This window comes from Rhinolophus sinicus, chromosome 12 (genome assembly GCF_057876585.1).
Source record: "Rhinolophus sinicus isolate RSI-liver-muscle chromosome 12, RSI-T2T, whole genome shotgun sequence".
Classification (NCBI taxonomy): domain Eukaryota; kingdom Metazoa; phylum Chordata; class Mammalia; order Chiroptera; family Rhinolophidae; genus Rhinolophus; species Rhinolophus sinicus.
This window is the reverse complement of record NC_142512.1, coordinates 25134449-25277812: the sequence shown is the minus strand read 5'-3', so window position 1 is coordinate 25277812 and position 143364 is coordinate 25134449. Positions and strand designations below refer to the sequence as shown.

Genomic DNA, 143364 nt, shown 5'->3' with positions numbered 1-143364 from the left:
CCCTTTCTCACGACAATCTCAGTCTCGGTTCAGGAAAGTGTCTGGTACACAGTGGGGGTTACATAGGTATCTGTAGTCCCTGTCCTGGGAAAGACTCCAGGGTATGTGGGGGAATAGACTTTTCCCTGACACCCCCCCCTCCCCCAGTCTGATGGTGGAGACAGAGCCCCAACCTGGAAAGGGATAAAGGTCTCCACTTGCAGAAGCTCCAATCTGAAGACAAGGACTCTTGGCCTCTGTCCTATGGGAGCTCAGAGTTATTTGATGGGCCACAGTTCCTCCCCATCTGGAGCTCCTAACCTGATGGGGGAGGATTTAGATCCAACTCCCTCCCCGCGGTGTATTGATGGCGAGGGGAAATTTTGGCTGAGAATCAGGGGGGAGAGCGTTGTTAGTTTATAGGGGATGCTGGGGTATCCTCCACTCCAACAGCCAAGAACTACTTGAGTCTGTATGTCCCAGCACAACGTTTTCCCCTCTGAGAGAGAACCCAGGGAAACGGGGCCAGGTCAGAAGAAGTAAATGTTCCACAAAAGAGATGCCTGATGCTTCTGTTCTGTCCTTTAGAGCCTGAGCCTTTCTTTTTCCTGCTCGTGAGTGCCTGTCCCGGATGCAGGGCTCTGGGGGACGTGGGCCCAGGGGCCAGGGGTGCTGGGCCTCCAGACACTGCCAGTGGCATCCCTGTTCTCCCGGATAGCAGGTGCTGGCGTGTCACCATTAGGAGCAGTGATGTGTAGCATGCATTAGGAGGACGGGAAATTGAGTTTTATTCTTAATCAAGTTAGGGAAAAATACCAGGGATGGCAGGTCTGTGTGTTTGTTACTCACTGGTTCATCCAGCCATTCACCTGGGCATTTCTGGTTCAGCTGCACCAACTCGAGTGAAGCGATAGGCACGAGGACTGAATTAGCAGCCTGTGGGGCTGATGGATGACTCTGGAAGGAGGGTGAGTGGCCCCTGGCAGGGGGGCATCTCTGGGATGAGCAAGAGGTAGCCTGAACTCCACCTTTCATTAGGTGACCCCAACACTGGACAGGAGGCTTCTAGATCCCGACCAACAGAATGGAACGTGGCAGAGTTTTTTTCGCCCTTGACGGGTGGGCTGGAGTCATGTGTTCTGATCATTCTTTCTCCTCTTCTGCTTCCTTTTTGCTCTCTTCCTTCTTTTTTTTCTCTTCTTCATTATCTAAGAGTTATAAAGATGTGAGGAGTTCCCAGCAAGGGCTGTAACGTAAGTAAAGTCAAGGAGAGGGAGAAGCCAAGGGAATGGAGCATCCTAGCTGGAGGGGGGCTGGGTGAGTATCTTTCAGACACACACGGGGCACGGGAGCTGCCCAGGCAGAAGGAGCATCCATTCATTTCATGATTATTTATTAGGACAGTTGCTTATAGTTAGAAGGCAGTTTTGCTATCAATTAGGTGTAGAAAGTTGCAAGAGATTCTCCCTCACCCCCCCACTCTCTTTTTATCCTAAAAACGAGGTGGATAAACCACATAAGCATATCTTTCAAAACCAGTTGAGGACTCTAGGGGATGAGATGGGACCAATTGTGAAGGACCTTGGATGTCAGATGTCAGACTGAGAAGTCCTTGAAGTCAGGAGCTGTGTCTGTTTCATTGTTGCCTCTCCAGTACCTAGTACAGTGCCCAGCACATAGTAGGTGTTCAAGAAATATTTGCTGAGTAAATGAGTGACATTTTCCTGCAGACAACATGGAACTTGAACTTCAACCAACCGAAGATGGTGAGATGGTGGAGGGTAGAGATCCAGGCATTTATAAAGTTCCATCATGCACACACACCATCCTCCTCTGCATCCCCAAGGATGCCCAGGCCCTTCCTAGTGTCTCCAAAGGGAAGCATTTTTAAGATTCAAGACATTTAGAATGATGGAAATGCCCAGAAAGAGCACCTAAGTGTGGGGATTCTTTTCCGATCCTCGACACATTGAGACTCGGTTTGTTAAATTTCTACTGTATGCTCTGCCTGAAAGAGGAGCTAGTAGGATGGTGTAAAGGAAAGAGCACTGGGCTGGGATTCAGAAAGCTCTGGTCCTCTTAGCACTTGCTGTGTGACCTCAGCCTTCTTATTTACCCTTTCTGAGCCTCAATTTGCTGAACTGAAAAAAATTGAAGGGTCCTTCGAGTTCTGGGATCTTATAAATATGATGAGTTGGTCTTCTCACTGCCCTCTTCCAACAAACATCTACTGTTCCCTGCCTTCGCTCTGGCTGCTCCCCTTACCAGGAATGCCCTCGCAGCCCTCCTCCACCAAATCCAAATCCAAATCCAAATCTAAATCAGAGCCCAATTTTCTTATCCCACAACTATATGTTTCTTACTTTGGAGCCTCTCAGCAAATCTGTGCTATTTCTTACATAAGTTGCTTTGGAATCCTTCATGCATGTGTGGATTAGCTCTCCAACTGGACAGTGAGCTTCTCCAGGGCAAGGACCCCAAGCTCCAGTTGCTTTTCCTTGTATAACCTGTGGCCTGTCTGCTGGGCTTTGACCTTGCTCCTAGAGGTAGATAATTCTGCACAGGACAGGATCACTTCCTCCCACTCTGGGATCTAGAGACTTGGGCTGGAGCTCTTTATTTGATCTGTTAATATGTTCTCCTTTTGCAGTCAAAGTGCTCCCCATAATGATGGCTTTGGGGAAAGTGTTGCTTTTCCCTCAGCTGACGCCCTGCTGACTCAGACTCCACAGAGCTGCATATCAAGTTTCTCAGGGCTGATGCCGCTTTGTTTCTAGGACCTCTGCTGTTTAAACAGAAAAAGAACAAAGCTATTCTTTCACTTCCAGGGAGTGAGTACAAGTTTCCAGTCCCTCCAGAGAGATAGTGCTGTGTTGAGGGCTAAGGAATAGACGATGGGGCACTGCTTGTGCTCCCCAATAGGTAAGAAAAATATCAGAGTCAGATCCTGCCACCAGCTGTGTCACCCTGTGTCACCCCCTTCTGCCTTCATTTCATTGCTGGGAATAGGAGAGAGTTGGATCAGATTTTCTCTAAAGTGCATTTTAGTTTTAGCCGTCTAGAATTCCATGTTTGTGACTCAGTTTCTCTCTGGGTCAGAGAGAGTTATTGAAAACTCCTTTAGTATAAAACACCCTGCCTCTTCCTTCCGCCAACCTCCATTCAATCATGACTCAAAACAGAGTTGCACAGCGATGCAGCTCATTACACATCTCATTCCATAAGCAACGAGAGGGAGGGTCACATCAGCATCTCGGGTAAGAGCATGGGCTCCTTAGGCAGGGGCTCTGGTTAGGGTCCTGGCTCCACCCCTGGTTAGCTGTGTGACCTTGAGCTAGTTCCATAATCTGCCTGGATGTCAGTTTCCTTGTCTGTAAAAATGGGGCCATTAATACTACTCATCTTACTGGGTGGAGAGTACCTGACGTTATCTAGGTAAAATGCTTAGCCTCAGTTTGGGCACATAGGACGTACTCAATAAATGTCAGCAATTATTGCAATGGTGAGGCCTGCCTTGCTATACATCTCAGCGCTGTCCTACCTGAAATTCTTCATCTCTACCCTCTTTGTTGCCCGTACCTCCAGTGCAGACCACTTAGGGGGTTCACAGTGTCCCCTCTGGCATGGGCTCGGACTGCATTTGAGTTCCCAATTCCTCCTTCCTCCAAAAAGCCATGAAAACGTTACATTCCAGTAATACTCAACTGCTAACGGTTCTCTGAAATCATGACACTGATTTACCCTCAAATGTCTTTGTGTAAGCGCATACCTTGGCCAGGAATGCCTGTCCTCACCTTATCTGCAAAACCTTACCTGGATGCCTTCTAATCCTTCAAGCGGGGACAACCACTTTCTCTGGGGGAAATGATGCGCCCAGAACACACTGTAATTGGATGGATTCCCCCGGAGCTGACAATATTTGTTTGCTAATCTACCTTCTTTGCCAGGAGCTAACTTAGAGTGGGGAAACCTCATTTTTATTTCTGTCCCCAGTGTTTAACACAGTGCCTGAGTTAAGTCTGCTCCCAACCCAGCCACCTTTCCATCGCACACCGAGCACAGACTTTGTGCTTAGTGGGATTTTCTGAGCTTCGTATGAAACACTGAAAGTGGATGTTGGGTATATTAAGAGCAAGTAACAAGTGGAATGGTGTTGGGATTCAGGAGTAATCTAAGGTTTACTGAGGAGGTGAGTCTGCAGCTGGTTTTGGAAGCTGGTTCAGTCTCCTTCATGGGAGCAGGTGCCTGGTATCGTATCTTGGTTCCCCTGTAGAAGCAAAGGAACAGAGTATCTGCTCCCCTAATCTCTGTTACCAGTCTGGGTCCCACCAGTACCCTCTTACTCATGCCTAGAACCTGAGTATCACCTAGATTGCCCCTTCCCTCTCAGCCCACATACACTCCCCACAACACCAAGCCATAGATTTAACCTCCCAAATATTCTTCCAGTCCATTCACTTCTCTATTTCCACTGCTATCACCCCAGTCCAGGCTGCCATTATCCTTTGCCTGACTTTCTTGCGATAACTTTCTAACCGATGTGTCTGCATTCACTCTGGAGCCCTGTATCAATTCAATTTAGGTGAGAGTGTGAGGAACAGAGACCCAAAATTCCCTGGAAAGGTCTGCAGGTGAAGAGTTCGGGGTGAGCATGGTGGATGTGACCCATGGCATTGTCAGGCACTGAAGCTTTCTTTTATTTTAGGGCTCTGCCATTTTTACCTCGCCACCTCATGGACCAAGATGTCTGCTCCAGCTCTAGGTATTACACCTGCAGTCCAGCCAGCAGAGAGGAAGACCCTCCCTTTAAAGATGCTTCTTGGACAGTGCCCTCCCCCCGCCACTTCTGCTTATATCCCATTGGCCAAAATTGAGTCATAGGGCCACCTCCAGATGCAAGAGAGACCTGGGTTGGAGTCATGTCCCCACTAACAAACCAGAAGCATTGAGGAAGAAGGTGACTGGTGGTGTTTGGGGAAAATGAGTGGCTTCTATTACAAAGCTCTACAACAAATTTATTGTCATTTCACTCCCTTGCTTAAAACCCTTCAGTGGATTTCAGATTCTCTTAGGGCAAAATTCAAAACCTTGGCGTGGTCTACAAGATCCTTGGTGACCAGATCCTACCTCTTCTGCCTCACGTCCTTCCCCAAACCCTCTGTGCTCTAACCATCTTCTCTCCCATCTTTGGGCTTTTGCACATGCGGTGCCTGCCTTTGTTGCAGATGCTTTTTTCTCTTTTCTTTCTGTCTCTCTTTTTGGTTTCATGCCATACCCTTTCAACCCAGCTGATTTCAGTGTCGCTATATGGACACTTCCAGGCATTCCATTATTGCCCCGTCTCAAACAGGGGCTGAATTGCCTTCCTGTTTTTCTGACGCTAGGCTTTCTCCAAAGCCGTGGAAATCACTGAGCCTGTGCATAGGCACAAGCTGGGATGTGGGGTAGTTTACACCCTTGGGGGCACCAGTGGGGGCCAGGAGTCAGTGAGCAAATGTCCCCACCCTGCATCCTAAAGAAGTAACTCTAAGCTGCATTCTACATGGTTCTATATAGGGTACCTGGAAGGACTAAGCCCCAGTTGCCTACACTGTAACCAGTTCAACCATGTATCTTTATTGGTTTTTCTCCTTCCTCGTCTCAATACTCCTACCTCCTTATTTCGGTTTCCTGGCATCATCTCCCAAGTAAACTATCTGTATCCAAGGCCTTGTCTCAGGTTCTGCTTTTGGGGCAACACCAAGTATGATAGTGGATAGTAGAAGTGGTCCAAGAAAGTACATCCTCCATGTGGGATTCTGGAACATCCCTTATCAGTCAGATGGCAATAGGGACTCCATTGCAGGTGGCTGTTGGGGTGTGATCGCCTCTGATATACGGAAACATCGCAACTATTGAGACTCTCACTTAGTGGATTGGATGAGGTACAGTTAAAGGACAGACAATGCTGAGACCCAGGCCCAGCCATTAATAGTAAGGAAGGCAGAACTGCAAAGGAGACTAAACGTGCAATCTTGACAGGTCTCCTAGGCTCAAGTCAGATCCCTGATAGAGAAGGAATGGGACCCCAAGAATGAGATTGGGACATTTGGTGATGCCCCTGAGAACATGGAATTCCCATGTTCCCCTGAACCCTCGTGGCTGGCAGCAGCCATTCCCCCACCTTTGTTAGAGAAGATCGACATCTCCTTGCCTGAAGATCGTTCAGAAACCTCCTGAGATGCCTGCCTTGCACGATGCCTGTCCAACCTGAAGACCCGCCCCCCATCTCCCTCCTACATCCGTAACTACAGTTAGGTCATAGCCTAGCTCAAGGGAAGAAATATAGTTTCTGTTACGGGAGGAAATAACTTATTCACTGCAAGAGTTTCAGGAAGACCTGAGTAATATATGACAGTAGGAACTGGGATCTCTCGACGGAGGTGGAATTTGAGGGGTTAGACTTGGCATGGGGTGGGATATTGGCTGGAAACAGATTTATTCACATGAGGACACTCTCCCATGACTCAGGATTTAATGTTCAGGCAAGGGCTCCTGGAGCCAGTCCTAATATGCTGCTGGGATGGCTCCTTGAAGATGTCAGAACGGTCTTGGCAAAGCACTTGAGGAATGTGTCAGAAGGCTCAGAGAAGTGGGTGTAGTAGAATGGATTTACTACGCGAGACCAGGAAACCCACCACCTAAATCTGTGTACTCTGGGAAGGCAAATAGGACACTCACTGTTAAGCTAATAAGAAACACCCCAGTGAGGCAGACTCCAGGGCCACTGGGCAGCTCAGTGGTGGCAGTCCCTTGTAGGACAGGGCTGACAGTGCGAGATGTAGCCACAGCACTGTGTTCCCTCGTGTCCACGGGGATGAGAAAGTCCTGGACTAGCAGAGGTCTGGTGGTGGTATTCATTATCATAGAGTGGCCACTGGACACCTAGGGAGCTATGGTGGCAGATAACACACTACAGTCTTCCTAAGGGTTAGGTAGCTAGGTGGCCAGCGAGGACAGTACATGACTTGTATAACCAGGAAAAATAAATCCTGGTAATGTCATGGCTGATATCAGCTGCTGCAATAGACAATCCTGATGCCTCACCTACCTTCCAGATCTGAGCTAGTTCTCAGCTTAGAGCCCGTCCACTGATGGGAAGACTGGACCCTCTGGAGGAAGAACCTGCAACACCACCACAAGTATACACACTAACTATTCCCTTAATCCTTTTCCAAAGGCACCCATGGCCATTCGCCAAAGAAAGGGGGATACCCAGGTCTTTTGAGGGCCATTGGCTACAGGGTTTGAACTATCATTGATGCTAGGGGACCTGTAATGCCATCAAAGTTCCCCAGTTCGTGAAGGGTCTGTTCACTTTACAGGACATCTAATATGTCCATAGACTCTTCTTGCAATCATTTCTCTAACCTTTGTGTGTATTATTGAGATGGATATGCTTTAAAGATGGACAGAACCCTCATATTGGTGCTCTCACTTGTGCAGTCAGAGTTTTTATGGTAAAAAGAGCCAAAGGGAATCTCTTGAAACTTATTCCCTCTCCAGCCACGATATAATGTCAAAAGCCATATAGGTTGAATTGCGGACATTAGTGCTCAAAGGACTAAAAGATGCAGGGTGGTAGTCTCCATCAGAGCCCTGTTCAAGTCACCCATTTAGTCTTTATCCTCATTGGACTTGATTTGTTTTTCTTGTTTGCAGTGTCTTTGCTAGCCTTTCTATCTGGGGGATTAAAGCATGCCTGATTTATCAGCATGACATCCCACAGAAACATCACCTCAGACCAAGAGACTCATTCCATGAGGAGCTCCTGAAGGAGGTCAACATGGCCATGCATGTAATTCACTGGTCCTACTATACAACGTACGGTGTGGCAATAGCTGGTCTGAGTTAACACTGGAATAGCCTCTTAAAGGCTTAGAGACGGTGCCAGTTTAGGGTAAACACCTTATAGGGTTTTGGTACTGCCCTCCAGGATATGGTATGCGTGTATCTCTTGGATCAATGGCTAATAGATGGTGTGATGTCTCCAGTAGCTAGAACACATGTGTCTGGGAAACATGGGATGGAAGTAGGATTGGGTCCACTCACCATGACTCCTAGTACCCTTCATGGAGAATGTGTGTTTTCTGTTGCCACAGCTCTAGGCTCTGGAGCAGTAAGGGTTCTGGTTCCTGTGGGGAACATGTCTCCTCAGAGACACTGTAGGATTCCACCGTGAGTGACACTGTGAGTGCCTGGTCACTTTGGGTTCTTTGTGTCAGTGGAATCGCAGGACAAGGAAAGGGGGGGTAATTGACCATGGTTTTCATAAAGATCTGAGGTTGCTGCTACATAATGAGGGCAAGGAGGACTCTTTCTGGAGCGCGGGGATTCACTGGGACATCTTTTGATGTTTCCATGCCTGATGAGAGTAGTGCACGGGCAACTGCAGCAACCACAGCCTGCTAAGGGCAGGACAACTAAGGGGCTACAACCTTCAGGAGCAAGCAACACAGAGCAGCTGAAGTACTGCCTGGGGAGGGGGCAGGAAATACAGTGTAAGTGGTGAAGGACGTAGATTCTGAGTATCAACAGTCGCCTCAGGACCTGCTGTAGCTGTTGGTACTATACCTTGACCCACTAACCTTCCTGCCTGAAGGATTTTTATTTTTGAGCTTAAGGCGAGCTACATCTTACAAATTCATTGACAAAGTGCACTTCTTCTGGGCCCCCAGCCGATCTGAGCCCTACAAGGTGTGGGCTGTAGCGGACATTCATTCCCTCAGCTGACCTCATTTCAGTGCAACTCTGAGCGGACAGTTCTGGGCACACGGCCAGCATCTTATCTCAAGCATGCAACGTGGTGTCGCTCGGCTTCTCTGACTCAGGGCTTTCTCTGAAGCCAGAGAAGGCTGCTCAGCCTGCACACGTGTGGTGTGGAAGTGCAGGAAAGTGACTACCTCTAGGGGCCACCTTCAAACAGCGGGGACAGCAGTCCGAGGTGAATGCCCCAGCCTCTTTTCTTCAAAAGGATAATTCTGAGGTTCATTCTACATCGTTATTCAGAACGTCCTAAGTTTTCTATAGAAGTAACTAGCTCAGTAATCTGCCCTTTATTGGTTTACCCTCCTTCCACGTCTCACTCTCCCGATGTTCTTGCTCTGGTTTCCTGGGAGCATCTCTCAAGTAAGTTACCTGCCCTGAGGACCTTGTTTCAGACTCTGTTTCAAACTAAGACACTCATTTCCTCCTTTGAGCTTGTCTAATTCCTATTCAGATTTCCCCCTAAGTCACTTCCTTCCAAATTCTTCCCTGACTCCCAGGCCTGGGTGAGGGACCTCTCTTCTTATTAATAGAGTGCCTCATCTATGAAAGGCTCTCAGTAAATATTTGTTGAACAAATGGCTCCTCCAGTGGACTCTTCCCAGCAGGAGAAGAGTTACTGAAGACAACCGAGAGTCTTGCCACTGTCGGACACAGGGCTGCAATCTCCGAGTACCCAGTGCCAGCTCCCTGTGTGGGGCAGAAGTCCATTATCGGCTCATATCAGCCTCTGATACACCTCAGCAAGGGGGCTTGGTGGCCAGACGGCTGAGTGCTGCACCAAGCGCCAGCTGCCCCTCCTCCCAGCCGGCCACATTAAGTAAGTAATGAAAATGGCTAGAAATTGAATTTTATGAAAAACTAATCTGTGGCTTAGAGAACAAGCAGGGAGGAAAGGGGAGGGATTTGATGAGATGAGGGAGATGATTTTAAGGGCCATCAGAGGGAATGCAGGAACATGGGAGACGCAAACAGAGTCAGGTGAGAGTCATTCAATTAGGGAGGCTGAGATCGATGGCAGGAGTTTGTCCCCCTTCTCCTGTTCTTTTCTTTTTCTTCCATCCTTTTCATGTCATCTATGGATATTTTGTCTTCATGTTCACAGGGTGGAGGGGAAGAGGACTAAGATAGAGATGGCAGCAGGGAGGAGGAGAGGGAGGAGCAGATGACGCTCAGACGGAGGGATAAATGGCTCTACATGCAATTCACCTGGAAGGGAGGCGTGGGGCTGGAGGCAGTGCAGGAATGGATGAGGACACCAAGTGCTAGCAGGGCTGTGACCTGCGCGTCCCATTTTGGAGGAGAGCCTACATGCCATGTATCCTACGATGTGTGAGCCCCTCCCTGGGTGTGTATATGTGTGATCATATTATATCCCGACAGCAACTTTACAAGGTTCCCATTTTCAAGATGAGTAAAATGAGGCCCGTAGAGGTCCGGTAAATTCCAGGGCACTCACCGCTGGTGAGCTAATCAGTATACTCCCAGAAGACGGAGGGCTGTCTGTGCCAAAGCCCGTGCTGACCAGCACCTCTGCGTGTGATTAGAAGATGGTCAATGCGGGGACGTGGCTGTGCCCAGGCAGACCTGGTTCCTTGGTGCTTTGCTCACAGTCCGCCAGCCATCCTCACAGGCCTACACGTATCTCACCTGCCTCCCCCGACCTTGTGTCTTCTCAGACGCCCCCAGGCCCCCTGCCTGGGCTTCAAGCCTCTGACTCACTTACTAGTGTGCCCCCCCCATTCCCCACACCATTTGCAAACAGCTAAGTGGAGCTCAGCTGGAGCTTGATGCTTGGTGATGATGAGTTTCCCAGCAGGGGAAGAGTTTGCTTTGCAGAGACAAAGACCAAAGCAGCAACATTAAATCTTCCTGCTTGTCCACACTCAGAGCTGCAAGGAGGCCAGACAGCTGTCATTGGGAAAGCAAGAATGGGATAGAGCCAGAGCAAACAGAAACCCTGGGGGGTTAAATACAGCAATAGACGTGCCCAGGCAGGGCTGATGGGGTGATGGAGGTGGTTACGTGTGTGGCCATTAACAGGCAGATGAAATGACAGAACTACAGGAAAGAGGAGGTTAGACTGGGAAGCAGGGGGCTGGGTTTTAGCCCAGGCTCTGCCACCCAATCATGGAATGAATTTATGCTTTAGAATCTTAATTCAACTTTTTTTTTATGGGAGGGAGGATTGGATTGCTTTTAACTCCAGCTAAACTGGAGTTTAGCCAGCGAAGTCATGGCTACTGTAGGAAATGGACTGTATTTTTAGCATAGTTCCTGCAAACGGAAGGGACTCAGAGATTTATTCATTCAACAGCTGCATAAGCAGGCCTTATGCTCTGCTATGGGCTGGATATGCAGTGGTGAGTAACACTAGTCCGAACTCTGCCTCCTAGAGCTCCTATTCTAGTGGGTAAGGACACATTAACTAATAATCACACAAATATCCATTATCGTTACCACCACAGTTGGTGCTATGAAGGAAAGGAGTGTATGGAGATGTCATTTGGACTACATTTGGGTTCCCCCTCCCTGAGAAGGTGACGTTGAAGCGAAAACTTCCAGGGCATGGAACCAGAGGTGCCCTGAGATGGGGAAGAGCTTGTCTAGTCTGAGGAATGGACACAAGGCTCACGGGGCTGGAGCCCAAGGAATGAGGGGTCACTGCCGAGGAGGCAGCTGGGGAGGTAGGTGGCACCAGGAGTGGCCGGGCCTGGCTGGCAGCCCTGGTATCAGCAGGCAGCGGGTGGAACTGTCCGAGGTGCTGATCTGGAAAGCGCGCTACGGCCCTAGCCAGGCCTTGGGTGTGGTGAGAGGGGGGTTTGGGTAGCTGTGGCTTCAGAGTAGCTGGGCAGTGGGTCCCTCTCCCTCCACACACACCCACCCCATCACTCTTTCCCTGACTTTTGTGTAGTGTGCCACTTCAGTGTCTCCGGCATTTGTTGTTATTCTGAATATTTTATAAACTTACCTCCCTTCCCCATCATCTGAGGGAGCGAGGGGCAGGAGATTTTTCCCCTGCTATAGGAAGGCAGAAAAAATGAAGAACCTAGTGATTTTTCTCCTAAAGAAAGGAAGGGGCATGGAGCCCATTAACCAATCATTTCCTTCCATCTATTTACCCATTCATTTGCAGAATCCAGAATCAGGGGGGCTCTGGCCAGGTTAGGAGATGGAAACCTAAAGACCCACTGGAAGGTAACAGAAATGAGCAAAGTGGGTCATGTGTAAGAAAACGGAACAATACACTAGGGGGAGGTGAGTCTGGGGGAAACCGGAGAGCGCACACCCTGCCTAAAGGAACAGTAGTAACACAGCACCACGTGGTTTGTGCCACGAAGGGGCATGGGCGCAGGGCTGTCCCATCTTCTAGCTCTTAAAGACATACTAAAAGTTTGGATTTTTAGGTAAAATTTCCTGTTGTATAAAATCACCAACTAATTGAATAATAATAATAAAAAAACTCTGGTCTTGTGAGCCATCCAGTATACATCCATGGGGCCCGTGGGCCTCCAGTTTGCAACCTCTGTTGTGGTCTACTCCCCTCCTTTGGCAGATGGGTGAGTGGGTGTAGAGAGAGGATGCAACTTGCCCCAGGGGCCAGGGAGCGCACATCTTCATGGACTAGATGTACCCTCTCTAACTTGGAATGTTTACAATGTGCTAGGCTCAGTGGACACAAAAGGTGTGTTCAAAAGACATGGTCCTGGCCCTGGGCAAGCTCATGGTTTGGCAGGGAGCTGGCCATCCTCATTAGGACATAGTGTGATAGCGGTGAGAGGTTGGCACGAAGGCACCCCAGAACTTTCTGGCACAAAAATTCCAATGGGGTGGAGCTAGTGAAAGAGCTTTGCAGTTTCCTGCAGCTCCAACAGGCAGATGGCTTCCTGGTGCTCGGAGGCCCAGCCCCTGGGGGGTGGGGGGAGTCTCTGTGTGGGTAGGAGGTCCTGAGGTCCAGGACCACTACCACTCCCTGGGACACAGGAGGGGGCGCCTCAGCTGTGCCTGGCTGTGTCTGCAATTTATAGCCCATTCTCTGGGGCCTAATTGCACCATGAGTGCTTGGTGTCGCAGGGCTAGGGTGAGGATGGATGGGTTGCAGTTATGGGCCTAATGGCCGCAGTGAAGTATAGTGTTTACAGTGTGAAATAGCCCAGCCTACCCATGGTAGGGGGCCACCCTCCAGCTCCATGTTGGGGCCGGAAGCTCAGTGCATCTAGGCTGGGTTTTGAGGGTGGCTTGAGATGGGGCTCCCCATGAACCTGCTCTAGCCCCTGTATCTTTCCCCCAGCCTAGGCAGTGGAGCGCTGTCTTGGAAAAATGATCCAGACACTGCTCCTTTTCTCTTTTTCTCCCTAAGTCCCTGAGCCAACTGGCCGCTCCCGCAGGATAGGGGCTGTGCCCTTACCAACAAACTGGGGCTTCCAAGGCAAGGGCTATGTCTCCCCAAGACTGGGGAACTCCCACTGGGCAGAACTCATACCCCTCATCTTATTGAATAACCCCGGGATAAAGCTGTATCTCCCTCATTGGACTTGGGGCTCTATGTTCTATCTCCCCACTGGAGTCTGGGGCAGTGACTACTCCATTCTTTGGTTCTTTACCTCTTTAAGCCTCAGCTTCCTCATCTGTAAAATGGACTCTCAACACCCTTATGCAGGATTTTCTTTTTCAGGCGGGGATTCAGCCGTGCTCTTCAAAGCATGGTCTTTAGTCCAACAGCATCGGCTTGTTAGGAATGCAGAATCTCAGGCCCCAACTCAGACCTGCTGCATCAAGATCTGATTTTAGCAAAATCCCGGGTAACTGTTGTGCACACTGAAGTTGGCGAGGTGCCGATTTACAAAGCACCTAGGACAATATCTGCCAGACAGCGGGCCTCAATGCATTCTGTTTCTCCCCTGCCCTCATTTTTAGATTTCAATGTTAATATAGAGACATTGTAGCTGCCATGAGTAGGTGGAAATGGGGAACCGAACCAATCCCAGGGCCTAGTACACAGTAGGTGCTCAGTAAATGCTTGCTGAATGCAAGAATGGGTCATTGCATCTGAGCTCTGTTACATCAACCCTCTTCACTGGCCATTGGCCTCTGTCCTGGCTTTCTTTCTCTCTGGACTTTTACCCTTCCCGAAAGGAAAGATTAAATTTTATGAGCCAGCAAAACTTCCATGTCCTGCTGGATGGTACCTCTTCTGGCTGCATCACTTGGGAAACTGGCAGAGGAAGGGTAGTGGACAGGTATCATGCTGCCCCCAGAAAAGAGACTCCCAGGCCCCAGACACAGCCTTCATTCACTCTGGCAGAATCCCAGGCCAGGGACCCATCCCCTACCCTTTGTGGACGTGCTTTGCAGTCCAGACTAAGCGACTCTTCCTCTGTGGGGAAAGGGAGACTAGCTCCTCTAAAATATGTGGGCTCAGAGAGTGTGCCTCCTGACCTAACACTCAGCTCAAAATCCCCCTGTGCAGGGCCCCCGACAAGGGAATGCCAGCCTCTGCGTGAGCATTCCCGTATCCCAGGGCAGCCTCTCCATGTGTGGACAGCTCTCATGGGTACCAGGTACCCACATGACAGCCTCCCTGTATTGCAATTTATTTTGACTCAACACATGAAACCAGTGCACAGGGCTGGGCCCTGAGAAGACAAGACCTGGTTCCTGCTCTCAGGGAATATTCAGGGGCAATAGGGGAAAGGTAGACTCTTCTCACACAGGGCAGAATGTGATTATGAGTTTGGTAGAGACTTCGGTGGTCTGGGACACAGAAGAAGGAGGCTGTTCCTGTTGCATACATGGAGGAAATCCGGCAAGCTGCATGGAGGAGGGGGTATTTGAATTGGGCTTTGAAGACTCGGTAGGATTTCAGTGGATTCGTTGACTGTCCTTGGATGTCTCTCCAATCCACCCTTCCTCCCCACACTCACTGTCCCGCCCAGGTTCCCGCCTCGACCCCTCTTATGTGTCCTAGTCCTGTGCGCCCTTAACACTTGCTCATCACGCTGTCTCTCATCTCACCCCCTCTAGTGACCCTTCACTCAGTTAGCTGCCAGAGTGAGTGTTTGCTCAGGGCTGTCGGTGGCCTTGGTGCGTACTTCTTGGAACTAGGAGACCTTGAGGTTCCGTGTCTCAGCACTGCTCCTACTCTTCACAGTTCAGCAGTCACACGCTGCTCCGAGCTCCCCAAATGTCTCTGTTCTTTATGACTCTGAGCCACTGCCCATCCCGTTGCGTAAAACACCCTTCTCCCAGCCTTCTTCTCTACCTGCTAAACTTCTCTTTATCCTTCAGGACCCAGTGCTGGGCTGCAGGCACCCTTTGTAGCTCTCTTTACCACTGCGTCTACCGTGCTATGCTCATTGCTTTGGGGTGAGACGGTCTTCCCCTGTTGTATCTACCAGGCAGGCGCTTGTTCTTCTCATCTTGTTCAGTGTTTTATTAGCAGTGCCGAGGAGAGGGACTTAATGCATGTTGAAGGAATAGGTGAGTAAGTTACTAAGTGGCATTCCAGGCAGAGGACACAGCCTGCGCAAGGGCGTGGAGGAGGGAGTCGCTCACTGTGGAAGGAATGGGGGGTCAGGAAGGAGGAGGGGTGCAGGCAGAGGCTGCAGACCTCTGGGTCCTTGTCCTACCCTCTGGGGAGGGACTGTCCAGCCCTGGGCCCTAGCCTGGGATGGACGGCAGTGGTTGGGAGCCTGCCCAGGACCTGCCAGCCTCCTCTGGCTTTGCCTTTCTCATGGAATTTCCTCCCAGAGACAAGGGGGAGGGGAGATGACTCAAGGGCAGCCGCTCTCGGATGCATCCTTAGCCAGCATAGGGTACCCGCCGGCTGCCCGCTGGCTGCCCGTATATCAGGGGATGTGTGGTCTTGTTGCTGGCTGGAAAGGGAAGTACGGGAGATAATTATGTCTCCTTGGGAAGAAATATGGGCGCAGGCAGAAGCCTCTCTCTTTCAGCTGTGGGAGAAGAGCTGTCTACTCAGCATCCTTCCCCAGACTGGGGCGGGGTGGGGAAGAGTATTTAACCCTTTCCTCTTAAATGCCCTCTGCAAAATCAATCCCCAGGAAACAATGCCTAAGGATTTGGAATCACTCGAAGAGGCAGTTGGGGGAGAGTTCCTGGAGGACAGAGGAACCAAGGGGACCAAGGGGGCAGTAGCAGCTCAGGAACAACTATCAGTTTAGTGAGTGGCCACGGTGTCCATTTCGGTCTTCCACGCCTATCCCAGTGTCTTTGTAGAGTCTCCGGTTTCACCCAGAAGAGGACATCTGCAGGCATCTCCTTCCGGTTTTGCCCATAGGGAATCTGAGCCTTGGTTCAAGGTCAGAATCTGGCTCAGCAGGTACAGGAGGGGCTCTTGCTCCGGACCAGGCAGCCATCCCTCTCCGTCACTCGATTAACTTGATTTCCAAACGAGCTTAATCATGTCATCCTCCTCCATGGCCCCAATCTGCAATTTCCGCTAATTAATGATTGCAAATTACTAAGTAACAAACCACTTGGCCCTGCTATTATTAATGGCTGGGAGTGGGCCTAGACTGGAGCGTGAGGGAGAAGGGTCATTAGCTTTGCGTCGAGGGAATGTGTGCGGGGGTTAGGGCCAGCGGCCCATGGGGAGGGCGGCGAGAGGGCATGATCACGCCTGGGTCTTGTCTGCCCCTCACCAGCTTGGATACTAAGGAGGCTCGAGGCTAAATGACATCCTTGGCTGTGGCCTCGAGGATCCTGGGCACCCAGGTTGGGGACCGAGGGAGGTGGTGGTCAAAGCTATCCCTGGAAATGGCAAATTGGGAGATTGCACAGGGCCAGCCAGCTGGAGCAGTGACAGGATCCAGCAAGCTAGCTGGTGAGGGCTGGGGGAAGAGGGCAGGGCCACCAGCATGTGCTGAGAGCAGACCCCAGGTGCTCAGAGTTGGTCCAGCCATTCATGAACACCCACAAGTAACTGGGCTCCAAGGCAGCCTGCACTACATGCTCAATGGGGATGTGATGACAGGGCCGCTGGAGGCTAAGGGAATGGAATAGTTTCTTCTGCCTGGGAGACACTTGGAAGTCTCATGGAGAAAGTGCTATTTGTGTAGGGACTTCTGCATATGGGAAAGACCTAACTGATGGTGAGTGAGGAAAAGACATTTTAGGAGGAGCTTTAGCAGAGCAAATGCTACCATGTTCTGGCAGCAGCAAGTGGTCCAGCATGCCGGTGTGTGTGTGTGTGTGTGTGTGTGTGCGTGCGTGCGTGCGTGCGTGTGTGTGTGTGCTCGAATTCACATGTGGGGTAACTGGTGAGGAGTGAGGGCTGAGAAGGTAAGCTTGGGGAAATGGACAGCCACCAGCTTGGAGCTGCAGTCTTGGGTGGTGGTTATGGGTGTAGGCTCTGGAATCATACCCATATAGGTTTGAATCCCAGCTCTGCCACCTGGGGACTGTACTGTGCGGCATGCTGCTTAACTTCTGAGCCTCATTTTCCCCATCTGTAAAATGGGCACGTAACCACCTTACAATAAAAGTTGCTGTAAGGATGAAATGAATTAATTTCAATAAAGTGCTTAGAACACTGTCTGTGATAGAAAATGTCCTCTTCAGATGTTAGCCATTATTGTTATAACTGTTCTTTAAGAAATGTAGCACCACTGCAAGATTCCAAGGGGGAAAGACATGGTCGGAGGAACTGAGGACAGAGTGCCCAGAAGGGCTTCCAGAAATGGAAATGTATGGGGGTGTTTTGTGTTTTCACAATGACCGGAAGCAACTCTGGTATTTATTGAGGGGGGCCAGAGATGCTAAGTATCTTGTAATGTGCAGGATATCCCAATCAATGAAGAACCATTTTCCCCAATATGCCAGCAGTGCCCCTGTGGGAAACTCAGCTTGGATGGCCAGCTCTGCGTCTGGGTACAGTTGGCTTAAAGAGGATGGAGGTTGCCTTCAGCCCTTGGTCCACACGACCATGTGCTGGACTCGCTGTCTAGCAACACTAGCTTCCCATGTGACTCCTTTCCCCTTCCCTTCCTTTCCCTTCACTCCCCTTGCTCTCCCCTCCCCTCCCCTGCCCTCCTTTCCTTTCATTTGTGCCCAATACTGTTAAATTCTGGAGATAAAGTGGTGAATGGGTCAGCAATTCATGGAGTTTAGAGTCCAGAGGGAGAGAGAAACAAACAGGCTATAATGGGGAATTGTAGGTGCTGGAGGAAATTTTAGAAGCATCTAACCCTGACTTTTGAACTGCAACGAACAGATATATTCACTCAAGTTTCTTCAACAAGTGGAGCTTATTGTAAGGCTACAATAACAGAGTTGACAGGAATCATGGGAAGTACAGGATTCAGGCATCATAGTCATTAGATCTGGGGGGGCAGAAATTGGGGTCTAAGGCGACTATGAAATCTGGTTTTATTGTTCCCGCAGCATCATTGGGCTTTGCTGGGGTGTCCCTCTAGTGAGACCTCATGAGTACGGCTCCGCTGTGCCCCACATGGTGGCTCCTCTCCGGGTCTATCTGCTTCTCCTGCTATCATCAGTGTCCTCCTCCTTTTTTTAACATCTGAACGCCTTGTAGTTACAACTTCCTTGTGACGTTAACTCACTCCTGGCCCCCGGCAGCCTATGGTATTACCAACTCTGTGGATTTTCCAATTCACATTCTGCGAAGAGACTCTGACTAGGCCAGCCCAGCCCGTTTAGGGGAGGGCTTTCCCACGCTGGCCATCTCTGAGGAACCCACCCTTGGTCCAGTCGGCTGTGACCTCGGCAGGTGGCACCTGTCCGCCTCATGACAGTGGGCTTCACTGGCTTGTCAAGATATTGGGCCTTGAGTTTCAGATCCACACACCCTTTTTTCTAAGCAGTGAGTCCTGCAGCAGCCCACACTCCCATGCGAGAGGGACGCTGCGTGTGGTCCTCTCTTTCTAAGAACAGTGAGGACCCAAGTGGTCCCATAACCAGAGGTGAGTTCGGACAGCCCCTTCAACAGCTCCCCTCTGAAAGCTTCTTTTTTCCTCCAACTCGTCTAATTCCTGCTGTCCCTGGTGGTGACTCTGGGTTGTTAGGCTGGCTGTGTTTAGTTTTGATCCAGCTGGCACAAAGGCCTGAAGAAGTGGTACATATCACAGTTTTCCACGGACTCTGCTTGTCCCCGGGGGGCCTATTTCCTTTCCTGGAATGTGGGTGGAAAATACACTTTGAAATCAAGTAGTGGCTCTTATCCTTTCCCTGTGTGCCCTTGCACAAGTCAAATAGCCTTGTAGAGTCTCAGTGTCTCCTTCTGTAAAATGGAGCACACAGCCCTGCCCTCGTAGGTTACTCCTGAGTGACTGACTCCTAGTGCTGCTGTGGATTATGGTTCCCTCCCCTGCTTAAAGTCACACACGGGTCCTCGGTTGGACATGGAGGTTGCAGTGGGGGCGTGACCCAAAGCCCTTGTTTATGTGAACCCACCAGGCTCATAGCCGTTGAGTTTTGGGCTGATTAAGTTGGGAGGAAGGAGTTAAGGGGGCTGCAGGGGGAAGGGCCTGTTTCTTGTTAGAGCCCGCCCCGGTCCTTTCCCTCTGTTATTCTGTGTCCCTCCCTCAGCTCGCCCACTCCTCCAGTTCCGCTGCAGATGTGGTGCCTCTGCTCGGCTCTGTAGGCTGCCCATCTCTGCTCCCTCGGTACAGAAGGATTTTCGTGATTCCTCTTGGGCCTGGAGCCTACAGTGCTCCTGATTTTCCCCACATGCGCTCCCAGAAAGCTGACGATTCACCACGTTTCTCTGTCTCCCTTTCTCTTCATTGCTGTATGTGTTTTCCTCTACTCTCTTACCATTGGTACCACTTCCGTCAGGATTCCTGGCTGAGATGTGTACACACAGCATATTCTCACTTCTGCCAACATCTCAAGGATATGGGTAGACATGGGGAAGAATTTCATGGCATCACATGTCCCCAAAGCATCCTTATGAAAAGATGCTTCAAGGGAGGCAGATGCTGATGGGCACGCGTCTTCCGGGAGCTGCGTGGGGTTAGGACTCTGCATGGTGGACGTGAATGCAATATTGTTCTCTGATTATTAATTCTCCTCCATTACTGGTGGAGAACTTGAAAAGCTTAAAAACAGTTTTCCACTGAACAACTCTCAGGGGGAAAAAACCCCATCCCAATCGAACAATACTCTATTTTCATCTTTCCTCATTTCCTCCAGCCTTTGTTAAGACAACCACTTGTTTTTGCCTGGTTGTAACCAACGTGCGAAGACGTTTTCTGCTTTTCCCACTTAACAGTATTTTACATGAATGTTTCTATTGTATCCACTTAGTTCTACAGAGCTGTCATTTTTAATAACGGTGGCGCATTAATACGACTACAGTTTGCTTACTGCTATTGTTAGGCATTTGGGTGGCAGCCAAATTTTCAGTCTTGCAAACAGTGGCACCATGAACATTTTTGTCAAACTACTTTTTTCCCCCTTTCCTTTACATTATTTCCCAAGGGTTGATTCCCACAAGGAGAATTACCAGGTCAAAGGGCATGGACAGTTCTGGGGCTCATCTTCCACATTGCACACAGCTTTTCCCGAGGACAGACTCACGTTGTAGCCCTCCCAGCAGCGCTCAGGGAGGGAACCTTGCAGTGAGGATGAGGACTTCTGTTTCTTGGGACTGGGGTATGCCCCCTACTTGCTGTGTGACCTTAGGCAAGTCAGCTTCCCTCTCCGGACCTAAGTTTTCTTGTCTGTAAAATGAAGGAGTTGGGTGAGGTGATCTGTGATGGGGGACATCCCAGGCCCCTCGCCTGCAGGCTGGTGTGATTGGTGAACACTGGGGATCTCAGACTTGTTGGAATTTGATTTCCTTTCCTCAGCAGTGAGGACAAGGCCAGGATAATTTTCTGTTTGCATTTTGGATGGATTGTGTATGGGGTGGGGGTTGTGCTGGGTGCTGGGGAGATGCAGCATGGCCATCCCAGGCTGTGGTTGCCTGGTGCTCACCCGTTCCGCTGTTTATACTTGACATGCATGGTTGACATGTGTGCCATGCTGGTCGTTAAGTGTTTTGAATTTCATCCCTGGGAATATGGAAACTGTTTGGAAGTCAGACAGAACTGGGTTTGAATCCAACTTTGACACTTATTGGCTTTATGGGATTTGAGTTGATGACTTAATATCTTAGAACCTCAGTTTCCTCATCTGTAAAATGGGCATAAAATACTCACCTTATAAGGTTGTTCCAGAGAGTTGAATGAGGTAATGCATATAAAATACTGTGACAGTGGCCTGGCCCGCTGGAGCATCTCATATTGGTTGTATTTTCCAAGGACCTTGTGTTTCACCAGTCTGGTGTGATGCTTCTCAAGCAGAATGTCCACAACCCAAGTTATGGCTGCTTCCTCTCTGAGGAGGATAAGTCGGGCAGTGTCCTGCAAAGTGCCTGGGAAGGACCTTATCTTCCTTGGGGGTCTTTTCTGGGTTCTGTTCATCATGGGTCTCGAGATGGGCTGACCCTGCTCCCCCTCCTGCCAACCTCCCTTTCCTCTGTGTTCAGAGACCTCTCACAGAGCCACTGGGCTCCAGGGCATTGGAGGAGTCGGAGACCGATGGGCCCAGATAGCATAAAGGCAGGCCGTGCTGGATTCTCCCCCATCTCCAGCTTTAATTCTAGCCTTTGATCTGTGTTCTAACTATAGCCCCCTCCTTGCCCTGGAGCCTTTCCAGACACCGCCAGCTTTCAGAACTGGGATCCCTTGGCACTCCCTCTGGCCGCCGAGAGAGCCTTGAGCTCATCATCGGAGCCACGCCCCTGCTGCGTGTGACTTGCCTGTCCCTCCTGCCTTGGCTGTCGGCCTGCAGCCAGGCCCTGCTGGGGTCCTGCTGCTTGGCTTTCCTCTCCATTCATCATGTCCGTGCGTTTTCCCAGACTGCTAGCCCGGCCCGGGCCTCTCTCCCTCCTCCCCGGACCTGCCATGGAATTGTCCACCTGGGGAGAGAAACTGGTGGCAGAGCCTCCCAGGGGCAGCCCAGACACTGGGAGATGGAGCCAAGGCCCCAGTCCCAGAAGCTTCCAGGCTAGTGGGTTTGGCAAGGGTGGTAGCCTCACCTGGACAGTAAATCATGGAAGGTGCTGGGGGAGGTGAGTGGGGAGGAGCAGGGTGATTTCTGGATCTGGGGCCCACGGAGGACTGTGGGGCCAACAGCACAGGCAGGAGGAAGATTTGGGACCATGTACCAGGAACGATGCTAAGATTCACATCCTCACTCTCCTTCCCACATGTTCACTGGGCAGCCTCCTGCTTCTCTCACAGCACCAGCCTCTTGTAAGTGGCCACACGGGCCAGGGACCAGAGGACAGCAAGGAGGCGGGGCCCTGCTGCCGCCCTCAGGGAGCCTTCACCAGACCAGGGGATGGAAAGCTATGACCTGTGGACACATCTGGCCCACCACCTGTTTTTGTGCATAAAGTTTTATTGGAACTCAGCCATGCCCGTTTGCTTCTGCATTGTCCAAGGCTATGTTCCCTCTGCAGTGGCAGGGGTGAGCAGTTGGGGCAGAAACTGTATGGCCCGCCACGTGTGAAATATTTCCTGCTGGATCTTCAGTATCAAGAGTGAGGGGGCCATTAAAGCCCCCTCCTATTCAGGGACTGGCTGTAGGGCGATCTTATGGCCACCTGTCCCCAGGAGGGCCAGGCTGGGGTTAGCAGCCCCAGTACAGATGCCCAGCTCCCGCTGTTTGCCAGGCTCCCTAGTGAGGTGGGCAGACCCCAGGGGATGGGGTGGCAGCCCAGACAAGCACACTGGTCCCCTTGGATGTTTTCCTCACTCTCTACTGGAGCCCAGGGCCTTCCTCATCCGTTTGCGCACACGTCCTTCTTCATGAGTACAGAGAACTTTGGGGGAGAATCTGTCCTAGTATGGCCTTGTGCTTTCTTCCCTCCTTGTCAAATTCATGACAGACGGGAACACCATGGAAAGGGGCCCAAGCTGCCAAGCCTCTAAGTCATTGTGTCCTTTTCGGTTTCAGTTTGTCCATCTGTAAAATGGGGGCAAGAAGATTCTGGGTCCTTCGCTCTCCCACGGAGAAATGCAGACATCATTCTGTAGCCAAGATGGCTGTTACAGCAATTCTTTGGTCAGGGAGGAGGGGGCACAGGGACTCTTTACCCCAAAATCCATGGTTTTTCCTACAACAAGCCCACGGCAGAAACTCCCATTCCTAAAAACGTGTCTTCCCAAGTCATGGAAATAATGCAATTAGCCGCCTCCTTGTTCAGGGTTTTAATTAACTTTTTTTTTTTTAATACACCTCCTTCCAGGTACAGCTCATCATCTCTGGGGCGTTGGCAGGGGGAAGGCAATTAGATCCTCATTACTGTACAATTAATTATGACTTGAAAACTGCTCAAAGAGGTTGGTAGGAATTCCTGGGCAGCACCAGCCCCAGGAAGAGGCCTGGCTTACAGGTAGGCACTGAGCTGAGCCTTGTTTGGGGGATGGAAGCAAAGGCTGTGGAGCTTAGTGCAGGGCATGGCTGCAAGGCAGATCTGGGCACCTCCCTCCCCTGCACAAGACCTTTCAGGGGCTCCCTAGTCCCTACCAAGTCAAGACCAAACTCCCTTGAACATCCAAGGCCATCGATTATCTGGAAAACTCATCTTTCCAGAGTTATCTTCCATCTCAGCTACACATAGTCCATTTCTCCAGCACGCTCAGGACTGACACGACTGGAGTGCACTTTCCACGGCTTTGCTCACACTGTGTCTCCACCGGGCATGCCCTCTGCCTTCTGTCTCTGGCGCTGGAAAGCTCTCATTGAGCTTGATCGGCATGGTGGTCAGTGGAAAGACCCATTCCTCCCTGAGGGCTTTCCTGAGGGCAAGAGACGTCTTAGAAAGAGTAAGTGCTCTGGACTCAGATAAACTTGGACTCAAGTAATTAACCTCCTAGGGCTTCAGTCCCCCACCCTGTGCAAGACCCCAAGACCTGCCTCACAGACCCGCCAGCTTGGATGAGTCTCTTTGCACCCTTTTTATAAGAGTTTTATTAAAAATATAGCTAGCATACAATCTTATATTAGTTTCAGGGGTGCGCCATAGTTATTCCACATTTATATGCCTAAAGAAGTGATCACCATGATAAGTCCTGCAACCATCTGACACTGTACCACGCTATCACAATATTGCTGACTATATTCTCTATGCTGTACGTTACATCCCCATGACTTATTTGTTTTATACTTGGAAATTTGGACCTCTTATTCCCCTTCACCTTTTCCCCCTTTTAAATTTTTTTAAATTACAGTTGACATTCAATATTATTTTATATTAATTTCAGCATAATAGTTAGACATTTATATAATTTAAGAAGTGATCCATCTGACTAGTCTAGTACCCACCTGGTACTACATATAGTTATAGTTATTACCGTATCACTGACTATATTCCCTGTGCTGTACTTTACATCCCCATGACTATTTTGTAACTACCAATTTGAACTTCTCAATCCCTTCACCTTTTTTACCCTGCCCCTAACCCCTCCCATCTATCACCCCAATGAATTTATTATGAGTATGACACCATACACAGTTATTACAATATTATTGACTATATTCCTTATGCTGTACCCTACATCCCCATGACTACTGTATAACAACCAATTTGTACTTCTTAATCCCTTCCTCTTTTCTCACCCACAACCCCTAAACCGCCTCTCATTAGCAACCATCAAAATGTTTTCTGTATCTATGAGTTTGTTTCTGTTCTTTTTATTTATTTCATTCTTTAGATTCCATATATAAACAAAATCACATCACATCTGTCTTTTTCTGTCTGACACTCCACTCAGCACAATTCCCTCCAGGTCCATCCGTGCTACAACAGACAGCAAGAACCCATTCCCTTCCATGGCCGAGCAATATGCCATTGTATATATGTACCTCCTCCTCTTTATCCATTCTTCCTTCAGTGGACACCCAGGCTGCCTCCACATCTTGGCCATTGTAAACAGTGCTGCAATGAACATATGGATGCACTTGTGCCTTGGAAGTAGCATTTGGGTTTCTTCAGATAAATACTGGGAAGTGGGATTACTGGGTCATTGTTTGTCTCTTGTTATAGCCTTTGTTTTTAAGTCTATTTTGTCTGGTGTAAGTATTGCTATGCCAGCTTTTTGTTTTTCATCTCGATTTTCATGAAATACCTTTTTCCCACCCCTTTACTTTCAGTCTGTGCTTGTCATTCAATCTGAAGTGAATCTCTTGTAGGCAGCATATGTAAGGGTCTTGTTCTCTTATCCATTCAGCCCATGTCTTTTGATTGGAGCATTTAATCCATTTACATTGACAGTAATTGTTCATAGATATGTAACTATTGCCATTTTATTATTCATATTTTTGATCTTTTTCTCCTCCATCTTAAAGAAGTCCCTTTAACATTCCTTGTAATACTGTTCAGTGGTGATGAACTCCTTTAGCTTTTTCTTGTCTGGGAAGATCTTTATCTGTACTTTGATTTTAAATTATAGCCTTGCGGGATAGAATACCCGTGTAAGTCCTTCCTTTTCATCACATTGAATATTTTGTGCCAATCCCTTCCAGCCTGCAAATTTTCTGTTGAGAAATCAGCCGACAATCTTATGGGCGCTCCCTTCTAAGTTACTACTTGCCTTTCTCTTGCTGTTTTTAGGATTCTCTCTTTGTATCTAACCTTTGCCATTCTAATTATAATGTGCCTTGGTGTGGGCCTGTTTGGGTTCATCTTGTTTGGGACTCTCCGTGCTTCTTGGACTTGTATGTGCATTTCCTTCACCAGCTTAGGAAAGTTCTCAGTCATTATCTCTTCACATATGTTCTCAATCCCTTGCTTTCTCTCTTCTTCTGGTACCCGTATGATGCAAATATTGTTATACTTGATGTTGCCCCAGAGGTCCCTTAAACAACCCTAATTTTTTTGGATTCTTTTTCTTTTTGCTGTTACAATTAGGCATTTTCTGCTACCTTGTCTTCCAAATCACTGATTCGATCTTCTGCTTCATCTAGTCTGCTGGTGATTCCTTCTAGTGCATTCTTCATTTCAGTTATTGTATTTTTTTACTTATGACTAGTTCTTTTTTTATGGTTCCTATGTCCTTTTTTCATGCTTGCTGTCTCTTTGTTTAGGTTCTCACTAAGTTCTTTGAGCGTCCTTATAATCTGTGTTTTGAACTCCGTCTCTGGTAGGTTGCTTGCCTCCATTTTGTTTAGTTCTTTTTCTGGAGTTTTGTCCTGTTCTTTCATTTGTGTGTGCTGCTTGTAGGGCTAATTGGGCAGTGCTCTGCTGTGGTCTGAAGCCAACCTCCAAGTATATTAGTTCTGGAGCCTCTTGGGAGCAACTCTGGTGCAGACCCATATCACCCAGTGCCTGTGACTGGCCGGGGACTACCTGGTAGGAGCTATAAAATTACGATTGTTTGCTGCTAAAGTTGGAGGCTTGTGGGAGAGACCATGCTAAGAACCAAGGATGGCTACCACCAGTACCAGGCCTTGGGTAGCTCTGCGAAAAGCCAGGACACCTCAAGGCCTGCCGGCTCCCCTAAGGTTCAGCCACTGATAAAGCCTCATGAGATGCACCAGTTAGATGAGGCAGGGTCTCAGGGACTCACTAGAGTGGGAAAAATTGTGGTCACCAGGTTAATGTAGACTGTGATTTGGTTCCAGTGTTGAGCCTGGAGCTACTCAGCAAAAGTCTCAGTGCCCACTGAGCCCAGTCGCCATTGGCCCACGGACTCTGATAGTTTTCCAAGAAAGAGTGCAATGTGGGCGGGGCTGGCTGTTTTAAAGAAAGTGTCTCTGGTTTGGCGGGGGTTGTGTAGGGTAGGTTCCCATTGAGTCAGCAGGGTGGAGCAGCAGAGCTCACCAGGCCAATCTGATTCAGATTTAGCTGTGTGGGGGCAGGCTCAACCCAGGCAAGATGGCACCCGCCTGCCGGCTGCATGGGAGCAGGACCCCACACAGGGAAAATGGCGACTGTCCTCCAGTTTTGCCCTGCAGACACACACCTCAGTCTGTCCCTTGTATGCCTCAGATGTCTCCTGAGCCACTGTCCCTCTGTCAGAGCCCAGGTGAGTGCCAGGGGATGAGAGATTCTGTGCATGGACTGTTTAAGAGGACGTCTGGGTTTCCCACCACCTTCCATCTCACCCTGATGGTCAGAATTCCCACTGTTTTTCACAGCCAGATACTGTGGGGGCTCCTCTTCCCGACACAAGTACTCAGGGCTGGATTGCTTAGTGTGGGGCTGGGGACCCTTGCTCCTCTGGGGGGAACCTCCACAGCTGAGATATTCCTTCCGGTTTTCAACTGATACACAGAGGTTTGGGGCCAGCCTGTTTCGTGTCTCTGCCCCTCCTAACAGTCGTGGCATGGCTTCTTCTTTCTGTCCTTGCTTATAAAACTTCTGTTCAGCCAGACTTCAAATGGTTCTCTAGGTGAATTGTTCTACAATTTAGTTGTAATTTTAACGTCTTCATGGAAGGAAGCAGGCACAGTGTTTATCTACTACTCCACCTTGGATCTCTCTGCTCCTTTATACCGTTCAATGCTCAACTTGTGGCCGCCAGCGTCTGTCTCTGTGGTAATGATCTCCCTTTACCTGAGTCATATCCTCTGGTTTTCAAACTATTTTTCCATCTTTTGTCCCCTGTGTCCTTCACCTCAGTCCACAGAGGTGGCAAGTTTCACCCTGGACACTGAGCCTCAGAGAAGGTCTGAAGTGGTGGTTCTTAGTGAGGGCAGTGCTGCACCCTAGGAGGTGTTTTGGACTACCACCATGATTTGAGGGCACACTGGCATTTAGTGGGCAGGACTAAAGCTATGACATGTCCTGCCAGATATCACCTAGGTGAAACACTTGTGTATATTTGCCCGAGGCTAGAACTTAACTGTGTTGTGTGTGTGTGTGTGTGTGTGTGTGTGTATTAGTTCTGAAAAGAACTCACCTGATCTGTTGGCATTTGCGGGTCTTGTGTTTCTTGTGTTCGTGATACATTCAGGTGCAAACATTTGACTCCTTTGTGTGTCTTCGTGGGTGGTTGTATTCAAGCATTCACATACTGAAATACGTATTATTTTATTATAACCTTCCCCCCATTTATTTCTACCTTATATTACAATTAGGACAATTAAAAATTATGCATGGAAGTAGGTTATATTCTCTGTGAATTTTATTTTATTTCAAGAGGGCATTTCAAAATGTTTATTATAAAAACGGATGATGATAAACCCAAAACTAGTCCAGCTCAGAAAAATTTTTCATTGGGCCCCATCCCTGCGTGGGCAGGGTCAGGGACCAGGTGGCAGTTCTGGGGACTGCTGGGGGAGGGGCACATTGTTGCTTCAGGTCTCCACCTCCCCAAGCCCCTGGGCCTCCACTGCGGGTGTGTGTGTGTGTGTGTGTGTGTGTGTGTGTGTGTGTGTGTGTGACTGTCCTGTGTGGACTTTTTGGAGTACATGCCCAAAGGTGAGCCTGGCTGACTGTACTCCTAAGTGTCAGGAGTGTGTCTGCACACGGCAGAGTGGGCCCTGTGAAGACACACACCTGTCCCCATGGAACACCTGCTTCTGTGTGTACCTGTGATGGGCCGGGCTGTCAGCAGTGGTCAGCTGTTCCCATGCATAGCCTTTCGTCTTTCAAACAAGAGGGAAACGTTTGTTCACCTTCAGGGGGAGCGCACCTCACAGCCTTCCTGTGGCCTGAAACGTGAGCAGCTTCCCACCCTGCCTGCTCCTGCGAGCCCCACCCTTCCCCAGGCCACATGGCGCAGTTCCCTGTTCCTGTCACACCACTTTGCTCCCCACCTCCTCTCAGGGGAAGCCCTTTAGTTCAGTCAGGGACCACCAGGACTCCCTGCTAACCAGGTGGGGCTCCCCCACCCCCACCACAGCTGGACTTGGGCAGCTCCTTTCCCTTCGATGGGCCTTAGTTTTCCCACCTGCACAATCCAGGTGTTCCCCCTGCACCCACATTTCTCTAGTCTACAACATTCCTTCAATCTGAAATCTTCCTCCCACACCCTTCACCCTTTTTTTGGGCTCCCCGCAGCACATGGAGTGAATTAATCAGAGAATTAATGCAGGGCTTCTGGAGGCGTACTGCTGCTTCCCCAACCCCAGGCCAGCCCCTATCCTGCCAATCCTTCTCCCTGGCTGTGTTTGTGTTTGCAGTGGAAAGTGACTCCTAACAGCAAGCTAATGTCCCAGAACGGCAGTGCCTGCCTTTGGGGCGTGCAGGCTTCTCATTACCCCACAGTGAATTAGCTGGTGGCTCTGAGGTGATGGCTTTGGGGGATGTAGGAGAGGCTGGCAGCCTCATTGCTTATCAGTCTTCAATCTCCAAACAGTGAGGTGTTTGTCTTGGGACTTGGAAGAGCAGGTTGCCAGGCATGCTGAAAATATCAGTGTGTGTGTGTGTGTGTGTGTGTGTGTGTGTGTGTGTGTGTGTGTAGGAATGGGCTATGGGATGGGGGGAATTTATGCAATTGCCTGTGGATGATGCTCTTGAGCTCCTTCTAAGGCCTGGGCCTGGACTTGGTCAAGGTCCTGCCCTTGGGTCCATCATTCTAGGGGTGAGGACCAGCCAAGGCAGGAGCCCTGAGGACCCCATGTCCTCTGCCCAGGGCTCCTGGGCCTGGGCCCCCAGCTGGAGCATGTCTCCCCAGTCTATAACCTGGCAGCCCTGTTCTCATCAGCTGATCTCCCCACCCAGTCCCTTTCTCTGAAGAACGGGGAGTCCTGCCCTGCTACTGCAGGCTGGGGAGCCTGGAGCTTGTGGTTTGGGGCTGATGGAGCGGTTTGAGGTGACTGAGTCAAAAGCTGGGTCACTAGGTGCTGGCGCTATAAGTTGCTGGAAGCTGATGAGCTGAGCCTCCTCTGCAGATGACCTCTGTGTATTTTAATCCGAAGTTGCCTCTCCCTGAGCACCTCTCAGAGTTTGCGGGAGAGGATTCTGGGGGGAGGCCCCTCCTACTTTCTGGCGCTCAGAGGCCAGGAGATCCTTTCACCTAATTGTTGGGCCCGTATGGAATGGCACGTACTTCTACTAAAAAAGTAGGTGTTGTTTATTGGTTGCTAAAATTCCAATTTCAATAGGCATCCTGTGTTTTTATTTCCTAAACCTGGCAAACTTGGAAGGCCACTTGGTCCATTGAAAATAGGCTCGCCAGGGAGGTGTGCTTTGCCCTTAAGCCTGGCCAGGTGTGCTCCGGAGCTTTCTCATGGGTAAACGGGCACCGTGGTGACCAGGTGGGACGGAGAGGGACACTGGAGTCTAAGACCTGGGTGACAGCCTCCCAGCCTCCTCTTCGGCTCCGGATGTGTCCCATAAGCTCGGAGAAAGTCAGGGCTGAAGGGGTCTTTGGAGGTCTCACAGCTTCCCAGCCTGGCCGACCGCTTTTCCGGATGATTAATTCCCAAAGCCTGGGCTCAGACTCCTGTGTGGTTGACAAGTTGTGAGGTGACTCCAAGGCTCAGCTGGGACAAAGAAAGGCAGATCCAAGTCCAGGTCCCCACTGCAGTAAGGAGAACAGAGAGGCAGGGTCACACGGTGAGCCACGGCTGAGCCAGCTCTCAGGCTAAGGTCTCTCGCTTCCATGCTGGAGTTACAGGACCTCACTTCCGCCGCCTTCCTCCTAGGGCGGGGGGCCTGGGGAGAGGTGCCAGGCAGAACAGAGCATGGAAAGGCCTGCTTATTTGAACAGGACTTCTTTGTGTCCTCCCAGGCCCTCCTGCTGGCGTTAGAACCAGACAGAGCCATTCACGGTGTAGAAAGATGAAGCGCCTGGGTGTGTGAGGCCAGGGCTGTTGCGAAAAGCTCAACCTCTTCACCTCAGCCCGCCCCACGTCTTCCCAGCCTGGATTCATCTCTCACGCAAACCCCTTCTCACCGCTTGGGAGGCCTAGCTCCCACCACCAGGTCTTGTTCACACTATTACCCACCTCCCTTCTGCCAGACCCTTTCTCATTTTTAAATCCTTGACATAGCATGTCACAGCTCAACCAGGAATCCTGTGTCTAGGACATTGCATGTAGTAGGTGCTCAGTGAGTAAGTAGCTGCTGAAACGATGGGTGAATGGAAGAAAGCACACTGGAGTTAGAGTTAGGAGACTGGATTCTTGCTTTGGCTTGACCACTAACTGGCCGTGTGTCTTACGACAAATCACTTAACCTCTGGGCTTCAATTTGTCTACTCCCCAACAGTTAACACAGATCAAATGCGATAACAAAGATGACTTGTTATTTTCTTATTAATGTGGTCTCCTTGGCCCTAAATCCTCAGGACATTTTCTTTTCCTTTCACCTAACTGCAGGTAACCATAGGAGAACTTGTGGCCACTTTCTATGTGTACCATGTCGTCTAAAAGGGCAGGGTCCAGAGACTCTGCCACCCTTCACCACCTGTCCACTGAAGTCCCCCATCTGTACCTCCAGCCCCTCCTGCTCTCCAGAGCTATCCTAAGGCCCATCCAAATTTGGCATCCTTTTTCCTAAACCTGCGCTCTCTCTCTCTCTCTCTCTCTGAGGGCCTTCTCAGAGAATGGCCCCACCGTCCACTCAGTTGCCCCGTCAGAAACCCAAGGGTCAAGTTTTCTGCTCAGTGTCCGTCACACACAGTCACCAAGTCCTGTTGACTTTACTTCCTCCTCTGCTCTCTACCCCGTGTCACAGCCTCTGCTCCATCACTCAGACCTGGCCACAGCCTCCTGTTTCCAGTACTAGCCCTCTAGCCTCACTTCTGCAATGTACATCTGATTCCATTACTTCCCTCATTTAGAATCCTTCAGTGTCTCCCTATGTTACTCATGTCCAAGTCCAATTTGGCTTATGCAGCCTGGTGTGTTCTGCCCTCTGCCCTCTTCTCCAGTCTCAGCTTTCAACACCCACCACCCATTGCAGACTCCTGACTCCACTGTTAGGAATGAACCGCCTCCAGTGGCACAAATTTGTTATCCACTGTCTCACCACTGGACCTTTGCACGTGCTGTGCCCTGGTTCTTTTTTTTTTTCTTTCCATTTTTTAAATTAGTTTTAGGTGCACAAAACAAAGTAATAGACGTTTATCATTTATATCCCTCACACTGTGTCAACCCCCCCCATCCACTACCCCTCTGATATCGCACCAGCCATTACATTGCCACTCTCTATTCCTAATGCTGTACTCTGCTTCATATATATATATATATATATATATATATATATATATATATATGTATATATATATAAACTTGTAGTTGACATTCATTATTGTTCAGCTTCAGCGTCAGGTGTACAGTGCAGTGGTCAGGCATCTACACCATCCCTGAGGTGGTCTCCCTAATAAGACAAGTGTCCATCAGATACCCTACAAAATCTTTACAACATTATTGATTACATTCCCCAAATTGTTCCCTGGTTCTTTACCTGGCTAACGTCAGGTTGCTGATTTCTGGAAGTTTCCCCTGACTGCCTGAAGCCCCCCACCTCCAGGGCTCCTTCTGTATGATTCTACAACACCATGTTCTTTCCATGATTTACCGCATCTTACCAATGCTTATCACATTGTATTGTCAAGTCTTGTGTATCTTCCCCAGCAAACTGTGGGGTCCTCGAAGGGATTGTGCCTGGTTCATCTCTGTGTCCTCAGTGGCTGGCACTGTGCACACACAGGTGGGTGGGGGCAGCAGAGAGCAGTGGTGAAGAATCTAGACTTGGGCCCAGTGCCATCCAATACTTGCCACGTGTGTACTTGCAATGTGGAGTCCACACTGAGAAGTGCTGTGTGTGTAAAATACACAGTGAATTTTGAAAGCTTACTTTGAGAACAAGAATGTAAAACACCTCTTTAATGCTTCTTTATACTGATTATATGTTGAAACAGTAATATTTTGGATATATTGGGTTAAGTAAAATGTCTTATTCAAATTCATCTCACATTTATTTTGACTTTTTAGAATGGGGTTTTTAGAAAATTTTAAGTTCCACACATGGCTTGCGTTACACTTCCATTGGACGGCACTGCCCTGAGCTAGATGCCCTAGGTTCAAACCCCTATTCCACTCCTCATTGGCCATGTAGCCTTGGGCGAGATGCTTACATGCTGTGTGCCTCAGTTTCCACGTCTGTGAAATGAGGATAGTATTAGAATTCTATGCACACGGTTGTTATAAATATTAAATGAGTTAAACTTGTGTTTTGCAGATAGGAAGCCCAATATAAATAGTAACCGTCATTCTGATTAGTGACTCAATTAATATTTGAGTTGAGCAAATATTATAAATAAGCACCGAATCCCTGAATCCTACCTCCACTGCTTACCTCCACCGTGCCCCTGCCGCAACCACTTCTCTATCATTCAACATTTATTTGGCAAATATTTATTGAGAAATTACAAGGAGTCAAGCACTGTGATTGACACTGCAGGCAAAGAGGAACAATTAAATCGATCAATTCATTCATTCAGCGAATCTTTGTGGAGAATATCTTTGGTGCCAGGTACTGGCCGGGCTGTGGGATACACATGAATCCCAGAGCCCTCCAGCATTCTCACACGCAGATCTCAGCAAGGTCGTGGCTGGCACTGTACACCTCTGCTGGGAGAGGAGCGCGTCGGAAACGCTTCCTGGAGGGGGCGCCTGAAGCCTGAGCAGGGTCCGGCTAGGCAGAGGGAGGCCACGCCGGGGAGAGGAGAGCCATTTCCTCCGTCATCCATCAGAGGCCGAGCAGAGAGACGCAGGGTCACAAAACTTAACCTGAACGGCGCAGCCACATCAATATCAGTCGAGAAGGCTGTTTGTTCCTAAGTGGACAAGCCAGCTGGTTGATTGAATTTTTCACTCATCATTAGGGTGTTGAACAGGATCTAGAAAATACAGCCCTGCAGCCGGGAGTCTCGGCATCCCTGGGCTGGAGCTTGGGCCCCCAGACGGCAGCAAGCCTCCAGCCCCACCCTAGAGCCAGCCTCCTCTGCCGTTTAGTGCACAGCTGGTAAGTTAAAAGCAGTTTAGCGATAATTCCACCTCCGCACAGACTTCCAGCGAATGTTAATGAATTTAAATGCTGGGGATTTGCTCTGATGCCTCATTGCATATGCTCCTCACATTAAGATGCTAATGAGGAATCTGTTGGACGAGGCGCTGGACCTGGACCAGGACAGTGGCCTGGGTGGGATAGCCGAATGGTCAGGCGTTTTTTCTCATTGCTTATCAGCTAATCCGGGAACTCACCAAACAGGTTAACTGGCCTGGGCCTCTGTGGGGATTGAGATTCAGTCAGCCAGGGTCGGCTCCGGCTGGCTCCCAGAGGCCTTCTCTCAAACTGGAAGGCTCCAGGGCACCAGACTCACTACCCAAGCAGGGGAGTCGCTGTGAGACAGGAAGGCCTGGGACCCCATCCGAGAGGCTGTGCCTTCCTCAGGAACCAAGCTGGCCTGTGGGGAAGGCCCAGCCCACAGGTCCAAGTTCTCAGGAGGCTCCCACCTTGAAGGGGAGCAGGGATTTTCATCTGTTCCATCACTTGGGCTGGGGTGCAGAATGGAGATGGGAGGGGCGTGAAGGGCGCGTTTACCCTGGCACTGAGTGGCAGAGGTGCTTTGAGGCTGGAGGATGGCCAGGATGCCACTTGGCACTGCCCTTGGGGACAGCATGACAGGAAGTTGGTCTACAGTCCCCGTGGGGATGGGAGGAAGGAACCTGGGTCTCCTTGGTTTCTCCCCCGTTTGACAGAAGCCAAAAGGAAAAGAGAGAGAAAGGCAAGAGCTAAGGATGTGGAAGAGCAGAGAGGTTAAGAATGCCAGACTTCTGGTGCCTACAGCCTGGCTCAGGTTCCACCCTGTCTCTACCACCTAAGAGCTGTGTGACCTTGGGCCATAAGTGACTTCAGCTCTCCGTGCCTCAGTTTTGCCATTTGTAAAGTGGGGATAATAATAACATCTGCCTCACTTAGGATGATGAAGTGATGAGTTTTATTTGTCCATGATAGTTCAATCAAGCTGAAAAAAATGTGAAAAAAGAAAAGGGTGACATGAGTTAATGCATGCTCAGGGTCCGACCCGCTGGAAGCGCTTGCTCAGTCAGTATCTTAAATTATTTCTATTAGAGGCCGACGCGGCTGAAGTCCTCCCTGAGCAATTTTCAGGTTCTGCGTCTGGAGAAGAGACTGCGAGGAGGGATGCAGAGAAGGGGCCCTGCCAGGTGGTGCTGGGGAAGGGGCTGTGAGGCCTGCCTCCTCCTCCCTTCCTGCTATGCCCCCCACAGGGGCTGTCAGCTCCTCCCAGCAGCCACTTCCCTTGGTTTCCTGCAAATCCACTGACAATTTTGTAAATTTGCTTAAGGATTAAATTAATAAGCTGCTCTTTCTTAGCTCCCACAGCTACACAGCCTGGCGCTCCTGTGCTGTGGGAAACGCCTTCTGAGGCAGTGTCTGGAGGAAGTAAAGCCACTTGTGAGCGTCCCTCCTCCTCAGGGGCACCTCCAGGGTTCACCTCGGCCCTTCCTTCTGCAGATACACTGCTCTTCTCAGCACCGACGTGTATGAGTGTGACCCGCTTCCACTGTGTGGGCCTTTGTGAGTCCATCTCTGGGAGTCGTGTTCTTCCCTGAGACGGGGTTCCTGACCTCCGAACTCTGTCTCCCGCATCAGACTGGGATCTCCTCCAGGGTCGGGCCTGTGTCTCCCCCATCAGACTACATTTCTCAGATGGGAGAAGCTAGCCTCCCACACCTCCCAGAACCCCTGAAGTTCTTCTGAATGGGGCGGAATACAGAGGGCAGAGGAAGGGGGGCTGGGAGAGCTCCCAGACCCCTTGTTCTGGACATGCCCTTTATGGCAACAGTCCCAGTTCAATTCTGAAAGTGAGAAGGATCTTGGGGGTTGGGTAGGGGGTGTCCTATCCATGCCACCCTTCCTCCACTTTTAGGTCTGGCTGCTCCCAGAAGGAACATAGGGTGATGTGGTTGGGTGGAAGAGGGGGTAGGAGGGTCCTCAGGGTTGACAGGAACCTCCCCACAATCTTAAGATGGCCCCTTTGTATCACCCCCAGCCCCGAGCATGGGGGGGTGTAATTGGGGAGCTGCGTCTTTATGACCAGAGTGGGTCACTTCCTGGATACCACCAGGGCTGGCACTGTCTCCTGGTCCTCAGTGCCCCTGTCCCCTCGTCTAGGCTGGCACTGGACTGGCACCAGGCTTCTCCCCGCCTGAGGGACCTGCCAGGGGGCTGAAGTTCTGTGAGCCTGGGCTGGAATGGAAGGTGCCAGTGGCGGGGGATGGAGAAAGAGAAGACCCTCCCCCATCTCTCCCCCAGCCCTGGGCTGAAACCATGGCTGTGGTCTCCCCTAGGACCGGTCCATCTCTGCTGTCCCTGTCACCAGCTCCCTTTGCCAGCAGATGAACTTTCTGCAGAGTAATTGGAGCTGGAGAAACGGCTGCATCCATCCAGCCTTTGTGCTCCGAGCCTTTGATTAAGGGTCAGTGGGTTAACTCCTTGCCATTCAGCATGCAGCCGGTGTTGGGGGCCTCCTGATCCCACTCCTTCCCCAGCCAGTGGCTGCCAGGAGAACAGCAAATGAGACGAGGATGTCTAGAGGCTTTTGGAGGGCCAGGAAAGAGAGAAAGCGGGGCCCAGAGCCCCTGCATTAGTTACCAAGTCTCCCCTGCCCCAACTCTGTCCCTTTACACCAGGGCCACCTCACCTAGGGTACTCCAGTTACTCCCAGAGAACCTCAAGCTCCAAGAGAATGCATAGGAACCAGGTCTGACCTTTCTGCAGAAGTGCTGATGGTGAGCATCCAGGTTGTACTTACATGCTTCCAGGGATGGGCAGCTCATTATCTCTCCATACAGCCCATTCATTCCAGAATGAGACAATGCAGTCTGTTAGAAAGTTCTTTCTTATGTTAAATTGAAATCTATCTCCTGATAACATCTGCTCCCTGGCCTGGTTCTGGCCTTGGAGATATGCAGAATACGGGATGTCTTTTTTTGTGTGTGTGACCGACCTTCAACTATTTTAAGGCAGAACTGTTTTTTCCCTTCTGGAGAGCATCCTTTCTCTTTTCTTTGCTGTCTAGACACTTAACCTTGCCCATTGCCCTCCTCTAGACACTCCCATGGGCTTTGGAGTCAAAAGACCTTGGTCCATGCTCTGCCATGTAGCAACTTTGTGCTCTTGGACATAGCATTTCATATCTCTGAGACTCAGTGTCCAATATATAAAATGGGGGCAGACTGAACGAGACTGGGTATGAAGCGTCTAGCACAGTGCCTGACACAGAGTAGGTTTTCAAGGCTCCGTGGTCCCTTCCTCTCCCTCGTCCAGAAAGTATCTTTCTCCCCTGTCCCCAGCCTCACTTAGACACAGAACACAAGTAGAAGGCCCATCTTACCCACATCCTACCTTTGTCCCAGTCATGTTTTCCCTCCATTCCTGGGCAAAGGAAACAGCCTGTGCTGTGGCCTAAAAATGGCCCCTGGTGTGAAGAGATGTTTTCCCTGACATGGAACTCCATCCCACTGCTGCAGGTGGGTGTCCATTTTCTCTGGCTGAGGCCTTCTGGAGAGAGTTCTCCGAGGAGTGCTGGCTCCCTTTGCCTCCCCACGCTTAGTTCCTTGTCCTGGCCTGAGGAGCCCCTGGCGGCCACACTGGGTTCGGCAGGGACACCACTACGGCACTATTTCAAAACTTTCTGTTTCCAGAGGAGGTTTTAATTACCCCTGGAGACATGTCTGAATTACAGACCCTCACGGGTGTGTGGCACGCACTGTTTATGTTCTGCTGTAAGTAATTGTATCTTTGGTGAATTATGCAGTTGTGTGGAAAAACACAAGTTTGGCGGTGTAACTAGGAGGCTGAGAAGGTCTGGCCCGCCTTCCAGCCTGTGTGGTCATGAGCTACATGCCCAAGTCAGCACCAGCATTTCCCAAGCACTTTGCACATAGCTTCCACCTTCTAGTCCATCATGCCGGCACGCATTCATGTGCTCATTTCATTGCTTGATTCGGCTGATGTCTTTATTTGGGATTATACACCCCTCCCCCACCCCCACACACCCTGTTCCTCTGCACCAAGCAGACCACAAGTGGAAGATTCTTTAGCGGTCACATATCCCTCCTATCCCTGCATGCACACAGCTTTACTGCAATGCCCATCCTTGGAGGGGTCTGTTTCTCCACCCCCTGGGTAGCTGTGACTTGACTTGACATACAGAATGCAGTGGAAAGGGTGTTGTTTGCGATCCGGGGCCTAGGCCTCAAGAGGCTTGCAGCTTTCGCCTTTGCCATCGTGGGGTACTGTCCTGAGATGTCAGGCAAGGTGGTCAGGCTACTGCAGGATGAGAAGCCACAAGGAGAGCGGAGTCTCCCTGACCAAGAGCTAGCACTACCTGCCCGATACGTGGCTGAGGTCAGCTTCACCCTCCCAACTTTGCACACCCTCCGGTTCAATGTAGTCACATGAGGGAGACCCGCAAAACCTCAGAGGCACTACTTAGCAAGCCACAGAGTCAGGGGAAATAAGAAATAATTGCTGTTTCAAGCCACTTTGGGGTGGTTTGTTATGTAGCGATAGTGCCCAAAACAGAAGCTGGGTACAAGCAGTGTATTTGGGAGGTAGTCCCAGGAAGCACTGAGGAGTGGGGAGTGAGGCAGGGTGTGTTAGTACAGGGTTATCTCTGTAGGCAGCCGGGCTCAGTCTCATGGGGACCCTCCAGTGTGCCTCAGATTGGTCCCATGGAGTGAGGAAGGCGGGAAATATGTCCCCATGTGCAGACGGTTATCTCTGGGCTGTTAACTACCTGGCAATGGGATGGCACCCCTCGGTCCAGAGACACCTGCGCAGGCTGAGGCTTAGGAAGCCGTTGGCACATCTGTCAGCAGGTGGCCTTGGGGGTTGGCTGAGGACGTTGGAAGAGTGCACCGCAGATACTTCCGCAATCAGTATTTACTGAGCTCCTTCTAGGTTCTGGGAACACACTGGTGGGCAGGACAAGTTCATCAGCCCTCTGGCGGCTCGTAGTCAGGTGAAAGAGACAAACTAGATAGAAATTCTTTCTCTGTGGAGACAGTGCCATCCCTTAGGGAGAGTTTTGGGAACAAGTGGGGGCATTTCCGATGGCCACAGTTACCATAGGGGATGACAGTTAGTGGGAAGGGCCAGGGGTTCTCAAAGCCCCCCAACATGACTTGCAGATATCCCGGTTGACATTCAAGTAGGTGAAATCCTGTTTATAATTATTTGAGCCTGGAATCTAACTGTTTTAGACATAAACATTAAATATTTGTGTCACGGGTTTAATTTACACTGAATTTTCCAGGAATACAGCTACCATATAAATTGAAGGAAGCTGGTACTGTGTTCTGTTGGAAACATTACCAAGAGTTATTCATCATTTTTGGAAAGTCACATTTCCGATGGCAACGCTGTTTGTGGTATTCGAGTCCCAGACACAACCCCCGGTGTCAGGCCACAGCCCTCATGGTGGTCCAGTGTGCGGGTACCAGGCTCTGACTCCTTCACTGTCTCCTCGTGTCGTCAGACCTGAGCATTTACATACTGAAATACATATTTTATTATAAATGATCTTCATCTTACTTTGATATTACAGGTAGGGCATTATGTTGATTTATTTTCAAATGATGTGTCTATGTAGGTTATGCTATCTGTGAATTTCATCTCAGGACTGTAAAGGACCACATTACAAACTATTTGTTATAAAAGTGGGGGAATCTGATAAGGGTGAGAACTGCACGAGCATTTCAAACAGACAGCACCACCTTGTAGGTGTGAACACAGGGCTTTGGGAACCTGAAGGAGGAAAGATTGTTAAGGGTAGTGGGGAGTAGTGGGGAGGGCAAGGATCAGGGAGGACTTCACGGGGTGGGGGTGGGGTGACAAGTCAGCGGGTCCCAAAGGACAATCCACAGAACTCCTATAATCCCCCAAATGGTCCTGAAGAGCGGACAGGCAGGAACTCTCAGTAATGTCAGTTGCATGAATGAATATTTATGCTATTTCACAAGTGAGCCAATTGTACATTGAAGCTCAGATGACTCACCAAGATCATACAGCTCTGAAGTCTCACAGGTTATCACATATTCACCCAGCAAACATTTTTGGACCACCTATTAACTATTAAGTATATATTGGCACTACCAGTCAATGGGTATTTACTGAGCATCTACATAGCATCAATATTGTGGATATGAGAGAATCAGACAGACCTCGTGGTGGAGGAGACAGAAAACAACGTAAACTAGGATTTCTCAGCCTTGGCACTACTGACATTTTGGGCTAGATAATTCTTTGTTGTGGAGAGGCTGCCCCGTGCATTTTAAGATGTTTAGCAGGGAAGTGGGAAGAGAGTTTCCTCCATCATCTTCATCATTGTTATTGTCTTCATGGTCTTTGGCAGCATCATCACCCTCATTATCAAAACCATCACCACCACCATCATCATCACCACCGTCACCACCATCATCACCGTCACCACCGTCACCATCATCACCATCACCATCACCATCACCACCATCACCACCATCACCACCATCACCACCACCATCACCACCATCACCACCATCACCACCATCACCACCATCACCACCACCATCACCACCGTCACCACCGTCACCACCATCACCACCATCATCACCACCATCACCACCGTCATCACCATCACCACCGTCACCACCGTCACCACCGTCACCATCATCACCATCACCACCACCATCATCACCATCACCATCACCATCACCACCATCATCACCATCACCATCACCATCACCACCACCATCACCACCATCACCACCACCATCACCACCACCATCACCACCACCATCACCATCACCATCACCACCACCATCACCACCATCACCACCATCACCACCATCACCACCATCGATTCTGATTACATACCCCCCACATGGCAGGCCCTGCCCTTCACATGTGCCCACTCATTTAATCCTCTCAACCACCCTCTAATGTAGATGTGATTATGTTCTTCATTTTACAGATGGGGAAACTGAGATACAGAAGCAGCAGCAAGAGCAAAGTTCTTGAGCTTAGCATGTGTTAGGGACAATGATGGTCAGTGTGGCTGGAGCATAGTCAACGTGGATGAGAGTGGGGGGATATGTGTTGGGGTGAGGGGGCCTTGGAGGCCAGGAGTGCTGTGGTGGGCTGCACTCCTCCTCCTGCTGCGGCTGGGAGTGTCGGCATCTGAGCTCTCAGCTGAGTCCGCTCAGCAGTGAGGTCAGCTGAAGAGAGCTGCCTGGCCCAATTGGGGAGACACCCAGGCCTGGGGGAAGTCAGCCCACAACCATGACAGGTGATACGACTTGACCTCCCTGCCCGGGGCCACTCTGAAGGACCATCCTACTCCAGAGCTCCTGTGGGATCGGCTGAGGCTGCTGCAGCTGCACCACAGCTCAGTGTTCCCCTCCACAGGTGCTGCTTTCTTCCCTTTCTCCGTGGGCGTGATCCTGAGAGCACTCCCCAGTAACTTGCTTCCTGCCCTCTGCTTTCCATCTCAGAATTCCCCACAGTAATCAGATCTGCAACGTCATGGGCAGGTATTGGGGCAGCCATTGGAGCGTATGCAGGGGCACAGTGGGATCCGACACATACTCTAGAAAGCTTGCTCTGGCCACTGTGTGAAGCAGCAAGGGTGGCCGTGGGAAGACCAGTGGGGACAGATATAATCGGGCAGGTGGGAGGTTAGTGGAGGGCTGGTGCAGTGGAGATGGTGATAAATAGTCAGTTTCGGGGTATATTTAGGAGGTGGAGGTGCTAGGACTCACTGTCCAGGGTGACAGAAAGAACAAAGGGTAACTCTTTGGGTATCTGAGCCACTGGTGGAAGGTGGTGCTACTTCCTGAGGTATGGAAGGCTTGCCAGGAGAAAGAGGAATGATTTGTAGGGGAAATCGAAGATTCTTTTTGGACTGGTTGAGTTTGAGATGCCTCAGCTATTCCAGGGAAGATGTTGAATAGGTACTTGGAGAAATGAGTCTGCAGGTCAAAGGAATGATAAAAGCTGGAGATACAAATTGAAGGTTAAACAAGATCAGCACATAGATGATATGTGCAATGTGAGCAGATGAGATCCCCTGACAAGAACATTCAAACAGAGGATAAGAGGGCTGGGGCCCTGTAAGATTTAGGGTCCAGACAGAGGAGAAGCCTAGCAAGGAGATGGAGGAGTGGTGAGTGAGTGTGTTGTGTCAAGGAAGCAAGAGAAGCAACAATTTCAAAAGGGAGGGAGGGAGGGAGTGGTCACCCATAACGAATACTCCCGAGAGATTAAACAAGTTGAGAACAGAGATATGACAATGGATTTTTATTAAGTGTAGGTTATTGGGGACCTTGATAACAGCTGTTTCAGTGGACAGGTGGTGAGGAAACCTGATTGGAGGTAATGAAAGAATGGGGGGTGAGCAGGTGAGAGAGTGAGCATTTGCAACTCTTTGGAGGAGTTTTTCCAGGAAGGCAAATGAGAGAAATCGGGCAACAGCAGGGGTCCACAGAGGCATTTTTAAGATGCACTATATTAAGAATGCATTACGTAAGGTATGTTTGTGTGGTGATGGAATGTTCCAGCAGAGCAAGGAATGATGGTGGTTCAGGAGAGAAGGGGGGCAATGATAGCTAAATCCTTGAGTTGGCAAGAGGGGATACAGAGCGCTCAGTGGGGGAGGTTGGAGGTAGATGGGAGCAGAGGCTCTTTGCATTATGGGAGGGAGGATAAGTACATGAGTGAGATACAGGTGAGGAAGAAGGAATTGAAGGGGAAGATGAGGCAGAATTTTTTTTTCTGATTCTATTTTTTTCCTATGAAATAGGAAACAAGGTCATCAAGCGAGAGCAGAGGGATGAGAGAAATGTATCAGAGATTCGAGGAGAGAAAGCGGGAAATGGTTGTCTCAGGTAGCGAATTTTTCAGGGAAGTATCGTTGGATTGTCTGGCAGTGTTGCGTGCCTATCAGTATGAAGTGGGTCCAGCCATCATGATTGCCTGATTTTCCTTGGTGGCTTTCAACTGCTAGGCGCCGGCACAAAATGGATGGACAGTTGGCTTTAACCAGAGTCAGGGTCTTGCCAGATAATGTGACAAAGGCAGAGAAGGGCAGGGGGTTGAGGGCACTTGCAGTGGAATGGCTGGAGTGCCAGCCCATAGCGTCGAGGCTGGTTAAGGGAGTGTCAAGGGTGATGGATTGTGACACAGTGGAAGGGTGTCTCACTGAGGTCCATGCACAGCCAGGATGGTGCTGGAGGGTGGGATGGAAAGAGAGAAGTGATGGTCAGAGTGTTTCTGGAGATGTTTATAATCGAGACTTCAGGGCAGGTGTAGATACGAAGACACAAGGTTTAGAGAAGGAGCATGTGACTGGATGGAGGAAAAGATCACTGGTGTTAAGGTGACCAAAGGCCTGGCAGGCGAGCACACTGCCTGCATCCTCTTCATGGGTGCTGACTAATGACAGGGGTGCTGACGGAGAAGGAGATGGTGAGGTGAACGCTCACCTCGTCAGCGAATGACGGCGGTGCGTGATGCAGCACGAGGGGAGGCAGGCGTGGATATCTCATACTGTGCCCTTCGAAGAAGTTGAAAGAAGAAGCCAGGGAAAGTGCTGGGAAGCGAAACTCAGGAGCAAGGAGCTCTATGTGTTATGAGAGAAAATAGACACCACTCAAAAGGGCTGTAGGAGAAACCAAGGAGGTGAGGGAACCTTCCGAGGTGGAGGATTGGGGGATCCAGAGGACTTAGAGAAAGGGTCTGGGAGACGGGGAAGGGGTCGGGGGAGGTCAGGCTGGGGGATGTGCAAACACTGGGGCCAAGCTGGATGATGTGGGAAGCCTGGATTCAGCTGGCGACAGACGGCATCAGCAGGGGAATGATGGGTGGGGTGGGGAGGGGGTTGAGACCTGGTAGGATTGGTCCTGGAGGCCCAGGGAGCTGTTAGGTCCTGTCAGGGGCTTGGGAGTCTGGGGGACGGGCAGAGCCCTTTGCCAGGGGGACGTAGGCTGGTGGCTTGTGGGAGGGCTTGTTGGAGAGTGTGGCAGCGGGGAGACATATTCCTTTTACTACCTTCTTGCTCTAACTGAAAGCGGTTTTCTCTAAGAACCCTGATGCCCCTGCAGCCCTCTGGAGGGGAGACAGCCCTTTCCTTCTTATGTATCTTATGGTCTAGGAGTGGGGTCTGTTTCCTTCTTGCTCAAGGGCTTTAGGCTTTCATTCTGCCTCCCCCCAACGCAGGGGTTGATCCCCTAAAGCACTCAACAGCTGAAAGGGGGCTTCCCCTTACAAGTGGACTGCATGCCCAGCACTGAGTCAGAGAGGAAGTGGGGTCTCCACCACCAAGAAAGGGCTTCAGGGGCTAGGATGGAAGTTTGTGCAGGTGCAGGGGCCCAATTTACCTGGGCAAGTACAGGTTTCTTGGCTTCTTGGAGAGCTGAGGGTGTGGGTTCTAGAGCAGCTAGGGGACCAGCTAGGCAGAGCGTTGGGCGCTTAGGGATGAGAATGGGGAGGAGCAAGGGCCGAACAGGTGACCCTGATAGCCACATGCTTACTCACTGACCTGCAGGCAGTGGGAGTCACGAGAGCTGAAATGGGGAAACACATGGTCAGATTTGTGTTCTAGAAAGTTCACCTCACCTGCAGTGTGTAGAGGAGGGAGCAGGTATTGATGAGGGAAGGAGGTAGTGCAAACCTGGAGAGCGGATACCAACTCAGAGATTGAATCCAGAGCTGGGAGTGACATTTTCAGCTCCCGGCCCAATGGACTTCTGTCATGCAGGGGACCCTGCTCGCTGTGCCATTTGTCGTGTGGGGTGGCCTGCGGGGTCTCTGCTGCCGCTCCCCACATAAGAACGCAGGATACAGTGAGGCCAAAAAGGAACACCCACGGAGCCATAGATAGGGCAGTCATATCACTATATTCTCGCTGGCGGCTGGGTTGGAGAAACAGGAAGCAGGAGCCACATGATCCGCAACCCTCACTGCACCGCTTGCAGGCTCAGCCCCCATCTTCTTGCTAGCCCCCCATTTTCTGCTAGTGTAGCCACGGCAGTTATATTAGTGGCCAATGGCTCACTGGTTACAGCTGACGGCCAACTAGCCACAGCTGATGGCCATCCAATCACAGTTGATGGCCATTTACTACCTGAGCCAGCACCTTTCCCCATGAGGCCGAGAGCCTGGAACCTGCACTCCTGGCTCTGTCCCCACAACTTCCCACTCGACGTGAGTGGGGCCAGAGAAGGAGCCCCTTTCCTTGCTGAGCGGCTTCGATTTGCCTCTTGGCTCCATACCTGCCTTCTAAGGCCCCTCCCAGCTTGGGGTCTCACTCCCCAGCTCTCTCTGCCCCCCAGAGAGGGCTCGGAAGGGGGTTGGTTGTTTCTGGCCTCTGCACACGCCTGGAATCCTGGGGCTCAGTCTCTCTAGGTTTGAGATGGGAGGGGAGTGGGGGATTATTTGGGAGCAGATGCCTTAGTCTCTGGGTCCAGAGTCAGGCTTGCTGGGGGGACCTCCTGCCCAGGGTCCAGCCTACTCCCCATGTCCCTTAATCCCCAGGGCTGGAGCCAATTTGACCGACTCTCTTTCCCTTCTATGTAGCCAGAGCGCTCTGGGTGCAGACGGCCTTACTTGGTGTGACAGTGGAGGGGTGGGATGCCCCAGCTTTGTACTTCTCAGATGGTCGGTTCCTCCCTGACCCCAAAATCGGGGGGTGAAAGCCTGACTCAAAGAGGGGACATGACCTATGCCATGCGGCACAGCCTTTCCCTGCTGGCTCCGGAATTGGGGGCTGCTGTGTTCTCCAATCCCACTTCCTGCTCAGCTGCGGGGCAGCCGGGTGAGAGTAGGGGCTGCTCAGTGTCCTGGCCTGGGCTTTAATCCCAGGTCAGGACACTGAGCAGCTCGCCCCTCATGTGACTTGGGCAGGAATCACGTCATCAGTGTCTATCGCGTAATATTTCACAGCAGCTCCAGGCTTTATTTGTGCCCATTTCACAAATGAGGAAACTGAGGCGCAGAGGGGTGAACTGACTTTTCCAAGGCCACATATATTAGTATAATAAGGGAAAGAGGCGTATTAGAAAATAGACTCTCCTGACTCCAAATCCAATGCTCTTTCTGCCTCACGAGGCCTTGGTCTTCCCATTTGGTCAACAGAGGAGTCTGGACTGAATCTAGAAATTTCCTCCCGGGTCCATGTTTTAAGGTATCTCAGGGAGAAGGCATGTTCGGTAGCAGAGCTTGTCATGGAGGAAGGGAGTGGGGGTGGGAAAGGCCAGGAGAAGCTTTCAGGCTGGGTCCCACATTTTCATGTTCAACTCTGAATATTATTTCTAAAGGAGGTTATTTCTCCTGTCTCCAGGCTACCCTGATGGGTTCAAAAGAAAGTATTCCTCCTATAACATTAAACTTGGTCCTATTACCAGACCACACCATCTGCAACATATTATGAATTAATTAAAAATAAACCTGTAATTATCTTGTTAATAGAGCAATTATGTTACATTGTAATTTTTGTGTTAAAGCATTAAATTGTTAAATGTTGAGATGTAATATATACCACACTTTTTGTGAGCCAGTTTTGGCAAAGTCTTCACAGTTTGAACACACTGGGAACCTCCCTCCATGGCAGTGGCATCTGAGGGCCCCTCGCCTCACAGGATCTATTCCTGAGCCTGGTCAGAACAGGGGGCTGGAGAAGGTGTCAGGCTCTGTACCTATCTCCCTGTGTTCTCTTCCATTATTGTTCTCCTTGCAAAGAGCTGCCCTTCACCAGAGACTGGCTATCAAAGAACCCACACAATCGAAGCGGAAGGAAATTGGAACAGAGGGCAGAAACCCTGACTCTGCATTTCTCCTGTGGACCTTGGGTAAGGGTCAGCGGTCATCCTGATGGAGATGTGGGTTTGCAGGGTGGGGCGTCAGTGTGTGTGTGTGGAGGATACTCAGACAGGAGTGGGCTGGAGATGAGGCCCACCACCACGTGTGCAGAACAATCATGGGAGCTTCCTGGTGACGTTCCTGCGCCAGGCTGATCCAGAATCTAGCATGAAGATGTTAAAGCTCCTCCTCTATCTGCTTCTCTGCAGCCATGTTGACCCATATCCTGTCTTGTCTCCCTCTGGAGGGTGCTCTACCCCAGGAAGAATTGAGTTAGCATTGCTACCACCCTCTCCCAACTTCTATGTCCCAAGAAGGTAACCTCATAGGAAAACATGCTTCATTTGAAAGCCAGGACCCTAGGCTGGCAGAGCTGGAAGGGACTTGAGTCACTGCCTTGCCAGAGTCTCCTTGCCCCCATTTTACAGGTGAGAAAACCGAGGCTCAGTGGATTAATGACTCGGTCTGGTATCTCCCCAGTGTTCCATCTTCTCAGTATCTTTGGGGAGTTGGTAAGGTGGTGAGTACAGGATGGGTAGGGTGGAGGTCAGCAAGCCAAATACATTTATATTTTCTTGGAGTTCCCAGCTTCGAGGAGCAAAGCTTGCGGAGAGCTGGCTGTTGTACCACACCCCGCCCTGAAATCTGTTTCCCGTGTTTCACTGTGCTGCGGGCCAGCTCTCCAGAAAACAGAAACAGTGCAGTGAGACAAGAAGTGGCCTCAGGGAGCACCTTCACCCCGCTCCCCCCTGCCACTGCCCACCCCACTTTATTTTCAGAGTAGGAAACTGAGACCAGAGAGGGGCAGTGACTTGCCCAAGATCATGCAGCAGGCCCCAGGCGCCCTCGTCTGCACTCAGTGCGACTTCCGTCTGTTTCCACCAGCACCGTCCGTCCAGCTGTCTCCCCAGGTCCTGCCCCCCTGTGCCACCCACCTGCTTGGCTTCCGGCCACTGCATCCACTCCTGTCCTATCTTTCGAACAAAACATGGCTCCCTAGGTGCCACCCAAGCCCCGGGGACAATGGTGAGCTCCATTGTGCGGCACTTCACAGATTATGGTGTGCCCCTGCAACCGCCTTCTCAGTTATCTTTTTGTAACTGTGCTGAGTGACAAGTACTGTCACTGTCCCCATTTAACAAACCAGAGAACATAGGGGCAGCATTCAGACTTCCCTTCACAGTGTTTTTGGAACTGGAGGAGGAGGAGGGCACTGGCTATGGAACCAGACGACCTGGGTTTGAATCCAGGCTCAGCCATGTCCTGGCTGTATGTGACCCTTACGTGTGCCAGTCACTTACCTTCCTGGAGCCTTACCTGCAAGGGGTGGTTACCCTGGGGTTAAGTTAGTTGATTCATTTCTGGTACATAGGGAGACCTGGCCAAGAGAAACCCTCAATAGTATTCACCCTCGTCATTGTGATTGTTTTTGGGGACTTTTCTGCCTGTCCTAGTACTTGAGTGGCTTTTTCTATTCGTGGCAGGGAAATTAATTTGCATTTATTCTCCCCTCCAAGCCTGCATTTGTTCATGACTGAACGAATTTGAGAGAGGCAGTGGGAGGTGACCAGGCACCTCCTGGCACTTCATGTTGGAGCAGGTTCTACCACCTGCCGTGTAAACTGAGGAAAGTTACTGTCTCTGAATCTCAGTTTCTTCATCTGTGAAATGGGCAGAGACCTCATAGTGCTGTTGTGGAGATCACATGAGAATGTATACACAGTGTTAGTAACCAATCATAATATGTATAGTGTGGTTATCGACTGGTTGGTGAGTGATTTGTCCAAAAGGAAAGAAGTGGTCCCGATGGAGGGCTTCCTGGAGGCAGCTGATTTGAGCTCCTAGGCCCCACACGGGCTCAGACACCATCGACCCCCTAGACCAGGCCCACGTTGACAAAGCGCTGGGCCCCCAGTTGTCCCGGGTGAGGCTGACATCGCAGCCCTGGGAGGGGCCCCCATTTTTGCCCAAACCAGCAGGGCTGGTGGGGAACCAAATAGAGCAGAGCCTTAAATCACAGCCTCACTAACTGGGTTTTAAGTAACATTTGCTTTTAAGTACTTCTTTTTCTCAGAAGGAGGAGGAACATGGGCGTAATGCAAGCAGTTCATCATGTTTAAACCTTCACTGTCCTCCCCTCTCTCCTTTTGCATCTCTCCTCCCTCCTCCTTTCACTTCCCTCCTCCCTCCTCCTCCACCTCTGGCTCAGTCTGCAGTTGTGGAAACCCTGGCTCAGCCAGTGCTCTATTCAGGCTTGGGACTGAGTGTGGGGGCAGACAAAGGCTCGGGAAGCCAAACACCCCTCCCGTAGCAGTCAAAGCTTCTCTGCCTCCCTCCCTCTCTCCCGCCACTCCTTCCTTCTTTCCTTCCTTCCTTCCTTGCACACAGTAGGTACTTCAGTATATCCCAGTGTTCCTCGTCTCCACTGCCCAGAGATGGCAGCCTCCCAGAAAGGCAGCCTTGGAGGCTGGAAAGGGCACTGGTCTTGGAGGCAATGCAGCAGGTGGCTAGTGGCACTGGCTCTTGGCAGACAGGCCTAAGCCAACTCCCCTGACTAGCTGGTGACCTTGGGTAATTTACTTAACTGCTCTAACCTCAGTTTCCCCACCTGTATAAGGACAGATATTGATGGTAGTGATGTCAGTGGGTATTGATGGTGTGGGATAATACATAGGAGTCCCTAAGCACAACACCTGCCACTCCCGATAAATGTTAGTCTCTGATATCCTTTCTAGCTCCATCATTACCAGCTGTTTGGCCTTGGGAAATAAATTCACTTTCTCAAGACTTGACTTTCTCGTCTGTAAAATGGGAGAATAATAATCCCTCCTCCTGGCTTGGTGTGGGATGTTATTGAAAAGATTAGATGGGACAATAGATGTTATGTGAGTCAGTGGCTGTGAATGGCAGAATCCCAGCTTGATTATTCAATGAAGAAATAGGGAGTTTTATTTGCTCACGTAACCCAGTCATAGGAAAGTCAGAAGCAACGGACCTGGGCACCCTCTTTTTATCTCTCATCTTTGTCTTTTTGGGCACATGACTTCATCTTTGTCAGTGAGAAAGACTGGAGCTGTGCCCACAGGCAGTTCTACCCATTCTCTGGCCTCATGACTGAACAGGAAAGAGAGCTCGCCACCAGTCCCAGAGAGAAAAATCCTAGGGAAGGCTCTGATTGGGCCAGCCTGGTCACGTGACCATCTGTGTAGCAGAATGGGGAAAGAACACACGGTGCAATGGGGAGACAGTTCCCTCAGGAAAGGAGAAGCTGTTACTAGATGAAATGGACAGAGTGTTGGGCAGACAAGTGGAGAGGATGTTCCCTCCAGATGTGGAAACTCTTCATTTATCCATCCAAGACACATTAACTGAGCACTTCCTGAGTGTCTAGAGCTGGGGTGGGTGCTGAGAAAATTCAGATGACTAAAACACTGTCATTGCCCAGAGGACCCCATAGTCTGGCAAGGGAGTTCTGTAAATTAAAACTGCTTTACAGATATAAGGTGGTATCATTGTTATTATTTTATGCCATACAATGTTTGTGTCAATCTCTAGGCGTCAGGGGAGATGGGAAAGGAGGAAGTGGAGATCAGGATAGGAGAGCACGGAGGCCAAGAAACAGATCGCTTAGTTTGTAACGTGCTCTTTTGTACGTACTTTCTCATGTCATCTTTATAATAACTTTCCGAAGTACGGATTATAATCTGCATTTTAGAGGTCAGGAAGGGGAAGATGGGAAAGAAATCATGACTCCCGGAGGTCAAATGGCTAGAAAATGGCAATGGTGGGATTTGACTCCAGGTCTGTGCCAGCTGGGTCGCATGCTTTTTGCTCAGTCCCATGGAGTGGCAGGGGATGGTCGGCCAAATCCTTGCCTTAGAAATAAGTCTTCTACCCCTTAGAAGGATCCAGAGTGTGCGTAGGACGAGGTTGGGGCCGGCCAGCTGGGAGAAACAAGTGTGGAATAAATAAGTGGCCAATAGAGAAAACAATTCAGGAGGCAGGATTGAAAGGAAAAGACCCTTGCAGGGGTGTGTGGGGGGAATCCTAGTCCTGAGTCTCCCTCTCCCCCTCCTACCTCACCCTTTTTCCTCTTCAATCCAACTCCAAGTGGCAGATTTATTAGTTTTAATTAACAGCCCGAATGCTGGGAAAACATCCAAATTCCAGCTCTCAGCATCACTGGGTTTTCATAGGAAGGGGAGTAAGGGGGTGATGCTGGGAATAGTAATAAGTGGGAGTGGGACCGCAGGGGAGGTGGCCCTCCCTGCCAGGCCCTGGGCTGCGACTCCCTCACCCTTCTTCCTCCAGCCCCAGCCAGCCTTGCTCTAGCTAGAGCTGAGCTGGCCTTAGAGGGAGGCCCAGCTGAGGGGGGGGTGGGGGGGAGGGGGAAGGGGGGGCCAGTGACATGGGAGGGGGAGGGGGGGCCGGTGCCATGGGAGTCCGAAGCACTTGGTTCTGGTCTTAGCTCCCTGGCTGGGTGACCTTGGCCAAACCACTGGACTTCTGGGAGGCTACTGTGAAATTCATCTGTACAATGAAGAGGGGGATTGGAAGCCCTCTCAAGGTCCTGGCAGCTCTGACTTTGTGAGTCTAAGTTTCTTCCAGATCTTCTCATGGCCCTGCTTTCTCAACCTGCCCTGCTGCAGGGAAACTCCTTGGCCTCCTCTGTTGGACTCTGCTCCTCTCCTTGGGTGGTCTTCCCGTTTGGAGTCTCCACCCCCAACCCAGATCGAATGCCTTCTTTTAGAATTGTAAGCACTCCCCCTTTTGAGGTCTGTCAATCCCAGGCCTGACCATGGCTCCAGCATCCCTTACTGGATGAGGGATCTCAGGTAAGTTTGCGCCACTGTTTCCTCACTGCATATTGGGTGTGACAATGCCTGCTTCCAAGGGTGTGTGCGCGCGAGTGTGTGTGTGGGAGAGCAGGGTAGAGGTGGTGGAGATTCAGTGAGGCGACACCAGTGCAGTACCTGTCACAGGGGTCAGTGGGAGACCCACCCATGACCACACCCGGCTGGGAGCCACCCATGGGCCCTTCCCCTTTGGGGCCCCTGGGAGCAATGCACAGAGGTAGGGGCTGCCATAGTCTGTGGTGACCAGCAAGTAGGAAACATCAGGTCCTGGTGGAGCCCAGTTCGTAGGAAGCTCTTTCTGGTCTAATTCCACCATTCCCCATGGCATAAGCTTCTCATCCTCAGCTTGGCGCTCTCTCAAGCTGCGCTGAGATCATGCAAAATTATTCAACTAAAATCATTAAGCAGGAAAGACAACCAGCAACCATGGCCTACTGCTGAGAAACCCTGGCCTTAATTTAGATCGGGCAGCCAGAGCCGGGCAGGGGCCAGAGGGGATGCTTGTTTCAGCATTTTCTAGAGACGGGGAATGCAGGCCTCCTCTGGGCTCCCATCCTCCTGAAGGTGTTCAGCTGTGAACCACAGGAGCCCAGTATCCAGAGAGTTTGGTCCCACCCTGGGGCCAAACCTTGTGGGTGGCCTCGTCCAGGGCCCCAGGGCTTTCTGAGCCCCAGCTCCTCCAAATGGAGTCTCTGGTAAGACCAAAGGAGTTTGTAGCTCACAGCCTTTGTTCCTGGGCTCAGAGAAGCGTGTCCCCTCCTGGGGTCTGGCAGGCAATGGGCAAGGGAGATACAGAAGAGGAAGTGAGGGTCAAGGATGGGAGAGCAGGAAACAGGAGAAGGAGGAGGCGTGTGGGAGGAGATCCAGGGATACTCTCATGGGAGCATGTCACATGGGCGGGGCGACTTGTTTGTAGGTTACTTACTAGGAATGTGTGTGTGTCTCTCCATTCCCACCTGGAGTGCAGTGGAGACCCAGTGGATCCTGGGCCATAAATGTGTTCTCCCCACTCCCCCTTCTCCCATCCATCTATCCATCCACACATCCACCCATTCACTGTTTAGAGAGCTCACACTCCATAGCAGGTCCTTAGCAAAGCATAAAGAAGTGAATAATAAGATACTAAAAGTTTTCAAAATCAAACTCCTCCCCCGTCAAACCTGCTCTTTTCTACTTTGGAATTCGACTCCACCATCCATGGGGTTCTCCCAGCTGGAATCCTCAGCCTGTTCCCTGAAACCTTGCCTGCCTCCTCGCCTCCCACCCCAACTCTCATTCTTCCTTTCAGTTCATTTCACCTCCCATCACCCCTGACTTCCTTTGATAATGTATCCACCCCTTCATTCATCAACACCATTACCTTCCAGGCAGGGCAGGGGGAGGCCAGACCTTGGGAAGAGGTTGCCTTCCTTTCTTGATTCCGTGCCAAGATTGGGTATGGGGTGAGAATAGAGAGCTGTGGAGTCAGACAGGCCTGTTTCTAAGCCTGCCTCTGCCGCTTCCCAGCGGCGTGACTTTGGGAAAGTTTCTTAAACTCCGAGCCTCAGCGTCTTCCTTTGGAAAATGGAGCTGTTATTATTGCTTCCAGATGTATGAGGAGGCTGATGCTACCAGACAGTGAGCACCAAGGGCCTCTGCGGTGCCAGGCACGCAGTCAGGGCTCAGGAAGTGCTGGCTCTACCTCCCCCCTTCCTTTCCCTTCTTTCTCCTTTTCCTCTCCACTGGCATATGCTCCCCGACCCTCAGGCTGTAGAGCCCTGGGAAGCGGGGTCTGGTGCGGGCAGGGGGCCTGAAGTCACATCAGTGCTCATGACAGAAGGAAGACAGAAACTCAGCTTGGCTTCTGGGGTGTTATTATTATTATTAAAAAGGAAAATACAACTGCACAAAAGGCTTCTGAGGAGGGTGGGGGACAAGCCTGGAGAACCCCAGGGCTCCCCACAGATCTCCAGGCAGGAAACCCTAACACTCCATCCCTAAGGCAGACAGAAAAAAGCTCCCCCAGTTCAGCACCCTGGGTGCTGACACCACCACTTCCCAGGAAAGAGGAAGAAGGAAACAGCGCCCTGCGAAAGTGTGTCTAGGTGCCTTGGATCCCTATTCCTCATCTCATGCCTGCACACACATTCCCCCAGTAGCATTTTCTTCCTGATTATGTAGGATCCTAGGATGTTCGGACTAAATGGGACCAATCCTTTACTTTACAGGTGAGGAAACTGAGTCCCCAAGAGGGAAGTGAAATCGGAACCATGTCTCTTGGCTTTTATTCTTCGTTCTCGAGTTCCCAGGTGAGTGGGCTCAGACCAGGATAGAAAAGAGGCCTCCCATAAAGGTGGGGATGTGGTTTGCCTGAGCCAGGAGGGAGGAGCTGGCATGGGGATGGGTGACTTCTGGCAACGTCTGGTTCCCTGGGGTCTGGGAAGTGGTTTCCTGGGTGTTCACTTTACATAACACATTAAGCTCTACAGCTGTGGATTATTCACTTTTTGGTATTTGTGTCATATTTCATGATAAAAAAAGTTTAAAAACACTAGTAAATCTCACTGACATCAATTACACATAAAGAAAGCTGAAGAGGCCTCAGGTGTGTGAGGAAGGCCCCATCAAGGTCTAGTCCTGGCAGGTGGTCTGTGCCCGTCACTCGTCCTGGGAAATGGGTACAACTGCCTTCACCCATCACCCACACTGACCGGGGATGTGAGCACAGGGAACAGGACATTTGCTAAGGGGCTCAGTTCTGCTCCAGGAGGGTGATGGGCATGGTACCTCCTGGATTAGGGGCAGGGGAAGGAAGCCATGAGGACGTGGTTGTAAATGCTGTCTCTGGCTTCACCTTCAAAGCCGTGTCCTCTCTAGGAACCCACTGCACTTCTGCTCTCTCAGGGAGTGGCTACTGGGAGTCTGGTAACCAGGGTCACCTCCGGGTTCTCCTTTCCCTTTCTGTAAAATGGTAGCATTGAAGGGAGGCGAGACATCATATCTTTTGGGAGTGTTCCCAGAAATACCTCGATTCTGTTCACCAAGGGGAAGTATGTCTCCCAAAGGCCCAGAGAGGTCATCTGACCTTCCCAAGGTCACACAGCTTTCAGTGCAGCTCTGAATTGAGGACCCGGTTCCCAGGACTTCTCCGGGAGGTGTGCCCCTCCTCTTCCCTCCCTTGCCCTGGTCTGGACCCCAGTGAGGTGTAAGGCCAGGCTGTTCCTGAGAAGCTGCATTCTTTTCTGTTGTCCCTGGTGATGCAGGGCTGGCCCCGAGCACTTGTGACTTTTAAGTTTCCTGAGATTTAAGGGCCGGCTGGCTTGGTGGCCTTCACCTCCCCAGGCTGTGGGCGGGACGAGGTGATGTGATTCATGTCTCCTCTCCTGGTGCTTAATAAGAACACGGCTATAAATGTAACGGCTTTTTACGAGCTCTGCCCGCAGGCTGCCTCTGGAAGTCAGTCTCACAGTTGGCTCCCAGCCCCTCAGAACTGGTCCGGCCCAGCCTATGCTGCTTCTCCCTGGGGAAGAGAAGGGCCCCCCCCACCACCACCCCAGAATCTGGAAGCCTCATGGAGCAGGGGTGGGAGAGGGGGCAGCCTTACTTGGATACTATTAATTCAGTTATTACTATTTATTTGTTCAGTGTTGGCTTAGCACCTACTGTGCGTCTGTCAGGCACAGCGCTAGGGACGGGACGCACTGATGGGTAATTTCCAGTCGCAGACACAGGAGCTTGCTGTGTCTGGTGGATACTCACGAGAGGTCAGATAATGATAACTCCTGTGATAAACGGTCTGACAGCCATCGCTCTGGGGCTGAGACAGCGATGCAGAGCGAGCAGGTTTAAAAGATAAAGGTTTAGGGACAACAGAGGAGGCGTGTGTGTGTGTGTGTGTGTGTGTGTGTGTGAGCTCAGCAAGTCTGGAAGTTGGCTGGTGCTTGGGAAGGTGAGACCGCGGGGCAAGGCGACACCCAGGAGGCTGGCTCTTATCCTGAGGACCACGAGGGCCTCTAAGGGTTTTAGAAGAGGGTGGGGGTAGCGGCTGGTAGCTGTTTAAGTGAGCGTCTTAGAACGATCACTGTGGCAGGTGCAGTCATCTCTTCGTCATCAGCTGATGTCACCCCCTTGCTCAAAATCTCGCAAGGCACATGAGGATGCTTACAGTAAGCCCTGTGTCCTCACGTGGTTCCCAAGGCCGCGGCCATCTGGCCGTGCTTGTTTGGTCCCCTCTGTCGTCTGTGCCACAGCCGCGTGGACCCGCTGAGCTGCTTCCCACCGCAGAGCCTTTGTCCTTGCAGGTCCTCTGCCTCTATTCAGACCCCTTCACAGAAGTTCCCTTCTCCAGCACGCCTCCCCGGCCATCCTTGTGGAACCTCTAAAACTGCTTTCTTTCTCTCCCAAACACTCATCTCCTCCACGGGGTTTCCATGGTAGATGATGCGTTGGTTAAATCTTAGTCTGTTCTCCTCGCTCACGTGTAGGCCCCACAGAGGCAGGCATGCTCCCATACCTGGCTGTTACATGTTTGTGGAAGGAGTGAATGGATGGATGGATGGATGGATGGATGGTGGTTAGGCCAGCTTCCAGGAGGTTGTCAGCTCTCTGAGGGGCTGGTCAGGGCTCAGGGGGCTGGCCCTCCCTGATGGGCTCTGGCAGCGCTGAGTTCTGCAGTAACCGTCCTCCCCCTTTCACATGCACACGCATGGGAACACACGCACACATGCAGAGTTCTCCCCCTCTCACACACGTGTGTACACACACACAGAGTCTACCCTCTTACACACGCACATGCACACACACACACACACCCTGTAAAAACTGCTTTATTGTCTTTACTCATTTAATCTTCATAAGTCCGCTTGATTTTGATGGATGTAAATTAAGGATAATTCTCTTCCTAGGACTATCTTGGGGATTAAATGAATTAACATGTAGCAAATGCTTAGATCAGAGTCTGGAAGATGATAAGCCCTCAGATATCAACTTTTCGTTATTTTTAAGGCACTGAGAGGTGAAGTGACTCATCCAAGGTCACACGGCTAAAAGGTATATGAGTGGGAGGGGCTCACACCCAGGTCTTCTAACTCTCCAACCAATGACCTTTCCACTTCACCTCACTGCTGCTCCCACAGAAGCCCCTCTCCCTGTCTCCCTCTCCTACCCTGGCCATTTGTATGGCTAAGCCTGTCTCAAGCCCTGACCACCTCGCAGGGGGCTCTGCCCCTACCCCACACACACCAGGAGTTGGAGGCATGCTAAGTTTCAAGCCCCAGGCAGCCCACAGGAACCTTCTAGACTGAGTTCTTGAGGTTGACCATAAGGTGGGCTCTGCAATGCCCAGCAACTCGATGGCTCCATCACGGAGGAAACCAATCAGACTTCCTGTTTGCTGCTGCGAAAACCAGGACTGACGGGCCCTGGGAGCCAGCCCACTCCACTGCCCCCCACTGGTCTCTCTCCACACTCCTTGCTCCCTGACTCTACTGTTCTCCCTCTGCCCCTCCTTGTCACCCTTCTCTTTTGCCTTTGACCCTTTTCTAATGAGCTCAGAGTTTCCCCATCTGGGGGAATAACCCACACTGTATCACTGCCTCTGAGTGCCCTCTGGGCTCTCTCCATGTCACAGTGCCCTCTGGGCTCTCTCCATGTCACAGAGGGGCAACCTGAGGTCTAGAGAGGACCGCCTGCTGAGGGCCACGTGGTGAAATGGCCAGTGATAAAACACACATGCCTGGCAAGGAAAGCAGTAGATTCCCCACCTGTCTCTGCTGATTTCTGGCTGTGCAATCTTGAACTGGTTTCTGAACCTCTCTGAGCCCCAGTTTCTTTATCTGTAAAATAGGAAGACTAATGCCTACCCCACTAGCTTGTATTTTGAAGCTAGAATGAGGCAAGTGGCATAAATCACGGGCACCATGCCTGCTACTAATAGATGCTCTGTATACGTTAGTTCCCACTTTCTCTGCTCTTCTGGAAGAGGCACTTGTGGTGGGGGTGGGGAGGGGAACTAGACAAAACAGAAAACCCGGCATAAGACCCAGATCAGGAGCTGCCCAATCAATGCAAAGGCAGAACCAGACCATGCTGTCATTGCTGAACCAATGTTGTAGGGAAAGAAAAAAAAATCAAAGGATGGCTACAAATGAAAAATAAACACAGCAAAACCAATACTCATTTATCTAGAACTAGTTTGCTATCAGAAGAGGGGCCAGTCCCTCTGCCCAAGGACCTATCAATTCCAACTGTGCAAAAAGGTGCCTGACAGACAGAGATCCACTCTCTTCCTCAGCCTCTGAGGATGAGGGAGAAGAAGAGAGGAAGGGAGGTCAGTCAAAGAAGCAAGAGGGAGGCCCCCAGCCCGGCTGGATGATACGGATAGCAGGCGGCTCCTGTTAACGACTGTGCAAACTTCCCTCATCTGGCTCCTGGAGCCTTGCTCAGTTTGCAAGGACCTTTCTGCTTTTGCCCAAAGGCTTAGGACGGTCCAGAGAAGCAGAGCAATTTACTGGCTGAGGTGTGAACCCTAGGGCTGGGCTGCCATGAACTGTTGGGCAAGTTGTGCACTGCACAAGGTCTCCCAGCCAGGAGGGCAAGTGGGTGCTGACATTCAATGTGGTTTCCCAGAGCGAGAGGTGCCTTTTTCTAGTTAGGCACAAAAGCACCACAAGGGCTAACGGTGCCCTGGCCCTTGGATGAAGCCAAGAAGCTTCTTGCACTAGTACGTTTGCTTGGGTTCAAGGTAGTGGGGAGAGAGGGAGGAGCTTCTCCAAGTCAGCACAGGGCCTGGATGTTTTGGGAAAGTGTCACACTGCATTCTCATTTCTCTCTCTTAATAGAACTGTGGACGCGTCCAGGGCAAGGCAGTGTCCTTATGTTTTTGGAATTCTTCACGTTTATCCCAGTGCCGGGCACTTAGCACTTGGTAACCGTTGAAGGAAGGAAGGAATCTCAATGGACAGGAGAAAAGGAATAGGGAGAGAAGAGGGAGAGTGACGGAGGAGAAAGTATTAAGAAATTGGAAGAAGGGAAAGGGTAATGAACAAGGAGGAGATGCAAAAGATGAGTAACAAGGAGCTCTAGTGGGAGGGCAGCGGCTGCGCTGGAGAGATGGAGAGTGAGGCTGAGAGGACTCAGAGGGAGAAGGTGGAGTCTGGAGGCCGGCAGACGTGGGCTGGCGGGAACTTTGGGGATCGGGGTCCTTGCTTCTGATGGTGAGGTCACTGCCTGACTTTGTCCTCATGGGCCATGTCCATCAGCAAGCCTAGAATATTGTCCACAGTCCTGACCTGGAGGGCAAGGCCGTGAGCCCCAGTTTCTTTATCTGTAAAATAGGAAGACTAATGCCTACCCCACTTACCCTTGCTCCACAGGTTATGGATGAGGGAACAGGTGACAGAAGGTCAGGCCCCTATAGCCTGGGGCATTATTCTCAGGACTCCACTGGTGCGGTTTCTTCCTTTAAAGCAGCGAAAAACTTCGTAGCTGAAGTCCTCAGGTTCCTGGTCTGATGGGGGTGACCTGGGATATGCTTCTCATCTCTGGGGGTCAAAGCATTTTATAACCCAGTTCTGGGCTCTTTGGTGGGTCCAGCCGATGGGGCTTTCTACTGGGTCAGTTTGGAACAGGGCACCACGAGGAAGTAGTTGTGCTTCTGGCTTTGGCCCCAGGATGCTGGGGGGTGGGCAGGGGTGGGGGTGTGGCTCTGCCACTCGCCTACTGTGACCTTGGGAAATTTAACCTCTCTGAGCCTCAGTTTCCTAGTCAGGACAAGATTGTCTTACTCAGAAATGTTGTGAGGCTAAAATAAGATGATGTATCTAAAGTGCTTACAGCAGGCTTGGCACACAGTAGATGGCATTAGGGATTATTAACCATCGTTCCTCTCTCAGAGCCTTTCTTTACTGTCTTCTAGCCAATGCAATTGGAAAAGAAAAGCAAAAACTCCTACAACTAAGTTGCAGTTTAGCAAGGCTACAGGATATAAACTCAATGCAGAAAAAATCAATAGTATTTCTATATACCAGCAATGAACAACTGGAAACCAAAATTTAAAAACAGTAGCATTTATAATAACTTTCACAAATATAAAATACTCATGTCTAAATGTTACAAAACATGTAGAGGCTCAGTAGGCTGAAAACTACAAAATGCTGATGAAAGAAATCGAAGAGAGTCTAAACGAATGGAGAGGCATATAATGTGGATTTATTGGAATATTCATCTTAGTAAGTCAGTTTTCTCTAAACAGTTTTATAGATTTAAGGCAATCCCAGTGAAAATCCAGCAGGGTTTTTTCTAGATGCAGATGACCTGATTCTAAAATTTATATGGAAAGCAGGGGAACTAGAATAGCCAAAACGATGTAGAAAAGAAGAATAAAGTTGGAGGACTCACAGTACCTAATTTTAGGACTTACTGTATCATATAGTATATTACTATATACTGTAATGTCAGTGCGGTAACGGCAAAGAAAAAAAAAGGACACATATACAAAGAAAAAACCCATAGATCAATGAAACAGCTTAGGAAGTCCAGAAATAGACCTGTACAAATAAGATGATCTGGTTTTGACAAAGGCGCAAAGGCAATTCAATGGACAAAGGATATATTTTTTCCCCTACAATAGATGATATTGGAACAATCGATCATCCATACTCGCAGAAGTGAACCTTACCCTAAACCTTGTACCTTATACAAAAATTCAATAAAAATGGATCATAGATCTAAGTATAAAACATAAAACCGTAAAATCTTTAGAAGAAAGCGTAGGAGAAAACATAGTGATTTGGGGCTAGATAAAGAATTCTTAGCTATGACACCAGAAGCATTAGCAATAAAATAAAAAATTGATAAATTGGACTTCATCAAAATTAAAAACTTGGCTAAATGAAAGAAACTGTTAATACAAGATATAGACTAGGAGAAAAAAATTTGCAAATCACATCTCTGACAAAGGACTTGTATCCATAATTTATAAAGAACTCTCAAAATTCAATAGTAAAAAAAAAAATCACCGAGTAAAAATGGGCAAAAAACATTCATCAAAGGGAATATATAGATGGCACACAAGCACATGAAAAGATGTTCAACATCATAGCTACTAGGAAAATGCAAATTAAAACCACAGTGACATACCACGGCACACCTATTAGAGTGGCCAAAATATAAATAAAAAATACAATAATAAGTGTTGGTGAAGAGGTGGAAAACCCGAAACTCCCATACATTGCTGGTGGGAAAGCAAATGGTACAGGAATTCTAGAAAACAGTTTGGCAGTTTCTTATTCAACTTAGTAACCATCATGCAACCCATCAATCATACTCATAGGTATTTACCCTAGAGAAATGAAGACTTAGGTTCACACAGAAACTTATAGGTGGCCGTTTATAGCAGCTCTATTCATAATAACCCCAAACTGGAAACAACTGTCCTTCATACGGTGAGATACTCCTCAGCAATAAAGAGGAATGAGCTGCTGATATGCATAACACCCTAGTGAGTTTCAAAGGCATTATGCTGAGTGGAGAAAGCCAGTCTCACAAAGTCACAGACTTTGTATGATTCCATTTAGATGACGTTCCGGAATAGGCAAAACTGTAATGCTGGAGAAGAGATGAGTGGTTGCCAAGGGAGAGGAGTGGGGGAAGTGTTTACCTACGTGTACAAAGGGGCAGTATGAGGGAAGCTTCTGGAGTGACGGAACTGCTGTGTGGTGGTGGACACGTGGATTACGTGTGAAAACTCATAGAACTGAAATCAAACAAAAGCCAGTTTCGTTCTATGTTAACAAATCCTTTTTTGAAAAAAGGAAAGGGAGAAAGAGTTAAAAGGCTAGCAGGACCCTGGCAGGCCAGCTACTGGAGGCCCCAGAGAGGGAAGAAATAGGGTTGCAGAGGGATGTGAGGTCACAGGTCCAGCCACCCTCCCACCAGCAGGTCCCGTTCCAGAGCCAAGCCTGGGAGGTACTAGGTTTTATTGTCATAAGGAAAACTGTTTCTTTTTACGGTCATCACTTCTCATTATCACCATCCCATCTGGTCCGGCTTGGGAGCCCTGAGAAAGCCAGATTTATCTGACTTGATACATTAAAAATAGTCTTAAATCCCACATCACTTACCTCCTCTATCTCGGCTTCCTCTCAGGGAATCTCCTACTGTGGCTCCAGCCGCAATTGCCTGCGTTAGAAACTTGGGTGGCATTTTGGTGCTGCCTTCCTCCCTTGACCTCTGTAAGTCAGTGGCAAGTTCCTTAATACGTTTTGAATCTCCACTGCCATCTTCCCTAACCCAGGCCACAGTTCCTGCCTCCCCTACTCCGGACAGTGATACCAGCCCCTCATTGCTCTTCCTGCCGCTGCAGTCCTGCTGGCCTCCACGCCTTCTCCACACCATAACCAGGATGCCATTTCTGTAGCACATTCCTCACTCCCCTGCTGAAAACCACAGTGGGCCTTGGGGGGTGGGAAGCACAACTTCCTTAGCCAGGCCCCATGGGGTCTGGCTCCTTCCAACCTGCTTCATTTTGGTCTCTCTACCCAATGTCTCCTTCTCCTGAAAGCCTGAATCCCATCCATCCTTCCCTTCCAGAGTCCTATTCTCCATTTCCCCTGTGCCTGGAATTACCTCCCATCCCCTTGACTGTGCTAGTTTCCACTCTTCTTTCAGTCCCTTCTTGGGTATCTTCTCCTCCTGGAAGTGTTCCTTGACCTCTTTCTCCCAAGGATAGCTTAGTTACCTGTAGTGTAAGGGAGTGCTTGCCATTAAGCTTTTGTTTGCCGAAGGATCCATTTCAATGACATCCATCTTGAATACACTTTGCCAGCAGTATGACACAGCCACTAGCAAGACAACCAGAGAAGGACCTCGGCTCTCCCCACCCGTGATGTTCTGTCTTTCAGAAAGTCCTGGGTAACCTAGATAACGGGTCACTCAAGTGACCCCGCTTCTCCCTCGCCGCGCACTGATTCCCACTCTGATTCTTTAGGTTAACCAATAAAGAGTGAATCTGGAAAACCCTAGACACCCCACACTCTGACCCAAACAAAGGCAGAGCCCCAATTCTGCCCTTTCTCTCTCCCCGAGACCTAGCTGCATGGCCCACAAGTGTGCTATGTACCCAGCAGGAGTTGGAATAAACCTTGCTCCTCAAAGTGCCCTGGTGCTTTTTGCTGCAGTGAGTATCCTATGATCATAATTAGACCCACACGGCGGGTCCAGACGCAGCACTGGCCTCGGTGGGTGGGGGAGATGTCTGTGTAGGAGTACCACGGCCCCCCAAGTGCCTCAGACCTTCCTAGCCGAGAGCATCAATACCAATAGGCTGGGGCCCACACAACAGTACCCCCCTGGGGCTCCCAGGGCCCTCTGCACCTGCCTTCCTTACCTCATTTTTAAAGGGTACTGAGATGGCCTGATAACTTTGGAAACTCTTTTGGAGCAGAATCGGGCTCGTCTTCCATTGTTTCCCCAGAACCTGCCTGCGACAGGCACTCATGTGTTTGTTGACTGAATGAGAAGCGTCAGGCTTCTTTCTACCACCTTAATATTGGGAAGAGGTGGATTTCACAGTATCAGGTGAGCGTCCATTGCGCACATGCTCATGCAGACATACCCCTTAGCATTTGCCAGGCTCGGCCCTGTGACCGAGGACCCAGAGTCTACCAGGGCAGGGGGCGAAGGTACCCATGCCCCTCCCCCACTACACGTTATCCATAGTCACTTCAATGTACTTCGTGTAAGAGGAGCATTCCAGACAAGTCAGAGCCAGGGGTGTGAGCTACTCTCCACTACGACTTGGACTAAAGCCCTACCTCTCTCCAGGCCTCAGTTGTCCATGTATGCAATGGGACCAGGGAAACCTGCCCAACTTGCATCTCAGATGGTCAGAGACAACACGTCTGCAAGCTGGGTGAGAAGTTTCAGCCTTGGACCCGTGGGATCAGAAGGCAGGCTCCGAGTGGAAAACTCACCAGTGGTTCACAGAGGGCTGTTGTACCCACTCAAAATGCTCAGCCAAAGCTGGGCAACACAAAGAATGTTTGTGGGATGGCTGAACACCCCTGACCCCTCTTTTCTCTCATCCCCCTCTTAATTGCAGGGTGGGCAGCTGCCATCTTTCCCCCTCCCTCACCCACATTTTTGTTCGAACCTCTGATTTGTCAGTCATGGAAGCAATAAAGCATTAGCAAATTAGCAATGGGCAGAACTGCCAGGCAAAGATGTGGTTCATTTAGCCTGGGGCCTGAGTGGGGAGGGGCCCTGAGTTATTTCCCTCCCCCTGGAATTGGAGATGGGTGAGGTGCCTTTGCCCTCTCACCCTGTCATTCCTGCACCCAGAGAGCAAGCTTCGGAATGGAGGCAGGCGGCCGGCGCTCAGTGGGCTCTTTGCTTTCCTTTGCTAGTTGCCGTTAATAAAACAGTACATTAAATCGGAGCTCAGAGGGGATAATTGGAGCCATTTATCATGTCTGCAGCTGGAGAGAGGGTGGTGACCAGGCACTGGGGGGTGAGCTGAGAACCTGTGAGGGCTTGGGCATTGTGGGGAGATTGGTCCCCTGGGAAGAGGCAGGGTGGGCTAGGTTCTATGCCTCTGACCTCCCCCCCCCCCAGGGTTTTTAGGGGTTTTTAAGGACTTCCCTTTGGCCTAAACAGTTGCCAGGAGAGGTTGGAATCCTGGCCCCACCACTTACTAACTGGGTAAGTTCTCTAACCTTTCTGAGGCTGTTTCCTCATCTGTAACTTGGAGATGGTACTAATCTAATACTTACCTCCAGGGCTTCTGCAAAGACTATCTGAGCTAATGCATGTGCAGTGCTTAGCAGTTACCTAGCACACAGGACCGGCTTGGGACACATTAGCTGCTGTGTTTATTAGTTTGGCTGAGTTACTCCGCGAAGCTTGGTGAGGATGGAGTAGGGCACACTGAGATGAAGAGATCTGCAGCTTGAGAAGGATTATGTAGGTCCCCTGCTGGGCATCAAAGTTGTCGGGCATAGACCAGGGTGTCCAAGGTCAGTCCTGAGGCCTGGAGACAAGTTCCCCTGGCCGTTCCCCTTCAGACGTGCTCAGCAAAGAAGCAAATGGACTGGTGTGGACATAGCCCATGAGGAATGTGGCCCGGATGACCGGGGAGCCTACCCCAGCCCTCCCCCACCAGAGAGACCCCAGCAGAAGTTGCTCACTTTGCAGGAAGCTTCCATACCAGGCTCCTCTGACGCCGGAACTCCCAGGGCGTCCAGGGCGGAGCCGGGCCGGGCTGGGCTGGGCCAGGCTGGCTCATTTCCACTTTATTATGTTATGATGACTTCCCCCTCCTTGGAATGATTAGGCCTTAATAAATAACATTTCTCTCTGATATCGTGCCATCATTAATTCTGCTTAGCTCTCCTTGGAGAGAATTTCGTGGAAACATTCTCGGTGCTGCTATTTAAAGCTAAATTAATTCAGCTGATTATTTCTGTCCAAGTAGATTTGTGCCCAGGCGGCCGGGGCCAGCATGAGAACCGAGGTGGGTGCTTGTCCCGTCTCCGAGGCCTTGACCAGAGTCTCTGCCTGCCCCGTACTCTGCAGAGTTCAAGCTTGAGTCCTCCCTGACGGGGAGAGGAAGAAGCAAAGGGGCCTGGACCCTGATGTGGGGGGCACAAGTCTCACCTAAAGCAAGCGCGATATCAGGGTCATCCACCAGCTGTCCTTCTTGTCACTCACTTCACAAAGGCACGTACGGGTGCAATGTCCTTGGAGAAGCCACCAGTGTGACACTGGGCTTTGTTGAAGAACACGTAGCAGGATGGGGTCCTTCCAAACCCAGATGAGTTCTGTGTAGCCCACTAGACTTCTACATACCAGTTCTGGGCACCTATATAAACCCGGGGTTCTGAACCTCCTGGGAGGGCTCTGTGCAGCCAAAGTGGGTTATTCAGAGCAGTGAGGTCGGTAGAAGCGGTTAGGGGGGTGGCGGGGCCCTGAACTCCAGGGCAGGTGTCTGAGTGAACGATGCTGTGTCACGATGCTGAGTTCTCTCTAACGGGGCAGGGTCCTGTAGAGCAGAGCAGGTTTCTCTGTAACAAAGCAGGATTCTGTGAATTCAGATTTCTGTAAAATCACTGAGGGTTCAGCAAACCAAGTGTGGTTCTGAATAAAAAGGCAGGATTCTGTGTAGCTGGTGAGTTTCTGTATAAGCAACCAGGGTTATGTAGAATAAAGGCAGTCTCTGTATGTCGGTTTTGGAATCTGTATATTGATATTGGAATCTGTTAAAAAAAAAAATGCCAAGAGCCGAGTTACGGAAAATTGAGTGGAGTTCTCTTAGATCAAGTGGAATTCTGCATGAGAGAGCGGGCATCTGGGTCCATGAAGAGGGCCTGTGGCAAGCACAGGGTTTTGGAGAACAGGGATTAGAAAGCAGATTTCTATGTGGCGAAGAGGGGCTCTGTGTAAAGACGGAGATGGGGATAAAGTAGGGCTCTACACAACAAAGCAGAGTCCCCAAGGGCTCTGACAAATTGCAGTTTTAAGTGACAAAGAACTCTGCACGTGTGCTCTGTAGCAGGTAGGGTCCTGGGTGACAGAGCAAGGCACAGCATTGCCTCAGATGGGCTGGCCTGGGCCAGGTGCCTGCATCCTAGCTGCAAGGGAGGCTGGGAACATGATTATTGATGCTTTTAGTGACTATGGTGGGAAGCTGCTCTTGCCCACAAGGTAGGGGACTTCTCAGGCATGGAAGGGGGTTCATAGGAAGGGAGTTAGACAGCCAAAAAGAATGGCAAACTTCCATCACGCCTGCTCCTAACCATGCAAAGGTCTCTTCAGCCACAGGACCTTGTCTCATGCTGTTTCCTCTGCTTGTCTTCCTTGCAGCCCCATTTCCCACCTCCCATTTTCCTGTGAACTCTCCACACAGTCTTAAGTTTCTGTTTAAACACAATGAACTCCAGGAGGCTTGCCCTGACCCTCCTCACACAACCTCGCTGTCCACTCAGTGATAGCATTGCATTCTTTTCCCTCACTGGACTTGCCCCATTATGTGCTTACATATTTATTTGAGTGTCCATTTTCTCTCAAATGTTTTGTTCACTTCTGTGGCTAGATGTGGGCTTCAGCTCCTTAGACAGATGGCCCCTACCTCTCCATCTTCAGTCCCTGATTCTCCTCTGCATCCCGGACGTCTCTATCTGAGAGTCATGCACACACAGTAACTTCCTGTGACCCAGACTGAGCTCATCGTTTTCCTGCCCAGATTGGCTCACCTCTCCAGTCACACCATGTAACTAGCTCTCTCATCGTTCTTTTCATCTTCCAAACAGGACATCTTGGGGTCATCACAGACTCATCTGTCTTCATCGCCCTCATCACTAACCTGGTCTCTGCCTTCCTCACGTCCCCTGGCTCCGTTCTTACCTTTAGGCGGAGCGGACCCCTCCAGGGTTATCAGAGGAGCTCACATGTGCACATCACCTGATTGTGTGCAAAGACCTTTGTGCTCATGTTCTGTTTTACTCTTTGAAGTTGAGCTGCGGTGGCAGGCTGTGGCAGCTCAGGAAAACAGTAGCATTTGAACTGGAATACAGCTTCAGTTGCTGTACCGCAGACCTAAGGTACCAGTCCCTTAAACAAGATCAAAGTTTCTTTCTTTCTTATGTTTCTAGGCTGGTCATAAGCAGTCTAACTTCATATGGTGGCCCCTTGGTGTTAGGGATCCCTTTTGTCTGACTGTTCCATATTAGGGTGCTGCCCTCCTTAGCATGGGCAAGATGACATACCAGCATATCCTCGGGGTCTGCCTTCCAGCCAGTGGGAAGGGAGAAGAGGCAGCAGTGCCAGCCAGCCCTCCAGCGTATCCAGAGGAGCGCACGCCACTTCTCGCACACTAGTGGCCAAATGTCGTTGCAGAGGAGGCTGGGAATGTAGCTGATTCTGGAGGGCCACATGCCAGCTGAAACCCAGAAGTTCCATTACTAATGAAAGAAGGGGAGACAACCAGCGGTCTCTGCCGCACAGATTGAAGAAACTAAAATAACATACACACTAGAAAGCACTTACTGAGCCCTTGGAAGGCACGCTCTCTCGTTTGAGCATCAGGAAAACATTGCAGTTATTACCTCCTTTTTACAGAGGAGAAAACTGGGGTAGGAGGGGAGATCGAATGACTCACTCAAGATCACAAAACTTGAAAGTGACAAGAGGGGGTCCAACGTGGTGGCACCTGATACCCGACCCAGGATTTTCCCATCACATCCCACAGAAGGGATATTCCAAGGGAGAGGGGGTAGTGTCGGTTTTCAGCATTTAAAACAGTAGGGGGTGAATTGTTGGTATTTCTGGAATGAATGAATTGCTGTTCCTTTTCTTTCTGTTGGTGCCTCAATCCGAGAGGAAGGACTTCCATCCTTTCTTTCCCTGTGGAAATGTGCTGGCAGGGTCTCCCTTCCCTTGTTCCCTCCCAGTGGGGCACCTGCCACTGCGACTTCACTTTCCTCACCGTGTGTGTGTGTGTGTGTGTGTGTGTGTGTGTGTGTGTGTAAGTGTGTAAGTGGGGGGCACGTTCCGCAGTGAGGTCTGGTTTTCAAGAGTGAGAACTCAGCCACAAAGAATTCTTGCCATGGTCTCTTGAACCTCCAATTGTCTTTGTGTGGTACTCTGCATGAAATACAGCCTGGGAGGTACAGGCTGAGTAATCTGGAGGGAAGCTGTGTCTCTCTAATCAATTTCCTCCTTAATATAACATTAAGAGCTGCCATTGATCAGTCCTTTACCGTGTGAACTCTGTTCTAAATACTTCACACGTCCTACATGTACTGCTCACCCAGTTTTGTAAGTCACCTATCTTTCTTAGTCCTATTTCACAGATGAGGAAACTGAGGCACAGAGAGGTTAAATAACCTGCCTAAGATCACACAGTGAGTGACAGAGCCAGGATGATGCCCAAGCCGGATGCTGTAACTGCTACATCATAACCGTGTAAGAACGCACAGTTCAATAGTCAATCACGTTACAGTTTATGAGGCCTGGTTGTAGTTCTCATGTATTTTGATTTGCAATGAAACCCGTGTTCCAGGTAAGAAGACTGAGGCTCAGAGAGGCGAGGTGTGCTCTCCTGTCGCCCAGCTTGTTGGTAGGCCTCTCCCTGGCTCCACGCGGTCTCTAGTTCATGGAAGCTTTGGAAGAATCTATTCCCGAGGTCCTTTGGAAGGCAGGTCTCTGGCCTGCCTGCCTGTCATGTCCCTTCAGGGCAACTTCCCTTGCTTTCCTCAGGAATCCCTGCCCTGGCAGCCCTCCCTCCGTTCCAGCTGTTGCAGCTGTGCGAGTGTGGTGGGAGTGGTGGCGGATGGTGGGGATTGAGTGGGGGAAGAAGGCTGTTTATTTACAATGTGACAATTTTGATGTATTTGCTAGGGGGAATAAACACCCCAGCACCGCACAATTAAATTAAAAGACCGGGCGGTTGTGGGCGAGGCTCGTCTACAGTTGACTTAGAACCAAATGGATCGGAGAAAAACAACATAAATTGCAGTGGCTTCAGCCAGGCGAGTCCCCCTTGCGGCTCTGAGATGTTGCTGTGTGTGGGGGGGCATGTCCCCGCGTGTCCGGGTGTGCCCCCTGATGAGGAGCCCTCGCAGGGTGGGTGGTGGAGGTCGTGGGGGGCTGCTCTGTGATGGGCCTTCCTGGGGCATCATGGAGCAGAAGGCCCCATGTTCTTGGTGAGCTGCTCCATCTCCTCTCTGTTGGCCAGAAGTGCAGCCATCACCGGGAATTCCTGTCTCCTCCTTCTCGCCAGCGAGTTAGTCGGCAGGTCCTGTGGGTTCTAACCCTTGGGTACAGTCATGCGTCGGCCAGCCACGGACCAAATATACGATGGTGGTCCCACAAGATTACACAGAGCTAAACAATTCCTATCCCCTAGCGACGTGGTAGCTGGAAAACCATCCTAGCGCAACGCGTTACTCACGTGTCTGTGGTGAGGCCGGTGCGAACAAACCTACTGCACTGCCAGTCGTATGAAAGAAAGGACAGCACATACAGTGACACACGGTACATCATACTTGATAGTGGTAATGCACCCCTGTGTGACTGGTTTATATATTTACCATACTATGCATCATTATTGTAGGGTGTACTCTTTCTGCTTATATAAAAAGTAGTTTGCTGTGAAACAGGAGCTGTGTTAGGCCAGTGGCAGCCTCCCGGATCTCATGTTTACCGCATCTCTTGCTTGCATCGTCTTCTCTTGTGCTTGATTTGATCTTGTGTTGTTTTGTACAGCAACACGCCATACAGGTCGGTAGCTTAGGAGCAATAGGCTGTGCCATAGAGCCCAGGCGTGTAGCAGGCTGGACCATCCAGGTGTGTGTAAGTGCGCTCTGTGCTGTTCACACCATGACAAAATCACCAGAACACATCGCTGTCGTGAGGCAGCTTCCGACTGTACCTCTCCAGTCCATTGCTTCCTCTTCCTCTGCTCACTGGGATTCTCATCCTGTGTCTCATTGGAAACACGGCAACATCCTGGCCGCGCTGCCTGCAGTTCTGCCCAGTTAGATCTACTTTACACTCAGCCTTTAGTCACCCACCTGTATTGATTCTAAATTGCTTAGCATGTCATTCAAAACCCTTGTATTCAAAGCCAGGTTTCTGCTGCGATGATGCTGTATGACAAACAGCCCCCAAATGTCCATGGCTTATGACCACAAACACTTCTTTTTCTCACTTGTGGGTCTTCAGGGGGACTGGGTTACAGTGTGTGACACATGGCTCCTATCCTGGGACAGGCAGCTACCCAAAGTGTGCTGTTCCTGTGACAGATGGCAGAAGCACAGGACACCAAGCTGAAGCACCTAAGCAAATGTAAAATCTCTGCTCATGTCAAGTCCACTAACACTTTATTGACCAAAGCGAGTCACGTGGCCAAGCCCAATGGCAGAGGGAAATATACTCCACTTCCTGACATCGGAGGCAAGTCACATGGCAAAAGGAACAGACAGGTAATTCTATTTTGAGGAGAAATTGAAGAATTAGGAATAAGAACCAATTGGCCACAGCCCTTTCCAACTGTGGTTCTTAAAGGGATAGTCCTCGGACCAGCAGGTATTGTCAGCATAATCTTGACCACCCCCCCAAAAAAAAAACTCACTGAATCAGAAACTCTGGGGGCAGGGCTTGGCCATTTGGGTTTTAACAAGCCGTCCAGATGATGCAGGCAGCAGTGTGGGAACCATTGCTAGACAACCAGGCTGCCCATCTTTATCCCTTAGTCCCACAAGCAGTGTCCCTCCCAGAGCCTCTACCTTCTCTCCCTGACGAGTGCTCATTCCAACCCCACCTGGCAAATGTCTGCTCATTTTCCAGGCCTGAGCCACATGTCCCCTCCGCTGGGAAGCCTCTCCGCCCCACCCCTCCCCCAGGCAGAATTAATCACTCTCTCCTCTGTGCTTCCACAGGACTCATTCAGGTACAGTCAATACCGCAGGCATCAGCTTATATGAAAGGTCTGACAATCAAGTTCGCAAACTTGGTGCAAAGATGTCGCTAACCTTATTTTGATATCAGAGAGATTATTCATTATGAATTTGTACCAACTGGACAAACAGTTAACCACGTTTACTAGTTGGAAGTGCTGAAAGGGCTGTGTGAAAATGTTAGACGACCTGAACTTTTCACCAACAATTCATGGCTCTTGCATCACGACAATGCATCTAGCTCACACGGCACGGTCTGTGAGGGAGTTTTTAACCAGTAAACAAATCACTGTATTGGAACACTCTCCTTACTCACCTGATCTGGCCCCCAATGACTTCTTTCTTTACCCAAAGATAAAGGAAATATTGAAAGGAAGACATTTTGATGACATTCAGGACATCAAGGGTAATAGGACGACAGCTCTAATGGCCATTCCAGAAAAAGAATTCCAGAATTGCTTTGAAGTGTGGACTAGGCACTGGCATCAGTGCATAGCTTCCCAAGGGGAGGACTTTGAAGGTGACCGCAGTGATATTCAGCAGTGAGGTGTGTAGCACTTTTTCTAGGATGAGTTCACGAACTTAATTGTCAGACCTCATATGACAACTTGGGGACAGAGGTTCCTCCAGGGTCAGGACTGTGTCTTCCTGGCTGTTTCACCCCCAGCACACTGCATATGCCTGGCACCTAGTAAGCACTCAATAACTGTTCACTGATTTTGTTGCTGGTTTTCAGGTACTGTTGCCAGGCTTGACGGGGCACTAATATTTCTGCCTCAGGAACCCAGGCTTCCCAGAATGTTCGGTGGGGCGTGTTGATGGAGGAGGGTGGTCAGGGCAGCCCAGGCTGGGGGAGAGGTCCTGGCCCCTGGGTGTGGGCGGGAAGCAGACAAGGAGAGTATCTGGTGCCTAGATGCCTGGCCCTGTGCTTGCTTATGGCAAGTCTGGTAAAGGCTCACCCAGGGGCTCTGCGGGGCTGGGAAGCTCTGATTGTCGATGAGACATGGGGAAAGTTGACTGACCATTAGACTAGAGGATTGGGGGCAGAGCTACCACCCCCATCAGACTAGGAGCTCATCTGAGACACAGCTATGTCTCCTCTCTCAGGCTGGGGGCTCCTGGGCAGCATGTGTTTTCTCTGCCCCATCAGACACGGGGTACGTTCCCTCGCCAGTTGGGCTGTGTCTTTCCCATCAAACGGAGGGCTCCTGGTTCAGGACTAGGGTCTCTCCCACCAGACTTGGGTGTCCCTGGATTGGGCCAGAAGCTGTATCCTTGAATAAATACCCCTGTGCACCGGAGAAAGAGGCAAAACATTCTCAATTCACTTTCTGCAGCTGAGGTCCGTAGAAGGCTGTTCAGCCATCCCTCTGCCTTCAACCCCAGCGTGTCTCCAGAGAAGCTTTGCCCTCCATTCCCAAAGCCTGAGAACGAGCAATCAACCCAGGGAGGGAGAGATGTCAGTCGTCTGGGGAGGGAGAGGTGTCAGTCATCCGGGGAGGGATGGGGGCAATGGGACGGGTGCTGGGGAGGAGGGTGGGGGTGGCAGGCCAGGAGAGCCCTCCACTCTCGAATCTTTTCCTTCCAGGCTGATAGGTGCATTTTAGGGGAAATTGAATCTGCACATCTCAGCTTCATGTGCACTTAACACATCTGACTGGCAGTGGGCAGGAGGTGTTTGATGTTTGCATCTGGGTGCCCAAGCCTTTTTAAGCCTCTTTTCTTTGAAGCCAGAGAGCCTTGTGTTTCTGCCAAGGAGTAAACAGACTGGCATATCCTCCAGTGCCTTAATCTTTGGAGACCTGGCTTCCAAAGGCCCCGGGAGGCCCCACCTTCTTCATTGTTCATTCGCTCAATCTCCCAACACTCATTTTGGACTTACTACGGGAAAGTTTTCAGAAAACTGTCTTTGATAGAAAGGTGTGGGGGAGAAACCCAGGTGGATTTCAGAATGGAACTGGCCAAAGCTCATCTTTCTAAGAGGGAAGGGAGGGGTCTGCATCCTGACAAAGCTTTCTAGAGTGGCTTCAGCTTCCCCAGGATTTCACCAGCTTCCCCACCTCCTCACCCTCCTCTAAAGCCATCCTTTAAAGTGGAGTTCTTATTCTTAATATGGGCAATTGATGATTTCCCAATCTCATGTAAAGTGTGAATAAAGCAGTTTTAGAAAGCGTGGCTGGTTTTACGGATCTGAAATAATCCACATAAGCACAGCAGGCTTGCTGTGCAAAGGCAGCCCACGTTGTGGAACTTCCTTTTGGAAGAGGCTGGTGCCCTGGAGGCCCTCGTTTACAAATTTTGCAAGAGACACAGGAAAACACCTTGGCCCTCTCTTTTCAGGGCATCAGTGCCCCCTCTCCAATCTGACCTCATCCCTTTCACTACTCCTCTTGAAACTCGGAGGGAGAAGTCTCCCCTTTGGCCCTGACTGTGGGAAGGCAGGCAGGCTGGTGGGAGCTGAGCAGCAGCAGCTGTCATTTTCTGATTGGAGCAATTAGTGGCTCGATGGGAGGGGAACCGTGGGCCTCTTTCTCTGCTTCACCTGGCAGGTCTGTAGGCACTGGGTTTCAGAGAGCTCCTCTGAAGGCTGGATGGCTTTCAGCGTTTCCTCAGGGTCTAGAGCATCTCTACGCCCCTCTCCCCACTCTCCCTGTAACCAGACCAAACATGTCCATGAAGGGTGGGGGTGCGGAGCTAAGAGGCTCCAACCCAGCCTGACCTCCAGGGCCTCGGGGGAGGTATAGTCTGAGCCTAGTGAACAGGGTTTCTGGCGCATCTGAGGATGGAACAGGAGCAGTTTGGCCGTGGGAATTGGGACCCTTATGTGTGGCTGGAGACCTGCTGTGGCCCTGGGGGAGGCCCCATTCTGATGGGGATGGAGAGGGGCGTTCTTTACCACCGTGTCACAGGCAGGGAGAGCTTGGAGACCTTGGCCCCAAGAGCAGGGAGTGGAATTATTCTTTCTTCATTGTTTTATGGTGGCTGAAGTGGGCAAGGCCCCCCAGGAGAGGGCCTGCCTAGATCTTCTGAGTTCTGAGCCAAGAATGAGAGCGATCTGAAGGGCGGCTCAGATTTGAACCATAAATTGACAGCCTCCAGAGTCACTGCCTAGTCTCCTCCTTTGACCTGGGGCTGGAACTACAGCGTGATAGTGGTTGAGCTGGGACTGGAATTTGAGTCCCTTGACTCTTAGTGTCACAGAGGAATCTCAGACTTGGCCGAGGGAGAGTGTGGGGACAGAGCAAGGAGTGCAGTTTCCAGGCTCTCGGCCTCACGTGGAAAGGTGCTGGCTTGGGTAGTAAATGGCCATCACCTGTGATTGGATGGCCATCAGCTGTGGCTAGTTGGCCGTCAGCTGTAACCAGTGAGCCATTGGCCCCTAATATAACTGCCGTGGCTACGCTAGCAGCGGCTGGTGGCTGGCAAGCGCGGATTGCAGTTAGCACGGCGGATTGCTGTTAGCAAGGCGTTGGTTGGTTGCTTGGTTGGTTGGCAGAGAAGCGGACGGTGGGTTGCGCATCGTGTGGCTCCTGCTTCCTGTGTCTCCAACCCAACTGCCAGCGAGACTATAGTGGTATGACTCCCCTACCTATGGCTCCGTGGGTGCTCCTTTTTGGCCTAGCCATATCCTGTATTCTTGTGTGGGGAGCGTGAGCTGAGACCCCGCATGACACGTGACAAATGGTGCAGCGAGCAGGGTACGGTGCTGGCCAAAGCTCTCTGAAGGGCGGTGGAGCAGTTTGTGCGTATGAACACTCAGTCTCAGGAAGACCAGGAGGAGCAGCTGCTGGAGAGCTGGACCCATGGAGGGGTGAGAAGACATGGACGGTTCTCCAACCAACACAGGCCAGAGAAAGCAAAGGTCATTGCGGCCCTGTGGGCTGGGAAGTGCTTGCTGAGGCAGCCCGGATGCAGGACTTGTAGTCCTAGGAGGAAACGCTTGCTGAATCCTCAGTGGGAGATGCGGGTGAGGTCAAGGTCGTCCCTCACCCCCAGGTTGGAGAGGACTTGGAGCACACGTTGTGGGGCCGGTGCACAGCCCTGGTGAATGACTGTGGACTATGGGGAATTGCCTTCCACCTCTGATTTGATGGACTGCTTGACTGTTTGCTTGGGAACGTACCACCATTCAGTGGAACTGGCCGATGTTTGCTTCCTGTGTCTCTCCCGGCCGCCAGCGAGACTGGTGCAGGCAGACCCCATGTTGGGGTTCAGGCGGATGTTTACTTTCTGTATCTCAACTGGCCGCCGTCAAGAATACGTAAGCACCTTGGCTGTGAGCCATTATTATTCCAGCACGGTACCCTGAGAAATTCTGGCTGTGCCCAGGAAGACTGGCTGTTCCCAGAAAGACTGGGGTACCCTGAGAAATCCTGACTGTGCCCAGGAAGTCTGGCTGTGCCCAGAGAGACTGGCAATACCCTGAGAGGCCCTAGCTGTGCCCAGGGAGAGTGGTGGTACCCTAAGAAGCCCAGGAAGTCTGGCTGTGCCCAGAAGGACTGGTGTTGCCCTGAGAAACCCTGGCTGTGCCCAGAGAGCCTGGCTGTGCCCAGGATATTGCATTCACCTCCAGGCTCCTCGCACAGGGACCCTCGCGGAAGATGCTTGTCGCGTAGATTGTGAGGCGAGACCCTGGAGGGATGAAGTGTGGGGACAGTCAGGAGTGCAGTTTCCAGGTTCTCAGCCTCATGTGAAAAGGTTCTGGCTTGGGTAGTAAATGGCCATCAACTGTGATTGGGTGGCCATCAGCTGTAACCACTAATATAACTGCCGTGGCTACACTAGCAGCAGATGGTGGCTGGCAAGCACGTATTGCGGTTAGCAAGGGGTTGGTTGGTTGGTTGGTTGGTTGTTGGTTGACAGAGAAGCGGCCGGCGGATCATGTGGCTCCTGCTTCCTGTGGCAGGAAGACCCCTCATTGGGGTACTGGCGGATGTTTGCTTTTGTGTCTCCAACCCAGCCGCCAGCGAGACGATAGTGGTATGACTCCCCTATTCATGGCTCTGTTGGGGTTCCTTTTTGGCCTTGCCATATCCTGCATTCTTGTGTGGGGAGCGGGAGCAGAGACCCCGCATGACAGAGCTTTCTGGGTAGCTCACCAACCAAGGGCAACCTGAGAGTTCGAGTTGTGAGCTGGGGGGAGGCCAGTGTACCCACTGGGCCTCAGCAGAGGTTTCCTGGGACTTGGAAGGGCAGCGTCGGGAAAGCAGGCCTCACCGAAGAACCAAGGTCACTGCGGGAGGGGGCAGCTGATACCAGCCCCCGACTTACGAATAGAGAGTCATTTTCCAGCAACTAATCATCATAATCCTGGAAGCCGTGCTTCCCCTCTGGTGCCTTCAATCACCACCCCTGAATGGGAGCGGAAACTTGAAGCAGGCATCAAACCCACGCAGCTGGAAGCTGACAGCTCCGGCTCCCAGCCCGCTCCTGCTCTGCTCCCGGCTGGCTCAGCCTGTTTCCAGGTGCTCTGGAGGCACCTGGTTTGGTGAGGGGGCTGTGCTTCCTCCTCACCAAGTCTGACCTCGATGGGGAGGAGGGAGGAGCTCCGATGGACGGGGGCCTGGCCCTTTGGCTCCTGGCCATGCCACCCACTGGCGGTGTGACCGGGGCCTCCGTGCCCGGGTCGGTAGCATGCCACTGATCTTGCGTGTAACAGAGGGTTGCAGGAGATGACATGTGGAATGCCTGGCACACACTGAGCTCTTTATCACGGTGGTGATAAACCTACTATGTCCCTGGAGCTCGAGCCTCTCCATATGTTTGTCGTCTCACCCCCCCACACAACCGCCCCCCCCCCCAGTAAATATCCACTGGACCAAGGCAGCGGGTAGTGATTCCCTCACCCCCCAGTGTCCACCAATGAGTGCTGGCCAAGGGCCCAGGCTTCCACGTGGCCCCGAGCCTGTGGTGGGGTGGGTCGCAGGGTGCTAGTGCCTTTGTCTTACCCCCCCCCCCACAGTGGGCCAGTGGGCTTGGCTATGTCCCTGCTTTTCTCTGCACCCCAATTTCTCCATCTGTCAAATACAGGGATGGCTGTGAGGGTCCCCAGTGGTCACCCAGGTGCAGACCTTCTGGGCTCTTTGAGCCTTTCCTGGGGCATCTGGGATCCCTGAGGTAACAAGGTAGAGGAACGTTTGATACCCCATCACTCAGACTTCCTGTCAGGAAGGAGGGGTCCAGGAAGTGGTGGGGGTTGACGGCTGCATGTGGCCACCCCCATAGGCCCAATCTGCTGTGTAACTGCCAGGAGGTCATGCCATCCTCCCCATGGGTTCCCCCCTGGGCATGATCTCTGTGGCTGCTTCGCCCAAGGCTCCAGTGCAACCCACAGAAAGAAAAGAAATTTGGGCCAGATCCTGACTCTACTACCGCCAGGCTGTGGACCTCTCTTCTCCTATCTGGGGCTATAAAATGGGGGATGACAGGCCCTTCTTCACAGGGTGATTTGAAGATGAAATGCAGGGCTTGGCAGCACTTGTTTCTCAGGAGGTGTGGCTTCCCTGCCCTCTCCCTGGTGGCCTCACTTAGGGGGACGCAGGGGATGAGGTGGCTCGTTGGGGGTCACAGCCCCTCCTCCCAGCACCTGGGCCTGCCCACCCCGTCTCTCGAATGTGGTGCCCCAGTCGTGGTGCCATTTAGAAGTAAGCCTCCAAGGTCAGATTTGGCGAAAAAGTCATTTTGGTGAATTTCCATTTCCTGGTAAACATTTATTCCTGACTCCTGTGCAAGAGGTTCCAGGAAGCAGGCTCAGCTGAAAGCTGGTGCTGTGCATACAGCGCTGCCCAAGGAGATGCCAGCCTGAGGCTGCTCTAAGGAGTCTGGCTGCCGCAGCTGGGTCCTCACGGCTCCCCCACACGGGGAGGGGGAGGTGACATGTGAGGATGAAGAAGCACAGGCCGCAGAGCCGGGCTGCCCTGGGTGTAACCCCAACTCTGCTGCTCACTACGTGGGGGGCCTGGAATGAGGAAGTTGACCTCTCTGATCTTCAGTGTCCTCCTTTGCAAGGTGGGGACCCCTACAGTTCTCTGAACACACTGAAGTTCGGGTTAAATGAGGCAAAAATGCATGAGTCGTCCTAACCGAGAGCCTGGTTCATAGTAGGTGCTTAGTAAAGAAGTGTTTCTGTCTTCTGTTGTGACATAGTTATGGAACTTCGATTAATTGCAATTGATTGTGTTTGATACTGAGGACCCAGCAAGGAATAAGATCCAATTCCTATTCTTTAGGACCTCACAGTCTAGTGGGAGGCCCCCCCCCTCCTCCTTCTTCTCTCCTTCCTGCTTCACACTGAGGCTGTAGGTGAGGGTGAGGGGAGACGTGGGAGCTCAGGTGAGCCCAAGCTGGCTGGTGTTTAAAAGAGGACGTGTAGGCCCAGGGTTTATGCAATGGCGGTCCCCGCGTTCCTAATCCCCGGTTCTGTCTTCTCTTAAACTCTCAGTTAAGTGATGTCCCTTTCTAGGCCTGTGTTCCTTTCTATTTTGAACCTAACGAAAATGAGTAAAATCCTGGGCCTATGGAGAACCGAGATGGCTGGACCTTACTCCCAGCACTTAACTTTATCCCTGTCTCTCTTGCCAGTCACTTTATTTCCTCAACCAAACGGAGCTCAAGGTCAGGTGAAAAGAAAGATTTAAACAAAAGATAGGAGGAGCAGATGTGGCTCTTCAGGCAAACTCAGATCCTATAGCGGCACTGGCTGCAGACACTGCCCTTTTTGTCTTTTGGAAAAAAAAGGGGAGAAGGCCCCTCGCTGCTGCGTGATTATTATGCAGACTTGAGTGAGTCACTGAGAGAGCCTGGCTCTCTGTTTCCTCAGCTGCACAACTTGGGGAGGATGATGTTACTGGGCTCCCCCCTGCAGAAGCTTCTGCCACCCCCTTTTCCTGTTCACAGCAACTGCAGCTCAAAGTCCTCCTGGCTTCCGAAGAAAGAGGCTGGGGAAACCGGTGAATCCCGCACAGAGGGGTCTCCAAGAGCCTGAGAGCAAGGTCTCTAAGTCTTTTCCACTTCTGAACTTCTGACACCAAATTCGAGGTGTGACTGTGCCACTGGGCACCTGGGTTTTCTTGGAACAAAAGGACGAATGGCACACGTCCTACTGAGCGCTGCCTCCTGTGCTGGCATTCTTCCGGGAGGCAGAGCACTTACTCCGGTGGCACTGCATTTGCTTGCACTGCCTGGGAGGTCCCCTTTGGGAATGGCCATTAGAGCCATGGGGAGACTCAGGAGGAGCTAATCAAGGCCTTGCTCCAGGCACCAGACTTGGCCAGTTCTTCCATCACACCCTCCTCCCCAGGGGACGAAGGATGGAGAGACTTGCCAGCAGCTCTGTAAGCCACGGGGTGCTGTGGGAAGAGCACAGGAAGGCTTCCTCTGTCCCTGCCATTCATCCCACAGCCTCTGCCCTCATCTGGCGACACTCCCGGTGTTCTCCTTGCCGCTGCCCTTGCCCTCTCCAGGTGTCCTCCTGTCCTGGCCGGCTCAAGACCCTCCAGGGTTCTCCCGTCCTCTTGATGACATCCAAACCCTCATTGACAAGCTGCCCCGGAGACCTTTTCAGCCTTGCACTCTACGTCCCCTTTCCTAGTCCCCACTCCAACTGTACCTGCCTCATTGCCATTCTGCAAAGAAACTTGATGTTTCATACTTAACCTTTGTGCATTCACGCATGCTGGTCCCTGCTTGGAGTGCTGTTCCTCTACCTGGCCAGCTTCTTATTCAAACTTGAGCTCAGGCGTGACTGCCTCAGGACAACCTTTCCCCCAGTCTGCTCTTGCTTCCATGTAGCACCGGTCACAGGGCGGCTGTCTTCCTTCTATGGGCTTCCATAAGCCCCCTAGTCTGTGAAGCCCACAAGGGAAGCATTCCCTTTTTTAGTGAACCTTTGTATCCCAGGGCCTGGTAAGTGCTTAGCAAATAATTATGGGTGGGTCAATCATGGGTGGAGCCTGTGTGGACCCTACTGGGATGATGAGGAATTAATAAGCATGCTTATGGGGTGCTGACTATGTGCCAGGCATCTAAATAACCATCACTGACCTACATTGTGAGTTTACACTCTACAAGCAAAATTTCACTTATTCCGCACAATAACCAGGAGAGGTAGGTTCTTAGATTATCCCTCTTTTATACAGATGAGGAAACTGCAGCACAGGGAGCTGCGAACACTGGTGACAGAGCTTAGTCACCAAATTGAGGCTGTCCGCTCTAGAACCCAAACACTTAACCTGCTACTGAGCCTACCCTTCTCCAGACAGCAGCAACGGTGAGACCTGCAGAGGTCCTCACCAGCATCTGCCATTGTCTCTTTACATGGAGGGGAAACTGAGGCCAGGGCCTCAGGAGAGGGTTACTGGGCCTCCCCGCTCCCACTGGCTTCTCTCTTTACCTCCTTCTCAGAAATAGAGGGGGTGTTCCCTGTGGTCAGACCCTGCCTATCCTCAGCCCAGTTTCCGGGCAGTCTGCTTCTTGGTCAGTGCCCCAGGTGAGGTGGTGTTGCAATGGTGACGGCAGTGCATAATCTTCAGGGTGGTGAAGGAAGCAGCTCCCGTTCCTCACTGGCCCTCAGTCCCCCTCTGAGAGACCCAGCTAGGTTCTCTGACATGCAAACTCACCAGGCACGGCTCAGGGGAGGATGAGGTTAGGCCTGTGGGGGGGCAAGGGTCAGAGATGAGGAGGGTAGGAGGGAGGGAACAGGGCCCAGAGCCTGGTTCACTGGGGTGCAGAAAGTTTCCCTCCAAATTTCTGGGATCAGAGCCCATGGCATCCAAGCATTGGCACCTAACCTTTGGCTGCTTCTTCCTAGAGCAAGGGTGTTTTGTATTTTGTGGGAAGGAGTCTTTTCTTTTCCTCTTTTAACTTAAAAAATGTATTAAAAATTCCCACTCCAAGGTAAAAGTCACCCCCAGTCACACTACATAAAATTACATAAAAATAAATTAAAATCGAACCCCCACCCCGACATTAAGTCCTATTGCCCAGAGGTTAAAAATTGTTCATAGTTTGTGAAATCTACTTACTGATTTTTCTATGCTTCTACAGATGTATCCATCTCCTTCTACTTACACATGTAAAATTACTGGGGGTGCCAAAAAGTGTAGACACATGACTTGTATTCATCTTTTGTTATTGGTATATAGGGAGTATTATAATTTTAACAGTTTTTTTCCTTTCTTAAAATGTGTGTACATTTTGGGGGCACCCTCTGTATATTGTATTGAATTGGAATCCTATGCTACAAATTGGTTTGCATCTTGTGTTTTTAACTGCAATATATGCTGGAGAATTCCCATATCAGTAAGTATGGATCTACCTTATATTGCTGAGGAGAGGAAAAGAGCAGAGGAAGGGAGGCCTGAAGTGGAGCAATCCTGGGGGGCTCCCTGGAGGAGGGAGCAGGGAGGGGGTTACAAGCAAGACAAGAAAAATAGCGCTTGTCATAACTACAGTGGACCAGGTATGATACTCCCATCATGTAATTTACTTTTCACGCAATCCACAGAGGACCTCTGATCCCTCCCACCTTTACAGGTGTGGAAGTGAGCCCCCAGGCTCTCAATGCCAGGACACAGGGAGAAACCAGGACTTGATCCCAGGCCAGTGCCCTTCAGCCTGTGGGATTTCCCCCACCTCCTAGGCAAGCTGTCCCCCCGCCCCCACTGGCATGTGGGACCTGGGGGAGCCCCTTACCCTTGCCCAGTCCCCTCTGTGTTCTCTCTAGGGCAGCCAGAGTCAGGTGTCTCTCCACAGAGCACTTTGGAATTCATAAAGTGGTAATTTATTGAACAAGCCTTTGGAGAAGGGAAGTGATGAAAACCGCTATATAAATTACGAGGCCATTGGTGGTATATGGCTGAAGCTAATGCTGTTAGTTCCCAGAAGGGTACAGGGAGCCTCCCCGACTCCACCCTCCTCTGCCGGTCTCGGAGCCCCAAGGAGTGAGAGGTCTGTGGGTCCCTGGGACACACGGACCTTCCCAGGTTTAGCTGGGGAAGCCCAGGAGGTCATGCACCCTCCCTAACCCTCAGTTTCCTCGTCAATGCAGTAGAGAGAACCGTAGCACCTGCCATCCGGCTGTGGGGCTTTGTCAGAAGACAAAGGCTGCACGGGTTGGGCTGTCCAGTCTATTAGGGTTATTACCACTATTGTGTTTCTTCATTTGGAAGACTCCCATTATCTTTCTTTCCAGCATTTTAATTTTGCTGTCATGAGGCATTTTACATGTAATGTAGCTCCGCTCTTGCCCCTGAAAAGCTGTTAACTTGACTCTAACATAAAATCAATGGCATCTTAGAATGGAAGAAACTTTATAGCATTGTTGTTATTTATTGTCATTAGTATTTCGAAGACCTGGATGCCACTACCTATTCCTCGCCTTAAGATGGAGAGAGGAGGCACCTGCTGTGTGACCCTGAGCACGTTGCTTATTATCTAGAGGGGCCACTCATCTGGTTTGTCCAAAACAGGATTTTCCTGGGATGTGGGACCTTCAGAGCTAAAAAGGGGAATGTTCCAACAGACCCCGGGGCAGGTTGGTCACGCTGCTGTTGTCTCAGGACCCTAACCTGTTTCCTCCATCTTCTGGGGATAACAGCCACGAGAAAGGAGTGATGGATTTGCCCACGCAAGGGCTTCCCTGCCGTCCAGGGACCCACTGACCAGAGTCCTGGTGCAGCAATGAGATCTTAACCTGAACAACCCAATGGTAGAGGTCATTAGCATGAGCCCTACATTTTGGGAGGTGGATCGTCTTAGCTGGTGACTCATTTCCAACATGATCAGAGGAACCAGCCCAAGTCAATCCTTGCATATGTTGGGTTTTTATTCTCCCTGGATTCTTGATTCCTCTCCAGGAGGTAGAAAGGGCACATCTGAGAGACCCAAGGTACAGATGGAAGAAATGAGGCCCAGAGAAGGCAAAGACCTCTCCCTAGCACATCAGTGCCAGACCCAGAAGGAAAGGGGTAGGGAGTCATCAGCCCACTCCTTTCCTGTGGAGGGCCCTGCCCTAGCTTTCCACTTGGTTACTTGGTGGGAAGTGGGGGTGGAGATGAGGGAGGGGGTTGTGCCAGAAGAGGCCTGGGGTCTGGCTGCTCTAATGGCCCTCCAAGTGGAAAGGGAGCTGGGACTTAGGTCTTACTTTGGCCTTTTGCTATGGGACCTTGAGCCCTCTCTGGGCCTCAGTTTTCCCATCTGTGAAATGAAGAATTTGGGTTAATAATGTGGTTTCTAAACCTATCTATAAATTTGAACTACTAAAGGTGGTTGTTAAATACAGACCCCTGGCATCTCCGAGAGAAGGCTCAGCTTCCCAGGAGATTCTGATGGAGTTAATCTCTGGGTTGATATCTGGGCAAGCTGGGTTGAGTGGTCAGTAAGGAGGTGAATGGGGGAAGCCAGGCTTGGTGGTGTTGGAGGGGGCATTGCAGGGATGCCAGAGGGCTTGGCTTCAGAACAGCTGAGGGTTTGTCTCTTAGGTGACCTTGGGAAAGTTACTTAACCTCTCTGAGGTTTCGTTCCCTCATTTATAAAAAGTTGGGGTAATAATTCCCTGAAAGGGCTGCTGAGAGGATTAAATTACATGATCGATGCAGAAAGATCCGTTTCCCTCTCCAACCACGTAACTCAAATGTCAGCCTGGCCCAGTCTTGGCCCACCCAAGTCCTGTGGTCCTGACCAAGTCTGGCCAACCTCTCCGTACTCTAGAATCTGGGGGACCAGAGGGTGAGTGACAGGGCCAGGGTGGGCAGGGAAGGGGCTTGACAGAGGAGGAGGAGGAGAGGAACCCCAGAGAGGGAAAAGAGGGAGGGGGAGGAGAGCAGAGGGTCCTCCAGGCACTGAAATATGGTTCCTGCATTCCAGAATGTACCTCTTAATCAACTTAATGGGTCTCTGGCTGAGCAGGGGCCTCAGAAGGTGGGAGAAATGGAGATGGCAGCCGAGCCGCAGATTTGGGATGTGGGCAGGGGGCAGGTGGAGCAGGGCCACGACTGACTAAGGGGCACTGAGAGTGTCCCGGTGGAAGTCTGGAAGCTGGACTGGTAGTTGAGACCTTCACTACCTTCCCTTCTATCCCTCTCTTCAGCGCAGCGCCTGGCTCCTTTGGGATTTGGTGAGGGAGAGAATTCCTCCTGGGAATTGGGAGCATGTGACCCTTGGCTTCTGATTTCTGACCCCCGACCCAGCTCAGCTGCCTCTTGAATCCCGGGTGATGGTGCTGGGTTGGAGGGAAGGTGGAGAAGTCCACTGTGGAGTGGGTTGGGGTTCATGGTCATGGTGGTGGCACTTAGTGGTGACTCTCTTTGAGATGCCATCCATGAATGGGGTTCCAGAAGTCTCTTGGCAGGTAGCAGCGCCAGTTCTAAGCCTGCATCCCTGGTGCCAGCTTCCTGGCCAGGGAAGCTGTCTGCCTCAGGGGCTCTGAGGCAGGAAACAGGGCTGCCACCTCTTCTCCTTTCTCTGTCATGGAACTCCAGCCTATAGGAGGGAATTCCAGCATAGAGGGTCTCCTGGTTCCCGGTTCACCTGTCTAGCAGGGGGAGGGAGTTCTTACAAATGCTTCATTCTGAGCCTCAATCTTCCCATCTAGAAAATGGGGGTACTGATACCACTTGCGATAAAATAGGTGAAGGGCTCAGTGCAAGGCAGACACCGTGGACACCTAGGAGAAACGTGAGCTGCCACTTAGTGCCTTGTCTAGAAGTGGCGAGGGATTCTCAGATCAGTCCAGATGGATGGTGAGGGGAACATGGTGTTGGGGTGGGGTCAGTGTGGGAAAAGGTAGAAACAGAAAGAGCTCTTCTTAGGTGGCTGGGCAGTGTCCCAGCTCCCAGAGCCAGCATAAGGATGGCCTCAAGGGCCCCACCCATGTATAGGAGCTCAGGAATGCAAGGGAGATGGTGATTTGCATGTGTTTTACATGTGCTTTGCATATGAAAATCTACCTCGAAGTTTGTTCTCACGCAGCTTTGGAGCAAACTGGCATCTTACTCTCTGCCTGATCTGTTGTGTGTCACAGCTTGAATGGTGCCTCCCTTTGGGGTGCAAAGGCAAAAAGGGCCAGGGGGTGTTTCCAAAGCCACACAGAGTATAGGGGGCAGGATGAAAACAAAACCCTAGGTCTCTGGTTCCCGTTCATGCATTTTTCTACCACATAATCATGCGATGATGATGGTGACGATAAACATAGTAATACCAGTGAACACTTAATAAGCATTTGCCTGCATGCTGGGCACAGCTGCAAGTACTGTACACGCTATCTCATCCAATCCTCATGCTAACCCTAGGAGGTAGTAGATGTTAGGATTATTCCCGGTTAGCTCTTGAGGGCACTGAAGACAAAGAACAGAGAGGTTAGGTGACTTTCACAAAGCCACAGAGCTGGATGTAGCAGAGCTGGGGCTCACATCTAAGCAGTGTGTTCCACACACCCTGCACTTGTCCACCACTTCCTACATTGCAAGTGCACAGTGGAGGGTCCTTCCTGGACCCAGGATCTGGCCCTGACCACCCCAGGCTCCAAGCTCCCCACCTCCAGATGCCCTAGTACTGACCTCTGGCTCAGTGTGGGAGGGGTGGGGCCCTTCTGAAGGGGGCTCCTGCCCAGAGATGATTAAAAGTTGATTGCCTTGAGAACACTGTTTGTCTCCCTGTGTCAAACCCAGAACAGCCAGGGAGACAATTGCTGCAGGAGGCACATTTGTTAATCTCTCATTCGTTAATTTATTTTATTTTCCATCCTCAGAATTAGGACGAGCCTCTTGAACTCAATATGCAAATGTATGCAAAGCAAGATGAACAGACATCTTTAAAAGCATACTTTTTTCCCCTCCTCCTTGCATTAGTGGAATTGCAGCTCACCCCAGCCATTGGGTGGAGGGGTGGTGGGCAGATGTGGGGAAGGGGGTCCTTTGTCACTTTTCAAAGCAAGTCTCTGTCCACTGGCTCATCTGTCCCGCCCAGAAGCCCTCTGCACTGTGTGTTTTCATTATCATCCCCATTTTACTGATGAGACTGATGAGGCTCAAGGTCACACAGGAAGGCAGGGGTGGCGCTCAGACCCGGGCCTTTTGAGTCCAAATCCCATTTGCTTTGCTCTGCCCTGCACAGACACACCTTCTCCTGCCGCAGCCTCACCACTAACTTCTTTTCTGGCCCTTGTGCCATGGGGGAACTGCAGCTCAGGTGGCCTGGCTGGGGCTGAACTGGACCAGTGGCCCTGGGAAAGGTCGCCTGTGGGGAAGGGCTGTCGTAGCCCCATAGCAGCGGCCACCACGCTCTCCTCCCAGCAGCCCTTCCTGCAGTTGGCCTTGGCCCCTTGGCCAGGAGCTGGAGAGAAGCTCTGCTTGCTGCCCTCTCCTTTGCCCTGCCCTCCCCACAGGGCCCAGTGGAGCAAGTTGTTGCTCGCCAGGTGTTTCGCTAGCTCTCGAATCAGCGGCCTTGGCCTAATTGCTAGAAAAGCCTTCCCCAGCTCTCCAGGAAGCAAAACCTGACAGATTTCCCAGCAATAGTCATGTTGCTGGAGGGGGAAGTGGAGAGAGGAAGAATGACAATGAGAGAGAGAGAGAGAGAGAAGTTAGTAACAGGACTTCCAGTCTCTAGAAAGAAGAGCCCCTCTTCTTTCCTCACTTCTCCTCCTCCTGCCCCCCCCCCAGTCTATTAGGAGCCCCTGTTTCGGAACTAACATCCTGAAGAAAGAGTCCAGAGAGGAAGAAGGGCTTGGGGACTGGAATGGGGGGGGGGGCGGTGGAAATGTAGAGGAATGGGATAGGGACCCCTGGGAAGAGGCAGAGAGCATCAGAGTCTGAAGAGGCGACTATGGGTCAAAAGGAAATGAATAAGGGGGCAGGGACATGCTGCTACATTCTTCAGTTAAACCCCCAGTGCGTTTGTGCAGACTAAACCCTGAGGTTGGCATATCATCCAGCCCATGCCCTGTTTCCCTGCCAGACGGCCCCACCCCTGGCTCAAAGCCTTCTCCTGTCCTCAGAGACCTGCGTAGTCAGGAGGCCCGAGGACCCGGAGAAGACAGCTGCCTCCCTGGGCCCCTCACACCTGGTCCCTGTGCCCATGGAGCGAGTTCTAGGCTGCAGCCTGTAGCTTGGGGAGCTATGCCCAGGCGTAAAGCAGGGCTGCAGCCTGGCGTGGAGGGAGAGGTACCCACCATCTGTTCTGTGAAGACACGGATAGCACAGGTCCCCCAGACTCCTAGCCCTAACAGCCAGCTTCTCAGTGAGCGATCCAGGGTCCTGAGCAGAGGGACCACGACAGCCCTGCCCCAGAGTATCCGCTACCCTGCCCTCCCCAGGGCAAATGGGCACCACCAGGGCACCCACACCCAGGGCGCTTTCCTTCCAAACCCCTTCCCTTCACCGAATTATTCTCCAGCATCAGGTTTTACTGGGAAAGAGTAGGACGGAGTTTGAAAAATAAACATTTTAAAGAGAAATCAATAAGTAAGGGAGCAAGCCACTCTTTCCCCCTTTAATTTTTTAAAGAAAAAATTAATTTTCCCTTTGCCTAAGTACCTGTCACCTTAAATTAATGTCTTCAAGAGCGAAAATGATGGAGAAGTTGGGTCATTAGGCAAATTTTAATTAGAGGCTCAGATGTCCTTTACTAATAAGATGTTACATATATTTCATTCTGTTCTTGCCTCCGTACTGTCAGAACATCTGCAACACCACAGAGGGCCGTGTGGGGCCACAGAAGTGAGGCCTCAGGGAGGAGGGGTTGGGGCAAGGGAGGGAAATGGTGGGGGGCTTTTTCCATTCGGGGGCTGGGAAGGGCAAGGGAGGGTGATTGTGGGGAAGGTATTTCTGTTTTTCCCCCAGAAAGGGGGTCCACTCCAGGGCTGCAGGGTGTGTGTGTGCATGCGCGCGCAGAGAGGCAGTACAGCAGAGACAGAGCAGGTAAGGGGTTGGGTTCTGAAGCCAGACGACTGCATATTCACATTTAGGTTCTAACTGTGAGTCCTTGAACTCATTACTTAAGTTCTCCGTGCCTCAGTTTCCTTACCTGAAAAAATGGGGATAATGTGTACCTACCCGCTACGGGTGTTGAAAGGGTTCAACCTGACTTGATTAGAAAGGGGCCTGGCAACAGTAAGCTACACGTGTGCCCATGTGCTACCCTCAGGGGAAATTCCGCTGGATTTGGACTCAGCAGGCAGGGCTTGAGCTGTCCATCTTCCCCTTCCAGCCTGGGTGACATTGGTCGGCCACCTTACCTCTCCGAGCGTTTTTAGGTTTGCCATCTGCCAAGAGGTTCAGAGATGAGAACTGGGAGTCTACGTGTCCCTCTCCGGGTGGGACAAGACTCCGCTGAGACATGCAGTGCACTCTGGGAAGTCCTGGCCATGAGGCGGGAGGTGTACCTGCTCCCACTAACCTGCTTACCTACGGACAGTGCTGATCGGCACCCATGACAGGGTGCAGCTGGCGACACCCCCCCAGCAGGTGTGTACACCTGTCTGTGGATGTGGTCGGGGAGGGGGTCCTGAAGAAGCTGCTCCACGCCTCTGGATGGAGGCGTCTTTCCCTGGCTTTGCACATGGGCATTGTCTCAGCCCGGCCCATGCAGGCCACACATGCAGGCACAGAGCTCCGTGGCCCCTCCCAGGGCCCGCCTGCGGCCAGGGACAGCGGCACATGCGAGATTTAGCATATCCCACGCTGTCTCTGTCCAGATCAAGGCAGGAGCTTCTCAGACCTTGTTGTGGGAACTCAGGTCTGAGGGCCCCTTTGGCCCCTCAGGGAACGCCACTTCCCATTTCTGGGCTTTAATTTCCTCCAGAGGCCATTCATCCTGGGGTAGGAAGACATGCTGGCTGTGAGCCTCACCCTGGATGTTCTTGCTCCCCTGGCAATATTTGGGAATGAGACAGAGAGTAGAAAAACACACAGGGTGTGTGAATGGGCATGAAAGGGCGCTCCAGCATGGGAAGCACCTACCGTGTTCCAGGCCCTGCGGTGGGCCCTCCGCATACGCTGACCTTCAAGCAACCCTGGAGACACTACCGCTACCACTTTTTACAGATGGGAATGTTGAGGGCAGGTGAGGTTCTTAAGGTCACAGGACACATAAGCTGACATTCAAATCTAGATCCGTCTAGTCTTTGATACTTTCCTTTGTAGATAAGTGTGTGGGCTAGTGGCAGGGCCCCGGGGAGTGTCAGAAAGTCCCATAGCCTCTGTGGGAGAGAGCACCTGTGGTTCAGAGGCTGTAGGTTGGAGAAGCTGTGTGCCTTCCCCTTCCTGGGCTTCCAGCTCCCCCCGGTGCAGTCAAGTGAACTTGGGCAGCTTCCCCTGAGACCAGGTTGGGAGGACTCCCTGGAGAAGAGAAATAATGCAGAGGGTTGAGGGGCTGGTGAGGGGGACCAGGGCTGAGTTGAAGCTGTCTCTCCTCCTGACTAGTTGGCCCCAAGTTCATCTTTGGGGCATGAGGTACAAGCTGAGGGCAGAGCAATTGCTGGGGCCATTACTCACCTCAGCTGCTGCTGCTCTCTGCGCCCAGCTTCCCGGGGAAAGATATGGAAATTGCACTCATTTTCCAGGAACAAAGAGGCCAGCTCACAGACCTTGCAAGCTTCTTACCCCCTTGCTCTGCTCCCCACCTCTGCTTGGTCATGTAAGGACTTCTGCTACCCTGAAGAGATGGGTGGAAAGACAAAAACAAATGGAGCAATAAGGCAGAGAGCTCAGAAGGGACTCAAGAACTCCTTCCCCCTACCTCTGGGAAAAGGGAGCTGGGGCACCTAAATGGTGGCAGGAAAAGTGAGGGCAGAGGCATTGCAGGCTAATGGGGAGAACAAATTTGCTGATAAGGTTAAAAGGAGCTGGGGGTAGCCTGCTGGTGCAGAGGAAACCCAGACTGGGGAAAGAGAATTCACTTCTTTGGTCATCTGTTATATACAGAGCTCTTCTACACATGCTAGCTCATTAACTTCCTGCAGTACCCATCATCACCCCATTTTAAACACTGAGTAAACAGGCTCAGAGAGGTTAAGTGATTTGTCCAAGAACACAGCATTTCAGGTGGCAGGGCAGGATTCAGACAGCCGTCCTGTCTGATGCCAGAGCCTTTTCCACTTTACCACGGTGCCTCTCTCCTGCTCAGGAGTTGGGAGTTCTGAATTTCAGAGATGGACGTCAATGCTAAATTGCCATGCAAATCTCTCCAGGCATCTGGAAAATGAGATGATTAGACTAGATAATTTCCAGTCCCTTGTAGTGCTGCATTTCTGTACTTAAGAGGTGGGTGTTTTGGGGCTTCCCCCCAACGCAAAATTGAGAACTCTGAATGGCTTGGAGGGGCATCAGGACCGCTAGGCTGACCTTTGTCCTCAGTGAATTAGAGTGGAGTCTCGTTGCCTCTCAGGACCTCACCATTACCACCTTGAGATACTGAGTCCTTTGGTTATTGGTTCTAGCTCCGCAGACCTGGAACTGCCAGCAGGGAGGGTGGTCAAGAGACAACCGAGTCTCTGGGCTCCAGCGCACAAGGAAACCCGAACACTCTCTCTGTGGCACAATAACTCCTCTTTTCTCGCCCCCTCCCTCTAAGCCACAGACCCCAATTAGCAGTTTAGCACCCAAGTTCCCAGATGCTTTCCTGACATTGGATACACTGAATAATGGAGATGTTCCTGGGGCTGAGATGAGGAGGGTGGGAGGTAGGATGTGAACCTGTACAAATGTAGGAGAGAGATTTCAGACTCCGGGGGGTTGCACTTTCTTCACGCTTTTAGGAAGGTGTCTGGTTCCTGAAAGGACTCCTGGTCCAAGTAGAATTTTCTGATAATTACCGCCATTCCTCTCAGCTCATACTCTCCGCCTAAGTACTGAGGAGTGAGAGGAATAGACAGGCTCTGCCTGCTGGGGGAGACCACTCCTTGTCCTGTGGGAATCTGAACCCAGCCGGTGGGGAGCAGTACCCAACCCTCCAACATATTGTGGCTGCCTCTCTCAGCTAATTCCTGGACTAGTGGGGAAGAGAGTATCCTTAGCGTCCTTGTCTTTGGTCTGAAGGAGTTAGGGGGGCTGAAGAGGGAAAATATAAAATTCAAATATAAAAAAAGATGACTGAAGAAGCGTATTCAGTTTGCTGGAGGGGAGGTCTCTGGGTCAGGTGGTCGTTCTCTAGGACAGCCCAGTAAGAAAGTTGGGGTGTGTGTGTGCATGCAGTCTCATGCCCAGGACACGAACTCTCATTTTCTAAATTTGTTTGGCAGAGACTATAACAAAGAAAGCCTTGAGAAAAGGATTATCTTGTCCTGTTCCATGTCACTCGGGGCAGAAAAACTGAAATTGGGGACAAATGTATAAATATCATGTCTCCCTCTATCAAATTGAAGTTGTAGGACTCTGTACTCTGTTGAGTTATGAGAAAAAGGTCTGAGAGTCATAAGAGCACACCCGGTCACCGTATGACTTAGGAAGACTCCTTTTTCCTCTTTGGGCCTCAGTTTTCCCATCTGTAAAATGGCTAATTGAACTTAGAAAGTTTCTCACATCTTTTGTAGCCCGGGATATGCTTGTTTTTGTTCTTGTTGTTTTCACCTTTTGAATCTTCTCAACCAGTTTCCCCTTGGAAGTAGGATCTATTCATGGTTCTGACGACCTTGGGGTCAATGAAAATCACCCATCTGGCCCAGCTAGTCATATTTTTTTCCATCTGTCAGTTGTCAAGTTTTGTGTGTACATGGGACAAACACACATGTGATAATCAGATCTGTGAGTGACATAGCTGAAGTACAAGACTCAAACCTTGCCTCCATGCAGCTTGTGCGAGCCAGGTCAGGGCTGAAGGAGCTTGGAGGACATTCCAACCCTCTAAATGAATAGTAATGTTCACCCCTGGTTGCGTTGGTTAGGACTCCTATTGGTGCCCATTTCCCCAAACGTTCCTGTTTATATGGAAGAAGGGTCACGAAGAGGAACTATGGGGAAAGGGAGGAAAAAAGGAACAGCTCATTTACTCACATGGCTCTTTCTTCTCCCCCATGAGATGAGAGTAGGTGTTCTATTCCATAATGTTGCTGTCGTCCTTTCCTCAATGATTTACATCCATGACCTTAAGGTTTCCCACCAAAATCTTAAGAACCTAAGAACTGGTCTCAAAGAGGCCACTTTTCTCTCTCGTTATAGCTTGAGAGCACCTAAGGGTTTGAGCCTCAGCAATCTGAAGTTCAAGGGGACTCTGCTTTCTTAGATTTCTGAGGAAGTGTTCAAAGTCTTTGTATATCTGTATATCTGAGAAGAGTGAGGCAGAGAAGGGAGGGCAGAAGAGAACCACCTCCACCATTTATTGGATCATCATGCTTTGGGTGTTTTACATATATTATTTTTTTATTGAGTCCTCATGAGAATCTTGTGAAAAGGGATTTTTGTTATACATTTGACAGATTTGGAAGCAGAAGTCCAGAGAGATTAAATACCTGGCCCAAACTTGCAAGTGGTAGATCATAGTTTCCAGTCCAGAATGCATCTTCTACTCCAAAATGAATGGCAGGTCCAGGGGTAAGAACAGAATTGGCTTAAAAGAATCTCTTAGTGAGTCTTCAAATTGCCCATCTTTTCCCATCTGCAGCGCTGTCTTGGTTGTAGCAAGTAAAATACCAGATTCCCTCTCAGAAAAAGTCCATCCTTCTCCTTTCTCTGCAGAACAGGGCTAGGGTGGGGCTTCTGCCTTTTTATCCTTGCCCTCCAGGTCTCACATATGCCTCTTGGGAGAGTTTTCTGTCATACCAGTGGCTTTGCAAAATTGGAAATGTTCAAACAACTGCACTCTGCTCCACAAGGGTTGTTTGATGGCTCCCTAGAATAGTAAATCCGCAGGTGGGGAGCAGTCCTGCTGAGACTAACTTTACTCACCCACTAGCTCCTGCTGATGTCATCTTCTCTCCAATTGTCACCTCTACATCGTGTGTAGGGATTATGTGAGGAGTAATGATGTGTTGGGGGAGGAGCCCCCAAAACGCCCAAAGGAAAATACATTGTTGGAAATGTGATAGAATTGTCAACACTAATTTGAAACCAATGGCATCCATTGTGAAGCACAAGTTATGATTCTGTTTATTCTGCAGCAGTGTAAAAATTGCTCAAAGGTCACCAAGAAGGGAAATAAAAGCAAAGGAAGGTTGGACAGGAGTCGCCACATCTAAAACAGTCACGACCAAGTTTGCAAGCATGAATCAGCATCACGGACAGAAGCAGAGCTTAGGATGCAATGCACCCTCCGCCTTTTGCTCTTTAAAATGCTGCTGTGCCTATGGCTAGGGTCAGGTGCTCCAGCTGGCAGGCCTCCTTCTCCTGACCTGTTTATCTGACCCCCGCCTCCCCTTTGCCCTAGCTCGGGCATCTCCTGGGGCCGTGAACAGCTGGCACTGCCCTGGCATATTTTCAGGACGAACTTGCTCCTTTCAAAGCTCAGGCCTCCGACACGGAGGGCATCTGGGCTACTCAGGCCTCCTCCCCACAGGGTAGGTGACCTTTTTCTTTGATGGAGGAGCAGGTGGATTGGTTTGGCTCGAGTGAGGATTTTTCTGTGACAGGTGGCCTGGAGCGATTGGGCAGAAACCTTCTCCCTCCCCCCACACACCCAGGAGACTCTGGCTGCAGGATAGAAGGAGAAAAATTAAAACTAAGGTTTATTATGGAATTAGGGCTATAAAACCACAGCCCAGAGCAACGCAACAGCTATAGCCATAAAACTAGAGCCCATTTAATCATGAGCTAGGTGCATTTATACATTAAGTAGGAACATTTGTGTACAGGTAACAGAGAGTAACTACTGCTCTTCTGTTTGTGGCAATAACTGGGCCTTTATGGAGTTTTTGTGGCTGCTTAATCATGGTGAATGGACAGAGGTCTGGGGTGGGAAAGGTCAGTGGATATAAAACTGTGGCTGAGGTTGAATTTCATGACCAAGGAAGCAAAGTATGGTCAAAGTCAACTTTTCCATGTTTCTGCCTCCAAGAGGGAGAAGCCTAGTGTCCAGGTCAGATGAGTGATGCTTTCCTTTAGGATTCAGGAAGCAAGATGTCTTGACCGATTCCTGGGGTGTTCCTTCCCCAGCCCCTCCAAACCTTGGTTCAGTGAGTCGTGGTCTCGGTCAGTATTTGAAATTCAGCTCTGGGGTCTTTGAGTTCGGGTTCCTCCCTTTCCATTTGCTAAGGACTTCTACCCTCCCCCCCCCCATCTGTCCCAGTCTTATGGCAGAGGTGGATCTGTGGGGTAAGGCTTTTGTTGCTCCCTAATTTCTGGAAAAGGCAAAGAGGTACAGTTGACAGATATCCAGAAATGTCTTTAACAACTAATGACACATTCTAATCTTTAAATCAATACATATTCACTCAACAAAATTGTGTTGAGCACCTGGGATAGGCCAGGCTCTGGACTCAAGGGGTGTAAAAGTAAAGCAGACGCAATCCCTTCCCCAGACAGGTCCCAATTTGGTACGGCTGTTGTAACAGTAACAAATACATTATAATGGGGGAGGCATCCCAATAAAACCATTGTCATATCATTATTGGGGGCTCATTAATGTATTAACTGCGGCTAATATTGTAGAGACTGAGATATACTTACCTGCTGCAAAGGGACCTAGCAGAGGTGATTAGAGTATGTGGAGACTTCTTTTGTGAAGGGAGAACGCCTGTGATTCTATGAGAGAGGGTCAGATAAGCCTCTCCCTGTGGCTCAACTGAGACAGCTCTCCTCCCCTACTCCATCCTCACCCCAAAGATCACTTCTTTCTGCAATGACACTCACCACCCTCCACCCAATTTCCGAGCCCTTTCTGGGCAGTGAGCACCTCCAGATCCAATGTTCCCTTAACCACAGTAATCTGATAACATGAAACGGAGGATTGAGGACACATTTGTTTTCCTCATGACTCAGGGCTCTCTGGGGCTTCCTTCCATGTCCCTGTGTCCCATTACTCTAGTTATTTGAGAATCAGCAGTTTATGCAAGGAATGAAAGTATTCTGAGGAAGATGTGAGAACTTCAGGCAGTCTTTCGAAGGGAGGGGGTGTTTGATGTGGGGCTTTGAAAGATGGAGAGACATGTACTTAGCTTGGTTTCCTTGCATGACTGTTGCAGGGGGTATGAATAGGTAGCTGACTTACCCTGTTCCACCTGCCTCGTGTCCACTCTGGGGAGGCCACTGGCCCCAGCAGATCTGAGCATCCTTCTGCTGTCTGAAAGGATCACAACCCAACACTCTGTAGGTTGGTTCTTGTTCGCACTTTCCCGAGGCAGGACATGTCCTACCCTTCCCAGCTCCCCCTCTTCCCCTGCAAAACTTATTTCAGCAATCTGTACTGCTTGGAATAACCTGAAGATATTCACAGAACTTGATCGTTCATGAGGCTTTCCACTTGGGCGTAATCAAAGCCCTGCAGTGTGGACAAGTTGAGAAAGGATTGTCAGCTTCATTTTATAGACACGGAGCTTGGGCCACAGAGAGATTGCCTTAGGTGGCAGAACTGGGACAGAACTCAGACCTCTTGACTCCAAGGCAGGGCCTTTTGGCTCTGCCAGACTTGAAGCTCTACCTCAGCCTAACTTGAAGTCCTGTTGTTGCACGTGACGCTCATTTCTTCTTTCTTGGTCTTTGACAGAATCCTCAAGGGGGGATTCTCACATGCTTTGAAGTCTCCTGGGCGTAGCCCACATTTCCTGAATAATAGTGATAGCTGGAAATTTTAAAACACCATTTGCATGCATTGTTCTAAATGCTTCACATATATTAACTCAAAAGCTCACACAACAACCCTATGAGGCAGGTGCTATTATTATCCTCACTTCACAGATGGGGAAACTGAGGCACAGGGAACTTAACTTACCCAAAATCCCACAGCTGGCAAATGGCAGACCAGGCAATCTGCTCCAAAGTTTCTATTCTTTACCACTACACGACGCTATCTTTCCTATGGAAAACACATTGTAGATTTAAGTTCAAGCCCTTGTTATGCTTTCACTTGCAGTGTGACTTTGGATGAGTCACTTAACCTCTCTGGGACTCAGTTTTCTTTATTGACAAATAACAGCAGTCACTCACATTTCTATAACGCTTTGCAGTTTACAAAGCGCTTTGTCAAGCATCACTCATTTGATCCTCACGACTGTCAGTGAAGAAAGAAGATGACAGCCTATTTTATGCATAAGAAAACTCAGGGCTCCAGGATGTGGCCGAGGTCACACAGCTAGTGTGCACTGGAATAAGACCTGGAACCCAGGCCTTGGTGGTTTCTTGGACTTGGACTAAATGCTCTCCAGGAGTCCTGTCAGCCCAGCTCTTTCTCTGTGCTGGGAAATTAAAATTCTGGGGTGGTCTTGGTTCAGGATGCTACAACCAATTACCAGAGATTGGGTGGCTTATCAACAATAGCAATATATTGCTCACAGTTCCAGAGGCTGGAAGTTTGAGATCAGGGTACCAGCGAGGTTGGGTTCTGGTGAGAGCTCTCTTCTGAGACGCAGACTGCCTACTTCTCTTTGTATCCTCACATGGTGGGAAGAGGGAGAGAGAGAGATCTCTGGGGTCTCTTTTATAAGGGCCCTAATCCCATTCATGAGGGTTCTACCCTCATACTTAATTACCTCCCAAAAGTTCTACCTCCTGATACTGTCACATTGGAGGTTCAGATTTCAACATGTGACTTTGGGGGAATACAGACATTTGGTTCATAACGGGTAGTGGTGAGCTCTGAGTGTGGGGCTGGTGGTACAGCCCGAGCTGCTGGTATGGATAGCAGCTATTCTGTGCACAGCACTCACCTGGGCATCTGAAGTCATCCTTTGCAATCCCTCACCAACTCCAAGGCTCAGTGAGGGCCTCCCACAGACCACCCCCCCAATAGAGGCTGCCTTGAGGAAACCACCTCTCAACCTTCTCTGCCCCAGCCTGAGCAGCCCGTCTCCCTTGCCCATTCGTTATTTTTCAGGTATGAACCATAGGATGGACCAAGAAGCCTCTCTGAGTGGAGGCTCTGCCCCCAGAGAGGCAAAGGGAAAAAGGACAAAAATATAAAATAAAGATTATGCAAAAGAATTATCCTGCATGTTTCTCCTATCTCCCTCATCTCCCTGTGTAAATTACCCTATTATTCTGTTCCCTAAGGACTCCTGGTCGTCCTTATTTCTTCTTTTGAGCTAAAGTCATTCATGCAGCAAATTAGTTCTTTGCTTTGAAATAGCTCTGATTGTAGCAGTTGCTGCCACCACCAGCAGCAACACCGTGTCCCCGGACAGTTTCCAAAAAAACAAAACAAAAAGAACAACCCTCAATAACCATCCCTTCCTTCTATTCTATTCACATGCACAGAAAGACACGGGGTGCCCATTTCCTGGGAAATGGAGTTCTTAGAAAGGCAAGTACATAGGAGAGGGAGTACAGACCTAGGTTAGGAAGTCCTAACCTGGACACAATTCAGATTGGGACAGAGAGAATTACAGTCATCAAGGCCTTGAGTCAGCAGCCTGAAAACATCACTGTTCTCACCCCTCAAGAACCAAGCCTTGGTTCACCTTGGGTGACTGGGGAAGCAGTGTAACCAGAGGTTGAGAACCAGGTTTTGGTGTCAGGCGCTCCTGGGCTGTCCTGGGGTTCTTCCACTTTTTAGCCATGTGACTTTGGGCAAGTGTCTTAGACCTGAATCTGTAAGTTTCCTCATCTCTGACACATATCTCACGCCAGACCCATGTATTCAGTTGCCTACTCAGCATTCTTCTTAGATATCTAACAGACAGACTTAACATGTCACAATATAGTCTTCTGATTTTCTCCCTTCTAAATGTGCTCCTGCCATTGTCTCCCCATCTCTGTAAATGCCAACTCCATCCATCCTTTGCTTAGGCTAAAATCCTCAGTGTCATCCTTGACTCTGCCCCTTCTCTCACATACTAATTCCATTTTGTCGGTAAATCCTATTGGCATGATTTACAAAATGTGTTCAGAATCTGCCTACTTCTTCCCACCTCCACTGCTACATCCTGAGTCAAATCACCATCACCTCTCACTTGGTAATTTCAATAGGCTCCTGACTGGTTTTCACACTTCCCTCCTGGTCTGCAACGTGGTTCTTTAAAAACATAAGTCAGTTCACATCTTGCCTCTACAAAACCTTCCAGTGGCTTTCCATATTGCTTAGAGCAAAACCCAAGGATCTACACAATAGGTACCCTTCCCCCAGTGTGGCTATAATTGTTATTTATTTGGAGGTGACACCTGTAAATAGTTATTTGCCTTCCTATAATTCTGGTCTTTTAACATTGCACAATATAGGGTGTGTGTGTGTGTGTGTGTGTGTGTGTGTGTCTGTGTGTGCATGCTTGGCAGTGGGATTGAGATGGGATGGGGGGACAAATGGCACTGAGAACAGGTGAGTTTACTTGGCAGTGAGATCTCCACCAATATCTCCTGTGGTGATATATGTGTACCCCCAGCCTTCTCTCAAGGATTGATGACATCTCTCAATGCCTCTTCTCTACTCATAATGGTACCCTGTCCTCCTCTATCACTCTATGGCTGTGGGTCTCAGCCTTCCGCCTGGGAGAAGAATTGAAAAAGCTTGCTTAAAGGGAAGATCCCACCTCTTGAGATCCTGATTTGTCAGGAATATAGGGGTGTGTTTAACAAGTGGCCCAGGTGAATCTGGTATGGGTGATCATAGCATGTATATAATATCATAAATTATAATGTACGTGAGATTTAATTATTTTTAAAGTGTTTTTAAAGGTTAAATTTTTGTTCATCTTCAAAAAGGAAGATTTAGAAATAAACTATGTCAATAGAAGCACAATGCAAATGTGGTCAGTATACGTATTTAGATTTATTATGTCCAGATGATGTCTTAGGTTAGGAAATATGATGGGGTAAAGGCCCACCCAGGAAACTGAGATTTTTGAAGGTGAACTTCACCACAATTCAATGGACAGATCTGAATAAAAAGTGTTCATTATGGGCTCCCTCACAGAGAAACAAGCTTAAGAGTCACTTAAACTGATGTTTTCCTCAACTTCTGAAGTTTCAGTGTGGACATAACAATATTGTCAACCTTTTTCTCTCCAGACATCCAAAAGGAAACGTCTACATACTAATGTTGCCTAGTTCTTTTGGTCAGTCTTTTGTTTTAATCCCCACGTTGGACATTATAACAGTTATTCTTCTCAAAAGACAATGTTTACTTTATATACATTTGCATCAATTTCTTTGCTAACCAATCCAATATGTATCTGAGATTTTCCTTCTGGAACCATTTTCCTCTTTCCTGAAGTAGATCTTTGAGAAGTTGTTATAGTAAAGTTCTATTAGTGGTAAATGTTCTAATACTTTGATTATTTGCCCATATCTTTATTTCACCTTTGTTCTTGAAAGATGGTTTTGCAGGGTAGACATTTCTAGATTGATGATTATTTTTCTTAACACTTTGAAGACAATCCACTGTTTTGGTTTGCATTTTTATTTATGAGAAGTCTACTGTCAATCTAACTCTAGCTTTCTTGTATATGATCTATCTTTTCTCTGTAGCTCTTTTAAGATCTCTTTAGCTTTAGTACCCTGTAATTTCACAGCAGTGTAAAAGCATGTTAATGTAAATTAAAAAATCCTGCATGACATTTTTTGTGCTTCCAGTGTATTTGGATGTATTTCTTTTATCACCTATAGAAAAATGTCAGTCATTGTTACTCATATATTTACTTAGCTTGATTCTCTCTATCTTCTTCATCTGGGTCCCTGATTAAATGAATGTTAGGTCTTTTGATTCTGTCTTTCATATCTCTTCTCCCCTCTTTCATTATTTTCCAGCACCTTCTCTCTTTGAATAATTTCATCAAGTTGATCTGCCAGTATACTAAATTCTTTCTTTAGCTTGTGTCTAATTTTCTGTATCCATTTCGAGACGTTCTATTTGGTTCTTTTTACAAATATTTTTGATAATTTTATGGTCTATTATTGCTTGCTCATTTTTGTGGTTTTTATATTTCTTTAAATATTTCATACCTACTTACTTTGTTTTTTATGTCTGATTATTCATCAAATATTTATTTAGTGTCTATTACGTGCCAGTTACTATTATAGAAGCTGGGGATTCAGCAGTAAACAAAACATATGAAAATGTCTGCTTTCATGGCTCTTACATGCTAGTGGATAATTCCAGCACCTGAGGTTCTTGAGAGTTTGAATTTGTTGTTGATTGCTTCTGCTTACTTCCACTCATAGTGGCTTATTTTTCTATGTTTGGAATCTTTGATTATGAGTTCATTTTCATCTGTGCATAGTCCGTGAGAATCTGAGGGGCCTAAATTAGGATACTTTCCTCCAAAGAAGACCTGCATGTGCTTCTTTCAGGAACCAGGGAATGTTACTCTCCTGCAACCAGTTTAACTCTCTTTGAGCACCCAGATTAAAGAAGTCTTGGATTGGTTTCTCCACCTTCCCTGCTCCAAGGCTTAACATTCCCACTCATCACTGATGCACATGCCCACAGGGAACTCCCACCTTACAATTTTTTTACTGTGGCAAAATATAGTGATTGTGGTAAAAAAAATTTTTTTTTGCTATTTTAAGTGTACAATTCAGTGGCATTAATTACATTTACAATGGTGTGCAACCATCACTATCTATTTCCAAAATTTTTTCATTACCCCAAACAGAAACTCTGTAACCATTAAGCAATAACAACACCCCCCCATCCCAGCCCGCCGCCATTTCCCATTTCCATCAATCCTTGGTAATCTCTAATCTACTCTCGATCTTTATGAATTTGCCTTTTCTGGATATTTCATATGAGAGGAATTATATAATATTTGTCTTTTTGTGTCTGCCTTATTTCATTTAGGATAATGTGTTCAAAGTTTGTCCATATTGCAGCATGTATCAAAACTTCATTCCTTTTTATGGCTAAATAATATTCCAGTGTATGTATATATCACATTTTGCTTATCCATTCATCTTCAGATGGACAGTTGGGTTGTTTCCACCTTTGGCTGTTGTGACTATTACTGCAGTGAACATTGGCATACAAATATCTGTGTGAATCTTTATTTTCAATTCTTCTGGATATACACCTAGGAGTGGAATTGCTTGGTCATATGGTAATCCTATGTTTAACTTTTGGTTCCTTAACTTAACCAGCATACTGTTTTCCACAGATTCTGCACCATTTTAGATTCCCACCAGCAATACACAAGGATTCCAATTTCTCCAAATTCTCACTAACACTTGTTATTTCCCATTTATTATTATTATTATTATTGTTATTATTATTATTATTATTACCATCACCCTGGTACATATGAAATAATAACTTGAGGTTTTGATATGCATTTCCCTAATAACTAATAATATTGAACATCTTTTTATGTGCTTATTGGCCATTTGTCTATATTCTTTGAAGTAATGTCTATTTAAGTCCTTTTTCCATTTTTGAAACTGGGTTGTTTTTCTTTTTGTTGTTAGTGTTAGGAATTCTTTACATAATCTGGATATTAAACCCTTATCAAATGATTTGCAAATAATTTCTCCCATTCTGTAGGTTGTCTTTTCAATTTTTTGATAATGCCTTTTCATGAACAAAATCTTTAATTTTGATGAAGCGTAATGTATCTATATTTTCTTCTGTTGTTTGTGCTTTGGGGGTCTTATCTATGAATCCATTGCCAATTCCAAGGTTATGAAGATTTTACCCTATGGTTTTTTCAAAGACATTTATGATTTAAGTTCTTATATTTAAGTCAATAATACATTTTGAGTTAATTTTTTTGTATTTTCTGGGAGGTAGGGGGTCTAACTTCATTCTTATGCATGTGGAAATCCAGTTATCCCAGAACCATTCGTTGAAGACACCATTCCTTTCCCATGAAATGGACTTGACACCCTTGTCTAAAATCAATTGGCCATAGGTGTATGAGTTTATTTCTGGACTTTCAGTTCTATTCCATTGGTCTATCTTATGTCAGTACTTAAGTACTGCAGCTTTGTAGTAAGTTTTGATATTGGGGAAATGTGTGTCCTCTGGCTTTGTTATTATGTATTAAGATTGTTTTGGCTGTTCAGGGTCCTTTGCAATTCCATATGAATTTGATGATTGACTTTCCCTTTCTGGAAAAAAAAACTATTGGAATTTTAACTGGAATTTCTTTGAATCTGTAGATCACTTTGGGCAATATAAGCATCTTAACAATATTATCTTCCCATCCATTAACATGGGATGTGTTCCCATTTATTTGAGGCTTCTTTAATTTCTTTCAGCAATATTTTGTGGTTTTCAGTGTATACGTCTTTCATCTCCATGGTTAAATTTATTCCTCAATATTTCATTTTTTCGTATGCTACTGTGCATGGTACTACTTTCTTAATTTCCCTTTCTACATTGCACGTGTATAGAAACACAACTGATATATACATATATATATGTGTGTGTGTGTATATATATATATAAAATAAATTTTATTGGGGAATATTGGGGAACAGTGTGTTTCTCCAGGGTCCATCAGCTCCAAGTCGTTGTCCTTCAATCTAGTGGAGGGTGCAGCTCAGCTCAAAATCCAGTCACTGTTTTCAATCTTTAGTTGCAGGGGGCACAGCTCACCATCCCACGTGGGAATCGAACTGGCAACCTTGTTGTTGAGAGCTTGTGCTCTAACCAACTGAGCCATCTGGCCACCCAACTGATATTTTGTTTGGATTCTACACCCTACAACTTTGCTGAATTGTTAGCTCTTGTACCTTTCTTGTGGATTATTTGGGATTTTCTATATATAGGATCATGTCATCTATGAACAGAGATAGTTTGATTTCATGCTTTCCAACTTGGATGCCTTTTATTTATTTTTCTTGTCTAATTGTTCACCGGCAGTGGTGAAAGTAGGTGTCCTTGTCTTGTTCCAACATCGGCCTTTTGAGTTGCCTTGCTGCTCATTGTTCCTTGCCCTTATTTCAGTGAATTTGGGGGGATGGATGGGACTATTACATATTTCTCTTATGTTGACCCCAGAAATGCACTTAGTTTTTTTTTTAAGGAGCTAGTTGTTTTTCAGTGAAAAGACTTTTATGTTACCTAGTCTGCTATTGCTGGAAGCAACACAAGATGACATTTTGAAAAACTCTGACATAGAAAATAGAAGATGAGTTCTCATGATGGCTTGATGGCCCTCTGTCCATCTCACCCAGACTCATGAAAACAAGCTGTGTCATCATAATAGAAACTGAATCCCAAATAAAATCTGGAAGTGAGTCAAACTGACAGGGGTCACAGGTGGGTGAAGAGGTTCTGGGGAGATTGGCTTGAAGGATGAGAGATAAATACATCTTGTATACCATACAAAGACTAAGTTTGTTCCAATTTTCAGCCAGGCATCTACTCTAGTGTTCATTCATGCAACATCTTGAAAAATGTATCATCAGTTGCTAGGGAATTCACCCTTGTGAATACAAATCATAGTTTAAGCTGTGCGTCTGTGTAGTCATGGGAGTGGGGGTGGGGAGAGAGAGAGAGAGAGAGAGAGAGAGAGAGAGAGAGAGAGAGAGAGAGAGAATGAGATATGGGGGAGACATACTACTTGTCTGATGGTGTTCTCTAAATAAGGGAAGCAGAGAACACACTTTGGCTCTTCCCCTCTCTTCTCTTGCCTGTTCTTCTTCCTGGAGACTTAGCACCATCCCTTGTTTTCTGGCTCTCTGGGTACACCCCACCCTTAGTTCCTGTGGGCCCAGGTGTGCGAAGGCGGCTGTGCTCTCACCCAATGAGCTGCTAAACATTATGATCTCCTGCCAATGCCTGGGTTTGATGTTGCCCAGCTACAGTTGCTGGGGGAAACTCGAGTTAGAATTTCTGCACTGTAGGGTGTGTAAAGTTTCAGTCACCACAGTGAATTAATGTTCCGTTTCCCCAGCTAAATGTGAAACCCGTATAAGTCAGTGTCAGCTTCTGGGATGACTGAAGTTAGAGCATTCCTACTGTCAATCACTGCTCCCTCACTCTCTGCCGAGTGTGCTCATCCTGCAGAGCCTTAGTGGGAGTCGTTGGGGAAACACAGAGAAACTATTGGCAGTCCTCTGAGAAGCCTCTATTATAGGGCAGATATATCCAAATGTTCTGGTCTGATGGTGGAGTTAGTCCCCATCCTGAGAGAATTCCAAACCTGATGGAAGAGACGTAACCTCTAGCCTAAGGAAAATCCTGGTGTGATGGGAAAGACCTAGGTTCTGCTGAAAGTAATCTCCTAGTCAGAGGGGGGAGACCCAGTCCCTGCCCTGGGGAACCTCTGGTCCGATGGGGAAGACACTCTCCACTGGGAGATGCAAAATGTAATGTAACCATTCTGTCCGCCAGACATCCTCTTACATAGGGATGCTTATGCTGTCTGGGGGCGACTGTTGACAATAGAATCCCTGGGACACATGCTGACTGACTTCTTTACACAAGGGCTATAGAGCCCGAGCTGAACCCCTCATTACCCCTGGGAAAGTCTGACAACTCCTTTCTGCCCTCCCCTCAAGGCTATTCTGAGTTTTTTCCATCCGTGGCCAGCCCAGATGCAGATACAAGATACAAGATGATATTTTAAACATATAGGAAATTGGAAAGAATTGTGACTACTCACAATCAAGTACTCAATTAGATTTTATAATAGAATTCAGTATTTGCTCTGGTTGCATGTCTGTGTGTGTGTGTGTGTGTTAAATTTACATCAGTGAAATGGTGAAATGCACAAATTATAAATGTATGCTTTGAGGAGATTTGACAAATGCTTACACATGTGTAAACCAAATCCCTATCAAGATACGGGACATTTCTATCACCCAGGATGTCTGTTCAGGTCCCTTTTCAGTCCATCACTTCTCTCATCTTGCAGATGCAGTCAGTTTTCATGAAAGCAAAACAAAACAAACAAACAAAAAAACCGTTCTAGAATTTCACATAAATGGAATCGATTAGGAAATAGTATGTACTCATCATGTTTTTGAGGTTCATCCATTTTGTTGCACGTGTCAGTGCTGTGTTTCTTTTGTAGCAGCCTGTAATGACTGCAATTTGTTTACCCATTCTGTTCATGGACAGTTGATTTGGTCTTGTTTCCAGTTAAGGGTTACCGTGAATAAATCTTCTATGCATATTCTTCTACAAGTCTTTTTGTGGACAAATACTTTCCTTTCTTTTGGCTTACTACCTAGAAGTGGAATTGCTGGGTGATAGGTTAGGCATACATTCAGTACACCCACTTTACTGTGAAAGGTCTGTTCTAATCTTCTGCCTTTTTCTGTAGTGGGTTGTTTGTATTATTGTGTTGTAGTTCTTTATACACACTTGATATCCTTTAGCAGGATAAATCCTTTAGCAGGCATGTTTTGCAAATATTTCCTCCTAGACTGTGATCTGCCATTCGTTTTCTGTTTTGAACAGGAAGTAGGATTTATTGGTGGGCACGAGTAAGGAGGGGGCATTGCTGAAGTCCTTAGGAGTGCAGGGCTTGCCATCTGTCCAGGGAGCCATGATTCAGGATATATTCGACCCCATAGCCATCTGGGATGAGCCTCTTTTCAGCCACCAGGTCTTCAAATCCATCCTCATGAAACTTGGCAAAGTGCTACCTTTTGAAGATATGGATCTCCTGGCAGCCAGGGAACTTGAACTTGGCTTTGTGGAGGAGCTAAATCACTTGCTCCTTGTTCTGCAGCTTGGTGAGGATTGACATGATGCATTCGCCAGCGTGGGCCCTGGCCACTGTACCCGTGGGCTTTCCAAAGGCACCCTGAATACAGAAGGTCCTTGAGTAATGTTGTTTTGTTATAATGTTGAGATGCCATAGGAACTTAACTGCTGTTTATATCAATTAGCCTCCTGTAAAATTTGTTTCATGATATGTCATTTCACTTCAAGTTGTAGAATCTATTGATGATGTTAGGTGAGGACTTACTGTACCTGTCTAGAGACTAGATTGGGGATAGCATGAGGTCAGACATGAAGATCTACTGGAAAGGGTGCTCTCCAAGGTCCCTTAGGGTAACTCATACAAGCCACAGGCTGCATCTACTACTGAGGAGGCTGCTGTTTGCAGCCATTGCACACTGTCACTTTCTTAACTATGTTTTTAATGAGCAAGGAAAGGCTTTCATTTCTGTGAAATTGAAATCATCATTTTTTTTCTTTGATAATGATTAGTTTTTGCCTCCTGTCTAAGAAATCTTTGCCTATCTTCAGGTTATAAAGATATTCTCCTATGTTTTACTCTAGAAGCTTTATATATAGTTGTAGCCTTTATGTTTAGATCTATGATTCACCTCAAACTAAATCTTATGGATTGTGTGAGTTAGGGCTCAATGTTCATGTTTTTTCCCATGTTGATAGCCAGTTATTTCAACCACACCTGTTGAAAGGACTGTTTTATCCATAGGATTGCTTTGGTTTCTCATTGAAAATCAAATCACCATGTGGTTCTAAACGTGGTTCTATTTTTCAGCTCTCTATTCTGTTCCATTATGTGTCTCTATATTACCATTCTGTCTTGATGACTAGCTTTATAGAAAGCCTTGGAATTAGGTAGTATAAGGCCTCCACCTTGGTCTTTCTTTGTCAAGATTGCCTTGGATAGTCTAGGTCTTTTGCATTTCTATACAAATTTCAGAATGAGCCTATCAATTTCTACAAATAAAGCCTGCTGGAAATTGGGATTGGGATTGGGTTGAATCTATAGATCAAATTGGAGAGAACTGATATTTGAACAATATTGAATCTTCCCATACAGGGACATTTACTTAAATCTTCCTTAAATCATCTCAGTATATTTTTTATTTTTATTTTTGTAGTGTTCATTATGTAGGTCTTACAAATCTTTTGCTAAATTTATTCCTAAGTATTTTTAATGTTTTTTTGGTCCATGAAATTTTGAAAATTTTCATTTTCCGATGGGTTGCTGCTGGTATATGGGAATACAATGATCTGCGAGTATTGCTTTTTTATTCTGAGACTTTGTTAAATTCATTTATTAGTTCTACTTGCTATTTTATAGATCATTTGGGATTTTCTACAAAAATAATTGTGTCATCTGTGCATAAAATTTTAGTTCTTCTTTTCTGATCTTTGTGCCTTTTATTCCTTTATCTTGCCTTATTGGTCTAGCTAGAACCTCTAATAAAATGTTAAATAGAGGTAGTGAGAATGGACAATCTTGCTTTGTTCCTGCTGTTAGGGGTAATGGGTATTAAATCCTATTAAATATGATGTTAGCTGTAGGTATTTCATAGATGTCCTTTGTCAGATTAAAGAAATTTATTCCTTATTTGCTCAGGTTTTTAAAAAAATGACCAAGCGTTGGATTTTATAAAAACAATCGTATGACTTTTCTTCTTTATTCTGTTAATATAATGAATTATATTAATGAGTTTGAGTGTTCAAACAATTTTGCATTCCCAAAATAAATCCACTTGGTCATGACATATTACTTTTTTTTGTATCTTGCTGGATTTTAATTGCTAATTATTTGTTTAGTATTTTTGATCTATGTTCAGGAGGGATATTGGTTTGTCATTTCTTTGCCTTCTTTCTGTCACATCTTTGTCAGGTTTTAGTATCAGGGTTAGCAGCAAATTCACTTTATTTAAATAGCTACAGGGCTATTTAGATTTTTCTATTTTATCTTGTGTCAGTTTTAGTAACTTGTATTTTTCAAGGAATGTGTCCACTTTGTGTAAGTTGTTCATAATGTTATTAGCCTTCTCATTGATGTAGGAAATGTAGTAATAGTTCCTCTTTAATTCCTGATATTAGTAATTATACTCTTCACCCCCCCGCCCCCTTCATCAATATAGCTTGGCTGGATCACTCTTCCCCCTTCCCTATTTTTTTTTTCACTAATGCCCTTGCCTCTGACTTTTCTAGAAAGGTCAAGGGTAGATCTCCTAAGCCTGTCAGTTCCCCAGTGCCTACTGCAAAATGTCTTTGTCTTCTCATTCTTCCTTCCCTCCCACCTTAAAGGAAGACTCGTCTTTGATCCTTTCCACCCAAACTCTCCTCTTATACGTCTGCCACCAAATCCATGTTCTGAACTCCTATCGCCTTCTCTTGGAGGGTTCCAACACCCCCAACACAACACGCTTCTTGCTCCTTCCCTGTTTCTGTATTATGGATGGCCCACATTGCTGTCCACGCTTTGTTCCTGTAGCCATCTCCAGCCTCAGGTCCAGCCGCTGGGCCTGATAGTCCTAAGTATCAGAACGACTGATAAGTCTAGACCACGTCATGGCTTTTCACTCATTGCTATTTTTTTCATGCTCCTGCTTCATGTGGAGTATGTTTCCCCCCCACAGTCTTCCTGGAGGACATCTACTCAGTTCACGAGTGACTTCGTCCTTGCAGTCTGTTGAAATCGATCACTTCCTTGATCTGCAGTCTACTCGGACAGATACTGTGAAGAAAAGCATCTGTTATATTTCACTGCATGCATTTGTTGATGTCTTTGCTGCTCCCATTGATACGACTAAGTCCCTGGAGGCAGGAACCAGGCTTGCTCATATTTCTAGTCTTAGTATCTGACACACTGTCAGTGCTCAAGATATGTTTGTTGACTAAATATAGAGCATTTGCATTTTATGATCAGGGTTTCCATGTGGAACCAACCACCCTTTTCCTCATCAGCCCCCTCTTCTTCTGTTCTCTCAGCGCCCCCCCCCCACCTCTTCCTTAAAAGTGAGTCCTATTAGTGAGTCCTTGCTTTTCTCCATTAGTTATCATCTTCTGCTCCGCTGGGTCTCCCTTCAAGTCTCCTCCTTTCCTTTTTCTTCTTTTCGGTCCCTGTTATCTCCACTAAATTTTGAAGCAGCATTACTTCACTTATGAACCACTATCTCTACGTGGATCTCTGGGCCTTTCCTCCGATCCATCCTTCCTACCACTAAATGATTAATTTCCCTGAAACATCAGGAAAAAGCATCCCTACTTTTCACCACTCGCAGCACAAACAATAGTTACCATTGAATGACTACCTACTACATTCCAGTTTCTGCATAAATATTAGCGTACAACTATTCTTTGTAAAGACATGTATTAGTATTCTGGCAAGGATAAGGAAATGAGGTTTAGAAACATACGTAACCTGCTGCTCAAGGTCACTCCGCTACCAGGCAGAAATGGAATGCAGACCTCTGCCTTCCGTAGGAAGCTTTGCGCCTTGTTTCTTAATTCTCTTCTCCCTCCATCTTCTGGGATGGGTGCCCTATAGAGAAGTCCTGGGGCCCAACCTAGTGTGTCCGTCACTGTCTTCCAGAAAGGCCATGAGTACTACTACCCTGGGTCTTTGCCCTCGCTGTTCCCCTTTCCGGAATGCACCCCACCCACCCACCCCCTTAATCTGGACTCATGCCGAATTTCCACCTCTCCTTCAAGCCCCATGAAACTCTTATCTCTTCCAGGAAGTCTGACTGGATGTACCATGAGGTACATCCCTGCAGAACTTACTGCTGTTTGCATTTCTCCCTGAAGGTGCTGGTGGCCTAATCTCGCGGTAAGCCCCACCAGGGCAGGCCTTCTGCATTCTCTCAGCCAGCAGGGGGCAGCAAACACGTAGATCCTCTCATGCTTATTGTTAATGAGGGTTTCCCATTCACCTCCTATCGGTCCTGTTCACTGATGTGATCTTTGTTTCTACCCCCAGGTTTACTGAGATTTACTCAACATATAACATTGTGTAAGTTTAAGGTGTATAATGTGATGACTTGATACATATATATATATATATATATATATATATATATATATATATATATATATATATTAAAATGATCACAGTAGGGTTAATAAACACTTCTATCACTTCATATATATATATACATAGACACACACACACACACACACACACAGAGTGCCAAAAAAATGTATGTATATACATTTGAAGAAAGGAAAAAAACTGTATTAATATTATAATACTCAATATATACCAATAACAAAAGATGAATACAGGTCACGTTTGACTTCTGCAATTACAAGAGGTGCTCAAAGTGGTTACCGTCAGTGTAATTTTGATACAGTTTTTTTCTTTCTTAAAATGTGTATACATTTTTTTGGCACCTTTATATTATATATGAAATCTTTATCCATTCGTCTGTAGATGGGCACAGGTTGTTTCCATATCTTGGCTATTGTGTATAATGCTGCAATGACCACAGAAGTGCAGACACCTCTTCAAGATTCTGATTTCATTTCCTTTGGATAAATACCCAGAAGTGGAATTGCTGGATCCTATGTTTTAATTTTGTGAGGAAAATTAAAGCTCTAGTTTTAATTTTGTGGGGAAGCTCCATAGTGTTTTCCATAGTGGCTGCACTGATTTACATTCCCACCAACAGTGCACAAGGGTTTCCCTTTCTCCACATCCTTGCCAGCATTTGTTGTCCCTTGTCTTTCCCCTGCCAGCTTTATTGAGGTATAATTGACAGATAAAATTGTAAGATATTGAAAGTGTACAACGTGATGATTTGATACACGTATACACTGTGATGGGATCTCCCCCATTAAGCAAATTAACATGTCCGTCACCTCACATAGGGCATTATGCTAAGGGAAATAAACCAAACAGAGCCAGACACATACTGCATGGTATCACCCATGTGGAATCTAAAGGAAAAAAAAAAAAGTCAAACTCATAGAAACAGAGTGGAAAGTGGTTGCCAGGGACTGGGGGTGGGGGAAATAGGGAGAGGGTGGTAGAAGTGTGCAAACTTTCAGTGATACGATGAATAAGGTCTGAGGATCTAATGTAGTACATAACTGAAATTTACTAAGAAAGTAGAACTTAAATGTTCTCTCCCCCGCCCCGGCTATAAAACCTCCCCCAAACCTGACTTGATCTTTAAATAAGCCCTACTAAGTACCAGGCATTGGGAAGGTGACCTAAAACTGAGGAGGAGGATGATGGTGATGATAATGACAGCACACACACAGCTATTGAGTACTGGTCCTGTGCTAGGTTCTATTACAGGTGTGGAAACTGAGGCACGGAGAGATGAAGAAATTTTCCCCGTGATCACACAGTAAATGGCAGGTCAGGAGCCAGGCATCTTGGCTGAGGCCAACCCAAATAGTTGGGGAGTTCCCATTCCTGTGTAATTACAGAGTAATAAGGATAACCACCACTTACTGGATATTTAATATGTGTGAGGAACTGTACTAAGCACTTTAGATGCATTGTTTCACTTTAACAACCCCCCACCCTACCCCCTGTTCAAATCCTATAAAGCTGGCCGGTACTTACCTCACATTTCACAGGTGAAAAAAACAGAGTTTCAGAGAAAGTTAACTTGCTCAAGGTCACACAGCAAGAAAGATGCAGAGCTGGGACCTGAGCCCAGATCTGTCTGACCTCAAAGAGCATGCTTGTAACCACTGCGTTCCGCGGCCTGTGCTATTATAAGACCGCAGAATTGGAAGTGCCACCGTTAGAAGTCGCCAGGCTCAATCTCCTCTCTGATGGGGAAGTTGTCCTGAGAATCTCCGACAGAGGATCTTTCCAGCCCAGTTTGAACGCTTCCCGGAGTGGGGAGCTCACTCCTTCCTGGGGCACCCCATCCCTGGTTGCAGCGCTGATTGCCAGAGAACTCTTTCTCCCAGAGAGCTCAAGAGGTCAGCCTCCCTCAGTCCCCAGGGAGACCCCTCTAGAACTGCCTATGTCTGCCTCCTTCGGGATACTGTGTGCTCCTCCGGCTTTGCCTGTGGGAGGATTGAGTCAAATCACCTGGGCCAGAGAGAGGGGTTGTGCATGCAGTGGGGGAGGGCAGCTGTGGAAGTCGCAGGCCCCCTGGGAAGAGATGTACAAATGTTCTGGGTCTTTCATCTTAAGTGGTTTCTGATTTGTCTGGCTGAGTAATTGCCTAGCGCCACCCCGTTTAACATTCATGTAGACTCCAGGCTTGGCGATTGCAGGAGTAAATCACCCATGCCTGCGTTCAGGCCCCACTCAATTCCCAGCCCCCAGGACAAGTAGCTCCCTGGTCTCCATGGCAACAGGACCATCTGTTTCACACAGCATCCCAGACCAGGAGAAGTCCATTCTGTCCCGACTCTGCTAAGTTATGGGTAGTTGTGGATGAACCAGAAGAAGGAGGGGGGCAATGGGAGGAGGGTGAGCCGTTGTAGTTCTTTCTGATCCCATTTAAGGCCAGGTAGCCTGTCAGAGCTGGACGAGCCCTCAGAGGTCCGTTGGCTCAACACCCTCATTTTATGTACGGGAAACTGGCTGCAGAGAGGAAAAGTAGTAGTCATACAGCCCATTAGCGACAGAGCTGGGTCTAGTGGGCAACCAATAAACACTTGTTAAATGAATGAATCATAGAATCATAAAGAGTCAGCGTCAGCCAACAGATTACGCCAAAACTCCCATTCAGTGCCTGACCCTGTCCAGAGATTATACTCTACAACGGATGGTCATCCAGACTGTGACTGAGAGCTTGGACTGTGCTTATCGCTCTCTTAACCTCTGCTGCTGCTGGACACTGAATATAGAAAGCTCTTCCAGGTACTGAGTAGCAGCCTGGTTCCTTATAAATGTACCTATTGGTCCTGATTCGGTCCTTTGGAACCACAAAGATTCCAGCCCTTCATGTGTGTTGTCTTGTTTGACTAGCTCTGGGGGAAGTCTGAGAAGAGAGGATTCCCCCTCTCGCAGGGGTCTAAAGGGGTCAAGTAATTGACCAGTGGCCCAGAGTCAGGTTAAGAGCTGGGTGTCCTGGCCCTTGGGTGGATGGGGGTGGTTGTCTCTTACCTCCTTTGGGTGCTTCCCATGGCCCTCCCATTGGTGGGGGTAGGGGTGGGGGCTGGCCCAGCCCATTGTTTGTACCACCTGTGGAGTTCGTTCCTAAGCTGCCTCTTTTGCCTGACCCCTTCCACCCCCTCACCTCCCCCCACCCCAGACCGATTATCTCTGTAGGGCAAGAAAGCAGTTCCTCTGCCCGACTTCAGGCCTAGACCTTGTAGGTGGGTGGAGATGGTTCCAGTTCCTGTCTGCTGACCCCAGCCGTTGCCCTCACGTCCTCCTCCATCACTCCTGGAACAGCCTCCGTGATCCTCAGTGGTGCGAAGCCTGCAGAAATGAGGAATGATTTTTCTGCTTGCAGAAAGTCTGCTGTATAATTTTTGAGGAGCCACTAAGCTCCCCAAACATTTCCCTTCTCTCCCTCCTCAATGCCTCTTAATGCCTTGTGTTTCCTGCAAGAAGCCTCAAGTCGGGGAGGGTTGGTGAGGGTAGGTTGTGGGCACAGTGCCAAAAGAGTGGTCCCTTTGGGGGACAAGGCCAGAGGAATAAGGAGTGTTTGGGGCAGGAGGCAGAGTCAGAGCTGAGAAGGAGGCAGTAGAAGGTGACATTTGGGAGACCATTCTACTTCTTTCCCGCCCATCTTAAATTCTGTCCCTCACTCTTGTTCTTCCAATTAGGCTGAGAAGCCCAGAGCAGTAAAAGACTGTTCTTCCTAGCCCTCAAAATGAGCTGACTGCCACTGGGGGGATGGATCCCTGGATTCCCTGCCTTACCTGGGACCTTGCTTTCTACCATAAGAGGCAGTGGTTTAGCCAATCAGTGCAGGTATGCAAATGAGAGGATCCTGAGTAGATTTTCCCCTGGCTAGTTGTCAGCAGAGTTTTAACCTTGGCTGTTTGATTGGTCCATCACAAGACTGAGCTTGGGAGTTCAGGCTCAGTTATGTTCTTTAATGGATCCGTGGGCTGGGGAGGGAGCAAAAGAGTTGATAATTAGAAGAACACACACATATACTTTCAGTTCACTTTGGAATGTATTATATCAAAATTTTACATCATGTTTGACTTCAAATAATACAACAATTGACTTTTGCTGGTCAGCTGGCATAGGGCATGGGGAACTGGGACAGACATGAGAAGGGCAACCCAGGACAAACATGGGTTTCTCTACCCCACCCCCCAGTTACACTTTCCCTTGTTGTATCTTGTCTCCTTTTTGATTGGTGTCAGACCCCTCTGCATTGTCCTCTCCCTCAGATACGTTCACTGAGACCTCTCCAACATGGAGCGCCAAGGGCTCTGGGTGTGCCCGGAGCAAGGTTCTGTGTGCACAAACCAGACATAAAGATGGATTGTTCCCTGCAATAAATATCGACTGATTCATAAATCTGGTTGCCAGATTCGATCAGTCGCAGCCTGCATAACCCAGGAGCAGGAAGACGCCAGCTAATTCTGTGCTGGGCCGGCTGATTCCCAGCGGAAGATGTTGTATAAATGTCAGTGTCTCTTAGCTTCATGCCACTTGGGGGCTGTGTGAGGGGATTGGGGAGCACAAGTCCTCCCTGCCGAGGGGCAGTTCTGTGAATGGTAGTGAAGACGAGGGTGAGCCAATGGACAGAGAGAGGTTCCACAGGGCGGGAATGCCGTCCCTTCTCCCTCACCATCCCCTGGCCTCTGCAGCTTGGCTCTGTCTCTACAGCAACCACGGAACCTGGGTAATGCTGAACATCTGGACGAAAAGCGGAATCTGCCAGCCCATCACCAGATGTTTCTAAATACCTAGACCTTTGTACAGAGAACATAAAACACTCTGACAATGGTGAGCTTTCTCTTTTTATCCAGATGTTGGATGTCAGGTAAATACAGCATTGGAGTCTGTAATTGCTCTCTTCTAGAACCCCCTCTTATTGACTTGTGGTTGCAACAGCTCCTATTAGGAATTGAATAGAAGGGAGAAGGCAGTTGCTCTTGCTGGCACGTTCCCAGCCAGTGCTTTGGCTTTCGTCTTATATTGTGGCCGGCTGCGTGGCTGGTGTAGTTGGCATTCGTTTGGGGAGGGAGAGAGAAGGGACCTGCCCCTCACTGCTCCTCCCCTCCCTCCTTAATCCCTCCACACTTGGGCTCAATACCCCAGTCACCTTGGCTTTCACTCTGTCATCCTTTTGTTTTCCTCACAAATACCTGCTGAGAACCTGCTCTGTGCAAGCTTCCTGCCTGGTTCTGTTCTCGGGTTCAAGATCAACAATACAAATTTCCCTCTTCGCCCTGCTCAACCCTGGATGGGGAGCAGGGTGCCCTGGGGCTAGGAGGGCACAGAAGCTGGGATTGGTCAGGCCAGGGGCTTGGGGAGGGCCTGCAGTGGACGTGTCAGCTAAGGACGTGGGCTCTGTTGCCAGGAAAGGCCTAACCCCAGCTTTGCTACCAGCTGTGTGGCCTCAGGCAGGTCCCCGAGCCTCAGTACTCTTTTCTGTAAAATGGGTAGTAATAGGACCTGCCTCGTGGGATCGTTGTGGGATGAAATTAGTTGATGCACATGAGAGCTAGCACAGGGCCTGGAGGGAGCATGCGTTCCAAGGCTGGGTGCTTCGCATCCCATTCTACCAGGTGTGTAGAGCTCCTCGTGTGTGCAGGTCCCTGGCTGGTGTGCGGAGGCCGCAAAGATCAGTCAGAGAGAGTCCCTGACATGCCCCTGTATGATGCCCACAGACCAGGGGCAGTGGTGGGGCTGGATCACTCTTCCAACGGTTTGGGGAGGCAGGGAAGGTCTAATGGAGAGAGGACGTGGGCTTCGACTGGGTCAGTGGGAGATGAGAATTGTTACTGGGACTGCGAGGGCATTCCGAGAGGGAGAACTAGCACGAGCGAAGGCATGGAGGTGGGAAAGCACAGGGCCTGCAGAACAGAGGCCAGAAAGAGAGCTGGAGCTGAAAGAAGGGAGGTTGTCGCCATGCTGTGGAGGGCGTTGAATGCTGGGTGGGAGACTGTGCCTAATTCTGTCGGCCCTGGGGAGCCATCGAGGGATCTGCAGGAGAGGTAAAAGAGCTGAGGGTTTATGTGGTTTCTCTGGCAGTGGTGTGACAGAAGAGCGATGAGACCGCAGAAGAGGCCTGGGGTAGTCCTGGGTCTGAGCAAAGCCATGCGGAATGAACAGTGACCCCACATAAGGCCAAGAGTGGGTCCCAGAGAGCTGGTTACCAACCGGGAGAAGACAGCCCAGGCAATGAGGCCAGTCACCATGTCTCCTCTGGCAGTTCCTCCGTTTCCCTCTGGATAAAGGGAATAGCTGCCTCCACGCAAGTAGATCGTGACATTTGGAAAAAAACCCTCATCAATCCACGGAACATTTGAGTTGCACACACTCTGAGAGATCATCTAGTACAGTCCTTTATTTCATGAACACCCAAATGAGGTCTGAGAGGGCGGGGAGTCCGCGCAAGCCCCCCAGTGAACCTGGGAGCCCTCAGACACACCCCTCCCCGGGCCCGGCCAGTTCAATTCAGTTAAAATCAAGTCAGTTTATCAAAGATGGACTGAGCGTGTACTGCACACGAGGCATCAGGTAGGCACCTGGGAAGTGAGGGTGATATTTCTGCCCTCAGAAAGCAGGAGAGAAAGAGACAAATGCACCCACCCCACACGTGATATGCTACGGGCATCAGAAATTCCAACAGCACGGGGTGCGTATTCACGCGATTGCAAGACGTCCTTTCTAGGCAGCTCTGGCTCTGCTTCTTACCCCCTCTCATTTTCCATCAGGCGGTGGCTGCCTGTTGACTCTGAATATCTTTTCCTAAAATTTCCCCTCTCTTCTCTCTCTCCCTCTCCCTGTCTCTCTCTCTCTCTCTCACACACACACACTCCTCAGTGTTAGTGTAGACCAGGGGTGTCCAAACTTTTTTCAACAGTTTTCACCAAGGGCCATATGCGGTAAAATACACAAACAGCTGGGCCACTCACTCGAGGTAAAGTACGTATTGCCTCACCTGGTTTATTTAAGTAAACTAAATATATTTTTGGAATTTGCTGCGGGCCGATTAACAATGGATCATGGGCCGCAGTTGGCCTGCGGGCCGCAGTTTGGGCATCCCTGGTCTAGACTCTCCTGATTAAATAGCAGCATATGCTGCGATGGAGAGAAATGCATGGCTGTCATTACCGTGATAATTGGGACCACCGCGTGGAAGTTACCTCCTTGGCCTGGCCTGGCTCCCACTGCCCTCGCTCACACATGCATTCACAGTTGGGTGGTTCTGCAGGTGCCTGGATGTGACATCTTCTTGTTCCTTCCAAACAGCAACCAGACTGTGACCCAGGTGGTGTGGGCTCCTGCCTCCAGGAAGCTAAAGACCTCATTCAGGGATGATACATGTGAGTGCCAGGCACTATTAGAAACTCCGGGACATGGGGAAAAAGAATGGCTGCCCTCACAGGGCTTCTGTGGGACAAACAAACCCACGCATACATCAGGACAAAATACATTCCGCTAGATGGCCCGAGGTATGAAGGGGAAAAGGCAAGAAAGTGGGGGTTAGGCAATGGTGGGCCGGATGTGCAATTCTAATTATTGCTGGGGTGGCCTCTGTGAAGAGATGATATTGGAGTCAAGACCAAAGAAAGTGACGTCGGGAGGAGGTACAGACAGAGGGAACTGCAATTGCAAAGTCCCAGAGGCAGGACTGGGCCTGTGGCGTTTGAGGAACGGAGAAGTCCTGCTTCTGTCCTCATTGCTTCCTCCTCCCCAGGTCGCACGGGGCCCTGACCGTTATCGCAAGACCGGGCCTTTACTCTGGGTGCGCGTCAGTCCCACAGAGAATCCTCCTAAGACCCCAACTCTGAGGACAGAGCGGCTTCATTTCTCTACCTGCCAGAGACTCCTCCCCCTCCTGTCCTCCTCCATCCATTCAGGGCTTTGTGGAACGGGGGCAGGTCCTTTCATGGTCCTGGCACAGGCTGCTTCCATCTCATTCTACATCGAAGCCATCCAGCCCCGTGGCCCAGGGCCACACCCTGTCCTGGGGGCATGCGGGTGTCTTGGCCTTAGAGTGTCGGCCTGTGCACATGGGCAGGCCAGCCTCGGGGAGAAGAGGAGAAAGACTGGACTCCAGGTAAACATCTGAGCTGCTTGTCCCACCGGCTGGGCTCCACTCTGGTTGGCAATGAGATCAGCTGCCTGCTGACTTGCACAGCCCCAGGCACCCCTGATAGACAGCATTGTGTTTTGGTAGATGATCTGATCCCACAATCCTGCTCTGAGGGTTCCCCTCTACCTGGCTCCTTCCCAGCCTGTGGAATTAAAAAAAAAAAAAAATCTAATCTGAAGATAGTATTGGAAGAGTGTGGGCTCCAGTCAGACAGCTTCCAATCCCAGATCTGCCATATACCTGCTGTGTGATCTTGAACAAGTTGCTGAGTTCCTCTGAGCCTCAGTTTCCTCATCTGTTGAGTGGGCCCAGTAGCATGGTGCGCACCTCATGGGGTTGTTGGGAAGGTGGGTGTGACAATGCCTGCAAAGGACCTGGCGCATAGCAAGCCCTCAGTGAACCTTCGCTTCTGTTACGGCAGCAGCCAGAACCACCGCTGGATCCTGGGAGCCCGGCCGTACCTGGGGCGCCAGGAGGAGACGTACCAGAGCCACATTGCTCAGTGCCCAAAGCCTGCTCCGGACCAGGGGGCTCTGCAGGTGGCTGTGGTTCTAGCACTGCTGCCCAGACCCCGCTGCCAGCTCTGCGGGTCACATGGGGACTCTTCTTACAATTGTGCCGGTCTGTGTTGGAGCTGGCTTGCCTCCTGCTTCTCTCAGGTGATGGTCATTGGTCCACTTACCTCCTGTTTTTCTCTTTAAGTGCATAGTGTCTGCACTTTATTAAAAAAACAAAACAAAAAACAACAACGACCTTCTGCAGCAGAGTAAGGAGAAGTCCAGATGAGGGGCTCAGAGGACCTGGGTTCTCGTCCCACCTGTGTGTGCCACCTGGGGCATGTCACCTTGAGCCATCATTTCTGTAAAAGCTCGAGCTCAGCCCAGAGGATCAGGGGGTCCCTCTGGCTGGGAAAAATCTATTTTGAGGATCAAAAATATAAATCAAAACCAAGTTCTAATGCCAAAGTTGAAAGCTTCTCATCTGTGAAAAGAGGGTTTAAATTAGCCTGTGTTTAAAAAGGAAGAGAGAGGGAAAAAAATAATGGGGCTTAGAATGGAAAGTCCTAGTGAGAGCGTGCTCGGCAGGCAGACAGAGGGGCTGAAGGAAGGTGGGATTATTATCTTCAGCATCTGAGCATTTGGGTCTGTCATCTCTGATTTAAAAGGTTTTGCAGGTGTGGGGCAGGGCTGAAGGAGTAACCCCCTCCCCGACACACATGAGAATTTTAGGTTAGGTGTTCGGAAGGGAAGGAGGTGGGCCCCAGAATGGGAAACTGGGGAAGATGGGGGGGGGGGGCGCTGGAAGAATCTGACAAAATATGTCTGTTCTGAGGCTGAGGGTTAGCTTGGAGGATGGGCTGGGGTGAAATTTTCTGAATCTATAATAAGAAGGGAGTCAGGTTTGCTGCCGAAAAGCCTGGCAAATGGTTTTTCCCACTGAGGTAGCCTCACGGGCCTGACTGGGCCTCAGAATTTCTATTTGCTTTTCCCTATTCAGTGTGTTTGCTCATCAGGTCTGGGGACGTCGGGGGGTGGGTGGGAGACAGACTGGGGTGAAGGGTGTTGTGCCCAATGCAAACTGGGGCTGGGCAAGACCAAATCATTGTGAGTGGGGAAGGGCCTGGGCAGTCTGGGAGTGAACCACTGGACGAGGCCATATGCAAGAAATGGGGTGTTGGGAGTTGGGGTCGTTACCCACTTAAAAGACTGGGGGAATCAAATAACTTGATCTGGACCACAAAGGACAGAGCTTTGCGGGCAGGGTGTTCCAGGTGGAGGGAACAGCATGAGTCAAAGCTCAGAGGTCGGCAAGTACAGATCTGTCTGAGGAACAGGAGGTGGCCTGATGTCAATCATTGTTTCTAGGCCCACTGCCCACTTTTAGAGACTCAGGGCCTGTAGACAGGGCAGTCCTCTGTCCAAGGAATTCCATTTCTTGTCGGCACAGCTGGTTGGACCAGGGGTGGACCCTTGACCTATGCTGAGCCAATCAGAGTCCCCGCTCCTGGGAATTTGGAATTTGAACCCTGAGAACTAGTTGGATGGTGGTGAGCAGATGAGCTGCCAGGAAGCTCATCATGGGAGTAGGAGTTGGCATGAGACAGGGTAAAGCCACCTGCCAGCCCAGGTTATGGGGCTGTGAGTAAGCAGGGAAAGCTGGCTTGCAGTGAGGAGCAGGAGAAGGGGGGAAGGAACAGAGAGAGGCCACAGAGAGACCCTGGGGACCCAGAGGAGGTGTCCTGTTGTGCTTCCATTAAACTACCTTGAGTTATTTGGAGTGGGTTTATGTGTCTGGCCGCCAATGACCCCTGGGCTAAGACCCCTAGCTGGACGGTGTGTGTCGGGGAGGTGCCAAGTGTTCGCAATGAGCCTGAGGAGTTTGGGGCCAGGTTGGGCAGGGCTTTGCCTACCAGGCTGCAAGGTCACACGTCGGTGTATAGGTAGTGTGTGTGGGGGCAGGGAGGGGCAGCGAGGGGGGTGTCACTGGAGTTTTTGAGTAGTAAAAGGGAAGGGGGCTAAGCCCGAAATTTAGGCCCCAAGTGTACAGAGAGACAGAGCCTCGAGAGCCAGGGCAGCTCAGAGAGTCTTGCTGGGTTCTCCTTGTAAGGTATGGGCCCAGATCCCCCTGCACGAAGGATGTACCTTCTGTCAGATTCCCTAGCATACCCCCTCCCTACAATATCATCAGTCTTGGGTAACCCGGCCTTAAAAGCTGCCTACCCCATGATCACCAGCCATCCACAAGTTCATCCCTGCCCAGACCAGCCCACGAAAACAAGACCCCTCTCCAGTTCCCAGCGCGGTGGCAGCAAAAGAGCCCAGGATTCGTCTTATGACAAATCGGCACTCAAATTCTGACTCACGTTTATGGCTGTGTGACTTTGAGCAAATCCCTTAACCTCTCTGAGCCCTAGGGTCCTGATCTATATAAATCCTGTTTGATAATGATTTCCCCTAGAGTTGTCATGTGGAATAAATGATATGGTGAGTGTCAGAGGCCCAGCACATGCCTGGTACCTTGTCCATAACCAGAGAATTGACATCGGTCCCTCCGCCTTCCTCCCCACGAGGAGGCAGGGCTCATGAAGCCTGTACTTCTCTAATTACTGTGCTGTAGGCTTCCAGAGTGTAGGATCCAAGTCAGTCATGTTCACTCTCCCATCGCCAATGACAAGGGCACGCCTGGCCCTTGGTGAGTGTTTAATACATACTCATCGAACAAATGAATTCGTGTAGAAATGATTCCCAGAGACCCAGTTTTGGAACCCCGAGGCTGCTGCCTCTTCACCTAACTCTTCCCTCTCCCCACCGTGAGCATCCAGGCTGCAGAGCTGGCTTGCTACTTATGTCCCCGGAGTCCAGTTCCTTGTCCGCCCTAACCTGGCAGGCTCCCCTGGGGCTGGGCATAGCTTCCAGCTACTTCTCATTCCCCTGTCCAGTGGCCTCTTCCACTGGTGTCTGGATAACCTGTCCCCACCCCAGGCCTCTGGCTGCCGCCTCCTGCCTTCCTGGTGCTGGGGTCCTCCAAGCCGGTGAGTGGCCCCAAGTTTGCCTCCTCCCCTATAACTTGACATTAGTTTCGCTGTCTCTGTTACCCCATCCTTTCCTCTTTGGCCCCTCAACCCACTCTCCTCAGTGATAACCACTCTTCAGAGCATCGTAGGTGTTTCTATATATAGCTTAAAATCCTTCCATAGTATCCCAGTAACATAAAACCCAAACTCCATACCATGGCCAACAAAGCTTTTACTGATCTGGCTCAAGCTTTCCTCTCTGACCTCATCCACCCCCGTCTCCACCACCTCCCCACGCACCAGGATTTTTTGTCTGGTCTTCAAACTCAGCAAGCTCATTGCCACCTCAGGGCCTTGGCACAGGCCATTATTTTTGTCTGGAACAACCGCGCCCGACTGTTCACATGACTGGCTCCTCACCACTTAGGTTTCAGTGAGACGCCACCTTCGAGGAGAGCTCTTCCCCAGCCATGCCATGTAATATTGCTCCCGATTTTTTTCACAGCATGTGATATTATTTGAAATTTCAGATTGCTGATTCACTCCTTTATGATCCGTTTCTTCCTCTGTAATGTACGTTCAATGAGGGCAGGGCCTTAACTTTTCCACCACTCTGTATTCCCTAGTAACTAGTAACTAGGGAAACAGACACACAAAGCTCTCATAAAATCTGTTGAAAGAATGGATGTGTTTATATATAGTGTTTCCATATACAAAGGGTGCCAAAAAAAAGTATACACATTTTAAGAAAGGCAAAACTGTGTAGAAATTATGCTGATGGTAACCACTCTGTGCACCTCTTGTAATTGCAGAAGTCAAACGTGACTTGTATTCATCTTTTGTTATCGGTATATATTATTACAATTTTAATAGTTTTTCCTTTCTTAAAATGTGTATACATTTTTTGGGCACCCTCTGTATATTTAGTGTTCATTTCACCAAAGTGGGACCATACTGTCATTTTTTTTTAACTTGCTTTTTTCACTCAGCTGTGTGGCAGGGCCATTTTCTACCTTCCGTGTTCACTATTGGCTCATCTGTCTGTCATGGGTCTAGTGTGAGAGCTCCTAGAGGCAGGGCTCACCCTTGGAAAAGGGGGAAGGGGTCTGCCTTTGCAACGACAGATCTGGTTTCCTGCCCTGACCCAAGGCGGCCTTGTGGCCCCAGGCAAGTTCCCTGGGAGCCTCTGCTGCCTCTGCTGGGATATTAATGGCTGTACTTACAGGCTGCTGAGAAAGGGACAGTGTGCACTCAAGGGCCGGCCAGCCACTCAGGAGACATGCTGCACAGAAGAGGGATTTGACTGCATGGGTAGCTGCAGACCCTGGCTGTAAACACGGAGGGGGGCCCTGCCCCTCCCCTACAGCCCTGGCCGGCAGCTTAGAGCTGTGGCAAACTCCCACGTCTGGCCCTTGTAGGGGGCCTTGAGGGCCCAGGCAGAAGTGGAAAGTCTGCCCCAGAGGAGACCAGACAGCCCTGAGCAGCCCGCCTGGCCCCTCTCCAGCATGTGCCCCTCTTCTGGGAAGGAAAAGAACAAAAATAAACCCTGCTGTCATCCAGCAATTAAGTGGAAATCAAATAATCCCAAGGACAGAAAAACTAATTAATAAAGGAGCAACGAAACTAACAGAAGTGTGGGGGCTGTGAGGAAGTGCTAAGCAAACACGAGCAGGGAGGCCAGCAGGAGAGGGCCGGGCTCTGCGCTGCAGCGTCTGAGCATGGAGAAGGCCCCTGCAGGCCCAGGGTCCCCCAATCTGAAGATGCTTTGCCCTGGGGGACCCCTAATCTGATGGGGGAGACGCAGCTGAGCCTGGTGGAGCTCCCAGACTCGCTGAGGAGACTTGTCTCTGCCCAGAAGGTTGGGGATATCGGTTTATTAAGCCGATGTTATATGTCAGACCCTGCACGTTTTTACACAACATTAATTCCTGAAAAGTTATTGCTCTCAATTTGGTCATATTGTTTGGCATAACACCCAAAGTGCCCCCATGGCTCACCAGGCCCTACTTACTGTGGCCTTTATTGCTTCTCCAAAGTCTCTGCCTACAATTTGCTTCCTTCCACCATCCGGGTCTCCCCCGGGGCTTCGCCAGCACAGTCCTGCCTCAGGGCCTTTGCATGCACCACTCCTGCCTGCAACATCCTTTCCCTAGCTAGTCACAGGCCTCAGTCCACTCACTTCATTTTGCTCAAACATCATCTCTTCAGAGAGGCTTTGCTTCACCACTTTAACTAAAATATCATCCCACCCTACCCTTCAATCCTCAAACCCTTCCCTTGCTTATTTTCTTCCATAACAATTATCCCCACCACCTGACATTTGATCTGTTGAGATTTGGTTATTTTCCATCTCTCTTCTAGTAGGAGGCAATGTCCTTGGGAGGAAGTGTCCTTGCTTTATTCCCTGCCCTTCGACGCAGCCTATAGCAGGTACGTGATGCATAGTTTTCTTTTTGAATGAATGAGACAGTGGAGCACAGAGAGGTTAAGTCACTTGCCTACGGTCACCTAACATTAAGTGGCAAAAGAAGTTGTGAACTCAGACCGTGGTCCCTGAGGCGTGGGCATTGTCCAAGGAAAAGGCCTGGGCTGGAAAGAGGGGTCAAATAGGGAGGGAGGTGGGGAGCAGGAGGAGCACACCCTGTACACCTGCAAACAAATGCCGGTCCCGGTCTGGGACTTAATGCTTCATTCCTAGACATCGAGCCTTTCCCATTTGCCCCTCAGAGGTTACCAGAATGGAAGGGGAGACCCGACATGAAAGCACTGGGTAGGAAGCGAGAGGCAAAATCATGTACTGATGCCTCCAAAGGTGAGGTGGCTGAGGAAGGGCTCACTCGGGCGCTGGACGCACAGACCTCCGCGCACCTCTGGCCCTGCTCGCACTCGCGGGGCGGCCCGTGGCGCGTTGCCTGAGCACGCTCGGCTTCTGGACAATAACTCGGGACCACATTTCTTCCATGCAATTCAGGAAGCCATCAATCCCCAACCCCAAACTATTTTTAAAACTCATTTGGTGACATGACTTGAATGGACATGAGGCTGTAAACATACAGTTTATTCACTTTGTTTTATGTAAATAGTCACATGTTTCACTGTGGATACATTAAATGTATTTGATTCCCAATAAACCCCAGGAGGCGTTATGAAATAAACACTGATTTCAAAAATCTGGTTCCAAGGGTCTTTGAAAATGGATTTGGACCTAGACCATCTACTCTATGGAGCTGGAATGAAGCATTCCTCCCGTGGCTCTTTGGGCACTGTGAACACTCAATGAATGCCCAGATGGCCCCTGTCAGGAGGAAGTAGTGTTTTCATTTTCAACATTAGAAAACAGAGGCTCAGAAAGATTAAGTAACTTACCCAGGGTCACCCACCAGCTAAGTGGTAGAGCTGCATTTAAACACAAAATTCACAATCTCTAATTTAGGCACAAGTCCCTAAATGAGGACGTCCTTTGTCAGTGGTTTGTTCTTTCCAGAGTCAATCCAGGATGAATTCTATCCAGTGCCCTGCCCACCCCACCTTGGTCTTTGGGGCCCTTTGCCCCCGCTGGACCTAGGACTCAGGGAAAGGCCGGCTGGAGTGCTGGGCTCCTCCTCTCTGGTTTGATGCAGGTGGAGTTTGGGACACCACAAGGACCACATCCCTGGACGACCTGTGGCCTGGTGCAGAGAGCTGTTAAATAGTAGCACCATGGAACCCATCTGTCACTCATTTCCCTTCCCTCCCTCAGCTGTTCTTACCAAGGCCTCCTGGCCCCTGGGAAGGTTCTTGCTTAATCACAGCTGTAGCTGAGGCAGAAGGATGCAGGCCCCTGTTTGCTGGTGGGAGCCTGTGTGGGTTCTAAGTTCGTGGAGTCAGGGAACTGTGGGCTGCTTGGGGGTCCAGGAGGGCTGGCTGGAAGTGCTTGGGCACCACAGGACCGCCTTGGGCCATGTGGGGGCACGTCCCATGAAGCCAGGGGACCCATGGCTGGGTGACTACATGCAACATGAATGAGGGTTGGATGGCAGTGGGCGGGCAGTTCAGGGAACCAGAGCAGCCCACACATGGATCAGCCCTGGAGAGCGAAGGGAGACATGGGTGCCCTGTGCCCAGCACCACCCCGAGGATCCCCTGTGCTCCAGAGCCCAGCCCCCAGAGGCTGAATAGAGGTCAGAGGGATTAGGAGTCAGCTGGGTGATAGAATCCGGATCCAAGGCCGAGCTTAGTGGATTGGAGTGAAGACCGGCATCTGACAAGCTGAAGCTCAGTATGGACGTAGGGACATCATGCTTTGCGGGTACCAAGAGCCAAGACTGGGCCCGGCAGGAACGATGGTAACCTAAGGGCTTTAGCAAGTAGTCAGCTGATGCCAGGCAGCAAGGATGCTTTGTGGCAGAGGTGTGGGTACCCTGGCAGCTAATGCTCTCCTGGGCTCTGTTAATACCAGAGCAGCCGCCAAAATAAGGGGCAAGTCCAATTCCCAGTGTCAGATTTAGGAAGGCTACCAACAAAGTGGGTTGTCAATACCCAGAGCTGGACCCGGAGAAGCCTTGAAAACTATTTGGGAGGAGGGCCTGTGGTGGATACGAAACATTGGGGTTTAGAGTCAGGGGTAAGAAGCTCCCTATGTGAGCCGACGCCCAATCTAAAGGCTGGAGGGCATGGAAAAGCAGGAGGGACTCAGGTGAGAGACAAGAAGGACTTTCTGAACCCTTAGGCATAGCAGTGCCAAGAAGGTTTCACCTCCCTCGGGCTTCTGTTAAGAATAAGATGCCCTCTGTGTGTGGGTGTGCTGACTCAGGGCTGGGCAATGGCTGAGGTGCCCACGGGGTGTCCCTCCCAGCCCCAGCGCAGGTCTATGAGCCCACTGAGTCAGGAAGAGAGGGCACAGTGGGGAGTGGGGTGAAAAGCCAGGGGACGGGCACCCATCTGAGCTAGACTGGCAGCCTCAGCTGGCTCTAGGCTTTGGGAGGGAGGGAGGCGGGCAGGGGGCTGGCTGGCACACTGCCTTTTAAATTACGCCCTCGGCCTAATTGGTCTTCCAGCCTCCCCTCCCCGCTGTTAGGAAGAGGCCTTTGTTTGCTGCCTGCATGTTTACCAAGCAAATGGTTTTTAAAAGCTTTCATAGACACAGAGAAGCCATTTAGGAGGCTCAGTGGATAAAATTATTTATAGAGATTAATGGTTCTCGTTCGCATGCCTTTAGGAAATCAAGAGCCGTATGTGAAGGGTGGAGTTGGCAGGACTGGGGGTGCCCACCTCTGCTGGCTCCCCACTCACTGCGCCTTCTCCTGAGCCCCCACCTCTCCTCCCTTCCTTTCTTCCAGACAGTCCTCTGGCCTCAGTCTTTTCCCTTCTCTTCTGCCTCTTGTCTGTTTTCCTTCTGGAATTTCCCTTTTGCTTTCCCTGCCTCTCCCCTCCCCGTTCCGTCCTCCCCGTTCCGTTCCTCCTGTTTTCTCACTGCCTGTCTTCCTCAAGGTCTATATTTGGATTTGTAAGTGCATGTCTCTATGTTTTGTCTTGGTGACTCTCTCTGGCTCTCTCTCTCTTTCTCTGCTTCTGTCTTCGGTAGTCTCCCTCCATGTTGCTCTGTCTCTCTGTCTTTTATCTCTCCCATCTCTAGGTCTCTGACCCTCTCTACCTTTGCTGTTCTCCCTCCCTCTCTCCTGCCTTGTCCTGCGTGCTTTGTATGCTTTGTCCGGATAACCACGTTAGGCTGCAGGCAGCCCCTCTCCATAAGGGCCTTTCACGCACGTCTCCTACTCCAGTGCAAGGCCATGCGAGTGGCCAGTGGGGTGGGTTCCTGAATGTCCTGAGCCTGGCTGTCTCCACTGGGGTGGGGTGGATACTCTAAGGTTCAAGATGTGTGGAGCCTTGAGGGTGGGACCCTCTGCTTCCCCTGGGGAAAGAGGGCCAGATTGGAAGAGCCCGCTGCCCAAGCTCACCCAGTGAGGAGGAGGGGAGAAGAAAAGGGCGAGACTGGGAGCCAGTGCACCCCCCCCCCCCAATCTCTTGCTTACCTTCAAGCTGAGACACACAGGGACAGAGGGCAGGACCTATGGAGGCATGAGGGGCTCCCCAAGGTCAAGGAATCCAGGGGGAGCTCTTGGGAAGAGATCAGGTCCACCGAGGCCCTCCCCAACAGGCCCTCACTTACCCAATAAGCCCACCAAGTGCCGCCCCTCCCTTGCCTCTAGTCTCTGACATAGACCTTCAGGGACTGGAAACTCCCCACTGGGAGCCCACTCAGTGTGGTTTAGACTTTGGTGCCTGAGGAAGCATCACCTTGACACTCAGCCTCTCTTGGCTGGAGGGAGACTATGAAGAAGGTCAGAGGTAGAAAGGTATCAGCCCCTGATTCTGGCAGTGCCCCGTGTCGGGGAAGACTTAGCTTCCACAAGTGCAGGAGTGTGTGGTGTCCTGGAAAACAGTCTTTGGAGTGTGGAGACAGGTAGACTGGGCTCCAGTCCTGGTTAACATATTACTAGCCATGTGCCCTGGGCCAGTCACTTCACCCCTGGAGCCGGGTTTCTTCCTCTGGAAAATGGGATTGGTGATAATACACATACATCTCAGGGTTGATGGCAATATGACATGCTGATCAAGAGCCCAACCTTGGGGTGGGGAGGGATGGCTAAAAAAAACCTCTGGGTCCTAATTCATATTCCCCTACTTCTGCACTGTTACTTAACCTCTCTGAGCCACAGTTTCTTTCTCTATAAAACGGTGATTAAAATGGCCCCTTCACCACAGAGTTGTGAGAACAATTCAATGAGATCTTGCATGCACCGTGCTTAGCTTGGACATTACTTAACCTCTCTGTGCCTCAGTTTCCTCATCTATCAAATGGGGATAATAACAGCACTCACTTCCAATGGTGGTTGTGAGGACTAAATGAGATAACATATGTCAAGCATTTGGACCGCTGCCTGGTAAGGAGTAAGTAACACATGGCAGTCACCTATTGTTACTAGCACAATGCCTGGCCCATAACAGGATGTGAACCCATCTATGCCTCGTCCTCCCTGGACGCTGACCCCCTCCTCCTACACCCCTCCTTTGGGAGTCCTTCACCTTGATCCTTGTCATGTCCACTGTCACTGAAGGGAGAGGATGAGGGTAGGGTTGGGGGAGGTGGTCCTGTGATCTCTTGGGAAGATGTCTTCCCACTCTCTTGTCTGTCCATCCATCCATCCATCCATCCATCCATCCATCCATCCATCCGGCTGTGGGCTAGCGGTGGAACCTTCAAAAGCTCTTTCATTAGTTTCCATGAAGGAGGCTTTCAGATCACCTGTTTCCCAGGAGACCTGCTTGCTGTTCCCTGCAGGCTGGTGTACCCAGAGGGGGCTGGGGTGGGGATGGAGTGGATGGGGGCCCATGCTCCCTGGCAGGGGTGCCTGGAGCTCCAAACTGCAGCGCCAGGAGCTGTGTGCTACCCATGTGGCCCTTTAACCACACCCAGGTGGACATAGCAAACTGGGCACAGGACTTCTGGGATTGTGGGCTGGGCCTTTGCGGCCACCCTCATCTTTCTGCTCCATTTGCTCATTCCATGGTCCTGTCCTTTTTCCTTCCCAGGGAATTGATGAGGGGAACTCAAATCAGGGGTGGGGAGCCCCCAGCTCTTGTTTTCTGGCTCTGTACTTGAGCTTACATGTAGAGACATTTTGAGTCTCCTTATCATCTGGACCTCAATTTGCCAGTTTATAGGATGGCATTAACAACCCTGACCCCACTTAGCCTTTCATGGGAGAGATTAATAATTAATAACCACAGCAATACCAGTCAGCATTTATTCAGGACTTACTGTGTGGAGTGTGGTAGTAAGACTTCTTAGCGTGGTCCTATTTAATGCTCACGAGCTCAGGAGAGACGGGCTGTCACGGTGCTCATCAGCCGTGTGGGAAAACGGACAGGTGAGGTCATGGCACAAGGACACACAGAAAGGAATTAGCAGAAGAGCCGGGAGCCCTTCATTTTGCCTGACACGCTGTCTGCACTGAACCCCACTGGGGGCTCTAGAGACGCAGCAGCTTGGGTCGGGAAAGGTGCTGATTCCTCTCCAGGTAGGAGGCCCCACTGTGGGAAGTCTTTCCCAGGGGAGGGAGTGGCCATCAAGGCAGGTCAACTGCTGTGGGGTCTGGCGAGCCATGCTTCCCATGGGGGGATTTTTCGCAGGGCTTGCTGGGTAGGGCAGGGGTAGGAACATAGGGCCTCCTTCGTTCCTTAAGAACCCACCTGAAGCCAGGGCCAGTTGAAATCTGAGTGACAGCAGGGAAGGTGAGAGAGACTAGAATGGGGAGTCCTGATTGGCTCTCCTCTCAGAGTACTTGGTAGTACATAGTAGGTGCTCAGTTAATGCCACTCGAATGACTGACTGAGGAGCCAACAAAAGATCCAGAACTCCCTGTTTCACAGAGCTCTCCTCTGTGAGACCCAGGGGCTGGGAAGAGGAAAACCCCTTGCTGCTCTGAATGTGGGACTGGGGCGTCCCTTCAGGAGGGAATGCTGAAGTCTTCCTGTGCTTCTGTCAGCAAATGTAGTGGAATAGCTGTTGGGGGACATCACTAGAAGCCCCCAGCCCCTTGGCCGTGCCCTGTGGCAAGGGAATAACTAGCCGGGAGCAGGAGCCAGTCAGGCATTTGGGGTATACTCCTGATCCTGAGGGCACCTTACCCTTAACTGCACCCCCTATCCTAGTTTCCAGATGAGAAATTGGCAGCTACCTTGGGAGTATTCAAGGATAATTTATTTTGAAAAAGTACCATCATGACTCTCATCCAGAAATAAAATGAACATGTGTCAAAGATTGTATTTAACTCAGTAATGAGGGAGGGACCCCAGGAGATGTTACACCCTGTTCAAAGGAGAATTCACAGAACCTGAAATTCAAAGTATATGTCAAATAAGGTAGGCTGAAATGACTGTACCAATAGATGCCCAAACTGGCAAATCTAGTCCGGACCCACAGAACGACAATCAATTACATTTCTCTGGACAGTAATTATTTGTACTGTTACCAGTTGGGATGTGAACGACAGCAGGGCCAGGGTCGATGGAAAGGACCAGGAGGCCCTGCGATTTCATGTCTGTGTTGGGCAGTCTCCGTCCTGGCTTGGCTGGTCCACTCCACGGACAGGACAACCTGGAGGCAGCCTGAATCGAGCAGCCTATGTGGGACCTGCGTTTTACCCATTGGGGAGTAGTTTGTGGCTTGCGCCTCTACATGGAATAGTAAAGTGATCCCTGGGAACTCACCCCAGGCAGAAGGAAGTACCAAAGCACACTAAGGGTGCTGACAGAAATGGGGGGGTGTGAAGGTTTGCTGGGAGTGAGGGAGGAGAGAAAAGGAGGGAAGATGTAAAAAACAGAGGTAGCTTAATATGGGAGCAAAAGTCCCAGCCTGGAAACCTGGACCTGGGGTGCCATGCTCAGCTCTGGCTGCCTGGTCATAGAGGGTGGAGCCCTTCTGGGCCTCAGCCTCTCACTGGTTACGAGGGGGTGACACGAGAAGACCTCCATGTCTCCCTAATACTGTGGGTCTGGCCATGCTTCAGAGCTTGGGATTCCTGAACCTGTCACGCACTTTGTGCCTCTGGGCCTTTGTCCATGCTGTTCCCTTTGTCTGGAATGCCTTTCCTTCCTTGTCTGCCTGGCAAAGTCTTATTCATCTACCAAGGCCCGTCGTTGTCTGAGAGTCACCTCCTTTTGCCATTCCTGGACCCTCCTAGGTATAATCGATGGCCCCTCGTCGCTCAGCTGTGGTTGTTACATGCAGTAGTTGAGGAGCAAGGGACTGAAAGTCGGACAGACTGACTGGGTCTCTGCTCTGGCTCTGCGGTTCGTAGTCAGGCCACCATGAGCAAGCGTAGCCTCTCTGAGCCTCAGTGTTCCTGTCTCTAAAATAGCAATGGGACCATTTCATTCTAGTCGTGGCACCCACCTCACAGTGCTGTGAAGCTTCTAGGGAATAATGCTTGTCAGCCCCTCAGCCCTGCCTCTGGGATACACTCAAGAGTGGTATGACAGCTGTTACTATGTGCCTGTAAGATAGCACCTGGTCCTCGGCCACTGGGGCCAGTTCTGTCTATATGCCTCCTGAGCAGGGCTGTGTCTCACTTACTTGTGTGTCCCCTTGCCTAGTCGCGTGCTGAGACCTTAGCCGTCTCAGGGTGAATCCCTATTGGATGTGATGATTTTGGAAAAAGAGGACAGAAGTGGAGGGACACAGAAGGACTGATAAGAGAAGGAGAGACCCGCTATGCAAGGTGTGGAGGTCTGAGCTGCCAAGAGGAGTTGCCAGGGACGGTGATAATTAGCTTGGAAGGGACAGAAGGGCCCAGCTAAGGCTGGCTGCTGCTAAGAGAGCTGGCATCTGGTTGGGGGCTTATCTCTCAGGACAGGAGCCCTCTGGACTTCCTCCAAGATACAGGAATTCCCCCCTGGACATTTCTGAAGATGGATGGAGATGGGGACGGGGATATGTGTGAGAATCAAGCCTCGGCTTTCTTGGAGGGAAAAAAAAGGGAAAACTGACATTCACCCCAGGCAGCTCCAGCTATGAGATGCTCTCTCCTTTCTCTCTGAGAGGGGGATGGGTGGGGAGGGGGCCAGCACTATTCTGGCTTCTGCTCTAGTGCTGCTTCATATACACTGAGGCGCAGAGAAGGGCAGCACCTTGGTTAAGGTCACACAGCGAGTGGGCTGACATGTAACATGTATTCTCTTTCATGGTCTCATTTTACAACCACAGGGAGGTAGGGAGGTAGGGAGGACAGAGCTTATTTTTTAAATGTTATAGATGAGAAAATGGATACTTGGAGAAGGGAAGCCCAAGCCCAGGTCAAAGAATGAGTCGGCAATGGAGTCCAAGATCCAAACTCTGGCCTGCTCCGTCTGTAGTGGGGTGCTGTCCCTGGGCCTGGGGTGGGGTTTTGTTCCAGGACGGCTGCTATGCACGTGTTGGAGCCCAGAGCTTAGTGATGGAGTCGATAAGGGCTTTACTCTCGGGGCTCAGGCAGGACACCTCAGCCTGAAAGTGGCTGGCTTGGCCAAGTCCCAGGCTGCTCTGGAAACAGAGGTGTCGGGCGGCCAGGCTTGTTGGCAGCGTGGCTGCCACACTCTGGGAATGGGGAGAAGATGAGATTTGGGAAGCGGCGTGGGGCAATGCTCCAGCATCCTCAGCCTGCTCCGGCAGTGCCCACCTGGATCCCAGCTGCTCTGGGCCTCCACGCTGGCAGCTGACTCCAAGCCTGCATGCTGTCTAGAGAAGCTATCTCTTCCCTCCCCACAACCACATTACAGATGGGAGCCAGTCCTCACAGTTGCTCTGCGGGCCAGAGAACTCAGGATCTCTGAGCGTCCAGCCAGTCTCTGTCTGTCTCACTCCCTGTTCTAGTTGCTTATCTGCTCTGCCAGGCCTGGATGGAGAGGCCAGATGTCAACTCCCCTTTCCGGGGGTCCTGGGCCTCCTGAACAAAGGTAGGGGGTGTGTGGGAAGACTAACACTTACTCAAGGTCTACTCATATGTGCCCTAAACATACCAATTCTTCACAAAGATTATATGAAGTAACTATCATTGTTCCCATTATGCAGATGAGGAAACTGAGGAGACTCGGAGACAATAATCCACCTGGGCAACATCATAGCACTTCTAGGTGGTGGAACCAGGACTCAAATGCAGGCCTCAATCACATTACTTCTTCTACACCCTGCCCCCAACCACAGAACTCTCAGTGATGGGAGGTGCAGATGCAGTGACAAGAGAACCCCACCCAACATGATATATGCAATAACCGAAGTGAGAGGAAGGTGCCCTGGGAACTCAAGGGAAAGGGCTGAAAATTCAGATGGGAGAAAGTTTTCTCAAAAAGGAATCATTTGGAGCCAAATAATAAAATAAAAACATGTAAAAGAAGCCAGATGCAAAAGAATAGAGAATGCCTGATTCTGTTTATGCAAAGTTCAAGAACAGGCAAAATTAATCTATGGTGATAGAAGTCAGAAAATCAGTTCCCCTGAGAGGTGGGTTTAACTGAAAAGGAATGTAAAGGTCCTGTCTGGGCTGATGGAGTTGTCACGTATCTAGATTGGGGTGTTGGTAAAATGGGTGTATCCACCGACCCAAACTTATCCAACTGTACACTTACAATGAGGACATTTCACTCTATGAAGATTATACCTCCGATAAGACAACAACAAAACAAAGTAACATCAGAGTCATGAGAAATTTAGAACAAAGCAGTGTTAAAAACCACACAAAATAGGTGCACATAATGCTTAAATTATCACAAATTTACTCCATAAAAATCACCAATTTTGTTATGATAGTCAGAATTTTCATATAATGTGTGTTCTACTGACAGTAATGAACTAAAACAGCCCTGTCCAAAGTACGTAAGCCACAAATCTGTGTCATATATATGATTTTCCAGTAGCCACATTTTAAAAAGGAAAAATAAACAGGTGAAGTTAATTTGGATAATATATTTTATTCAACCCAAGATGTCCAAAATGTTATTTTAACAAGGAACCAATATAAAAAAGTATTAACGACATAATTTAATGTCGTTTTTCATACTAGGGCTCCGGGATCCCATGCGCATTTTACACTTAACAGGACACCTCAATTCAAACTGGTCACATTTCAAGTTGTCATATGTAGTGGCTAGTCTGTTGAACAGCTCAGCTAATGGATTAAAAATAAAATGCAATTTTACTTAAAGTGTACAAAATTTGAATATACTTTCATTAAACATTTAAGTTCAAGCTCTAGGGAAAAGTTTAAAAATGAAGCTGTTTCATGTTTTCAAAAAAGTGTCCAAAATGATCTATTGAAAATAAAATGTGTAATTCACATTATGATGAAGAAATATCAAAAATTGAAATCAAAATTATTTAAATAAAGCTGAAATTTTGTTTTACTTTTTTGAAAAGCTATGGGAAGTATCATTAAATATTTTTATAAAAAAAATGAAACGGAGCACACAACTCCTGCATTAAATGTCCAATATTTTTGTTACTGTCATGAATCAGTGTCCTGCTTTTTACATGGAGACTTACTTATATACCATATGATTAAAAAGAATCATTTTAATGTAGCAAAATGTCCCGTGGCTCCCTGCATCCACTGTAGCAAACGCTACAAATAATAACTTGGTGATTGTTGAATACTTCCAGAACCATTCATTGGAACAGTAAGACAGCTAGGAAATGGACACTTGGCATTACTGGGAAATGACACTTTGTTTTTCAAGAATCCATTGCATTTCTGCTATCTAAGAGCAAGGATTTGCAAAGCTAATTAGTTCATCTTCTTTCTTACCTAAATAAGGGCTCCTGCTGCTCCAACGCTCTCCATTCCATCAAGTGGAGCATGACAGCAGCAGCAGCAGATCCGAGAAACCTTCTAGGCATTCTGACTCTGTTGTCTTTTATTTTGCAAACCTAGAACAAAAGATGTGGAGACGCGTTTCCCTCGGGCTGGAGCAGTTAATCATGAAGCAGATGTTTAAGATTATGGGCTGTACCACGCCAGGGCTGAGCATAATAATCCTGCGGGACAAGAGGTGCCCATGTGTTCTTTAAGGTGTGTATGTATGTGTGTGGGCCTGTGTGAGGATGCTATTTGAGTTCCAGCCGACAGCTGCCTGGGTTTGTAAATAAAGTTGTATTGTACCATAGCCACCCCCATTTGCTCAGGCATTGTCTATGGCTGCTTTTCAGCTACAAGAACAGAGTAGTTTTTGTCAGAGACCTGACCACATGGTCTGTAAGCCTGAAATGTGTGCTATCTGGTGCTTTAAGAAAATTTGCTGACCGAGGGCAGAGCCCGCTCTTGCCTTGGTCTGAGTGGTTCTCCTCCTTGGAGCTCCTTGAACCAAGACCTCACGTGCAATGGAGATTCGGTCCAGACTTCTGCTCTAGTTGCAAGCCCCTTCAAGGAGGAGATCTAGGAAAGTCCCCAAGAGCAGGTCCCCCAAGTCCAATTCTGAGGGCTTCAATTGTTTTCGGCAGTGAGTTTGCCATCCCCCTGGCATTTGGGATAATATTCTCTCACCAGTGAAGCCAAAGTAAGCAAGGTTGGGGCAGAAAAAGAAAATGGTCCTGTTTCCTTCCCTGCTTCTGCCAGCCCCTCCCCATTCTTTATAAGAACAGTCATCAGGGAATTTCCCACAATCCTCCACTCTTCTCTCAAGGAGCAGAGCTGGCACTAAGCTCTCCTGGCCCCAGTGTCCTAGTCGTAGCCAAGGGATCTTGGTGAGCTGGGCATCTTTTCTGCCTGGAGGAGCCTGATTCTGCTCCAGAGGGTGTGCCCGTGTGGTGAGAGATGTGGGGTGAATAGATAAAGGGCATAGTGTTGGGGTGGGGCCTGCTCACCCCTCCTGCAACACTGGTCACAGTAGCACTGTTTGATTCTGCACCTGTCTCCTTTACCAGCTGCATCATTCTTGGTCAGGCCCTTGGGGTCCATGCCGTACTCCGCACATGGTGGACCTACAATTGGTAGATATGGTCAGCCATTTTGGCATGTGCTCTATGCCAGGCACAGGTAAGGGTCACAAGAATGAATCCAAATGGTCATGCCCTCAGCTCATTGCCCCAGTGGGAGAGACCAAGAGGCTGGCAGCTCGAGCCCTTAGCCTGAGGACAGAAGCCTCCAGGAGGTGCTTACTCTGAGAACAGCACTCATAATTCAGCTTGAAGGGACAGGAAGGCTTCAGCAAAGAGGTAACAAATTAAACCACTTGTTGAATGAAAACACGAACAAATGAGAGATGAAGGTATAATGCTGGAAATTGTAAAAATGTGGAAACGGATTGCTTCTGGAGTTTTAAAGTGAATCTGTTTAAAATGTTCCTTGGCTGAAAGTGAAACAGGAGGCGAGGGCTGGAGGGGGGATATGAGCAGGGAGGGGGCTGCTGAGAGCAGGGGAACCCGAGGCCAAGGAGATGGGCTCTCGGGCTTCCTGCCCAGGCTCGCCTGGCAATCAGGGCTGGAGCACAGCCACCAGCCCAGGACAATTGTTGCTGCTGGTGCAAGAGAGATGAGCTGTGGCAACTCGAGGACAAATCTCTTTTAATTTTGTTCTTCGGAAGAGGGGGTGGGTTCAAGCCAGCGCTGGAGTGAGAGATTGGCTCAGTGAGTAATGGCTGTGCTGGTTCCACTAACACCTCAGGTGAGGGATGAGGGGAGAAATGTCCCCTCCCCTCACTTCTTCTGGAGCTGGCTGCCAGGGGACGGGGAGGGGCTGCTCTCCGCCTGGCCTTTGCCTGGACAGGCAGAAGAAGTGCGTCTCAGAGAGCTGACGCTGGAAACGTCCTTAGGAGCTATCTCACAAGGAAGGGCTTCTGAAGTGGCTTCCATGGCGTTTTAAGGGGGAGTCCCTGGGAGGGTCCTCAGGGGTCCACACTCCCACTGAGTAGCATGTGAAATTGGGTATAAGTAAGACGTTTTTTAGAAAGGTGGGGTGGGGGAGGGTTCGTGGTTTCCATCAGCTTCTCTAAAGGGTCCATACTCCTCCACCCCAAGTTAGGGGTGTCAAACACTAGATTCTGCCCTCTTGCTTGACCTATGGGGAGGGCAAGGGGCGCATCCAGTGTCATGGGACAGGTGTGCGGAGCTTGGGGGCTGGGCTGGGTGGTGATTGTCCTCGTCCCCCCACGGTCTCTGCAGCCTAACACTTGGCTGAGTAGGGCACGGGATGAGAGAACCCGGTCTCCTGACCCTCCCACGTGCTCTTCCTCCGTGTGAGCCATAGGGCGGAAGGGCTGGGGCGAAACCAGGGTGTTCAACGTCTGGTGTGTGAAGCCATGTAGATAGACAAGCTGCCCTCCTCTCTTCCCCAGAGGGTCCCAGGGGTGGGGAGGGGGCTCTGGTGCTCAAAGCAACTGCAAGGACCCCTCCCCTGGGGCAGCATAAGCCCTATCTCTGCACTCCCCCAAAGGACACCTGCGCGGGACGGGGAGGGGAGTAGGGCAGGCTCCCTGAGGGGTGACACGATCAAGTACAGCTTAGAAAGGTGATTGTGAGGCCAAAGGCTGCAGTGGGGAGAACTGGGCAGGGGGGCCCGGTCGGAGGGTGTTGGGGTATCCTGGTGAGAACGAGGGGGTGGGAGGACAGACAGTAAGAGCACTGGAGTTGGCCCTGTCCCTGCTGGTGACAAAGGAGCCAGAAGGACCTTCACACTGGTGCTGGGAACTTAAAAAATGCGGAAAGGGATTGCTTCTGAAGGTTCAGAATAAATCTAGCGCTAGTCCCTGCTCGGACTTCGTGTCACTCTGGGCAAGACTTGTCTCTGCATTGGCCTCAGTTTCCCCATCTGTTAAATGGGAAACAATTATAGTAGCAACCCTTCTTAGCACATGAGGCCCGAAGACAGGAGGGTGGGCATGAAAGCACTTGGATGCTTGTAGGGAACAGATGTTCTGTGTATCCCCGAAAATAAGGCCTAGCCGGACAGTCAGCTCTAACGCATCTTTTGGAGCAAAAATTAGTATAAGACCCTGTATTATATTATGTTATGTTGTATTATATAAGATCCGGTCTCATAGGAAAATAAGACTGGGTTTTATATTAATTTTTGCTCCGAAAGATGCATTAGAGCTGATTGTCCAGCTAGGTCTTATTTTCAGGGAAACACGGTAGGGATTGTTGACAGGACTCAAGAGAGGTTGTATGGGAGGAAATGATGGGGGCAGGAGGGGAGGAGGGATGGGGTGGTCAGGAGATGAAAGAGTCGCACCTCATTCAAAGTGTCTAGTTGTTTTCCTGGAAGCACAACGTACTTGACAAGAGCATTTGACAGGGGCTGCCAGGAGGTGGCCTCTGACCTGGGCAGGAAATGGACTTGGCTTTTCTGCATGTGTTGCAGCCCGTGCTGGATTGCCTTGGAACATAGATAACTCAATCCAGGGGCAGCTGAGAGCAATGAGGTTCAACACCGATGTGGCTTTGGGGGGCAGCTGTGGGATAAACACGGTTCAACCACCTGAAGTCTAATATGAGCATAAGATACCTACTAAGAGCCCTGGGAAATAAGGCTGGGAGGATCTGGGAAAGCTCCTTGGAGGCAACTTGCGTGCTGGCCATGGGTAGGATCCCGAGAGAGACATGGAGAGAGAAACAGCCCAATTCGGGGACAGCATGAAAGGCAGGGCTTTGGGGGTACGGGGGAGCCCAGCCATGTTACTCTTGGATCCATCCAGAGGTGAGGATGACGATGACGTGGAATCATGGTCCATCTGACTTCCTACCTTTTGGTTCTTGAAGGTGTGTGTGATTTCACTGAGGGTCCCACCCCCTGGGATCCCATCAAGGAGCCCTCCCAGCCGTGGGTACCCAAGGAAACAAATGCCAGCCTCCCAGCCCCTGCGGGAAGCCTGCTGAGCTGGGCTCCGCTCCAGGCTCTTCTCCGTGCAGCTCGCCTGTTTGCCACTTCGCTGCAGAGCAGATGGATGGCACAGCGACCACATTTTTCTCCCTTAGCAGCGGGAAAATGAATCTCACCAAGTGTTGCCGACACCATCCTACCAGGTTCCACATCCATCGTGGACCGGGCCGCTGACAGAACACAGGCCCATCCCTCAGCCCTGCTCTGGGGCCCAGGGGAGAGAGTGGAGACAAGATGAACGTTTTGCATCCTTGCATCCTCGCTGCGGCTCCTTCTCGTCTGCCCAGATCCACCCAGTCCCCTGGGAAGCCGGTGGGGTGCCTTCTTGCCTGGACTGTGACAGCACTTGGAAACAGATCTCCAAGAGGGAGAGAGGCTGAGGCTGTGGTCAGGGGAGAGGTGAAGAGAATGCATCGATTCCGACCTGAGAACCTCACACAATCTTAGCGCTGGGTGAAGGGCAGTCATTTCACTGAAACGCCCAAAGGCCAAGCCCTCCGGGGAATGAGGCATCTGGGAAGGTGGGGCGTGGAACAGTGGTCCCGAAATCCAGATTTGAATCTCCACATCTTTAACAATGAAACTCTAGGACTTTGGGCAAATCATTCCACTTTCTTCCAAAATTGGAATGGATGCCTTCTGGGGCTGGTGATTGGTGATGTGCCGGGAATTTCAAGATGTCATACTTATGTTTCACCATTTGCTGAGCACTTACTATGTGACTTAGACCCTATGGAAAAGATCACTGGTCTTCACAAGAACCTTGGGAAGAAGCCAACTTCAGACCCATTTCACAGATTGGGTCACTGAGACACTGATTTGAAGTGAATCACAAGAAGTCAATGGCAGAACCAAGATTTAAATCCAGCCCTGTTATCCCAAAATCCTCTCTTTACTAGATGATGTGACTCTCCCAGGGCACAGAGACTCATGGGGGCCTGGACCTTAGGGTAACTCACAGAGAAATACGTAATTGAAAGGAGGGCTTTGGGGACCTATAAAGAGCCGTTTGGGAAAGCATTTCCATTCCTGAACTCAGTTAACACCTCGCATAGCTCTATCTCTCACCAGGTCTCAATCCTTCCTCGTCCCTCAGCCTCATAGCCATCTTTCTAAAACTTATCTCAGGCCACTCTGCCACTGTAGGTCTCCACTCATGCTCTCTGGCCGCAGGGGCCACTCTAAATTCCTAGTGTGGCCTTGCTTGCCTTTCCAGCTTGCTCACTGAGCTCAGTGGGAGAACCCCCACGAGTTTCCAAAGTCCCTTGGTCCTCTCTTGCTTCTAGGTCTTTGCTGGAGTCTGGGTTTGCCAGCATGCGTTCTCCTTATGCTATTTCCAGAAGAAAGTTCTGACTCCCTAATGCCTTTTCTATCTATTTAACCATTGGAGGTGCTTCCTACACCCCCACGCCTGGAAAAGCTGTTCAGGTAAGAAAGCTGAGTCTTTTTTTTAACAGGAGACAGAGGCACAGGCAGGGGTGAGCCTGAGGGATTGAAGATAGGTTCTTGCAACCTGGGCTCTGAGCACAGCTCCTGCCATGCCTGCCTGGAGACTACAAGTTGTAGGTGGGCCCGGAAATGCGGAAGTTGTCCACTGTGTCTCTTGGGGACCAGCTGAGCTGCCTCCCAATCTTCATGGGCTCCTAGTGGGTGAGAAGCAAAGTTGCTGCACATTTATTCCCTTCTAGCAAAGGGACCCGGATTATGGAGTACCCCAAATAACATCCCTCTCCAACTCATATCCATTCAGCCTGGGAATGCACTGTAGGCTCGTCGGGGCTACAGATTTGGTCTTATTTTATTCTGCTTGTGATTTCTATGCTCTGCTCAGGTGAGTGGCCTCACTGACTGCTAAAATGAGCCCCCTTCAGGTGTGACCCCCTGGAGAGGGGGTTCCACGGGGGCCCTGGAGGGTGAGCATGGCCTGGAGTGATGACTTAAATTCTCACCCATACCCTAACTCAAGTTCTTAGTCTTTTTAAAGTCAAGGCCACTTTGAGAATCTAGTGAAATCCAGAAAAACAGCTGTGCACGTGGGCACACACACATTCAGTTTCTGCCCGTTTCAGAAGGTCATGGACTCCCTAGAGCCTTTCCACAAACCCCCAGCTGAGAAGCCCTGCTCTAGGGCTTGAATTCAGATCCCATACCTGGTCCACCTCCCCTCAGCCATGCCCTCCCTTCCCGGAGCTGCTTCTCCCAATCTGTCTCCATCCTGCATGCCCTACGCCTGCCATGGCTGAACCCACTAGGATCCCGGTGGTGGTGGCGGGCACATACCACAGTCCTCCCATAGCCAGGGCTGCCCTAGGGTGAAGCTGCCCCCTGGGTAAGCTAGGATGCTGGACTGGATGCTGTGAGGACCCCCAGAACTCACTCTATGTTGGGTTCCCTTCCACCCTGCGAGGGAGATACTTTCTGATGGTGGATACCTGCCCGAGACAGAGCCTCTTCGAACAGTCTCCTTCACTCTGTCTCAGTGGGACACCACAGCCAGCTCAGTGTGGGTCTCGCTCCAAATACTCATGAAACCCCTCCCGTGCTCCAGGCCCTGCTCCAGCTGTGGGAGATACAGTGTTGAGTACAATGTCCCTCATGGGGGGACAGACAGAACGCTACCTGTACACAGGGCCAGGGGCTGTGAAGAACGCTGAGGCCAGCTAGCGGGGCAGAGAGTGACTAAGGTTTGCTCTTCTGGGTGGAGGGGGTCTCAAAGGCCCCTCTGAGGAGGTGGTGACATCTGAGCAGAGGTTGGATCGGTGCTTTTCCCACTGGGCCTAAGGTCATGGAATAATTTTTCAGGAAGTGTTTTCACAAAATTGGTTTCAGGGGCCAATGGTGTTATCTGGGCCTGGGAGGGGACAAGCAGAAGACAGTTTCTTAGACCTGCCTTGGGATCTGGTGGCCTGGCCCAAAGTCTGAGCATCTCCATGGACATATGGGTGAACAACACCCTCAAGACCAGGGCCACAACCAAGCCAGGAGGCTCAACCAAGCCAGGAGGCTCATAGTAAGGAGAGAGCAATTGTGGGGGAGTCAGGACCATGCTGAGCAGGATATGCTGGACCGTGTCCTGCCCTGGAAAGGGAGCTTCTGCCATCAGAGACACTGGAGGATGCTGGAGTGTCCTGGTTCTTACCGTGGGCATATCACCCCTCGCTCACCTGGTCACCCCAACTGCAGAAAGGTGTCTGTCCTGAGTGGCCCAGGCTCCTGTGCCTGGAACGCCCTTATCCCAGAGCACAGCCCCATGAGGGGGACGGAGAGGCCTTGTGAGAGGAGAGGAATGGGAGGATAGAGTGGGGCATGGTGGCAGCCAGCCAGCCAGGCCTGTCCTCACCAGCCTGTGAACAAAGCCCAGAGAAAGCCCAGTGGGAGACCCGCTCCCTGCTGCTAGGCTGGGCCTTGGCTCCCTGCTACACAAACACTTCTCTGCCTGCTGGATGCTGACGGCCCACAGTGGTCCTCTGAGCTGTGTGCCAGGTGGAGGACTGGGCACAGGGCTCTGTGTGGCCTGGCAAACTGCTCCCTGACCTGCCGTAGCTGCGGGCCTGCTTCTGTGAGCTGAGTGTCCCTGGCCTCAGCTCTAGGGGCCCGGCCTCTCGCAGCTCTCCTATCCCCTGTGATGTCACCTGGACCCAGAAGATCGATTTACTGCGTCCCACCCCGTCCAACACACACAAAAGATTCTGTTCGGGCCTTCCGATTTTAGGACAGTTCCGAGGAATATCAGTAAAGGGTCTGTCTTGAAGAATGTTTTAAATGTAGGTATCACGACACCAACTTGGAGTCAGACCTCTATGAGGTTGCCAAACAAATTGCTTGAACCTCTCCTGCCCCAAATTAGCAAAACATCAATATCTTTCTTTTGGGGACCTCCAATCTCTCCTCCAAATTGTTAAAGGAACCCAGAGAGACGACTCCATCTAAGAGGGAAGTCCTAAACACCAAGCTGGGGGAAAAAAAAAGGCAGAGCCACGTGGAGAATCAGACCAGATATCTATGTCACCATCACTTTAGAAAATTTGTCTGTCCAGTAAAATAATAACTAGCATTTATTAGGGTGAGTTGTGGGCCGGACATTTTCAGTTATTTACATGCAATAAGTCATTTAATCCTCACAAGCACCGTATGAAGTAGATGCTATTGTAGACCCATTTCAGGGAACGGAGCTCATGGAGAAATCAGTTCTGCTGCCTCCCCCAGGTCAGCCAGATTGCGCCTGTGTCACCCGGGGTGCCCTTTCCTTCCATCCAAACTCAGCTGGGGCTCTCTCCATCCATAGGAGAGGTTTTATTCATCTCTCCAGGATCTCGGTCCGTTTCCTCCCAGAAGTCTTCTGGCTTCCAGGCAAAGAATGTCAGCCCAAGAACCAGGGCACACGCCCAGAATGAGGGCATCTGGCCCCAGGTTCTACCTCACCAGGCACCGGTCCAAAATAAATCATTTCATTAGCGTTAATAACATAGTCCCTTTAACTGCAAAGTGTTTCCAAACAGAGGATCATCCAGTCTGTTTTAATGAACAGATAAGAATCTTTGTAATTAACTCAGTGATGGCTTGCATGCAAATGGGTATTTTCTGAGTGCAGTGAAGCTATTTGTTTATTGTTTTAAGTATGGAGTAAATATGCTCCTGAA

The 143364-nt window shown here is 49.7% G+C and overlaps 1 long non-coding RNA gene, 1 other non-coding gene and 1 pseudogene across 2 annotated transcripts; 1 reads left to right on the top strand and 2 right to left on the bottom strand.

The window, feature by feature from the left end:
• The first annotated feature begins 53371 nt into the window (after positions 1 to 53371).
• LOC141568885 (uncharacterized) lies at positions 53372 to 118980 on the top strand. Its single transcript, XR_016018075.1, has 4 exons — positions 53372 to 53783; positions 115753 to 117050; positions 117425 to 117787; positions 118245 to 118980. It is a non-coding gene; the product is annotated as an uncharacterized LOC141568885 (long non-coding RNA).
• LOC148756492 (large ribosomal subunit protein uL16-like) lies at positions 105397 to 108820 on the bottom strand (annotated as a pseudogene).
• Positions 105922 to 106043, bottom strand: LOC141569038 (small nucleolar RNA SNORA70). The gene has a single exon (XR_012492432.1). It is a non-coding gene; the product is annotated as a small nucleolar RNA SNORA70 (small nucleolar RNA).
• Positions 118981 to 143364: the final 24384 nt, after the last annotated feature.